The sequence below is a fragment of the Cavia porcellus genome, unplaced genomic scaffold, assembly GCF_034190915.1.
Source record: "Cavia porcellus strain 051 isolate PalLab524CR breed Dunkin Hartley unplaced genomic scaffold, mCavPor4.1 scaffold_2, whole genome shotgun sequence".
Lineage (NCBI taxonomy): Eukaryota > Metazoa > Chordata > Mammalia > Rodentia > Caviidae > Cavia > Cavia porcellus.
Genome location: NW_026947485.1, coordinates 140,726,050 through 140,870,228, shown reverse-complemented (window position 1 = coordinate 140,870,228; position 144,179 = coordinate 140,726,050). Strand labels below are relative to the sequence as shown.

The 144,179-nt window shown below is 36.3% G+C and overlaps 1 protein-coding gene across 3 annotated transcripts; it reads right to left on the bottom strand.

Annotated features, from left to right (window-relative positions):
- Nucleotides 1–28,913: 28,913 nt before the first annotated feature.
- Pja2 (praja ring finger ubiquitin ligase 2) lies at nt 28,914–96,425 on the bottom strand. Of its 3 annotated transcripts, XM_063245472.1 has the most exons (11): nt 96,284–96,425; nt 69,411–69,527; nt 67,846–68,046; nt 65,288–66,326; nt 62,645–62,680; nt 55,061–55,246; nt 46,860–47,045; nt 43,160–43,271; nt 33,942–34,056; nt 33,316–33,437; nt 28,914–31,516 (listed from the first exon to the last, which is right to left on the bottom strand). In XM_063245472.1, the coding sequence occupies exons 2-11, from the start codon at nt 69,439–69,441 to the stop codon at nt 31,391–31,393; spliced, it is 2,154 nt and encodes a 717-aa protein (XP_063101542.1). In that variant the 5' UTR covers nt 69,442–69,527; nt 96,284–96,425; the 3' UTR covers nt 28,914–31,390. The 3 variants fall into 3 exon arrangements, with proteins under 3 accessions (XP_063101542.1, XP_003479350.1, XP_063101543.1); XM_003479302.5 differs by lacking the exon at nt 62,645–62,680; XM_063245473.1 differs by lacking the exon at nt 67,846–68,046.
- Nucleotides 96,426–144,179: the final 47,754 nt, after the last annotated feature.

The window sequence follows — 144,179 nt, the reverse complement described above, 5'->3', positions numbered from 1 at the left end:
TCGATGCATAGAGCTGGAGCAGCTTAGGCTGTTCTGTAGAGAAGATTCTGGTCAGAGCTCAGGAGACCAGAAGGCTGATAGAAAGCCTGATGGTAAAGACCAGGCTTGGGAGGTTTCTGCAGGGAAGAAGGACTGCATTGGTTGTTGGACTCCCCATGATATATGTTATGGCTTGGCAGAAAGTTTGTCTGTATTTTGCTCATGCCCAGAGACTTTACCTGAGACTGAAACAAAGGGCAATGGACTGATTAATCTAGAAAAGGAAATTTCAAAGCAATCAAATACTGAGGCTGTGGCATGGCTATTGTTGGGGGCTTTTAGCCAGCTTTATGTTGCAAATCAAGAGCAAAGAGCCCAGCAGAATAATTTGAATACTGTGAGTTTGGCCAAGAAGGAAAATTCCAGGAATGCTGTGTATTGTAAAGATAAGGTTGAGACTTTGATTGCTGAGGAGAAACAGAGAGATAAGAAAGATGACCCCAGGAAGCATCTGGTCAAAACTGCAAAAGTGAAAGAATTTGTTCAGAGGAGAAAGCTGCAGAGCACTATGCTCCAGAATGGCGATGGAGGCCACGTGAGGTTCTAGAATGGTGACAGAGGCCACATGAGGTTCCAGAATGGTGGCAACATAGAGAAGCTTTTCTTCACAATCAGGTTCACAGAGCCCAATGATCCAGGCAATCGACCCCTACAGCCAAGAGAGAGAAAAGCCTGGCTACTGCTCCAGCTAGCAGCAAACCTTGGTGGCATCTACATGGTGCTGATTTTAGGTGCAAGGAAAATGCAGGGATTCTGAGGGTAATACAGCTTCCACCTCAATTGCAAAGGGCCTGGGAGGCCAAGCAGTGTGCCCTGAGTGGGCAATTTGTGAAGATGTAAGGGTGAAGCCAAAGTGGAGTGCAATTTGGAAAAGCTAGGAACGTGGATGATCCAAGGAAAGTTTCAAAAAGTGAGCAGAGAGGGTTTAAGAGAAAAGCTGTAGGAGCTCAAATCCCTGGAAATGCCATGGGGGTGGAGTCACCCAAGCCTTTTGGAGCTTGCAACCAGATTGCTTCAGATGCTGAGCATGGAACTCTAGGACTTAATATTTGTCCTGCTGGATGTTGGACTTGCTTTGTTTCCAATGCTTTCTATTCCCCTGTTTGTAACTTTTGGAATGGTAATGTTTATCTTCTGCCTTTGCATTTCAGAAATGTTTAACCTTGTTTCATTTGTATAGGGGTTACAGTTAAGAGTTTGCCATAGATCTTGGAGGAGACTTGGGACTTGGACTTCTCAGCAATGCTGAAACTGTTAGGACTTTGGTAACTCTTGGAGGTGGACTAAATGTCTTTTGTATAAAGTGACTGGCGCAGCTCCCCAATGAAACAGGAAACGCTTCAGGTGGGTAACAGGAACTGCCAACTTTATTGTTGTGGGTTCTGGCTTATATATCTGACTGTAGCCAATCAGGCTGCCATGAGGGCTGCCACGAGGAGGAAGGGCTGGAATGAGACGCGGGCTCTGGCTAATATACTCAGCTGTGGTGAATACGAAGTGAGTACGGGTTGGCTAATTTGGAGAGGGACGTAGCGCATTGCGGAAGCTGGCGTGGTCCTTAGTCCCAGGTGGGGTATGGTATGTTGAGTACCTGCGCCCAACAATAAAGGATGTACATGAGTCCTGGGGGCCAGGGGTGGAATGTCATGGTTTATGTCTGTGGCCGCCAGGCCTCATGAGTTTGCATTGTGCATTTGTGGTTGGTTCATTGTCTAGTGCTTGGATTGATGGTGTCAGTGCTACACCCACATAGGGGTGGAGCCAGGATATAACGTAATGGCAGGAAGAAGGTGTGTCTGGCTCTTTTGCCAGTTTCGGCCTTGCTGTTTGCAGCTGCCATGAACTGCGGCCTGCCATGCCACCCTGCCTTGGAGCCAATTGAGTATGGACTAAAACCTCCTAAAACTGTTAAAAATAAACCTTCCCTCTCCCAACTTGGGCTTCAGGTATTTTGTCTCAGCAACAAGTAAAAACTAAGACAATTGCCTGTGCTATCCTAGATCTCTTCTGGTTCCAGATAAATTTTAGGATTGTTTTCTCTAATTTTGTGAGATATGCTATTGGAATCTTGATTGGGATGGCATTCAATCTGTGTAACAGTTTTGGAAGTGTGACCAATTTCACTATATTGGTTCTTCCTACCCAAGAGCATGGGCTACCTCTCCATTTTCTAATATCCTCTTTAATTTTCTTTTACAGAGTACTGTAGTTTTCAATGTAGAGGTCTTTTACATCCTTGGTTAGACTGATTCCTAGTTATTTCACTTTTTGGATGCTATGGTAAAAGGTATTATTTCCCTGATTTCTCTGTCAGTTTGTTATTGGTGTCCAGGAAGGTATTGAATTTTGAGTATTGGTCATTGTAACCAGCTACATTACTGAATTTGCTTATTAAATACTCCAGTCTTTTGGCTGGAGTTTCTTCTAAGTAAAATATCATGTCATCTGCAAATAACAATAGTTTAACTACTTCTTTTCTATTTTTATTCTATTTTCTATTTTTATTACTTTGATTTCTTTTTCTTATCTAATTGCTCTGGATAAAGTTTCCAGAACTATGTTGAATAAGAGTGGAGACAGTGGACATCCTTGTCTTGTTCCTAATTTTAGAGAAAGCTTTCAGTTTTTGTCCATTTAGTTTGACGTTGGCTGTTGATTTGTTATAGATGGCTTTGAGAAAAAGACCATCTATTCCAATTTTATGCAGGGTTTTTTAAAAATCATAAATGGGTACTGGACTTTGTCAAAAGCTTTTTCTACATCTATTGAGATGGTCATATGATTTTTGTCCTTGGTTCGGTTAATATGGTGTATTACATTTATGGATTTACATATGTTGAACCATCCCTGTATCCCTGAGATGAATCCCATTTGATCATGGTGTACAATCTTCTTGACAATTTGCTGCAGTCTATTTATGAGTATCTTATTGAGGATTTTGCATCAATGTTAATTAGGGAAATTGGACTGTAAGTCTGTTTGTGGGATCTTTCTCTGGTTTTGGTATTAGGGTAAAGTGGCTTTGAGGAATTAATTTGGGGTTATTGCTTCCCTTTCAATTTCATTAAAGAGTTTGAGAAGCAGTGGTGTTAGAGATTCACTAAACTTTTTGTAAAATTCAGCAGTGAATCTGTCAGGGTCTAGGTTTTTATCTGTTGATAAATTTTTAATTACATGTGATTTTTTTTTTTTTTTTTTTTTTTTTTTTTTTGGTACAGGGGATTGAACTCACAACCTTATGCTTGCCAGGCAGGCATTTATGTCACTGAGCTAAATCCCCAGCCCCTGATTTCATTTATTGATATTGGGTTTTTTAGAATTTTTATATCTTTTTGATTCAGCTTTGATAATTCATATGTATCTTGGAATCTGTCCATTTCTTCTATATTTTACATCTTATTAGAATACCAGTTTTCAAAGTAGATACAGATGATTTTCTGGATTTCTGCAGGGTCCATTGTGATTTTATCCTTTTCTTTCCTAATTGTGTGGAATTGGGGCTTTTCTTTCCTTTTTTTTTTTATAAGGTTGGCTAAGGGTTCGTCAATTTTATTTAATCTTTCAAAGAATCAACTCTTTGATTCATTGATTCTTTGTATTGCTTTATTAGACTCCAGTGTGTTAATTTTGACTCTGATCTTTAAAATTTCCTCCCTTGTGTGAGCTTTTGGCTTAGCCTGCTCTGCTTTTTCTAGAAGTCTGAGGTTCAACATTAAATTGTTTATATGAACTTTCTGTTTTCTGATATGGGTATTTATGGCCATAAATACCCGTCTTAAGATTGCTTTCATTGTGTCCCACAATGAAAGTACAAATTCCAATATATTATACTGTCATTATCATTCAACTGTGAAAGCTATCTTTCTTCTTTAATTTCCTCTGTGACTCATTGGTTGTTCAGTAGGGTGTTGATTTCCATGAGTTTATGAAGTTCTTAATTTTAAAGAGGGTAAAATTAAACAGAACAAAACAGATCATAAGGAAACAATTTTAAGAAACACGGGTTTCAAAGCAAGATCACTGGAGATCTTCACTGTCTATCATATTGCCTCTTGTTTTCTTTCAAATAGTTGTCCACATCTTCACACACAGTGAATATATACTGAACATTATAGTACTAAACTAATCAGAGCAGGATGAGGAACGCTTTTTAGGTCTTCAAGACCAGACATTAGGGAAGCAAACAATGACTGCCATAATGTCTCTCGTTCTCTTCGAAGTACTTGTCCATATCTTTACGTATGCTGAAATTAAACATGAGATGGGACTAATATCACTCTGAACAGTGAATAATAGTATTGCTAGATTTTATATCATAATGCTACATAATTAGCACTGGTTATCTTAGTGTCTCTTCTTCTTCAGAGTATCTGTTCATTACATTGTGCATTATTTAATCTGTTCCTGTATACTGTTTAGAAATTCTCCACATGTGTGAATCTCTACATGTATACCTATCCTTTCTGTATTATAGAGAAAAACAGATCAAAACAAGACAACAAAACAAATTCCTAGAAAAACATGAAATGAAAAAGACATATAAAACCACAATATTAGGTGATCTACAGTAGTTACTATGCTGTCTCTTGTTACTTTCAATACAATTGTCTATATCATCAGACATAATATAATTGAACATAGCATTACATAGCAATTTTAATAAAAACACAACATTGGAGACATTGTAAGACTTCAAAAGCAGTTAATAATCAAACCAGAATGGGTATCTTATTACATCTTGTCATCTTCAGAGTAGTTGCCTCTACTCTTAGACTTGATACTATCAAGCATACCAAATTTGAATAAAATCTGTCAAGACAAAACAGCAGTCTAATGAACCAGATTCAAATAAGGTCAGTCATAGCAAGACACTGTAATACAGGGCTTCAGTTTAAGTTAATAGGGAATTAAGGATATTTACCATAGTATATCCTGCTGTTTTTGTGATAGCTGTCTGTGCCCCCAAATCTAGTATGAGTAGACAGACTGGAACAAAATAAAATCAAACTAAACAAAGTGATAAGACTACTGTGACTTTTAAATCCTGATATACTATTAACAATGTCCTCTGCCTTCCTTTTTTAGGTAATTCCCTACCTTTCCCTTTCTCAGGGTGCTTTGTATATTTTGGGTCCCACTAACTCCTTTCATTTTTAGATTGGGGGCAACCCATTATCTAAGTGGTGTTTTTACCCCTGAGCTTGATCTTGGGCTGTATTCCTTTACTTACTAAAGCCTCAAGGGTTTTCTTCCTTATAGCTGAGTAGTTCTCCACTGCACAAAAGTGTCATGACTTTCCAACCTATCTGCAGCTGCTGGAAGAGTTGTTCCTATTTCTCTCTGGTTCCCTGCCACATAGAGCATCATTTTCTCATCTTTGACTTTCAGTTTATTAGCCCTCTTTCAGATCGAGTATATTTCCTATTCAGAGCATCTTGATGGGTCCTATCTCCTGATCTACTCTGCCTGTGTTTTTGTTAGTGTATCAAGGCTATATTAGAGATTATCTATATTAGAGATTATAGCCCACCTTCTCTGCCTCATCTCTATTCTAGTTTTTTGCTATCATTTGTCCACTTTTCTCCTTCATTCCACTGTCTGCCTCATTCATTGAGGCCTCTCTGCCACTATTGGTGGACTCCTGGTATTTTTTTCTACCTCTCTCTAGAATGTCCTTCAGTATTTTTTGTAGGGTTGGGTTGGTGGCCATGAACTCCCACGTTCCTCCTTGTCTTGGAAACCTCTTGTTTCTCCATTAATTTTGAGAGAGGGTTTTTTAGGATACATCAATCTGGGTTGGAGGTTATTTTCTTTCAGGGCTTGGACTACTTCACTCCAGGCTCTTTTGACTTAATAGTTTGTGTTGAGAAGTCGGTCATTATTTTGATGGATTTTCCTTTCTAGGTAATCTGCTTCTTTTCTCTGACCACTTTTAATATTCTGTTCCTGTGATGAATTTCTGGGATCTTGATTATTATATGTCTGGGTGTGGATCTGTTTTGATTGTAGGTGGATGGAGTTCTGTATGCCTCATTTATCTGGTTATCATTTCTTTTTCCCATGCTTGGGAAGTTTTCTTTAATTATTTCTGTGAATAGCCTTTGTAAGTCATTTGTGGTTACTCCTGCTTCTTTGCTCACTTTTTTTTATTCTTAAGTTATTGATCCTCTTGTCGTCTTCTGGCTTTTGTATTGTTACTTCCTGGTTCCTTGTTATTTTTAAGAGGTCTTTTCTTTCACAATCACACATTGTAAATCCATCTTCAAATTTTGAAAGGCTAACTTTAGTTTCTGTCAAGGCATTTTGCCAGCTTTCAATGGAGGTTTTAATTTCCTGGTTATCTCTTTGGATCTGTTTCATGTATTCTAGATTTTGTTTATATTCTTCACCAAAGGTTTCTCTTCTTTTTCTGATTCCTCCATTCTTCCAACTGTGTCTTTTTGAGAGGGGCTTAGTATTTATTAGTCTTTTATATCTTGCCTCACTTGGATTTGAATTTCAGTTTTAAGTTCATCTATGAGGTCGCGAAGGTATTTCTTTATGTCCACTAATGTTGTGGCCAATGTTGCATGATTCCTGCCCTGGATCTCTTTGGTATTTACCTTTCCTAGACTTATTTTCCCAGGCTCAGTAGCTGGAGGCTTTTTCTTATTTCTTTCTTGTCATGTTTCTGGTTTCTTTCAGACAGGTGTATGGTAGAGGTCTCAGGTCCTTTCCATATTGCTTACGGTTTTTCTAAAGCATGCCAGCTGGGGCTTGCTGCCTTTCCCAGTTTGCTGTTATCTGAAGTGCACACAGGGATGATGTGGGCTGGCCCCTCCTCTCTGAGCCAGTCAACCGAGTGCCTTCAGCACGTTAGTCTGTGCTTTACAAACATTACAGGTTTTGGGACAGTTTCATCCCTGGCTATTGGGTCCTGACCAGGGGTGTGACCCAGCCCAAGCAGATCCCACCAGTCCTCTTTAGGTCAGAGGTGGCTGACTGATACCACTGCGGTTCCAGGTTCAGGCCTGTCCTGCCCAACTCCAATATGTCCTCCAGCCAGCCACACCCACCGCAGGACCCAATTTCCAGCACTCACCATGAATGAATTCAGCTCTCCACCTTGGGTCCACTCTACCCTGCACTGTGTCCTCCCACCAAAGGCCCTGGACTTACTATGTCCTGATTTCAGTGGCTGCAGCTTCAGTGCAACCATGAATCATCCAATTCCACAGCATGTCCAGCACAGTGCAGGACCAGTCCCAGTGAGTGCATCTGGTTCCAGCCTTTCATCTGCATTTTTCTTTCCTTTTTGTTTTTCCTCAGTTTCTTCCTGAGTCACGAGAATCCCTCTCCTTTCATCTGGTCTTCTCCATGTTGTTAAATTCTAGCATCTGAGTTGTTTTTCTCAGAGAGGCTCTCTACCCAGCTACTTTTCAAGCTGCCATCTTCAGAACTCACCCAAGTTTATGAAGTTGTTGTAGTTTCCTTTGGCATGGATTTCCCATTTCATTGCACTGTGGTCTGGTAGTAGGCATCCAATAATTTCAATTCCTTTCATTTACTTAAGTGTGTTTTATGAGTCAGTATAAGGTCTATTTTGGAGAATGTCCCATGTACAACTGAGAAGAATGTGTATTCTGATGTGGTGGTGTGGAACACTCTATAGATATCTACTAAGTCCATTTGTTGAAAGTTTGTTGAAAGTCTAATATTTCATTATTTTTTATGTAGTTGATCTGTCTTTTGAGGTATTGAGGTCTCCAAATAAAATTGGATTAGAGTTTATTTGACTTTTCATGTTTGTAAGTAACTGTTTTACATAGTTGGGTGCACTGATATTTGTTGCATATATGTTTGTTATCTCTTCCCCTTGGATTGTTCCCTTTATAAGGATGTAGTGACCTTATCTCTCTTAGTCAATCTTTGTTTGAAATTCATTTTGTCTGCAAATAGAATAGCTGCCTCTGCTTTTTTCTGGGTTCCTGTCACATGGAGTATTGTTTTTCATACTTGGAATTTCAGTCTATGAATTACTTTTTAAATTAAATGTTTCTTGCATGCAGCACATTGTTGGATCTTGCTTCATTTTACTTTCTTGTTGGCTCCTCTATTCTTTTTCCTTCTACATCTAAGTGTTTGGCTTCCCTGGTGGATTCCTTTCATTGAGGTTCATGGAGCTGTTAGCCTTATTATCTCTTTCTAGAATGTCCTTCAGAACATTTTGGAGTGTTGGTTTGGTGGTCATAAATTTCCTCAGATTTTTTTGTCTTGAAAGTATTTTATTTCTCCATCAATTTTGAAAGATAGTTTTGTTGGGTACATCAATCTGCGTTGAAAGCTGCTTTTCCTTAGAACTTGTAGTGAAGTACTCCAAGTTCTCCTTGATTTGAGAGTTTATGCTGAGGAGTCAGCTGTTACTCTAATGGGATTTTCTTTATAGGTGATTTGTTTCTTTTCTCCAATAGGTTTTAGGATTCTATTCTTGTGTTGAATTTCTGGAATCTTGACTATTATATATCTCACTGTAGATATTTTTTGATCATTGCTAATGGAAATTCTATATGCCTCATTTATCTGTATGTCAAATTCTTTTGCTCTACTAGGAAAGTTTTCTGTCATGATGTCTATGAATATTTTTAAAATGCCATGTGGTATCTCCTGCTGTTTCATTGACTCCAATCAACCTTAAATTATTACTCTTTGTCTCATCTAGCTGTTGCTGGATTGATTTCTCATGGTTCTTCACTAATTTTGAGAAATCTTTCTTGTCTTGGTCACTAACTGCAAGCCTGTGTTTATTGAGACACTGTCCTTGGATTGGCCTAATCTGCTTTGAATACTTTCATTGGCAGTTTTACTCTCCTAGATATCTGCTTGAATCTGCTTTATGGATTCAATTTTTTTCTATGTTGTTTCCATAATTTTCTTAAACTCATCTATTCTAACATCACTAAGCATGGTATGTGCTTTTGGTAATCTCTGTAGTTATCTGTGAGGTTATTTCTGATTTCATTTTTTCCAGAGCCTAATTCAATTGCTTTGTTTTTTCCATGTTACAGATCCTGGTGTGGGGCTTTTGAATTGTTCTACCTCATTGCCCCTTGGATTTGCTTTTGGTGAACTGGAGGTCTGAAGTTGCATTTTGCTTAAGTATCTTTTCATTTTATTTTCTCTCTTTTTATAGTGTAATTTAGTATCATTTTCTCACTCTGCTCTAATCACATTAGATTTCTTTGAAAAATTTCTTCTTCCCACCATAGATCCTTGCCCCATATCTTCAACTGGAATCCTATTCCCTCAGATCTCATAAATTGGCTCCTTTTGTTTTTCAATCTTCTAAAAAAAAAAGAATCCCTTCCTGGATAAACCCTACAATGGGACTCCTCCTCTCCAAAGCACTGCCTTACATTCACAGTACACTCATTACTATATATTTCAATTTGGTTTACTTTATCTACATGAGGGTTGAATGCTTACAGTATCTTTTGCAATGCTAGATCACTTCACACCTTGAATATTGCCCAGCTCCTTAAATGTTTGCCCAAGGAATTAATGAAGTCATAGAAATGAGCTCTGATCAGAAAGAAAATAGAAGTATATTTAATGATCACCTTTTTTTACTTGTTTTTTGAGACAGGGGCCTGCTATGTAGTTCATTCAGCCTGGCCTCAAGTTCATGGCGGTCCTTTTGCTTTAGCGTCCCAAGTGCTGGGATTACAGATATGAGCCAACAGATCTGGCAGTCACCTATTCTTTAAGTACATATTATTTCTCTTCATATTTCAAGACAAGAAAAGACAAGTTTAGAGCTACCTGGGACACACAAGCAACAGAGAAGGACTATAGTAGGCACCTTTCAACTAAAAGTCCCCTGGGCTCTGAATCCATCATTGCTACTTATGATTTATGGCTGTGATCAGAGGCTCCCAAATATAGTGGCTTAAATGAAATAAATGCTGGATTTTCTCACACTTACTAGTACAGAAGTACATGATCCTATTTTCTAGCTAGTAGAGAAGGAGAGGGGAAGTTAGAGGGTCCTGAAGCTTCAGGAAGACATGATCAGGCAGTCATGTGTGCCACTTTCACCTTAGGAATTAAGAAAAGCCAGTAAATGTAATGACTAGTTTAATGTGTAGACTAAAACTTGGCAAACTATGTCACAAAGAAGAGAACAGGGAGACTAGATGTGGTCAGATGAGCAGTCTTTGGCTTTGTAACATCCCATGAAATAGAGGTTATCATCTTCATTTTATGTATGGACTAACAGGGGCCTAAAGAGCATCATTATTGATCTTAATGACATAGTTTCCACCTGTAAGGAAAGAGGAGCATTCAGGGCATGATTAAATGATTGCATATAGTTTTCCACTTTATTATGTCCCTGTCACCACATGTGCGTATCTCTTAGGTGGGTTTTACACCATTTTTATTAGCCTTGATGAATGTCATTCAGCCTTGCTTCTTAGAGAAGCTTTAACCAAGGAGGTCAGGAAGCAGGCAGAGGTAGGTCTCCAGAAGAATGGAACCCTGTCTGGCCCTCTGATAGCATTGCTTGCCACTTCCTGTGATACTGGGCTAGTGAGGGCTCAGCTTTCCAGCTCACTGTGTACTAACACAAGATCCTGGGTCTCAGGTGAATGGAGTTGAGTGCTCATGGAAGACCATGTAAATAAGCAGTCAGGAACTCTGCCTGCTGAGTAACAATGTATTGTCAGTAAGTCAGTCCATTCTTGTTGGCTAGAATAACCTTTGTTAACAGCTGTTATCACAATGTAATTATTAGAACCCCCTCAAAAGTGCCCCAGTTTGGGTGCTAATTTATACACTAATCCTACCAAACAGGTCTATGTTACCATTGGTACTAGGCCTTAAAAAATGTTGAGGCAGAAGTATAGAGGTGTTGAAAGAGAGTGAGCAGGAGACATGTCTAAATCTTAGTTCTGGGATTTGATCGCCATTGTAAAGTCCCAGTGAGATACTGCTCATTGTTCTGCAGTTCAAATGGCTGGTAACTCTCTTCTGCTGGACAAACCCCAAAAATGTAGTTACAAAGGTTAATTTGATAATTCATTCTAGATTACCAAACAAAAAATGGCTTGGATGGTGATTTATGCTACAGAGTCATTAACAATTAAAATGCCTGGAAACAAACATAGTCACAAATTATTTAAACCATGTAAGATTTTGTAAAATTCTATCTGTAAAAGGCATGCAACAAATGACTTAGAACTCATCTATTTAATCTCTATGTCCTTTTATTTCAATAATGTTCTCACTATTCAAAACAAAATTGAGTTAGTCTGCTCATAAAGTTTCTGAAAAGTTACTATTGGTCAAAATTTACTGCATCTATAGCACAATAGCACAATTCTATTCCCCGGAGGTCAGGATGGACCCATAACTACAAACTTGACCCTCCCAAAATTAAGGAGATTTGTAAAATGACAACCCTCTAGGAACTTTGCAATTTGGAATCATAAGTACATAATTAAAGATCAGCACGTAAAACAAGTACCTGCTTCTTGCAGTTAGTATGAAATATAGGACATTTTCATTATCAAAGGGTAATGAGTAAAGGAAAAAGAACGTTAGTTAAAGTACCCCCACTGAAAACAGGAACCAGAGTTTCACGGTAAACGAGGGAAACAAGAATTTCTTGGTGGAATTCAATGAAATTAAAAACCACGCAGATTTTGGTATTTTTGATTAAATCACACTTCAGTATCAACTTGAAGAAACTATCATTTGATGTTTGAGTTTTACACCATGACCACAAAGAACATCATTTAAATATGTCTCAGGACTTCAACAAGGAATTCTCTTAAACTTTTTTATAACTAGATATTCTTTTGAAGGGCTCACCTCAGCCTCCATGCCTTTGTGTTATTGGTCTGACCCTAACAGTACTTCCCCAATCAAAGTCTCCAAATGTGTGATTTTGAGCAGTTCAGTAATACATCGTTCACAAGATTTACATTTATACATTTGTCTTAGTCATTTTCTGGTCACTGAGACAAAATACCCAATATCCACGAATTAGAGGAGCAGAGATTTATTTTGGCTTATGCTTTCTGCCAATTGTTGGCTGGCTTGAAGGCAGAAGCATAGTAGGCGGGCTTAGGCTGAGGAAAAGCTGTTCAGTCATGGTGGTAGAGAAAGGAGAAGCTGGGGACATTAACAAAACCTCCCAGGTCACAACCCCAGTGATCCATCTCCAACCAGGACCTACTTCCTAACAACACATTCAGCTAATAAACTCATCAATGGATAAGTCCAGTGCTGAGCATAGTATCCATGATCCAATCACCCTTTACGCATGAGAATTTGGGGGTACATTTTAGATAGAAATCATAGAGATGTTGTAATCAATTTGTAATGTATAACTGTGCATTGCTGAATATTCCAAACAACCAGTAATCCTGGAGTCTAAACAATAAAGACATTAATGTAACTGGGAACAATCAAGACTAATGAGTATTTTAATTAGAAATAAGTTTATCAGGCACCTTCTTTTAGCACTCCACGTCTCAATCAACACCAGCAAGCTCTCAGATAATGAACGCTAGGGTACTGAGGACCCCTTGTACTTCCAGCTAGAGTCCAAACTCCACTGACTTGTAGGATAGACTCGAGAAAATCATTTTGTCCTCCAAGACCCCCCAAAATGAAGTTACTTCTCTAGGATTCAGAAAGTTCTGTGTATACATTTTCAAGCACACGTTCTTAGGGAGAATGATCATAAATCTCTTTGTATTGTTGAGTCCAAATCTATAATCTCCAAGTAGTTAATTTGTTTTCTGAACTTGCTTCCAATATTGATATCTGATTTCTGATTTCATCTGAGGAAAAAATCTCTATCAGGAATGAAAATAGAAGATTACACCCAGAGGAAGAAACTGTAAATCATTACTAAGTGATGAACCATTAGTAGCTCACAATCTATATCACAATCTATATCCCACAACATCCCTGAAACCTGTTTTAAGATAAAAATTAAAGTTCTTTGAGTTTATCATTTTAGAGGAGGCAGAATGCTATATAAAAGCTTTAATGATGCATGTGTGATTGTGAATCATTAGAGAAATACAGAGCACTCAGAGCACTATTTCTAAGTATTTGAAAATCACTAAATAACTACTAGCCTAAATTGTAAATGCTGTAAATATCAGAGCTTGGAAGACAGGAAATCACATGTATTATGGGCAGAGAAAGTAGGCTTTCTGACAACAGTAAAAACTTGGCTTCTTCTAGTATTTGGCATCTTGACATCACTAAGCTGTAACTATATTAAATACTAATGGCTAAGTCAACTCTAGAGACCTCAGTATGATATTTATATAGTAGCAAATACCAGAAAGAAGAAGAGAAATTGTTTAAGTAAATAAGCTCCACTTTTTTCAATGCTCTTTAGAATCTCCTTTTGACTTAAAGATACGAGTCTCATTCAAAAGAAATGAGAGACTCAAGATAGGGAAATCTGGAGTGAGATCACTGCACTAGTGTATTCCTGAACTCAGAATATCTTGAATGACAATATTCAACAGCATATGGGGTAAAGCCTATAACTTAGGAACCTGTTTACATTGTTTTTAATTAGCATTCATAGCCCAGTAGAGCCTATCTATCTCTTGGTATGGAGTCTGAGTTTATGAAAAAACATGAAGTAGGCTATCGAGACCAGTTAATTCAAATAATCTGAGGTTAGAACATGGGCACCGAGTAAAGCGATCTGCTGAGCTATTGCTCAGCCACAGAAACTTTTGGAAGTTTAATAGGAACTGAAAAATCAAATTTGCTGGATTCTTGCTCAGACTATGCTTCCTAATAGAGAAGAAATACAGATAAATTCGTTCAAACAAAGCATAGTTTATTAATGTACACCAGTATTGAGATTCCAAGTGAACAAATATTGAGTAACTGACAATAAGGAATTATTTCCTATTGCTGAACTGCCATGAGTTTATTAAAGTAATTGATTTTCAAAAATTACACCAAAGCGAAAGTGGATTAATAGTCTCAGATGAGATTTAAGTATTTAAGATATGTAAGGGTAGACATTTTGTTATTAACATTTGAAGTATTTATTCACCCTTTTTTAGGAGCTCCCATTTTTCACTGGACTTCTCTTTTTCCTACTAATCATTTCCATCTACATCTCAAGGGATGGACTATGCACTAGGACTACACACATGACTATGTAATTGCAGCACTGTAATCACAGTGCAATCTCCTTTTGATCACAGTGATTGGAAGACTAGTGGATGGACTGAAGTGGAGAGTGAGTCTCTGGCCTTTGCCAAAGACTACAGAGAACTTTTATCTATACTCAAACTTAGGGTTACTATAGCTGCTCTATGTTGATAGGAGAACAAGTAGCTGCCAGGCACTGTCTCTGGTAAAACAGCGCCGAAAACTGAAAAAATACTTAATCCTGGAAGCATTATTATGTCCAACTGCAGTGATGCCTGGTACTAGCCAATCCTAGACTTTTCTGCCATGTGAGCCAATAATTTCTAATTGCCAGCTTAGGTTCCATTTTCTGTCACTCAGAATAAAATAATCATTATTCAATAAAAGCATTTTGCATTTCTGCTGTGGCTTTTGAACAATCTATTTCAGGATGAATATGTTGGGTAGCTGTACTTTGTCCGCTTTCAACAAGGCCTGACTTTTGAGACTAACAACCAACGATGTGATTTTGTCATACAGCCCTATAAGCACTGCTTTGAGACCACCAAACAGATGTCCTTGGGACCTGTGGAGAAAGGTATGAACTCCTGTTTGCTGGGCCCTAATTCGGGCAATGAAGTGCTAAGAAAGTAATCTTCTAAGGCAGCTGCTGAATTTAAGTGTGAGATTCATCATCAATGAACTAAATCTGGAATAAGAATTGAGCCTGATCTTGCCTGATAAAGATGTCATGGCTGATGGACACTGTAGGTAAAATATCACCATTCTTGCTAGTCAAAATTGATCAATAACAAGCATGAAACCTGTAATAGCACTTTATTACAAATATGGATTTTAGGTCATTGGGTCATTACTTTATTAATATGAATAGTTTCCCCTTTTAGAATGCTGGAGATGTAGTCATTGGCAGTTCAAACTTCTGTATTTCTAGGAATTCTGGGTAGTGAGGTCGCTCTCATGATTCCCATTTACAGGAAGCTGCTAGCTCAGTGGGATTGGCCACAGTACTGCCAGCACCTTCAATAGTTATCTGGATTCCCCCTGCCCTTACCACAATAAATAACCTTCCACCCCATAACATTATACCATTTGGCATCTGCTTTGTGCTAGCAACACCTGCAGATTGTCAGCCACACACATGCAGGTGATGATTTTACCTAGCCTGTATCGTTGACCATGAACTGGGAGAAAATAAAAGTATGTGAAGAAAGCAAAAGAGAAAGTAAAAGGTTTTTTTTTTTTTTTTTTGGTCTTTTTCATTTTTATTGGTACCAGGGATCGAACTCACGACCACCTGCTTGCCAGGCAGGTGCTTATGCCACTGAGCTAAACCCCTAGCCCCTGAGAAAGTACATGTTTTGAGCTTCCTTTTCTACCATGCAGCAGCACTCCACGTGGTGTCCCTTTAATGTAGTGTAACTGGGGCTAGGGACCACTCTCCTCCACTTACCTGAGCCTGCCCAAGCCCCATGGTAACCCCCAATCTCTGTCCCAAGGCCTGTTACCTGGAGGCAGAGATAAGGAAAACAAAGACTCCTGAGTTCATCTTGAAAAATTCCAAAGTCCCAAAGGATGCAGATGTGCCAGGCTCTCTGGCCTGACAGATAGCAGCCTTTCTTCAGTTGGATCTTATTGAAGGTTCATGCCTATGTACTGCATCTTGCACCTACAATTATAACAGTGAGTTATGAAAAACAACATGTACAGTAGATACAGCAGATACGACTCAGCACTCATCAGTCAGGCCAGTCATGTGCTGGAAGCCTTGGTGAGATGTGTGCTAGCACTGGTTCAACATCGTCAGCACTCACGCCATTTTCCTCCCCATTGGTGCAAGCCCATCTACTCTGAGAATACTGCCACCAGGTTCAAACGTGGCTGCTTTTTCCTTACTATTGTGTGCTATATCCAATTTGTCATGCACAAGAACCCAGAAACCCATCTGGGACCCCCTCACTCATGTAGCACTTTGAGCGAAACTTTTCCTCTGTTCTTCAAGCAGGAATAAGTGTCTCAATCCTTTAGTTATGATGTGTTAGTTACAACTATGTGTCACAGTAAGGGACTGCAATATGACTACAGTAGCTTTCACAAGAAAGGCCTTTAGGTTTCCATGTAATAAGCCCAGAGGCGGAAAGGTTAAATGAGGTGCCAGCTGAACAAAGTGAGATTCAGTTAGTAAGAAGGAAGCAGTGAATGCATCTTAGAGGCAAACAGCAGTGTCCACCACTGTGAAGGAAGATTAAGTAAAGCAGGTAATCAGGAAAAAACCCAAAAACCCAACAAATCAACAACAACAAGAAGTCAGGATGTGAACCACGGACTGGCCAAAGCCCACGTGTTCTCCAGTAACGTATGATTCTGGATGAGCTCAGACAGCTGGAGAGCCCGGAGTCTGCAGGATTACAAACACGAGGGGTAGTTACCCAGATAAACTGTAATTTCCATTATTCTTCTCAGGGTTAGGCAGAAACCCACCTCCACCATCACCGCCACTTTCAGCACCACTAGATCCACTCTTCTTTTGTGACTTTACTCAAATTGACCTTGAGGTCTTTTTCTGGAGAGGTTATCAACACTTACCTTGCCTGCTGGGGAGTTTGGGGAAGCGGTCCTGGATATTTACAGAGTGCCTTATACATGATACACTTTTTATGCTGGCAGACAGCTTAAAGCCTAAGTGTTGACCTGTGACAAGTTGTCTCTACAACTGGAATTTTTTTTCAGTACTGAGGATTGAACCTAGGGCCTCCACATTGAACTACATTCTCAGGCCATTTTAACTTTTAATTATGAGGTAGGGTCTTTCTAAGTCCCTAAAGTCTCCCAGGCTGGGCTTGAACTTGCTGTCTTCCTGCTGCAGCCTCTCAGAGCTCTGAGATTACACATATGTATCACCACATGTGGCAGGAACTTGAGTGCACAGACACATATGTGTATATGACAGAGGATGGAACTCAGGGCTTCATACAAGCTAAGCAAGTGCTCTGCCACTGAGCCACAACCCCTGACCTAGGCTTATTCAGGCTGAGAGGGTCTTTGGGGTGGTTGTCTGAGCTCTCTTCAGTTTTTTTTCTTACCAAAAGAGCTACCCCCTTGGAGAGGTCCCACTGGGAGGAGTCAGGTTTGGGCATTACACGCACACGGAGGGTACAGCACAATCTAACATGAAATAGCAAAAGAAATTTGTCACTCACAGGTCCAGATGAGAAGAGTGGGATGAACGAGGGCTGACAGGCAGTCTGGAGACAGCAGGGTGATCGACTGGCACTGCAAAGCACAAGAGGGCTGGGGCCACTACACCTGGGTTGAGACTCTGGGCTTTCTTTCTCACTGTAGACCTCCCCCAGGGCTTGTGGATTGAGTAGTTTAAGGAAAACGTGCTACAGGAGGAACTTACTTATAGGACTGTGGTGTAGACCATTAAGTCCATCACCCTTAGCAGCTGTGGGATTGACTGAGTTTGAGTTAGCGAAAGGAGAAACAGGCAGACTACCTCACAAACCACTGCACAAAGAAGTTTTAATTAGGCCAAAGGAGGCAGGGTATCACTGGTTTCAAATCACTATGTCAGGTCTATGCATGCTGAGGAGCCACTGTGTTAAACAAAGTTATGGCATCTTTACTTACTAACTGGGTCTCAAAATAAAGTTTATAGTTTCTCTTTGGAGGAGAACACCATTGCATTGGCCCATGTTCCACGCAGGCAGGTGTGAACATCAATTGCTCATTACACAAAATCATTGTTTTACTTGTCAACTGCAGGGTCTTGAGAGGAATTAGAAAGAGGTCAGAAGATTGTTAAGAGTGGTACATACATGGAAGGAAGGGAAGATAAGTACATGCTAAGCAAATCCCCAAATTCCTGTTTGCAGTGTGTTTTGCTTTTCAAGTAGCATAAATGTCAATGTACTTCATTTAAACAACACTGCTAGAAAAGCATAATTATAAGAAAGAGTGGCTATGATGTTCTTTCCCAGGTTTTCAGTCTAGTTTACATCATCCAACAATAAGAATATGCTGGCAAATAACTTCCATGAATATGTAACATTACCTGAGTTTTCAATATGGACCAGCCTAAAACGGCTAAATGTAAGATGGGAATTAATACATAAAATATAGTTTTTACATTTAAAATTTTTTTCTGAAATAATCACATACTTACAAATAAGTTTTTCTGGATCCATTTGTAATGTTCCTATCTGATTTCCATCATCTGTAAATATTTTAGTACACATTTCTAAAGACAGGGACATTCTCCTATAGAACCAAAATACAACTATCAAAATCAGGAAGTTAACCCTAAGGCACTGCTATCTTTTAATTTGTACTTCTCAATTAGCCAATTGTCCCAACAATGTCATTTATGGGCCAACACTCTAGTTTTGAATCATGCTTTGCATTTGCAAAGCTTGTTAGGTTTTTAGTCTAGATTTTTTTCTCAGTTTTTCTTTGATTTTTTCCTGACTTGACTCTTTGAAGGTCACAGACCTTGCAGAGTGTTCACAAATTTGTGTCTTTAAAAAAAAATGTTTTCTTACAGTTAAATTGAGGCTATGCACCATTAACAGGAATACCACGAAGTTCTTCTAACTGGTTCCTATCAGGTGCACAGGATTTCAATTTGCCTCATTATTGATGATGTTGATTCTTTTGGACCACGCAAGTCAGAGTGTGTCTACCCGATGTTCTCATGGTGGAGCTACTCTTTATACTTCTGCAATTAGGAAGTGTTGGTAAAGAAATCCTTTGAAATGATGTAATGATCCCATTTATCAAACTCTTTTATCCATTCTTAAAATACCTGAATGGATTTGTATTTTCCTATTTGTTCAGAGGGGTACAATCTTTCACTATCATTATATTATTTCCCCAGTTTGACTGATATGTGTCCTTTCCAGCTAGCTTCTGAGTCACTGGGATTCGTAACTCTTTGGTCACTTGCTTTTCTGGATTAAGATTCTTTAGGCTCATTTTACTTTTCTTTTCCCAGCTCTGAAATAACTCCATTTCTCCATGAGCTCTGGTTGTTTTTAGAGGAAAAAGGCTTCTAAAGACCACAACCTGGGTTTTAGGATTATCAGTATTGCCGGCAATGTATGTACATACACACATTTGCACCTATTTTGTCATATCTATGTATATTAAAAATCATGAATTCACACTGATTTATTCCAATTCAACACACAGCTCATTTTGGTTTTCTTTCGTTCTGCATTTGTAAATTTTTGTACTGATTCTAAAAAACTTCTCTGTGCAATATATCATATATATTCATATATAATGCAAAATTCACATAAATTCATATACACATATATTCCAATCCCATGCATGCACCCAACTTCCCACACCTACAACTAAGAGGAGTTCCCAGTACTCACCTCACAGAGGCTGTAGGTGGTGTATGTTTTGAATGGATGCTGTATTAGGGTTTCCCTAGAGGAACAGAATCAATGTAAAATACAGCATTTGGGGGCCTCCAGGTCAATAATCTTGTCTTCTCTTCCACTGCTCTGTTGAGGGCTAAGGGTAAGGGACTCTGAATGTCTTTATAGAAGTACACTGCAGCCTAGAAGTGCTTTCTGTCCTCAGTGGGTGAGGACATTAGATATGAGGAACACCTGTTGGCTTAGTCTTGGCACAGCAAAGGGGGCACATTGATTTGGGTCCTTAACACCAGCTGTACCCTGGAGTAAATAACTGCATACATCCTTTCAATGGGCTCCGAGACCCCCTGGGCCTTGAATCTGGCCTCCTTGGCTATCTGAGCAAATTAACTCTCTCAAAGCTACTTCTTTTCCGCCTCCCGGGAGGCTTCATCATTCATTTTAAAAGCTTTAAAAATAAATTCAGGCCTCATGACAATTTAAATAGAACCCCTGCTGTAGGAGAGGAGATTTAAATATTATCACGAATTGTTTAAAAATCTGGATGACTGTTTTATCCTTGGCAGAATTTCAAATGATTATCAAGAAAAACATGTGTCTTTTTAACAACTCAGTATGTTTATTTACAAGCCGAGGAGGTGACAGAAGTTTGCATCACTGCATTGGGAGTAGTATTTCTGCAGAACTGTGGCACGTGAGCACTGACAGCACCATGAAACAGTGACTGGGTTCCCAAATGTGCACTGGGTACTCTTAAGCAGAGTCTACTGCACCTAAGGGCCCCTCCCTAATCTCTGCATCTCTTGACTGGTTTTAGAAAACATATTTGCAATGTTTCTCGAAAAGATTAGGAAAGTATTTAACTCTGAGTTGTTACCAAAAAAAAAAAAAAAAAGGTACAATGTGACTGAGATCAGGTGAAACCTTGATAGCGCCTTGAGCGAAATGAAAGCTCAGAGCATGCTCGAAGCAGTTAGCAGACCTCCTTCCTGTGGTGCTGGCCTCTCCACGGCAGTCCTCACTGCCTCATGAGCCTTGGGGCCCAGGGTTGTCTGGACAACTGGAGAGTCTCCCACTTCTTTGGAAATCATATCAGGACATTTCTAGGCATTGGGATGACAGAAAATTAAGGCAAACTGAAACCAGTTACTCAGTCTCAGGACCCAGGAATCCTGTGTTTTCTAATTGTCATCAAAGAAGCAAAGTAAATGTGTCCCAAAAGGCCAATCTGCCCTGAATACAGCAGGGCTCCAAGTGGAGGGAAACAAAATAGGACTTCTGTGACAGGAGAGCTGATTTATTAGGTAATATTTTAAACACAAACGATTAACAAATTAAAAGTGAAAATTTCTAGATAAAACATCTTAGTTAAGTTCTTAAATTTATTGCTACACAAAACAAAGACAAAAAATTTAAAATTCTTTTGGGATGGTTAAGGATAGAAAAGGATATACGATTTTCTGATGATAAACCCTGATAGACATAACGTCTTTGGACATGAATAAAACTGTGTTCACTGAATTCTTAAAACACAAACATATATACTAGGCAAAATTTTAGTGGATTGGTTTTGCTTCAAGAAAAAAAAAATAAAGATCATGGAAATCCCAGTGTGGTTTACTTAATTACTTTGGCAGGAAAATAAAGCAATCTTTCTTCAGACTGTTGTGTGCATAAGAATCTCCCAGAAACCTGTTTACAATGCAGATTCCTTGGCCTCATTCCAGAAGACTGTTTTAAATATCCCAAGAGCATACTTTAAGAAACCAAAATTCAAGGCAGCAAGAGAAAGGGTGTAGTGGGAGGTCCCTGCGTGGGATGAAGTTGCTGGGAAAGATAGGCCATTCCTCTTTTGGGACTAATAAAAAATAAACAACTATACCATCGTCAGCTTGCAAAAAAACCAAATATTATGATCCAGTTACTCTAACATGTTAACTCTTACCCATTATTTATTTCCATTTTTTGTTCAGATGCTTAATTTTAGTTATAATCTGTATCCTCCCCTCCTGTTCTATTCTGCATAAACTCTAACTTATCTCTTTCTGGCCCCTAAAGTCTAACTACAAGGCATTCCATATTGTCCTATCCATTGGTTTTATTTACTCTAACATTATTTTACTACTGGATGTTTAGTTAGTTTCCAATTTTACTGTGTTGAATAACTTCACCACTACAATCTATTGACATTGTGGATCACATCCTTAAGGAAGACCCCTACACACCCAGATCTAGTCCTTTACCCCATGAAGTTGTGCTTCTCTTATAAACATTACCTCAAGTCAGCACCTAAGTTTAGACCATCAGCCTCAGAGATGGTGTTACCACCAGCTGGAAAGTGGTGGTTTTCACTCAGTCCCATTACTGAAGAATGTTAAGAAGAAAGGGATGTGTGCACCCATGCATACACATGTGCACATGCTAGCAATTGTCCAGGTATCTGGAATCATGGTAAAAAGCAAATAAAAATGGACAGGAATCTCTTAAGGCTAAGAGAAAAGTTTCCAAAGATAAAAAGAGACTTTGGGAAATGGAAAAAGAGAAAATGAAAAATAAAATGCATTCTAAAACTTTGAAGAATTGTATCTAAAATTTATTGAGTGCTCATTATTGGGGATTTTAAGGAATTTGAATAAATAGCATCCGTCTACCCTGATCAGATTCTAAACAAAGGATTAAGACAAGCAGCATTAGTGTCCCAAAAGCCTGTTATTGACTACAGTTGAGATAAGAGAAGTGACTAATTTCTGCGGACACAAGCTTTTCTCGTTTCCTCTAGGACAGTGGTAGAGAACCTATAGCATGCATGGCATAGCCAGCCAATTGTTATACATGAAAGCGCTAAAATTTTCCTCATCACTGCTCTATTAAGTGCAAGGTCCTGGACGAAAACGTCTTTGGGATTCTACCTGAACCATAACTATATATTTATATTTGTAACAAAACTCATGGGTCCATGTGAGGTACTGTGATTTATCAATGAATGTGTGAACACATTAAGTGTAAGGGAGAATCCTGACATGTTTGATTGAATCAGTGTTTGCGAAGATCTTCAATGCTATGGTAACACCAGTTCATAGTGTTCAGAAACAAATTCATGTTCTTCATTGTCATATTTCTTAGTGAGAAAAAGGTAGATATCAATGCTGCTATTTGTTATCACTCACAATACCATGGCTTTTCAAAAACTATACTGGACCGACACAGGCCTTGCTTTTGAAGTTTTCTAATTCTATTGTGCTGATTATAGCATCATTCCTGACCATATCCCCCAAAATGTCTCTTGTGAGCACCAGTTTTTGCCCACTCTGTCAAAGACAGTTGCTGTGCTACTGTTTATGCTACTGTTGATAGCCACACATACAAATTTTACCCAGAGTATGGAGGAGATGTGAACAATAATTCATTTTCTAGACTTGCCAAAAATTTATGGTTTGAATTTTATAGTGTAAACAGAACAGCCTATCCCAACCACACCCTCTTTTAGGCTTCTTAGATTACACTCACTTCCTTCTTAGGAGGTGATTTTTCCATATGGGCTGCACCCCTGCCTTCCACAATAGTGAGGAGAGACAGGAGTAGAGCAAAAAGACCTATCACTTTTGCATGAGAAATACTCACATTCATCAGTATGGTGATGACATATTGATGCCATGGAGGGGTCAAGAGGTGACAGGTCCAGTTGGTACAGTGAAGCAGTACCCTCCTGATGTCTCACAAGAGACACGTACACATATTGAGAGTCCTGTTCCATGGGATGATGGCCCCAGGGCCACAGATGGGGTGGCACAGAGTAAAGGATTCCTGCTTCACCTGAGTACCATACACTTGAGGTAACTCTTAGGGAGCATGGACTCATAAGCAATTCAAGACAAGCCCTGAAATTGCTTTGTGTCTGATGCAAGAGTCAATCCAAAGCACTGTGATTCTGTGCCTTACCCAACTAAAAAAACAAAAGCAAAAAATGAAACAAAAACACTGCCAATCTGTAGGAAACATTTGTTCTCAAGGTTGCTTTTCCTGGCACCAAAACTGGGCCCCAGAACCACCCACTGATATGAGTCTGGGACCCTGAGGGGCTTCTTACGTGATTTTCTTGGAGTACAGCAGGTGTCATCCCAAAGGCAGCCAGAGACTGAAGTCCACCTGATCCTCATCTAGAACTCACTGCCTGTCCAGCTTGTCTCAGGCCTGCAAGGAAGTTCAAGGTACTGGAGCTCTGTGGCCAAGGCTGAGACAGGTCTAAGATCAGTGTTGCTGTTTTTTTTTTTTTTTTTTGGTACTGGGGATTGAACTCGTGACCTTGTATCTGTCAGGCAAGTGCTTATGCTACTGAGCTAAATTCCCAGCCCAGTGTTGCTGTTCTTACAGGTGACATCCTGCTTGTGAGCCTGGCCATGCTGTAAAGAAGAAGCAACTGCTCATTCTACTAGAGGAAAATGAGCAAGTACATATGCACTGTCAGTTTTTTCACCCTGTTGCTAACTGGATTAGGTTACTTCCCACTGGGGAGGAGATGGACAGAAGCCAGGACAGTCCCAGCAGTGGAATTTCCTCCCTATGGACAGACACATCAGGAAAGGGGAAGAAATGTTCCCAAACCCACTGGTGCCAGAGTTTAGTACTCTGCATACTAGCTCAATCCTCACAATAAATCTACAAGAACATACCTTCTGTTTCTGATTTACAGATAAGGCAGTAGGCATGTAGAGGTAAGACTTCACTGTTAGTATGTGGTAGGATTAGGATTTAAACTAAGCCAATCTGGCTGGTGAGGGACAGGAGTAAAGGAAGGAAGTAGAGCAGGGAAGAAGGGAAAATGAAGCCTCTTACCTCTGGGTAACTGGCAAGATGTTCAGCTTCTTTATAACCCTGAGTGTGTAAATACTCCTTTTTTCCAGACTCAAAAAAGCCTGAATAGAAGAAGCTTCAATATTTGTATCACCATTTGAAAAAAATTTCTCCTTGTGTGCAATAAAGCTTATCTTCACTTTTATATAAATCAATCCTGACACTAATGGTCACCAGAGAATGCTATTACTCATCCCACAAGACAAAATGCTCCCTTTATTATCTTTTTAAAAACCCCAGCAAGTTTTCCACTTCAGGACCACGAAGCAATCACAGGCTCCGGTAAGGATTATTAATCAGTCATCTGTAAAGAGCTCCAAATTTCATCCTGTTCTTCCCCTTTTCATGAAGGGTCAGCTTCCCAGAGAACGCTGAGAAATATTCCTATTTCCTCATCCCAGTCTACTAAACTTAAAACTGACCCAAAATGGAAGTGGACAAACAGGATCTCATTAACGATAGTCTTGATCTACTTATTTAACTCATTATTTTTTCCCACTTTACCACTGGCAAGTAAGCCAGAGCAAGTTTGCAGGTAAAGGCTTTTGTTTCCAATTTAACCTCAGCTGCTGCCCTACATACCAGACGACAGCAAAGCAGCACAGCTTTTGGCCTAATGTAAAAGCTGTGTCCATAGTCAGAAGACCTAAGACCTATCCCAATGTTTTCTGGCTGTGCCATCTTGAAAACACTGTCCCCTCCATAAGTAATATAATGGTGATTTATGCTCTTAACTTCTCACTGATTCTGTGTACAAAGCAGACCAAGAATAGACAGGCAGCTTCTGCCAGTTGCTTTGGCAGTGCTCTCTCAGCTGTCAGTAGGATCTGTTACTGGAGATGTTGAGGCCCTGGTATTCATTAACCAAAGGATTGGCTGCCTGGGACAGACACCAAGTAGGGCAGAATAAGACCTATAGAGTGGATTTAGCATGAGATGCAACAGGGACTTAACACTCTATTCAGCCACAACTTGACAAAACACAATAGGCCTCCTTTGACTGTAATTCTGTTCTCATTTACAGGTATGGATAGCACTCACTGGTCCTGTGGATACCACAGGGAATGACAAGAGGAAATTGTGAAGGCAGAATCCTATTTGCAGCGGATTTGAAAATAACATTAAACGTCTGCATCTGCTGTACCCTGTCCCCCTCTCCGGAGAATAAATGAGTTTGACATTCAGGCTCTTCTCTGGGATATTCTTTTGTGATATTTAATAAGTGCTTACCAACATGTATGTACTGTTTGGTGTAAACGTTCAATGCCTTCCTCTCACTGAAACAACGCTATTTCATCTTTAGCATAAGGTCAACGGTCAGCCAAAGAATGGATGGGCCTTGAGTCAGGTGCCCACACCAATCCAATCAGCTACGGCTGAGAAGAGTGTACTTTTGTGACCTTCATTGTCTCATTCCATTAGGATTTGCAGGTGTTGGGAAGTAATTCCTCACAGATTTGTGCTTCTTCATGTTTTCTGAGCAAGAAGCATGGACAGCATTGTTCTGTATGATCTTCTCAACGGTGTTTGTATTGATGTACAGAAGACTGCTCCTCTGTTCCCAAATCAGTTTCATTTCTTGCTTGAGATAATGACTTGCTTGCGAGTAGGCTAACTGGCACCTCTTTACAAGACTGGGGTTTCTTAATCGCTGATTTTCTTGTACCCACCTCCACATGACAGCTAAGACTCGGGGGCAAGAGAAACTGATACAATTATGAAACTTCGGCTGCTCAGTCATAAGCAATATGATCCTTTGTCTCTGACCTGTAGATTGGACACATTCTTCCAGAATCTAGGATATGTATTATCTTGCATGCAGCAAACAAGAGACCTTCCCAAGTTCTTCACAATGAGGAGGATGTTTCAAGATCAGTGCTAGGCACTATGATTATCTGCCTAATGCAGGATTATGTTGTGCTTTTCTATAGTTTTGCTTATAAATGCATAAGAATTGCTTTATGGGAATTTTTTGATAAAAAAGATGCATCATATAGCAATTGGAAGTACAAAAAGACAAATACAAAGCACTGCATACTTCTCAGGACTGGAAGGCTGATTAGGACCTTTGATCACCATGGTGATGCTGGCTGAGTCAGGCAGGCACTGTCCTCTAAGACAACTGTGCATTTATGTAGCATGCAATCCTCTTGGTGCCCAGTGCATTTTCAATTAGCTCATTTAGCTGCAATCTACACTGGTACTTAGTTCTTGTCAAACCCTTACTAAACAGTCAGCAGGATTCACTATGGTAGAGCCCTGGTTAGCCAGCATATTTACCAAAACTTGTGCAATATTTTTCAGTATTCAGAGTAAACACTGTGCCACAGGAAAGCAATGCTTCAGAACTACTTTACATTCCACTCTATCATTGAAAACTCAGTGGATGCTTACATGTGAACATCTTAGAGGGAAAGAGAAAGGTAAAAGATAGTACAGGAGATTAAAGTAAAACACTTAATTTTTGCTTCTATTCTCTGTCTCAACTCTAGAAAATAAATTCTAGGAAATTTCTCAGTTGAGAGACCATCACAGGTTCCTGGGGCTAAAGGCATATAGCTTCCTAAACAAACTGCAATCAGTAATTCAACATAGCAACAGATATTCTGGGGTTAAGAGTAGCTGCTTGTGCCAAGAGTCACCTCAAGTGTGCAAGTGGGAGGAAGTGGCGAGGATTTAATGAGATGAATTTATACTGGAAATGTGTTTCAGCTTCCAAAAGACAGTGCTTGTATCCATGAAAAAATACCAAACCTATTGTTGAGATTCATCACTTCATATAATGAAAATAGAAGCAAAATTATGACTTGTCAAGGTCACATTATCTCAACGTTTTTGAGAGAAGACAAAGTAGATTCCAAAAATTTTCAAGATAAGCCTGACATTGTTTTCTTATCAAAAATAGGGCAGATTATTAAACAGATGGCATACTGAACAATTAAAAAGGGAGGTAGGACAGTTTCACTAAGAGTGACTTTATCTCCTTTCTCAATGTATCAGTAGGTTACAATTATTCTATAAGGATCTTCAAAGTTAGGTTTTATAGGGATGAATGTTATCCACAATGAGATTAAGATATTATGTAAGTAATTTAGGAATGGATATTGACTTATCAGCAATGCAATAAAGTACTTCAGCAAGAGATAACTATATGCTGTATCTGCCTAAAAAAGTGATGTTGTTAATAGTAATAATATACACAGGCCACAAGAGCCATAAGAAAACCACTTTGAAGTGGGTAATCTTCCCTTTGAATCCTCTTCTTATTAGGTAACAGAAGAATCATGTTTAGTTCTGAGCAACATTATTTTAAGAGGAATTCAAAGCCAATCCCAGGTTGATATGGAATAGATATCATGTCAGATTTCAGAAAAGTTTAGGACCAAAGAAGATATAAAAAGTGGCCACCCAAAAAACACAGAAAATTTTTGTTTAGTTTCATATGTAGAAGAATCTGACACTCTTCTAACAATGAAAACAATCCCTTGTAGGGGTATCCCCATGTGCTTGCTTTGATATGGTTTGTACTTAGATGTCCCCCTAAAGTGGGGCTCCTGGCAGGTGACTGATCATGTGAGCGTGATACTCATCAGTGGATCAGGCCTACTGATGAGTTTATAGCTAATGTGATTTTGGAGGTAAAGCCTGGAAGGAAGTGGGCCTAGAAGGGTCTGTCTCCCTCCATCTTTCCTGTTCTCTGCTTCCTGACTGCCATCTCACCCTGCAGTGGCGCCAGCTGACTATGGACTGAAACCTTTACAAACTTTGGGCCAAAATAAATCTTTCCTCCTTTAAATTGAGGGTGTCGATATTGTGTCTCAGCAATGAGAAAGTAACTGAGACAGATTCCATCCAGCAGTGGCTGGGTAAAAATTATGTCATTATAAAATGATTTTGGCACTATGACTGAGGGTAATATTGCTATTTGTAGTTGTGAGACTTTTTTTTTAAAGCACATTTTAGTTCTTTAGTTTCTTCCTATTAGGGAAAACCAGAATTATAAAAATTTTAAAAGTTTCTAAACAAACTGTCATCCAATTTAAGGTGAACATGTTCTTTTATCACCCAACTGAGCCTTCTGTAATGAAACTATTTATAAATCACAAGGAATTTTTTTAAACAAGTCGTTTTAATAACTGGCCCTTTACTTGGAGAAAGCCACTGAAGTAAAGCAAGTCTCTCCTGAACTTCTGAGTTTCTGCAGTCCTGAAACAATGTGGGAACTAGAGTCTGCTGAAACTGAAGAAAGGCTAAGAATGTTAGGCAGGAAGGCCATCTGCTGCTGCAGAGCTCCAACAGCAGGAAGACCATCAGCTACTGCTGTACGAGTCTCTGTAGGGCTTTTCTCAGATCAGTTTAAGACATAAAAAGTCATGTGTCAGAAACCAACTCTCTGTTCACATGCTATTAACTCCAAATTGCTCAGGGCTATATAAAAGAAGTGATACGATTACACAATTAAAATTAGAAATGACCACCGAGTATATTTTGTTTATTGTTTATGATTTACACTGAAAATGATGGGCTGGCATTGTAGAACAATAAACCAATCATTACATTTAGACTGGGCTTTCAAAAAACTTGCATTCCATTTTAACAGTTCATATGTATTTAACAGCTTATGTATGAGTCCAGATCACAAACAAGAGCTAGCTTAAAGATAAAACAAAAAAACAACAGAAAACACATGAGTCTAACTTTAAATATCAGCATTCATATTACATGAAATAAGATGATATTCAGAAAAATAAAATTAGGTCAAATCACATAAAATAAGAGAAATAAATGATACTTTATTAACATTCATACTTATTTCTAATTTACCTTCATATATTCTTAACTCTTTTTTCAAAAGGATCCAAGGCAAGATCAAATATTTTGGGGTCTGAATGTGTCAGTCTCAGCTTATACAGACTTGTTACAACAAAACTTCAATCTTCTTTAAATTTAAACCAACTATTTTTCAACTTTCGCCTTTGTAGCAGCTGTTTGTAAATAGCAGGGAGTCAATAATACAAGACAGTAACAGATTGAAAGTAAAAAAGCACAATGGCTATCTTAAATTCAGCTTCCAACTGCTAGTTGAGCTTGGAACCAAAACTTCCTAACAACTGGTAGATAACTGCTAACTCTTTACAAGAAAAAAGAAACACATGTATTCTTTGGGATAGCTGCTATCTAGGAGAAAAAAAACCAAGGTCCCTTAATACTGTCTAAATATAATGTGTGGCTTATTACAAACAGATCTTCAGTATGTAAGTTTAACCAGTGTCACAACTGATCAACACTACTTGAAAGGAAACAAACAAAAAATCATACTAGCCACGAATTCCCACAATATACACATGAGAATTAATTTTAATGTGACTGATTCTTTGACACTAAATGATCATCAATGAAATATGGTCTGGAAAGATCACATAGTAGAAAACAGGCAAAGATTAGTTTATACAACAGTGACTATATACATCCCAAGGAAAACATGCTAGCTAATGCAACATTAAGGCCTGAATGTAAGCATTTCCAAAGTCACAGAAGCCCCAAAGAACCCCTAAATTACAAATTCACCACATTACATGCATGCAAATGTTCACTTTTGTTTTACCCATAAAAGGATACACAGTATTTTGCTGTAAATACCAGACACATTTACAATATATGCAAAAATTAGAATGCAAGTGTTATGTTCCTTATATTTAAGCCTCAAATGTGGCAACAGTGAAAATTCATTTAAGAATGGAAAAAAAAAGACACAAAATAGAAATACTCAGAAAATTACACAAATAAAATGATATTCTGCATTTGGAAAGCCATAGAAATATTTCTTAAACTAAACTTGTTGATGGACCACTTGGATGGATGTACACTCACTATGTGCTTTACTATTTTACTGCTCAAATGTGATATTCTAAAAGCCATTGTTTTCTAGTGTTGATTATCATATCACATCTGAAGTTAACTATTATGTCCATACTTGTACAAACCTGCCTACAGTGTGTGATCACCTAAGTAAGAGAAGCTGTGCAATTCTGGTTTGGGGTTAGATAGCTAAAGATGACCCTGTGCAAAATTTCAGAACTCCCCAAAATATTTCAAAACCAAAATCACTTGAAACTAAATAAATCCAATACTTACTGAGTAAATATGCCAGTAGTGCTCTGGACTTTCAAGTATAATTTTAACCGAGTACAAACAGGTTGAGTTAAGATCAACCTATTTCATAAGGCCATCTAATTTACCTCATTATACCAAGAATTGACACACCAAAATCTTCATATACTTTATCCATCTTTACAGTAAGCACTCCCACTGTTTATTAAATAATTTACAACCTACTTTAGGGAGGTTTGTATGTAAGATTTTAAATTATGCGATATACTGGCCAAAATTTTAGCCTTTGGCATTGAAAAATCCCAATGGTAAACAAAGAAGGAAAAGTAGATACATTTCTAAAAATCTCAGTATTATGAATCAAAAAGTTTCGGTACAGCAAAAACAAAGGGCCCAGTGAAAAACATGCTTTATAATTTATTTCCAATGAGATCAAACATTACTACTGTTGTGATCACAGTCTTCACATTTGATGAGAACAGGAGAGCTTAACTATAATCTCTTAGTGGCAGTTCTTTAGACAAAACCAGTGACAGGTGCCACATAAATGACTCTTTTGGAAAGAATTAACTGATAAGCTTGACTCTACAATTAATATCAACATATTCAACTAAAGAAAATGATGCACTGCTTTAACATTCAGCTTGAAAATGTTTAGTACTTCTGCAAACCTAAATTCAGTTTAGAAAGTATTCTCTTTCTAAACTATGGCATAGACTATATATAGCATTTTAATATATTTATATATAATTATTTGCACATCAGATTTAGAAGAAATTTGAAGATTTACTTTGATAGACTGATCTCATTTCCACTGTTAAGGTTTAGGGGGCTTCTGCAGTGCTGTCAGTTGAAGGTGGGGCATCAGGCTCAAGCTCAGAGGAACCAGCTGCAGACGCTTCAATAACTGCAGGTGGGAAATGACGGCGGCACACAGGGCATGTTCCCGACTGAGGGAAGAAACATGTTAATAGCCACCATCAACATCTTAACTGCCACATGGGTATCTCGATAGAGAAAAGATAGCATCATTGTCCAAATAACAAATCAACTATGTTAAAAACAAAAACCAAGTAAGTGTCAATCCTACACAAAACAGACAAAATTTTAACATTATTTACTCTATAATATCGTTGAGGGTAAACAATGTCTCATAATCGTGTTTCTAATTTTTTTCATCATGTTTCTAATTTTAAGATAATTCGCTGAAGGGTTGAAATACGGCTCAGTGGTAAAATGTTTGCCTAGTATTTACCAGGCCCTGGGTTACATGCTTAGTATCACATACAGAAAAAATAAAAATAGATTAAAGGTAATTCACTTTTCCTTTACTGAATTTTAATTAAGAGTCTTTATGGTTGGTGCTGATGTGGTGGTGGAGGGCAAGCAAAGAACTACAGGACATATCCTAATGGAAGTCAGAATTCAGCTCAACAATGACCTGGACTGAATTGTATCTACTATGCACACATTAGAGAAATCACATCATACTTATGTCACTGAGTTTATTTCCCCTTGGACCTTTCTTAGTGCATATTAAGGTCTCATGTTAATATAGTACAGATATGGCAAAGAAAATGGACCTCAGCTCTACCTTTATAAGCCATGTAATTCTTTTCCAGAAAGACTTGGGAGTTACTGGTAGGTACTCTGCACACGACACAACAAATCAACCAAATAACTATAAACCTTATATTGAAGTGGAGATGGAAACTACTGCACTGGAAACATTTTTTTAGGACAAATGGAAGATAACAGAGCTTTACCAATCTTCAAAAGTAAGGACTCCTGCTGTTTATTAAATAATTTACTACCTACTTTAGGGAGGGTTACAGCTAAGATTTTAAATTTTGTGAAACTCTGGCCAAAATTTTAGCCAGGCCTATTATTCCTCTGCAAATCTGGTCTTTTTGCCAAAGAGATCTTTCTGACAGGAGGCAGGCTATTCAGAACTGTGTCTTGAGAACCTCTTCCTGGAGGACGCCAGGAAAGGGTTCACCCTAAGCTGCTTGCTCACAGGACACACTGGACAGCTTGTTACCTGGGGTTATAGCAAAGTCAAGTACAATTCAAGACTGCACAACACGTACAATGTTATAAGACTTCAAGTCAGTGAACTGTGCGCTCACCATGCAGATGAGTAGTCTTGGTCAACCACATTAAAAAAAACTGTGTAATCCTAAATCAGTAACAATTGCTAAAATGTGGGAATATGGATAACAGTCTTTCCTTAAGCTATTCTGAGAATGAAACCGGAAAACAGGTAAAAAACTGGGAAAAAGTGTGGGTGCTTACATTGCGAGTGGGAATACTACTTAGTGAGTGGAGAATAGCAAGAAAGGGAAATGGAGAAAATATAAGATTGTAGCAAATGGAAAAATGTGCAAATAATGCTTTGTAAAAATAAAACTATAATACAAATTATGCATATTGAAATGAAATGAGCTAAAAACAACTGAAAGATGCATTTGACTGGTCTTTTCACCAATATGCACTAAGAAATTTAAGGGTTGTGATTAAAAATATAGCAGGTAATTACTGTGGCCTCCATTATCTTTACGCAATGTTAGTACTGAATACTAATAGTTTCGTATCATCCCTGATTTGTAAACACTAAAGGTAGTTTAATTCTGCAGTACTACAAATTTGTAGCTAAATAAAGCAGGCTTAGAAGACATTACTGTTATCATTAACTTCTAAGAGAAACTATATAAGTATTAAATTTTAAAAAGTAAAACCTAAAACTCACCTTCTGTAGCCAAATTGAGACGCAAGGTTTGTGAAAGAAATGGTGACAGGGTAACTCTGTTGCTATATCATCCTTTATATATTCACTGCAACAGATTGGACAGCACTGCTCCTGACCAATAGCTGAAAATCACAAATACTTTAGATCTACTAATTACATAAACTTCAATAAAAAATTAAAAATAAATATAGTAAAAGACAACCTGAAAATACAAAAGACCAGTTTTTAATTAACAAACGTGTAAGCTTAATATATGACAATTTGGGGGCTGAGGATTTAGCTCAGCGGCTTAAGCGCCTGCCCTGCAAGAGTGTGGTCGTGAGTTCGATCCCCGGTACCGATTAAAAAAAAGACAAAACAATTTGGAATTTAATAAACATTACTTTCGTTAGAAAAGTTGAATTTTTGATACATTAAAAAGTTTGTTAGTATCTGGTCTCTACAGACTACTTAAAGTTTCAGTAGTCAATTACTCCACCTTCTATCAGTGCTGGCGGGTCTTTTAGTGCTTTCCATGATAATAAAGAGCCAACTGCGGCATGTGTGCCATAGATTTGCCACCATGTGTTTAATTTACTTAAATACTCAACATGTCACTCAGCACCTGAGGTCAGCTTTGTACTTACCAGTGTGATCTTCAAGAACAAGGGTCTCTGGCAGGCCATCGATGCTCTCCTTACTGGCTGGTGGATTGGCCACCTCCACATCCACTGCAAGGGACTCTAAATGTGCCAGTGCAGTCTGAATGAGAAATGTTACAGTTCTTTGTCAGATAATAATCCAAATCACTATGAAAAGCCATTTTTACGGTATTATAAAATTAAATCCATCGTACTCCTCCTGTGAGCCTTCTGCTTTAGTCCTTTGTCTTCTTTGCTTTCTTCCAAAAGGAACTGTTACCAGTAAACCAAACACTACACACTCATCCACACACACAAAGCCCTCTTTCTCCCAAGTAAAAATCTATCTTGCCTCAGTATTTTCCCAATACAATCATATTTTAGAGGCGTGGAACAGAAAGAAAGTAAATATTTAAGATTTACTTCACACAAGAAAATGTAGCCGGGGTTTTAGCTCAGCTGTGTAAGTGCCTGCTTGGCAAACACAAGGTTGTGAGTTTGAACCCCGGTACCAAAACGAGAAAAGATAAAAAAGAAAATGTAGTGAGTTGTCACATGTTCAAAGTATGCTAACAACTAATGCACTTCTGAATGGTACGTCTACTCCTGGCACAGTCGGCACACTCATCTTACCAGCTTTCAAGATTACTAGGTTTCTGGGGCTGTGAGCTCAAATGTCTGCATACAATGACAGTTCTAGGGAGAAGGAAAGAGAGTCCTGGCATGTGACCACCTAGCAGGACGGATCCGCGCTCTTCCTGGCTCTATTTAAAACAGAACAGCAGGCAGGACTTCTGTCTTTTTTTTGCCTGCCACCTGTACAAGTACATGTTCCTGGTGCACTTTCTGTCCATCCTGTCTCTTCCAGGAACCGATGTCTGTAATCCTGGACCACACCAACATCTTCCTTCAGAATTACTAACACATTCAAATAAATAATGTTATACAGGTTAATAAGTAATTTCTTGTATTTTATCCTAATTACAGCATCATTAACAGCACAGAGTGAGGAAAGATCTTAGTTTTAATCTAGTTTAATACTTTGTTATTGAGATGATTATCAAAACTGGGACTCCTCTCCTGGTGGGAATGCAAAAGGGTATGGCCACTATCGAAATCAGAATGGCAACTCCTTAAAAATGAAAAATATGGACTGGGGATTTAGCTCAGCACCGTAAGTGCCTGCCTGGCAAGCACAGGTCATGAGTTCAATCCCCAGTACCAAAAAAAGAAAAATATAATAATCACATAATCCAGCAATGAATTTATGCTCTTCTGGGTTTATGTTCAAAATCACTGAAAGAATAGTCTGGAATGGATATCTGCACAGCTATCTTCATCATAGAATTATTCTTAAGAGCCAAAAGGTAGGAATAATCTAAGTCTCCATCAATGGATGAGTGAATAAACAAAATGTGGCATATATACACAATGGAATATTATTCAGCCTTGATAAGGGAATTCCACCACATACTACAACACAGATGAACCCTAAAGATATTATGTGAAGCGAAATAAGACAGTTACAGAAGGATGAACACTGATAAGTAATGTATTATTCCACTTATATGAGGAACCTAAAGTAATCAAATTCACAGAGACATAAAGTAGAATGGTGGTTGCAAGGGGCTGAGGAAGAAGGAAATCAGATTTATATTGTTTGTAATAATGTCACTGTATCTAATGACACTGAACTATACACTTAAATGACTAAAAAAAGAACCAACAAGCTGGTCTTCCTATGTAGAAGTTTACCTAACAGCTGCCACTGTATTCTTCTGGATGGCAAACACGATCATGCAAAGATACATAGCAGATACTTCACAGATACCTAAGAGACTTAACTAGAGCGTAGAGGCAAGCATAAAGCAAAATAAGAACTAAAGAAAAAGCAAAAGGATCAGCTTACTTTTATAAACACAACTAGTAATATTCAACATCAAACTTTACTCTCAATTTACAAGGGCATCACAGGAAATAAAATTGTAGGTACCTGAATTATTGCCCACTGTCTAAATGTATTCATCATTTCTACTCTGTGAAAACCAAACTGGGCCCTTTAGTACTTTCCCTGTGTCACTAGCATGAGCTTCAGCTTTGCCCACAGAACATGCTGGGAGACCTTACAGGAGGACGTGACATCACAGCTCCCTTGGGAGGATGGCCAGGAGCCTGCAGTGTGTGAGGCTTCTCCAACACCAGCCTTGTTCAATACAGGCAGCCCTTTCAGCCTCTCCTGGCTTTGAAAGCACATGCAGCTCCTCCTGAGCCCAGCAAGTGCAGTGAAGGGGGCCAGCAGCTTTTCCTGGCACTTAGGTGGTTTTGTGAGAGTGCTTCAAGTAAACAGTTTCTCAGGTGCCCCAAAGGGGAGAATTGTTTTGCTGAACTGTGTCTGTCATGATATCATGAGCTATGTCATGGCTATGTCTTCCCCAACAAGGTCTGGATCTCAGTTGCAGGGAGAGGCAGACAACTCTATCTGAGCCTGGAAGTTGTTTCTTAAATCAGCTGTTCCTATATTCCTTAGCATCTACTTTACCTTCCAGTAATCCTAATAATAAGCCAATCTCTAATGTCCTGTGGTAGATAATAATTTCTATTAAACTTTCTCTATTCAAATTATTATTGTTCTCTCTTGTGATGGATCACACACTGACATAAGACTGGTATCAGGCACAGTCCCTGAAAACTCATCTGCAAGAATCAGATTCGGAGCTTATTCTGCTTGGACCCCTAGGCTCGAGCTCGATATAGAGGTCCTTACCAATGGGAATGAGATGCTATTAACCGTAGCCTCTGGTGGTAGTACAATATTAATCAAGCTATCGCTGTGGTTGGCTGTGGTGAAGAACTAGCTGATACACATCTTGGAAGCTCAGGTAACTGCACCCTGACCTTATGACTACAGTGATCTGACGACTATAAAAATTGTAATATGGGGATGTACTATTTGGTGCCTGTGCACTTACAGAAGAAACACTCAGGTCTGTTAACTAACTCAACTCAAGACACAGAATAAGAACCAGAGTGTCTGTGATATTACTAAAAGAAGATCTTATTTCTGAAAATCAAACAGAATATTAAATTGTGTGGATTGCTAACTTAAAATGAGATAAAATGCTCAGTCTTGTCAAATTCTCCAAAAGCTGTATCACTGACTGGTTGAAGAATGGGATTGTGGAACTTGGAAAGGGCGATCTGGATGAACTGGGATGAAACTGACAACCACAAATCAAAGTCACTTTTCATGCTCGAGGCTCCCTCTGTTAGAAACCCCATGATAATCTTACTTGTATGGTATACCTCTCTGTTCTTCCATGCCCAAGGGCAGTAATCAGAAAACTCTAAAAATAAGAGGGCCAGTCTAGGATACAAACTCTTCAGCAAAGTAGGTTTGGTTCTACCAAAGTATTCTAAGCAAGGTAAAGCTCTGGCTAAGAGCAAATAACATGTGGAATCAATTACGGGAGAAGAAAGCTGTAACTATTAATTATGACCTGTAACCAAATACAGAAACTAGTAGCTTTTCATGTTTCCTATTTCCTTGCTTTATGTACATATTTAATTGTATATACTAACCATTTTGTTTTCTTCCTTCCCATCTCTTACAGTTTTTTAAAAACTTATTTGAGGGGGGTGTTGATGGAGGGTCTCACTTTGTAGAGCTGGCTGGCCTTGAACTCACTACATAGCTCAGGCTGGCCTCAAAGTTGTGGCAATCTTTCTGCCTCAGTCTCCGAGTGCTGGGGTTACAGGTGAATACTGCCATGCCTGGCTTTGCAATTTAGACTTTAAGAGAATATTCAGTGTGAATTTGTGGAGCAAGTAGTGTAACTAGTGACAGATATAATGATTTGGGGATTGCTTATTCTGGAGAAAAGGTGAAAATGTTATTTTTAAGAACTGCTCTAGCTTGCTTATTAGTAAGAATATAACTGAGTTGTTACACAGGAGGTTAAATGTGCACAGAGAAGTAACTAAAGGCATGGGCTAGTGTTGCTTCTGAAATCCAAATTCACCACTTCTGTCAGCTTCGTGAAACTGCATCTGGGTCATGCAATATTTTTCTTTCCAACAGACGGCATGATGTTAACCCTTGTTTGCAAAGGATACTCAAGACACAGTGCAGATGGGCTTTGCTTGCCTGACACACTTCTGTGGCATTTGTTGCTCTTTCTGGCTTCAGACTCACAGTGCACACAGCTTCTACAGTGGCCAGCTCTTGGGATTCACACAGCCAGCAGAGCTTCCCCCAGCACCAACCATGGACAGTTCCATAACAGCATGCTTTCTGTAAGAAACCTTCCTATGAATACCTTACAGTGGTACCCTCAAAGGCAGACCTCCTGCAAGTTCCAGAGGATGGCTCTCCAGCACACCATGGTAGCAGGGACCCTTTCTTGGATGTTCTATCTTCCACTAATAGGTGGTGGCTACTCCTGCTATGTGCTCTGATTAGCACATTCCCTGTTACTCAAATACCTTCCTATGTTTACTAGTTCTATATTGAATGTTCCCAGCAGAAGACAGGAAGTGGAAGGTAAGATCTTGTTAACCTTTGTCATATAAATAACTACACACTTGTCAACATAACTCTGCTTGAGAGAACTCACTTGTGCTACAAATAAACAGTAAATGGGATAGTATATATAATAACTTTCCATTCTGGGAGGTAATTTCAGGTTCAATGCTTTGATATATGATGTTTCAATGAGTTCATTAGGTCCTTGTGATGAATATCTCTACATTTATAGTGCTAATAAACACCTGAAATTTCATATATGTTGAAACAACTTACGGCCTTAGCACTGACATATCTTTAAGATGATCTGGTACCACTTATAAGCAACAAGAGCAAGAGACCATTTTACAGCCCCTGTTCTGAAAAATCTGTAAAAATCTCAGGCAGTACAGTATATTTTCAAAAGTTAGTCCAAGGAAGATAACTAAGTAGTCTAAATAACACTCACTGGAAATCTAAAGAACCCAAAGTGGAATATATCGAAGTCTGTAGTAGCATAATCCTAAAAGCAAAATTCAGTTTCTAAGGAACAAAATACTTACTGCTTAATAATAAATATATTATAATAAATATATTATAATAAATGATTTAATGCCAATTTTGAATGATCACTACTGAATCAAGACTTGTTGGCTGATTAACACCGAGTTAGCAGCTGATTTATTTATTTATTTATAAAAAAAATTTTTTTTGGCTTTTTCGTTTTTACCGGTACCAGGAATCGAACTCATGACTGCCTGCTTGCAAGGCAAGCGCTTATGCCACTGAGCTAAATCCCCAGCCCCCAGCACTGAGTTAGCAGCTGATTTAAATATCCCTATGAATACAGCCATTATTTGAGTGCTCACCATTACATCAGGGAATTTGTTAAATATCTTAACAGTCTCACAATAACCCTTGTGGCATGCGTTTATTTCTACTTTGTTGAAGAGATCAACTTCCGGAGTTTAGAAGTTAACTGCATTGTTCAAAATCATGCAGACTGCTGAACCCAAAAGCTCATATCTTAACTCCATAGTGTTGTCTAGTGTTTATACTTCAGTGCATACAAGGTGATTTTGGGAGTCTGGGTGTGGACAGTCTTTTTTTTTTTAATTTAAAGAAAAAATTTACTGACGATCTGAAAAACAATTCCTAAAAGACCGAAAACTGTAGCTACACAATGCACTGCATACATCGCGTTAAAACATGCATAAGACACTTACAAAAACCATAAAACAATCCACCATTCTTCAACAATTTGAGCAAAGATAAAGTGCCTAAGGAACAACCTGAATGACTTGAAAAGGATGGGTTCTGAAAGCATCATTAAAAAACCACACACACATGAGTGAGTGTGTTCAGTTATGAATGAATCAAACCTCTGGCATTAGGAATCAGAGCATTTTGTCATATAGTTTTAACACGTATTATAAAAGTGCATAGTGTCAAAGTGTTCAAAAGCAGCTTTGTCAACTAGGCAATAAAAACTCTACACCATGTCTCTCTGTTGTCCATCATTGAATACACTGATAGCAACTTTGAAATGAAAAAAAAAAAAAAGAAAAAGAAAAAGAAAAAAGGAGCCGTAATTCCTTTCATTTTCTGTTTAAAATCAAATAAAACACTCACTCTGTTATGCACTAATATAATTTGGACAACAGAAAGACTAGAATAAAAACGTGTGGACAGGGACCCAAACATGGGTGAGTGCCTCACACTGCTTTCTGATGATACTCAGGTGGGGCCACTTCAAAATCAAGGGCATGAAACAAAGTTGCCAAATTCTTCACCAGATACTTGAGGAAATCACGAAGATAATTCAGTAATAAAGCAAGGCCCTTTTTGTCATATTTAACAGATATTTTCTTTCCTGGAACAGCCCTTCTCATCTTTCCCTCTGCATATTGCTCTTGATTGGCCTTTTGAAGTTCCTGTTATTTCTGCAGATTGGTATCCACATACTTGAGTACTTTGTGTTCTGGAACCTACTAATCGCAATTTTTATTACCATCACTGTAATGTATAAAGTATTTTACTTGTTTGTCCTTTATGGCAACCTTTACACGCTTTGCTTCATAAAGAATAGCCTATGCAACCACAGTACTCATCCAGCCTCCTGGAATGTGCATTTCAGGTTCTGCTTGGGTGCTGCTTATAAGCCTTCTTCCACCACCCCCGCACCATCCCCTACTCTCTATCCCACCTAAGCTTGTGTCAGACATGCACAGCTGCTCCCCATCCTGAGCCCAATGTGCCAGAGCCCGCAAACCTCACAGTGCTGCAAATGCACAACTGCCACCAGTCACCATGGGTCGTGTGGACAGTCTGAAGGAAGAAATTTAAATTTGTCTATCTACATCTCTACTCAGACTGATCTACCTGAAAAATGTGCTTGCAAAGTACTTACCATGCTGATATTCTGTTCCTCTATTTCAGTTATACTAACCTTTGTTCTACTGGGTAAATAGAAGAGCATTTTTACTCAGTCACAGGGACAATCCAAAGTATTTGGGTCACCTGACCTTTAACAACTAACTACCAAATCCTTTTAGGTAGCTTCTTATCTTTCATTTTACATAAAAAAAAAAAAAAAAAGAAAGAAAATTAAGTTGATGTGGTTTTGGGCAAATATTTTAAAGGATTGTGTGATTCACTGATTTTATGATGACATAGCAACACTTAAGATTTATGCTAAAAACTTTACATCTCAATGTATGTGTATTTTTTAAAAAGTAGTTTGGAAGTACAAAATTTTAGTATCATTGTTTCAAAAAATTAGGCATGCTGGTATCATACCATATCCTCAATCAAATTTGAGATACAGACATGAGACTAACATAGTGGCAACGGTCTCATCAAAATCCGCTACCTAAAAAGAAGGATGAATATAGTTGTAGGAAAACAACAGAAATGAAAGCAACTATTTCCAAAAAAAGGACAGGGCTGCTTGAGAGACCAAAAAAATGAAAGCATGCAGTCAGTTTTTATTATTTCTTACTGTCTCATTTAAATATTACTATTAAAAGGAAAATTATAAGTTGTTTCAAATGCACACTAAACATGGAAAAACAGATTTCTGAAAAGTGATTGGAAAATGGAACTCTACTGATCTCCAAGAGTGAAACACCCCAATCAATTTCACATTAAGAAAAAGAGCACTAAAATATGAATCCATCAATCAGAGGCAAAAGGACAAATAAAAGTAACTTTGAAAGTGGCAATGCCACTGGGCTCTTCACAAGCAGAAGGCAAGATGTGTAAGACTGTAAGTTTCTGCACATGCTATGTCTTCTCATGCTTCTTCTCTGTGTTCTTTCTGATAGTTTTTTATTTAGCATAACCTCCCATGACCAATCCCTTCTTGCATGATGCCAAGCAAATGTCACACTTCCTGTTATTAAAAAATAGTAAAATTTATTTTATTCTCAACACTTCTATTTAAAAACTCTCCATATTACAGGAAATCAAAACCTACTAGCATAAAAATCAAAGAAATTTTATGGACTGTGAATCCAGATCCAGGACAGATATCCTCCATTACAGTCACTCAAAAATTAAGCAGTTCAAGAAGTTAATAATTCTTAATTCTTATACATTCTGATGAAAGTTACCAAAGTGTACCATTCATTATTTCACACGTGGTAGAATTTTGTAAGGTACACTAAATAATCTGGAAAAAGTCCTAAGTATATCCTATTTTGTGAAGTCCTGACTTTTCCTCATAAACAATTTCTGCTATTGTAATTTTGAGAAAAATATACACTCTATACAAAATATATAGCATAACTGAGAACAGTGATTTACATGGAAGATCATGTATCTATCCAAAGCAGAGGTAACACAAGAGTACCTGTAAATCTGAGTGTGTGCATGTATAAATGGATATTTTCTTTTTTCTTTTGGGTGTAAATGGATATTGATCTTCTAATTTAGCAATATAAACTGGAAATTCTAATCTCAGAAAATTTCAAGACAAAAATTTTATCACAATATTCCTGAAGTAATTATTTTTCTCTTATACCTGGCTTACTCACTAATTATTGTTTCTATACTTTGGAAATCAACTTCAGATGTAGTAATTTAAAGAAACTTTTTTTATAATGAAATTCACCAGTACAGTACAAGTTACTAACTGTGATCATATTGGGTTTTTGACATTGGTAAACACATTTAAGAATGAGTCTTTCAGTTTTAGGGATATAATGAAAAGTCAGCAACAGAAACTTGGGCAACAAATGTGCCTTATGTATGACAGTGTATATGCGTGTGTGGGGATAAGAAGAAACAAATCTCCTAACTCTAGTAGACAGCAAGACAGTATTTAGAAGAAATAAGAACAAAAGAAAGTGATTTTTAGAATATTAATGTACTTTTTAGAGATCCTCAGTTTCATTTCACAAATAGAACAATGCATGTGTATCAGACTATCACTCCTGCCTAATCCAATATAAGAGAAAAAGCGTATTTTTCTAAGTATAAGCAAAATATTTTCATTCTGCAGGAAAGAAAGTAAGAAAAGCCCTGAAAAGTATGTGGCAATCAGAAGGACATAAAGTATAATGTACACACACATACTGGTGACAAATACCTATCAGTAATTGCTAGTAAATGAAATCATTAAGAAAACTTTATCTTTTTTTAAAGAATAGTTTGAAAACCTTCCGAATTTATCATCTGTATCCTATTAACTTATATACAAGCATAAGAGTTACTAGAATACCTCCATAGCCTGGGCTAAGCGCTCTTCCAGTGCCATGTAGGTGAGGAACTGAGGATCCACATAAGAAATAGCTTCAGCAACTCCAAGGCCATCTGCAAAGCCGTCAAATAAACTGGAAAAACAAAAACAAATAAAAAAACTGGAACAGTAACCTGAGAAATCTTGTTCTAAGGAGGTAATTATATTAGCATACTGATAAATTACCAAAGATCTGGCAAGCAGAAAAATCTTAAACTATTTTAATGTATTGATTAATAAGCATACCACTGTTTCTTCAACAGGCTGCCATATTAACTGTATAACACATCTATAGGAAACTTCTTTTTGTGTTTCAAGGTCTAACTCAAGATTGTATAAAGATAATTCTTTTCTCTATTTCCTTTTCTGTTTACTTCAATTTCCAATATGAGTGTAGGTGAGAATATGGAAAATAAAAGTAACTACTTACTTAATTCTATCAATCAAGACCTCTTTTATCCTCACTTTATACTGCTTAATAGCTGTAGGTTTAAAAATACTATATTTTCTTAAGCTTTTCTAATTAATATCTCTTCCTGAACTCCACTAAGAATTGGACCTCTTCCAATATTATACAGATTGAAAATTATTTCATTCGTTTATTTTTTCCCCCAAAGGACAATAAGCCCCCCCTCCCCAATCCATTTCACTGTCAATATGAATCTCCTTTTTTACCTTTAGTCACACAGATTTCTCCTTTTTCTCTAGTCCTGGAAATACTAAATACTTGAAAATTTGGAAAACATATGTATTTCCATGCCCTCTTTTGATCTTGCTCCCTTGAAAATTATACTCAATTTCGTTTCTTCAATTACCCACTTCACAGGTAAATCTTCAATGTTTACCTATTTCCAAACTCTTCCTGCAGCTCTTGATCTAACTATGAAGCACTTTTAGCAAATGTAGTCCCATAATCTATAAATCCAAGATCTCTAAAACTTATCTTGTTTAAAGGTGAGTATCTGTTGATTCCATCTTATCAGAAACATCCACACTCACACAAACTTGCTCAAAAAAATGCTAATATTAACCCATGTATATCATTAAAATTACAAATAAAGTGCAAAAAAGAGACTCAGAAATGATTACAAGTATATTATACTTAGTAGATTTGTAAACCAACAAACATTACATGGCATAAAGGAACATTCTCATACAATCACAGATTTTAGAATTAACACTAACAGCGAAAATAACTGAATCTACCCATTCTTGTGATATTTCAACACCTTCTACTAAGACGTGATGTAAAGAGGAAGAGTCCCAGAATCAGCTAGTTAAATGACTTGGAGTTCACCTGAAAACTATTATTTAATTGTCACTGTCTCTTTTATGTATAAAAAAATTAAGTGAAAAGATATACACAGGTACTTGCCAGAGACAGTTTCACTGTAAATATTTGAGTGGGAATAGAACAAATATTACATCCATGCAGATGATACACTATTTTTAAGGAGGCAAGTGGCAGTGTGGGAAGCTAAAGTATAAAACTTACGGGAAGGAACATTCCTACTAATACTTTTACTTTTTAAATGGGTTTTCTGTCTATTATGTCTACTTTCTCTCTGAGGAAAACCTTTCAAGTGAATGCTAGAGGACTCTTTCTCTAAAAACTAAAGCAACCAAAAGGCTCACTTATACACCAAAGTAATGCCAAAGTCTCACTTTATAAACAAGAACTGCTACTGCCTGCCATTGGTTTTTCTTTTGAATTGTTAAAATGACATGCTATTTTAACAGGAACAGGAAATGATTACTTTACTTTATGGACCTTTACCTTTACCACTGCTAGGTACATGAACACAGTACCACACAAGCAAATACCGAAGTACAGTATTGATATATTCAAAAGAGCAAGCTTCAACAATTTTGCTTTAGAAATCACTGTTAAAATGATTTCCATATTTAAAATAAACTACTTTGAATTTGAAGCTCTATAAATTTTGGGACTATCAATAATGTCTCTAAAGCTTTAACACAAGTCATATCCAGACAGATCATCAGTGAATTAGAACTTGCAATAAAATTTTCCTAACAAGTTAAAATTATATTCAATAAAAATATATTATTCCTTCATATTTTTCTGTGGGACCACTATTTCCAAAGTTATTTGGAAATTTATAACAAATCTTGAAAAATACCATACACCTCAGTAATATTATCTCTTTTGTCCTAAAGGAATAAATAGAAGTACAGAAAAAGTTTAATTGGGGAAATGGTTCTCTGCATTATTTCAAAGGATAAATAATCCATTAAGTCTTAGGAAGCCATGGAATGGAGCCATCTCCATGAGGAAGCTGTGAAGTTATTTTTAAAATGTTGAAAATGTGCAACAGAAAAAAGACCATGATATGAAACACGAATCATCTCTACATGTGCTGCCAAAGCAAGCACAAAATTCAAATAACCTCTAAACACTGACAAATAATACTTAATACTCATCTACTGCACACTTGGAGGAATTATTGTGCAAAATGGAGCCAGAATTAAAAAGTACAATAAGAAGTTAATGGGAAGACATGAGAAGACAAGAAGCTTCACGGTTAATAAGGCTTAGACAAGGCAAAATCACTTATTCTTCAGAACATTTGGAAAGCCAGAAAGTACGTTCTAGAGAACAAGACTGTTTATGAGGGACTCACAAACTGCACAGCTTCTTCTACCCTACTTCATCTGCCGCAAAGTAAGTCTGCTCTGCAACCATGCTCCCTACCCAACACCCACACTCGTGCCTCTCTGGGAACAAGAACAGGAAAAGTAAGAAGGATCTTGAGATGTTGAGTTTCCCGTCTAGAAAAATCTGAACAATGTCAAAAAGTATCTAATACACACAGAAAGAGAAACAACACAAAGGAAGTCCTTGAAACAAGTTTTAGAAACATACAGAGATACTGGGAAAAAAATACTCAAATTTTAATTTTCTGTAATGGAATTTAACTGGATGACAAGATAAATTCTTAAACTGTGTTTGTGCAGAGAAGAAAACAGATAAATATAACAAACTATTTTTCCCTAGAAAAATTAACAAAAAGCAAGCAAAAAGAATCTTTTCTAAATTTCAAAATTTAGTTGCTTCCAACAAATTACTGCACACTTGAAAGATACGCCCAACCTGATAAAACAGCCAGCTAAATTTTGAGCATTGTATCATCATAAAAAGTAACGTTACTGTAGTAAACTTCACTTATATACACTTTTAGTTAGTGCAGCATTCTGTCAACATAAAGTAAATTTAGTATTTTTTACATCTTCAGAAAATATACCTTTGTTTTTCATATTTTACATACAGAGAAGGAAAATTTCATTGTTAAATTCTGATTCAATCACAGATTTTTAAATAAGTTAGTATCTGTTCAGAAACTGTTTTTCAAAAAGCATGTCAAGGGTTAAAGAGTACATAAAACAAACAAACAAAAAAAGAGTACATAAAACAACATCAAAAGTCAGAAAAAAAAAGTCCTCCAAAATATATAAAGTTAAGTGTCAAGAGATACAAAAGTCAAAGAGACTCTGGTTAGAAGAAAAGAGTCCATGTAGAAAGTATAGAATGTTAACATTGAAAAAGACTAACAGGGACATCAGGACACCTCTTATCTATCAGATTTAATTTGTGTAACTTAGAATCATGAAACAATTCTGCTCAATGAGCACTTGGGGATGCTAAGAACACTGCATTACGCACCTCCAATCCACATCCAAGTCTTCACTCACACTGGAGTCATCCTCGAGGTTGTTGTTACCGTCCAACATGAAAGCTTCTGGCTGTGCAAATTCATTGGCGGGCTCATTTCCCTCATCACTGCTGCTTTCATTGACTTCACTGTACTGCAGCCAAGGAATCTCTCCCTCTTCCAAGGATGTCTGCTCCCTACCAAAAATATTTAAAGGATGAAAAATATTTTAAATCACACCATAACATTATTTTTTAAAGAATTCTATTTAGTGCAATTAGACTCTATATTCTTTGAGTACTAAATTAATGGTTCTTTCATGATTGCCTTAACTGCAAAATTATTTTAAAAGGCAGCAAATTTGTTATAGGATTCTATGTGCATAGGAGTAGTTCTTATGCAGACACATATTCATCCGATTTACATAATTGTCTATGCTCCTTTATTTCCTTTGGTTTGGAGGACAAAAATAAAAGAAACCCATCTTAGACTGTTAGTGTTTTTAAACCCTTCTTCTGAATTAAATAAAACTTCAATTCCTCAAACTAGCTATGAATCCCACATGAGCTGTGTTCCAGCTTCAGCTCACTTCTCCAGCATCAACCCTTATCACTCTTGTCCCCATCTATTATGCTCCCAACTCTTCTGCCTCCTCTCAAAATACATGGAGATTATTTCTACTTTGGGGCATTTCCATATCTGAAAAAAACTGTTTTTTATTTATGAGATTTTTACAGTTACTCCCTTCTTGATATTCAGGGTCACTTACATGACATCTCAGACAGGCCTACCTTATCAGTTACGGGTTTATCATATCACTCTGTTTATTTAAATGATATAATTTAATTTTATTTAACATTTTATTTGTTTACCATCATTCTATTACACTAGAATATCAAGTTCACAGAAACAGAAAGAGACAAATCAGTAATACAGATCAAAAAATTAAAAAGATAAACGAAGTATTTGAAATAGGAGTAAAAGACATCAATAAATTATATTGGGAGGGAAGTTAAACCCCTATGTCACTATTTGCTGTTTTATAAGTTTGCTGTACTTTTCTGGAATACAAGTGTATGTGCAAACCAACACCACAATCATTAAAATAATACAAATACTAGGATAATCATGAGACAAAGTTTTGCAAAAATGTCGTATTATTCTGGCACTCCAAACACATCAATAAACCCTGAGCCATAGAATAATTGGTAAACTTCACAGTATATACTTCAAAGAAAATAGCCAAAGAACTAAAATTCTGGACACCATCTTTAAATTGAGAGAATTTTTTTTTTTTGAGTACTGGTGGTCGAACTCATGACCTCACACTCGCCAGGCATGTGCTCATACCACTGAGCTAAATCCCTGGTCTGGAGAGAGACAGAAATATGAGTAAAACTGTAATTTAGCATTATGGTAAGACAGGTAAAATTAGGCTTCTTAAATTATCAACTTGAAGACCTAAGAATTTATATACCTTTTACAATACAATAGAAAGTTAATATTAGAGCAAAATCATGGTGAAATTCAATTTTGGCTCTAGTCGAGATACAATTATATAACAATTTATATATTTCAGCTTTAAGAGAAGCTCTAATTAGAATTCTATTGTACTTGTTTCAAATTTAACTTTGAAGAGCAAAGAACATCATACAACTGGCCCTCTGTACCTTTAGGCTCTATACCTAAGAGTTCAACCAAACTTGTATTAAAAACACTAGGAAAAAACCCACTGTACTGAGCATGTACACATTTTTTTCCTTGTCATTATTCTCTTAATGATAAATGTAATAACTACTTATACAGCATTTACATTATGAGGAATTATAAATAATCTACAGATTAAACTATATAGGAAAATACATACGGTGCGTATGCAAATACTATACTATTTTATTTAAGAGGCTTGAGGATAAACAGACTCTAAGGTCAACAGAGTCCCAGAAGCCACTCCAGATAGGTAACTGCGGAACTGGTGTGCACAAAGGAGAGGTAGATATATCCACAAGGAATAATGAATTTTAAACACTGTACATTCAAACTGGATCTCTATATATCTAAACCCATTAATGCTTAAGTAATTTCCAATTGCAAACTAATACTGCATAATAACAACTTTTTAAGACTAGGCATTTAGTATGGCCAGTCTAATAAAATCAAAGAAATGAACATAGCAAAATTCTGTTTATTCTGTTGAAGTTTTAATATGTAATATATAAAGAGATGCACAACATAATTAGCTACAATGCAAAATTAAACCCAAACGGAAAAAAATTGTAAGATCAAATTTACAAATTCTATGCACTTATTTCACCCCTTAACAGCACCAGTCACACTTGCTGTAACGCGTGTGGTGATTCCCTGCTTCCTCCGTGCACTTGGGAACTCAGATTGGGGTTCCCAGGGCTGTGACTCATCACTGCAGCCTCGCTCTCCCTAGCACTGCTTCAGACATAATGGCCATTCTTTAGCCACATGTTGCATATATTAGTAATAAATGCTTGAAAAACAGGTATCAAAAAACAAGTCAATGACCACGCCTGGTAAAGTCTTTGGAATAATTTGTTATTTCCAATGTATTCCCAACAACAACAACAACATATCCGTGACATTCTTCTTTTTTTTTCCTATTAGAAATAACACAATGAATGATTTAGTTACTCTGTGCTTCAGATATGTAAAATTCAAATTTAGTGGTAAAAATAATTCAGTATAAGAAATAAGTATTAATTTACAAGTTCTTTAAATTCAACAAAACCAAAATAAGAAATAATTCTAAATCTAAATAATTTGTAACATGCTATTAATAACTATACAAACAATTCATGGCTACACATTTTGCTTACATTTTTGGTTCTGTCTTTAATGGTTCATTCTAACACTGTAGAAACAGAAAAGTGGGATATAGTATATGCTACTAACATGTTAGTTACAGTACAATTTCTTACTATTTAACCAAACATTTAGGAAGCTAGAAGAGTAGTATTGTGCCAGGCCACAGGTGGCTTGAGAGCAGGATTTAAAAAAAGAGTTTTGCCCTTGAAAAAAAATAAAAGATTGCTGGGAAGGGATGGGACATGCTAGATTAATACAAACCAAGTAACAGAAAAGTTGTGCTACTGTACAGCAAGGTGAGCATAAATAATTATGTACTGTATATTTCAAAAGGGTAAAAGGATCTTGATTATTTCCACCATAAAGAAATGGTGCTGAGGAGGCAGATGTGTTTAACCCAATTTAAGCATTTTACAACATATAAATTTATCAAAATATCACATAGCACCATATTAATATGTGTCACTTTTATTTTTATGTATGTTAAAAATAAATTTAATTAAAAAGAAAGGCCTAACTACTTCAAGAAAGAAGTGTGTATTCATATGCCTATTTCATATTCTCTCATTTCACTATGCTTTCTGCATGGCCTCATGGCAAATAGGATGAGCAAGACTGAAGGATAGAGAGGGGACACGGAGAGGTCTTCAGGGGAGAAGCAGCAACAGCACTGTCACTGTAATGAGCTGCAGAGGGGATGAGCTGGAGAGAAAAGGGCACCAGTGGGGAGGAAGTGTTGTTCCTACAGAATAGCAGGGATCCTGGAATGATGTGAACGTGTCCCCAAAATTCAAGTTTTGGTACCTCAACCAAAAGTTCATTTGACAATGGTTGGAAGGTGAGCTCTTGGGAGGCAATCAGGAGGAGACAAAATCAAGCTAAGGCCTACACAATGTTAATGGTGACTGTAACAAGAGACCTTAGCTAGCATGCTTGTGCTACCTGGCTATGACGTTCACTGCCACTCTCTGATGTAGCGTGCAAGTCCTCTCCAGATGCCAATGCCCTTGGACTTCCCAGCCTCTAATACTAGGAGCCAAATAAACAACTGTTCTTTATGAGTTAACAGGATCTTTATGAGTCTGAACAGGGTCAAAAGTGCCTTTCATTAGTGTAGCTAACCGCAAGTAAAATATCACCATGGGAATGTATGATTATTACATATAAATGTCTCAAAAATCCTTCAAATATATTTAAAGCAAATGGCTAGTCTTCCATATATATATTCCACCAAAAAATGTACACACTTTAGGAGAAGAAAAACAGTATGTTTTTTCAACAGATGGTATTACCCTCGTAGGGGACCCTAGAGAACATCGTATATCACAGAAACCCCACTACACTGTCAGCCCTTACAGAAGAAACTGAGAAATGCACATGCAGCAGTCTCAATGATGAAGGCTCCCCAAGCATCAGTTCACCCTACTAACAAATGTCTGGAAGCTAATGGCCACCACTTTGAGTACTTCTTGCAATTATAGACACCAAAGGTTACTCAAGTATTAATCTCATGATATTTGAATAAATTTAATATTAAAATATTTATACAGGTTTTTCTTTTCCTGAAATAACTATGTATACATTTCTCTCTCATACACACACTGTCTGTATAAATATAGTTTGTTTTTTTGAGACCGGGTCTTACTATGTAGTTCACGCTGTCCTCAAAATCAGTATGTATCCTACTTGAATTGGTGGTGCTCTTGGCCTTGAATTTGTGGTGCTCTTCCTGCCTTAGTGCCTCCAGTGCTGAGACAACAGGTGTGCATCACTAGGCCCAGCCAGCTTCTCCCCTTTTATTTTTTTGACTTTTATTATTTTCCCAGTATGCCATGCTTAAGACCTCTACTACAATGATCATATAAAGACAGTGTGCCACTAAGCATTCCTTTCTTAATTTACAATTTAAATTGAAGGAGAGAAAAAATTTTAATGCTTCCTTACTGAGAGTATTTTCTACTGTTGGAAATATCGTTGGTCAAAGAAATACCACTCTAGTCCTAGCTTCTGAGTTTTTATGATATAGGTATGTATTACCTATATGTATATCTTATGTCAAACAAACACAGTAATACATATAGGTGCTTTGTATTACTGGTTTTTTCCGGTGCCTCTAGTCTGTAATAATGGATTTTTTTCTATATTCTGCTATTATAGTCAAAAATAATTAGACTCAAATTACCCTTGCAGTTCTGAAATAAACTCACTGGTTTTTTTTTAATCTTTTAAAAAATATATTATTTTTAAAATTCAGATTTCCAATAATTTTCTTTAAAACTTTAATACTTATTTTAATGAATGAAAAAGGCTTACTAATTTTCTTGGCATACACTTTTGGTAACAGAACTACACAGGCCTTACAGAATGAGCTGGGAGGGAGGGGGGAGTTCTTTTTTCTTTTCTTTGGGAGAATATATGTTAACAATGAAATGATGTGATCCTTAAAAGTACAGTTTAGAATAACAGGTCAAAAAACATCTAGATCAGCTAGTTTCATCATGTAAAGATTTTAAATAATTACTTCCATACTTGTAATATTTGTAAGATGATTCAGACTTTTTTCTAAGTTTTGGTAAAATTTATTTTTCTAGGACTCTGTCAGTATCATCTATGCTTCAGTCTCATCACTTTCATGAAACCCTTTCCTTTTCAATAGTTCTGCTTTTAGCTTTCCCTTTGCCTTCAAAGCTCTTCTTTAACTATTCTTACATTTCTAATCTCAGCTTAAAAGTCATTTCCTTAATTGTTGAAGATTACATATAGGCATACCAATTCCCCAAAACAAATGAAATTATTATCTATTAAAGACATATACTAACTTAAAAAAAATAAGTTAGCTGGGCTTGGTGGCGCACTCCTGTAATTCCAGCACTGTGGAGTTGAAGCAGGAAGATCACTGCAACTTTGAGGCCAGCCTGGGCTACACAGTGGACAGTGTAAACTATACAGTAAGATCTTATGTCAAACAAACAAAAACAACCAAAACCAAACCAAAAAAACCTGGAAAAAAAGTTACTTCCTGAGCCATCCTCCTTTACTACTCTAATTAATCACTTTCTCAATAGTTACCTTTTATCACATTACTACTTTATTCCCTTCACAATAGACACCACAGCCTGTGATTTATAGTGTTTGTATATTGTTTACTATCTCTCTCTTCTATGTAGATTTTCTTCTTTTTATGTATACAAATACTCAGTGCTTTTATCAATCAAATCTTACTAAAATATTATTGTATAACTAGAGTTCGTAACAATGTACCATGCAGTTTACAAAAATACGCAATAAAACAGGTTTCATGATACCAGGAGCACAAAGATGGGAACAGGAAAATGGAAATAGTATTTCTTATACAGTACTGGAGATGGTATAATATCCTTTAAAGGAAAACTGTGATGAGTTACGGATGTAATACTAAAGATAAATACTGCTGATGTAAAATAACAAGTTATGGTGAAAAAGACTGCGTCAAAATTCCCAACAGCTTGAGTAAATATTTTGACTGTGGACTCCTAAAATGCTGCCTTTATGAGTACTCATTTTACAAAATTGATAATCATAAATCTTTTCTTCTGTATTTGTATGTGTTTGCAGCAAATACAGTTTTAGCTTTCCTTACAGAATTAATCTCTAGCTAGAAATCCATACAGTTTGAAAAGCACAAATTTTAATTTATCCAGAATGAGTATCTTTCCCTAAGAGAAAAAAAAAACTTACCAAAACAAACCTGAAAACATAACTTACCAAAACAAACCTCATGAGAGACTAAAAGAACCAACCACTTGTCATAAGACAAAGGAAAATGTATCAAATTTTCCCAGGAACAAGAATGGAACTGGAGAACACTTTAAGCAGAATTAGCCAGAGTCAGCTAAACATTGCAATGTTTTCTCTAATTTGAGCAATCTAAGGCAAATAAAATAAAGAAAAGATGACTTTCAGAGATGGGGAATGAGATGAGGGGGAGAGAGAAGTAAGAGAGAGAAGGATAATGAGGATGTAAATAATAAAAATATATTACAAGCCTGTATCAATATAACAACACAAACCTCATTATTTTATATTACCAAATATGTGCTAATAAAAAGATATTCTTCACCAAACCCAGTTTCACAATACTAACCTTCAAAGGAAAAAATAAGCTATTTAAACAGATGAAGAAGATACAAAAAAGCATACTTTTTTAAAGCAAAGAAAGTATCAAACTGATACTAAAAATCTACAGACAATGCCCTATCAAGGATCCCAATAAAGTCCTATATAAATTAACTGCAAAAAAAACCCTAATATTAAATCATGCCTATACGCCACGCCCAGGTTTATTTCAAAAAGCAAGGTAGCTGAATATTAGCAAATCTAATAACAGAATAATTCCTCATAATCAGCCAAAAGTGAAAAATCATTAGAATCACTTCCATTAATGCTGAAAAAGACTTTAATAAATGAAGCAAACATTCTTGCTAGAAGCCATAAAATAATAAAAGGTGGATATATGTTTAGTGTTATTTTAAAAAGAATTTGTGTATTATATATAATCAACCTAAAAGCCAGAATCACTCTCCACAATAGAAATAATAGAACAAGGGTTGCAAACCATGGGCCACAGGTTATTTTCAGCTTGTCACCATTTCTGTAAATATTTTGTTGGAACACAACTGTACCAATTTCATCTATTGTCTATGACTACTTTCATACTACAAACAGCTGAGAAGCCCCAACAAACACTGGCACACAAAGAAAAAAAATGTTTTTGTATCATTTTTCATAATATAAATTGAACAACCCTCAGACTGGAAACATCCCAATTAAAATTTAGCACAGTCAAGGATGTTAACCATCGTTCACTGATGTTCTAGAGATACCATCTGGTATACTAGGTAGAATATTCAAAATTTAATTTCTGCACCTTAGTGTTTCTATTTCTGTGAATGATTTCCCTCTTAAGAATGATACACATTCTCCTTGGCGCATACACACACACACACACACACACACACACACACACACACAGTTTGTAAAGTAAAATTTTAATTTTATCCAAAATGTGTGTGTGTATAGATAGAAAGTAATGGCAACCGTAGTTTACTCATTCCTAATATAAACAAATGATTTTTTAAATGCCCAAATTGTGTCTACAAAGCAAAATGAAAGCATTACAAAAAGCAATGTTACAACTCCAAAGATGATAATAAAATAGCTAATATTTTAATTATTCCTTTAAAAATATCAAAGGTGGCATAAAAATATCAGTACAGCCTACTGATCTCACATGAGGCTTACATATGCAGTTAACCGGGTATACCAAGCACTGTTATGTTATGCATACATACTACTCTTATACGATACAGATAAAAATAAATCTCACTGTTAAACATACCCTTCCTGCAGAGATAATTCTTGGTTTTCTTCTTCGGGGCCACTGCTATCACTCTGCAGCTCAGGTTCATTCTCATCTTTTCCTGGCAGAGTCTCCCAGCTTTCATCACTTGAGGACTGATCTTTTTCTGAACCAGAAAATCGATGAGGCAAAGAAGCAGACCACTCCCCGTCACTACATTCTGAACTATAAATGAGAACAGAAGTAAAACAAGCTATATTTATATGTTCAGTTATTTTTAATCTTTTAGAAGTACAGACAAGGCATCATGGTAGAGTGGGGACTACCAATGCCACATATGTTTAGTCGAGTACTATTTTAATCTTTTGATATTAAAATATACAGAAACAAATATTATGCAGAATGTAACTCAAATGAACATGAGACTCAGCAAGCTATGAAGTCTATCATTTTATTTTTTCTTTCACTGAAATACATTTTCCGTGGTACCTAGATACTGATTTGACATTTCTAAATAAAAATTTAAACACAATTTACTAATCATAAATGGCATAACAGATTTATTGCACAACTGACTTGACAAATAACTAATTATATAGTGACAATGATGTATATTCTGTGGAAAAATTTCCAGTATTACCAGGTAGTAAAAGCTGAACTGTTTCCTTCTTCTTTTATATACATATGCACGGACATACACACATGCACACACTTTTAACAGGAAGAATATTCAAATCTATAAAAAGGACCACTGAAAAATCTTTACTGAAATCTTTAGGTAAAACTATAATAAAATAAATTTCAGTTCAATGAAAAATAAAGAATAAGGAAATGCTGTAAGGAAACAGACAGTACTATAAACAGGATTAATAAAAGAACTTTGGAAGAGAACTTCTGATTCATTTAATTTTGGCTAATTTGGTTACAGTTTACTCAAGTTTTAAAGACTCAGTCATTATACTTGGAAGGCTAAAGTATTACTGATCAATACTGAATATGAGTCTTAAGTGTGCTTTCCAATATCCTGGACAAGAATCCCCTTAAAAATTTCCATTTTCCACTTAACTTTTGGACAATCAAAAATAGTAAATTTGAGTTTGTATTTTGGGAAAGAAATGATAAGTGGCAGAAAGTTACACATTTCTTTGATGATGACATGTTATAAATATCTAGGTTCCTTTTACAGAAAGATAAATCAAGAGATCAAGACACTATAACAAAGCACTAATCTCAGCTCTAAGACCTTGATTAAAAGCAATAAAATAAAACCAACTCCCAATTTCCAGTAAATAAGGAACAGTAGGGCAGAAACCTACTAGATAGGAGATGCAGCCACTAAAATGTTTTCTTCCAGTTGGGTATGAGCCAAAATTGCATGTACGGCACAAAACTAGACATTTTTTCAATGACTCAAAGAATAATCTAAGATCAAGTAAATCATTTCCAGACTTACCTAAGGATCAAAATCTAACACAGGAAATAGTTTAAAGGCATTTATTAAACGTTTCCATCACTACAAAGCCTTGCAAAGTCAAACCAACTCCAAATCTGATATGTCCTTAACAATCAGAGTAACATATTTATAAAATTTGTGATAACTTACACAGAGGGCCCTTTTTTTTTTTTTGGTCTTTTTCATTTTTATCGGTACCAGGGATCGAACTCACGACTGCCTGCTTGCAAGGCAGGCGCTTAACATTTAATTCACAGTTTGACCCTGTTCAGGAAAATAACATGCAAAAACTTCTTTTTCCAGATTCATGAAATAAATGATGGAATACATGTAAAAGCCAATACAAAAAGAATGTCTATGATCAATAATATATTTTAAGAAGCCTATGTCAAGGACTGGCAGACTATAGTGTTTGAATTAAATCTGGTCCTACTGCCTTTTTCTTAAATTGTGAACTACAAATAGTTACTTTTTATATTAATCTTTTATTTTGTCACTGGGTTAGCCATGCCTAAACTATTATTATATTTCTTTAAAAATTTTCCTGATGAATTTCCCATTGAACACTTAAATTTTCATCCTCCTTTCAAAAGTCCTATTTTTATTATAAAATAACCATCAGATGAGCCCTTTCCTCCAATTTTCTATCTGCTATGGTGTTACCAATCTTCCATTTGGGAAATCACCTATCCTTGATTCTTCCCTAATTCCACATGTTCAGGTCTTTTCTCACTTTGCATTTTTTTGGCATAAGGATTTTATCCTAATTTCTTTTTGTCCATTCTACTAAAATTGCTAGTTTAAGTTCTTTCCTCCAAAGCTAGACTTATATAGTCAATTATTTGTCTGTCTTCCTAACACCTGAGCTCACTTTAAATAATGCACTTAAGAGTATCATCCATTTCAATTTATACTAAATGTATTTTGTTCAGAGTATTACCCTACAAACTTTTAAAGCAGCCATTTTTCCTAAAGCAGGATCTCATAAATTTAAAACATGTGCTTAGCACCTTCATACTTTTTATTACAATTGCATATTAACTCTGTATCCTAAGGTACAATAGGTAAGAACACACATTCTGGAGTTAGTGTGCCTCAGCTGAATTCACACCTACTATGTGTGAAAACCTCTCTGTCTCTTGCTAGCCTCATTTATCAGCTGAATATAATAATACTATCCAAACGGTTATTAGGCTTACCTGAGGGATGAATGAGTTAATATACATCACTTAGAGTCCCTGGAAAATAACAGAACCACTGATGTCTGTTAGCGAATAATTTCAACATTTTTTTTTTTACTCAAAATACTTGGTAACTCATAAGCAGTATCTTTTAAGCTCAAGTGTGAAGTACTAGGTACATTTTAAGATTCTCAGTAAATAACAACACTTGTCTGTGTGTTAAATTGCTATGCATACTAGAGATGCTACTTTCCATAACTAATCCTCTCAACACTAAGGACCTCACAATGCATCTTTTTTTCCTATTTCAGGACTAGATCACACCTTCACACCTCATTTCTTGTAAAATCTTTGGAGGCCATAGATTTGAACTGGGAAGTTGAACTTGTGCTCAACAAAGCAAATCAGTACAGTACTGTATGTATTTTAAGCATAGTGAGCTTTGATTGGCTGCAAGAGACAATTAACTAAACTATGATTGATCATCTGATGGACTAAGCTGGAGCCAATTAAAACTTTTTTTATGCCACCATCTTCATCTTCCTAAATGCTGTCTGATCTCATGAATGGCAGAATTTCTCAGACCATGATTCTGTCTGGGAGCTGCTGACTCAGGAATTATTTCTGCTTTGTTTTGCTCAAATAAACTCAACTAAATACAATTGGTCTATGGAATTTTCCTTTTTATATAAGTGTAAAATCATAGTTTAGCAATTTATCGGTAGTTTCCAAGGAGCCTGAGTAGCGAGTGAAGTGCTTATAAGCTCTCAGAAGCTACTAAAGACTGTATAACTACGTGAATTTAAGGAGAGACCATTTGGTTCTCTACGGTTTGTATGAAAAAGGCCACCAATGAATACTCTCAATTATGTCCCAGAAATCATTTTGCATTCTTATACGAGTGACAGAAATTAGTATACGAACAATTTGTACCTCATTGTGAACATTAATATCTATGACAGTTTCAAACACTAATTTGTAGCTTAAAGGGTTAATTAGAGGCGCCCATGCAACTAGATTAAGATTAAGCAAAAATGAACCATAAGCAATTTCTTTACTGAAGAAACAAAGTCCTACACTTAACGATATGTGAATATGGCACCCACAGCTAACATTTTCTTACTTCTGGTGGTAAAACACTGTATTGATAAGAGCTATCTTATAATCTGAAAGATTTGATTAGATTCTTACTACTGATGTAGACTTAGGCAATTAACTACCCTAAGGTCAATTTTTTGTCATTTATAAAATGAGGGTTTTTAAAAAAAAATATTGTTTTTGGTGCTGGGAATCAAACCCGTGTGCATGTGAGGCAAATGCTCTACCACTCACTCATATCTCCAACCCAAAATTCACCTTTCCAGTCTATGATGGCATTTAGATACATACTACAGACAAAATAATTGGCACAACTGTCAAAGTGGTGAACATTTTTAAAAGGCAATGGTTACTTGTTTAATAATACAATCTATTTAGAAATTTCAGTGGATTTTCTACTAGTACCACTATTTTCCTCCTTTTCATACCACAGAAAACTTATTCTACATCTTCTGGTTTGTCTTTAATGACAGCATTAGCCTCCTGGTCAGACAACTTTTGTGTTTTTTTATACTGGAGATCAGCAATACTGTGGCCCATTAGTCATGTAAGCCACCTGTCTTTTTTTTTTTTTTTAATGATTTAGAAAAATGAGATTCTTTACATGTTTAATGGTTATACTGTAAGTGGTCATACAAATTCCTACATAATATCTCTTATCTTTTGGACTCCAAAATCTAAAATATTTAGATTTTAAATATTTTATCTAAAATATTTAGACCTCTGGGATCCCAAGAAGAGATAGCAAAAAAGAAGTTAACATAGGCCAATGGAAGAAAAACAGTGAAGAAAGAAAAGATGACTAAGCAACCGGAATAGCAGCAGAGAAATCAAGGAAAATAAATGGAAAAATAAATTGAGAAAAGATGAAAGAATGTGGAAATCAGGAAATCACTGATGATATTCCAGAATAAAAAAGGAATACCAGGAATTGGATTTTAAGACAGTTAGGAGTAGATAAAAGATATGGACAGAACAGAAACAGTGGATATAGAACATTTATTTTGTAAATTCAGCAGTGTTAAAATACTAACAAGCAACAATTTAACAGAGACAGCAAGGAAAAGTGAACAATGCCCCCAAGATTTAGAAAAATTCAAGATTAACAGGCAGAAGGAAACAAGGGCAAGGACACGGTCAGAAATAACTGCATGCACAGTTCACTGAAGAAATTACAACTAGCAACAGACACTAACATTTTCTAATACAGAGAAAATAATGTTCACAATTATTCAGTATCTCTAGGAAACCAAGAAACAAAGTTATCTACCGAAAGTGGCAGGGTCTACTGAGTGAAACAGAAAAGATTTAAAAATAGCTTTTCAATGACAGTAAGCAACAGAATAAATAGGACACGGTGATTGAAGAATCCAGAACAGCTACAGATGTTTGTTCCTCATTTTAAAAGCAAGTGAGTTAGACATTCTAATCTTCTCAAAGCAAAAACTACCTCTTCAATCTTCATGTGGCCTTTCATTTGTATTACCTCTGTTAGCACCTAGGAGACACATTTAAGAGCAGGTGATGACAATACTCAAATGTGACCTCCTTTACATATTTAGTTGTGAACCAAAGAAACTTCTTTCACATATGAAAGGAGGTGAAAGGAAAAGAGAAAAAAAGAAAGATACTTCATGTATAAATCTCAGGAAGAAATAAAATACTAAATACAACCAAAAGCAATCTGTCATTCCTTAACTTGTCTTGGAAATGATTTGTTTATCTTTTCTGCTATTTATCACATGTTCTTATGAAATGTAACTATATAAGAGACTTTGGAAAAGTGAAATTTTTGACAGAATGTAAGCATTCCAGGACACTTTACCACCATTACTGTGATGCAATATGATGATACAAATCAAATCTGTTCAAACGTAAGGTTATTTTTCATAAGGCCCAGATAGTCATGGCTTTTTTTTTCCAACTGCACCTGCCTCTTACCATTTTGTCTTTTTTTTTTAATAGCAGGTTATTATAATAATTGTACCTCCTTAGCATGCCTGAGAAACAAATCTCATCTATCCCTAATTTACTCCTGAAAGTCTATGAACCTGAAAACAACACAAAAAGGTCTACTGGAATACAACATGTATTTTAAGATCCTTGTTGTGATTGCTCATATATTTTATTTGTTGCTTATCAGGGGAGGCTTCTTCTTGGTTTTCAGCTAACATAAAATAGGAACAGCTTTACAGTTGCATATTTTTGTCTTCTCTGTAAGGCTGCTGAACACCACAAGAGCAGGGACCACTATTCCATTTACAGAACACCTGAAAGGAAGTCTGGCACTTAAGAAAATGTCAATGAACTTATTTTAATACAGCCAATGGAAATAAACTAAATGGATAATATGCATTTTGTTCTCCCAACAATATCAATTGTGCTTGTCCTGATGTTTTCTCTTAAATATGTTGCTGTTTTTGTTTTTGCTTTCTCTTCTTAAAGTTAAGTCCCATGGACAGAAAAACTCTTGAAAGTGGTCTAAGGAATGGTCAGTAGATGGCATGGCTCTCTTCAGAATAGTTAGGCCCAAGATTAAAGTGTGCTAGTATTACTGAAAGGATTTTAAAAACTCAACATCTTATCTTCGGTTTCTTAAGTTCTCGGGTATATTTCAAAAAATCAAGGTGCTAACCTTAGCTCTTTGGTCTAATTCCAAATCTTGTAATTATACGCTCCCTATTAAAATTCACCCTGCAGTTCTAATTTAATAAGGTGGTATTCAGTTCCTGTGAAACAGCTTAGAGCGATGCTATCAGCTCCAATGCTTAGCCGATAGAGTGTAACATTTCAGATGTGATTAAGTGATCACTTAGAATTTCACAGGGAAGGTGATCACAACTTCATTAAAATATTTTTCCACTTAAAAAGAACATATAAGCTATATACTTTTAAAAGTAGCCAAAGTCCAATAAAAAATGACACAGTGAACTTTAGTTATGTTCTTGAGGAGTGTTCTATTTGTAATCTTCATAATATAAACATGACCAAAAATCTTTTCAATATATCACCTCTAAGTTTTACAAAGCAGAAAGAACTAAACACCAACCAAAACAAAACAAACGATAAACAAACAAAAAAAAAAATTAAGAAGTGCTATGTAAAACATGGAAAAGTATAGTCACTATCTCCTGTTTTTCCAGTCCTGCTAGTATTAGAGCTACATGGATAACAGTAAAACATAAGGTAGATGATCTAGGACAAATTGAAACTAAGTGCGTATGGCTATTAGATTTCGACCTTCAGCAGGCACCCTGTAAAAGGCAACTACAGGACTTTGCAGGAGTCGGTAACAGGAAACAACAATGGTATTACTTTTCAAAATTGTTTACAGACTACTGAAACAAGGTGCTAAAACAAATGCAAGGCTAATATATGCAAGTGCAAGTACAGTCCAAAGCAGAATTGTTAACTTTCAGGACTCTATGATCTCAAAAAAATGCTTGTTTTTTAGTATTTCAAGTGTATTTTATTTATTTTTGGATTTTTTGTTTGCTTGTTTTTTGACATAGGGTCTTGCTATGCAATTCAGGCTGGCCTGGACTCACCATGTAGCCCAGGATGGCCTTGAACTCATGATGATCCTCCTACCTCAGCCTCTTGAGTGCTGGGATTACAAACAAGCACCACCACACTGGGCTTCAAGTGAACTAAAGAATGCTACAAAGCTTGTTCTGTCATTTTGGTGTACTTTTAAGTTCTGTCTGTTAATATATTATTACTAATGAGTGAAAGAAAAAGTTTCTGTTAACTATCAGTTTTTCCTATCTGCATGTTCTGTTTATTAAAAAAAGACTATCATTGTTCATGATGCTGACATACCACTTAAGAAAAAACCTTACAAATAAGTATACAGGGGCTGGGGATTTACTCAGCGGCATAAGCGCCTACCTTGCAAGTGTGTGGTCCAGAGTTCGATCCCCGGTACTGATAAAAAGAAAACAACAACAACAACAAAACAAAAACAAAAACCCAAATAAGTATACTGTTACACTTTATACCGCCACATTCTCCCAAAACTTCATGCAGTCAGAGGTGTGGTTTTTTTGGAGGTGCCTCACCTAGGGTTTATGAAAATGGATGAGAGTGTGACAATGGGATTAAAGATTTGTGGTACTAGATTAGACCACAAATTTGAATTTGTTGATCAGTTCTGGGTGTATGGGGAGTCCCACCCCAGGCGTAGAAAGCACCTCATAAAATGCTTACAGTATGGCTGGCATAATACAGGACAGGTTTGCTTCTGCTACTGCTTCCTGCCTACCCTGCCACAGAATGTTTCTCTTCTGTGCCGCCTCTCTGCCATGGCACCCTGCTTGAAGTCAGCTGACTGAATTCAAACCTCTACAAACTGTGAACCAAAACAAACCTTTCCTCATTTAATCTGTGGGTGCTAGGTTATTTTGTCTCAGCAAGCAAAAAAGTAAGAAAGATATATACTAAGAAAACACTCTATCATCATGTAAAGCCTATTGTCCTGGGCAGATACATAATACTTCTCCCACCAATGAAAGAAATAAATTTAGAAATCAGAAGCCAATAAAACTACCCCTTCTCTTAGGGTTGGCAAACAATACAAAGATTTCATAAATTTCATTAATATTAGACCTGAGTATAAAAGCAAGGAAAACCTAAGGTGTTTTGATTTTTGATTAGTACGTCCACTATGGTGAAGTCAAAGCCAAGTTAAACTTTCTTTTAAGAAAGAAATACACGTTGTGTGTGTGGCACATGTTTGTAATCCTAGCATTCAGGAGGCTGAGGCAGGAGATCACCTGTTTAAGGTCTTGCAGTTCAGGGCAGCCTGAACTATACAAGACCTTGTCTAATAAAACAAAACAAGTGGGGGGAAAAAAAAAACTGAGAAAAAGTTACTCTAAAGACAGATACTTTCCTTGTCTTTTTTTTTTTTTTTCGTTTTTATCGGTACCAGGGATCGAACTCGCGACTGCCTGCTTGCAAGGCAGGCGCTTATGCTGCTGAGCTAAATCCCCAGCCCCAAGACCGATACTTTCAAACAGATAAATTATCCAAGCAGATTTCTTTCCTTTTCTTTTTTTAAATACCAACTCAATGCAAAAATCTTAGGGCTCAAAGTGTTGTGGAATTTAGGTATTTCCCCCAAAGTTTAAAAATGTTGCCTGGCAATCCCCAGTGAGGTCCAGACCAGTAAATCATAATCAAACATACTGTTTCCAAAGTAAACTGTAGGAATATTGAAAAAACAGGAGCCTTACTCTAGGTTAGTTCCAGATCAGCTATCAAGGAAGTCAACATCATGTCAGATTTCAAAGTCAATTTCTGCTTTTAGAATTTCTGCTTTGTGGATTTTGGATAAAAGACTATGAACTCCAATTGAAAAAATAAAAGTTGGCCAAAATTTTTAATTAACTTTATTCTTAGCTTAAAAACAGCAGACAAAATTATCTGCCATCTCTTAAAATTTACAAGCTTTAAGACAGCAGCACAAATTAACTTCAGCTGTTCTCTTAAAACTTCAAATACATCTGATAGCAGTTTAATTCATATTTCCTGTTTATTATTTATGACATGAACTAAAATGCCTAAACTGTATTTATATTAACATGGTAAATCTTGTCCTTTATACTATTGATTTTTAAAAATGTACAAGTATTTCTACTAGTTAATAAAATCTTGCAATTGCACTGTAACTGAGCAATCCTGGTATTGCAACTCCCTTAAAAGGATGCGTTGAAGTTTGTACTGAGATCATGAAAATTTATCAGTTGGGCAAAAATGCTCATTTCTCTTTATGTTGTCCTATGATTGGCAAAAAGAAAAAAAAAAAAGGAATCTATATCTTATAAAGGCAGCTAAAATGTTTATTTTAAATTATATGTTCCCTTGGCAGCACAGTAACAGGTTTAAAGACTACAGCATCTGATGCTAAGAAATAGGTAAGTCCTGAGAAGTCCAATTCTATCATTTGTTTGCTTTGTGATCTTTGGAAATTAGTTAACTCTCTGAGCCTGAGTTTCTTTACCTACAAATGACATAAAGAGTATTACCTATCACCTAGAATTGCTAATGAGAATTTTAAAATCGTAACAAAATAAATTATGTAAAAGTAAAGTTAGTGACAGGAAAAGGAAGAGAAAGAATCAATAAGAAAGGGAAATGGTTGATACAGCTATTCACAAAGTTAATGCAATATGATCAATAAATAATTTTTGTGACCTTAATCACTGCTTCAGCCTTGCCTAGTTTAACATGGATTTTTAAAAACATTTAAATATTACATTTCATTCTCTGAAATATCATAAACTGAATTAGCATCCCTACCCTTGATAAGAACTATCTCAATTTACTAATTTCTGTAAACTATTCAAGTGTCCCAAAGAAAGCTTCTATGAAAAACCCTAACTAGTAGTTTGCATGTACAGTTAAACTTATTAAGTTGAAATATCTCATTCCTTGATCACATCTGATAACTCATCAACTACATGTCACAATACTGGAAATAAATCACGTTATTCACAACACAATCCGATGACATACTGCATGCGGCCTTACCTATCTTCATCTCTGTCAAAGAGCTGGTAGTAATCTCTGCAGCCATTCCAAAAGGCACTGTCCCGAACTTCTTGCCTTCCTGCTGCAGCTCTACTTTCAGATGTTATATGGTTTTCTGTTTCCTGTGGTGTGACTCTTGCATAAGGAAGATCCAAGAACATACAGTCATGCTCTCCATCATCATATTCTTCACATTTTATTAAGGGGTCATCTGAGGCACATTCCTCAACTTCCAAAGCCTCCCTCCATCTCTGAACACTTCTCTGTTTAGCTTCATGCCTATTAAAACCTATTTCTTGGTCCACGTGGCTTGAACTTATCACTTTCCTAACTTTTGGCCTCACTACCTGTTCAGGAGAACTTCCATGCTTTTTGTCCCTATCACCAGGATTTTGTTCAATACAAATATGCCCTGCACAACAAGCTACATTTGCAGTTGAATTTTCTGTCTGTCTTTCTTGGTCAGTATTGTTTTCTTGTTTCTTTCTAACAATAGCTTCAGAAGACCTCTGAAATTGCTGGCCATTCTGATGGACAAATTCATTCTCACCAGAACTTTTCACTAATAATGCTGGATCTAACTCTTCAAACTCATCGCTGATTTCACTGTTAAAAGATGGAAGAGATGGTGAAAGACCAGCATATGTTTCTGCTTCTCCATTTTCCAACTCAAATACCATTTTGCCTAATGTTTCCTGGTATCTACCACCTTTCACAATTTCTACAGAAAGTTGAAGACAGTTATTATCCTCCCCATGCTTGCTGTATGGACCATAAGAGTTGGAATGAACCAATGCAATTCCATTTTGAACACTTGAGGTGCTACAAGCTCCTGGAGCATGCTCTCTTCCCTCAGACAGACTATGAACACTCTTATTGCTTCCTAAGGGCTCCCTGCCTTCCCCACTATGAAGTGTTACTGCAAAGGATGGATTGGTCTCAATGGTTTCTGTGCCACAAATGGAAATTTCTGTTGCACTTTTTTCAAATTTAGGTTCACTGAGTAAAGAAGAATGAACTTGATCCAATGGACTGGAACCTGAATAGAGAACAAAGGAAAACATTTTGGAGGGATTAGTTTCAACAAAATTTTATGTACTAACTGTCATTTAAATGGATTTCACATCAATTATTATCTACTTGAAAATAGGAATGCATTTATTTGGCAAAAGCTTCTAAGCTCCCTACATTAACTGGCAGCACACACTGCTACCTCATCATTTATGTCACTGTGTAGCTTTTCAGTCTCTATGCACACTTATCTTGCAAACAACTTTCTTTTCACCTAATTCTAACACTTAATTCTAACACTTAAACCCTTCTGAAACATGTATAAAAGAGAGGTTAATAAGAAGTTATGTAAAGAGAAACTTAAGTGATGTCACAGGGAAGCCCATCTGACTGCTCACTGAACTTCAAACCTTCCTTCTCTTATTATATGTATGTTAAAAACAAAACACTTCAAAAATACTTATGATAGATGTAACAGGTTATAGAGGTAAGAGAAATGAGACTCTACTGTGCTTGGATGTTACTTTAGAACACCGTATCTCAGCTCCTAAAAATGTGTAAGATTTCTACACTCAAAATTGTTTTAAAAATTTATAGTTAATTTTAGATGTGTAACACCCACGTTTGAAAAACAAGATTCTTTTCTATATTCTAATTATCAGAATTTTATATAAGAGTTAAAACATATCTAGCCTGTTAACTACTCTAAGGACAACTCTTTCATTATCATTAATTTAATAATGAAAAATAAAGATGTTCACATTTGCTGGAACAAAAACTCAAAAATTAGAACATAATAAAGTTCTGTCTTATTATAAAAACATTCTTTACTAAAAAGACTTTTGCTAGTAATTTGAATTGTTACATCATATGGAAGATAGTAAAAACTGTAATAGTACTATCTACTTTGCTGAGGACAAGAGGAAGAATATAAATCCAACCAAAGGTGTAAATACAGTATGTAGTTATCTGGTTTTTTTTTGTTTTTTGGACCAGGGATCAGACTCATGACCTCGCACTTGCCAGGCAGGCACTTGTGCCACTGAGCTACATCCCTGGTCCTTGGTTATCTGTTAAAAACATTTCAAACCTCTGATTAAAATTTTTTTAATGGAACAATTGAAGATAACTTGACAATTATATTTTTTAAAATGATAAAAAATATACTAGTTAAGCTGAATTATTTAGACATAAAATTAAAATTATTAAATGTAACATGCCAGAAAAAATAAACTCAGTTCACATTAAAAAGCTTTGTATTGTTTTGTTTTTTCTGTTTGAGTGATTTATGGCTAAAGGTTATCACAATATAATCACTGCCATAGAAGTGCCGTTATAGGTTTATAACATGGCAAATTCTGCTTTTGTTTTTAATGTCCCGATATATTATACTATTAATATTAAATTCAACAAAAATTTCAAAACAGAATTTCTTGGCAGAAAATGCATGATATTGGATACACACATATGTACCCTAAATGTTAAATGTCGTAAGATCAATCACTACATAACTGTTAATAATCCTGAAGTAACTGCATGCTATGTACCTGAGGAATTTTCCTTTGGAACATCATCTAGTTCCAACACTTCATAGTCATCACCAGCCCGGCCTAAGCTTCTTTCATGTCTGGTTGTACATGGTTTAAAACTGACATATGCATGTCTTCTTCCGTATCTCCTGCCTGTAATTGTCTGGTATCCTCCTGCTGATCTGGGCCACACAGCCTTGCTGGATTCTTGATCCATTACTGAAATAAATGAATGAATGAAGAAAGGACAGCAATGGCCTTTATTTTGGCAACATATATGCTTACCAGGTATGTGTTACTGAAAATCAAGTGCACCTTACCAATACCATAGAATAGTCTTCATATACTAGATCATTAAGCCTGAAATACTATATGATGAGACTTAGTGGCCTCTCCCTCCAAAAACACACCTTCTAAAATGTGGTTTCTTAAAGGTATTTTCAATTTTATAATGAAATCAGAAAAGATTTTTTATGTCCCAAATTCTTATATTGCCTAAACTATTTACAGATTGGAGAACCAGCTTTCAAATTACCCTAAGTACCTTTCATACACATGCTCATTACACAGTTGATGAGTTGTTTGTACATGGTATGATAGTTTCAAAATTACTTTACAGTTCCTGTCAAAGATTACAGGCAACTTCCTTACATAGTAAGTGTACTATGAAGAAACAACTGGGACATAATAAAATACATTCCAAAGCCTAAAGTAAAATTCTCCAAAGACAGTCATGAGCCAAGACAGACACACACTACCACACTTTTTGAAACTGTAAGTGAATAGTATGCACAATGTCAAGAAAAGCCTATTTAAACATTTAAACAACCTGAATATTAGGTTTTGACGACTGCATATTATACAGTAAACCATAGCATTTTTTAATAAACATTGCCTTATATTTATATACACAAATATTAAGTCTAAATTTGCTTAGCCTATTATATATTACATATACTAGGCAGATACTAAAGTGTTTCCTCACAGTACATGGTAGAGTCAATAAACAAGCTTCGTAAGTTTTCCTGTGCTGAATTATGAATTGTAATCATTTTTGAGCAGGGAAAAAATGTTTTTATATGACACTATCACAAGAGTTACATTATCTTGTGCAAATACCTCAAAAAGCTTGAGATACTCTACAGCATTTTTTAAAATTAAAAAATTACAGTTAAAATTAAGAGTTGTGATTTCTTGTCTGATAATTTAAGAATCAATGTCCTTAACAACTGCTCCAAAGGAAGTCTCCAATGTGGAATGTAAACAGAAGTCAAGAGGTATGACAAGAAAATTTCAGAATTCTTTTTATACCAAGAATTAAAATTTTGGGGCTGGGGATTTAGCTCAGCGGATAAGCACCTGCCTTGCAAGCAGGCGGTCATGAGTTCGATCCCTGGTACCAATAAAAAGTTAAAAAAAAAAAAAAAAAAAGAATTAAAATTTGAGCTTTGCAAATATCCAAAGAGGAACAAAACTGGCCCTGAAGGCCCCATAGTAGATAATGATTTGCCTTACATGCTACCCAAAGTACACAGGGGGAAAAACAAGAAGTCTTGAATGTAGAAAACTGATAGCTTCCTTACCTGAGGGCTCTTTTTCAGTGTACTGTGACATATATGGCGATTTCTGTGTGCCCAGTTCAGCAGAAATACTGATGTGATTTATTTTTCACTCATACAATGGATAAGCTTCAAAGATTCCTACAAAAACAATGTAGTGAACAAACTATTAGTAATAAAGAACAAAAATGGCAAATTGAGGTTTCTCTTCATAGTAAAAAATGTTAACCTTAACTTAGAAAAATATAACTTGATTTGATGAAACCCATCAAAAAACCCTCAAGACTATCAAAATGGATATATATATATATATATATACACACACTTTCCCCTTGGTATATATCATCCTTATCATTGCCACTGACAGCAACACATAAAATTTATAAGCAAACAAGCAAATACATTGGAAGAAGTTCTAACCAGTCTATATAATTAAACTATTTGGGTCTCTAATAGACTAGGCTGTTTCATCAAGTACTACAGATCTTTTAGCCCTGGAACTATCAAAATTCTTGTTAAGAATAAGGAAAGGAAAAAGGATTTTTAAAAAAAAAAATCAAAGAAAAGATGGAAATGCAACTTTTTTAAATGGTAAAAGGATTAAGAGTTGGAGGGAATAGGGAAGGGTGGGAGACCAAAAAAAAAAAAGAAAGAAAGAAAGAATTAAGATGTTTTATGTACATATATGAACTCTCCAGGATAAATGTATCATCTATTGCTAACATGTACTAATAAAAATAAACTTCGAAACTAAAAATTAAAAAATCTGTTACCTCACTTATAAATGCTTAATGGCAAATAACAATAATTAACAAGTATAGACAATGATATACTTATTTTACCAACAAGCAATTGACCAGAAAATTTAATCCTCCAAAAAAGAACCTAGCCTTTCAGTAAAAAACATAACTTACTATTTAACAAATACAAAAAGACTATCTTCTGTTTTGAAACTAATTCATTTATATACTATTTGAGAAGTTGCAACTTTTGTTGAGTTTAGTAAAGGCTTAATTTTATTTAAGCACCTTAGTTATTAAACATTTGAGCTACTGCTAACTATTGTTAATGCAAATTTATCAGACAATAGCTCTACTGCCATCTGACCAGACATATTTACTCATAATTACAAACTCTGCAAAAAATTGAGATTCTTTACTAGATCTGGATTAAGTAAGATTGTAAGAGCTAAAGAGAAAATATTTAAAAAACAAACAAAACCTAAACCACACTAGCAAAACCACAGGCTGTAATTAATGTTGTCTTAATAAGAAAAGTAATCTGAAATAACTTGAATCTTCACAAGGGCAGTGTTAATGTAAAGAATATCATATAATAAATATTATACTCAAAGTCTTCTCTTTGGAAGACAGTCTTTTTCTATCATGTATCTAGTACTATTTTTAGAGCTGGGGATGTACAAAATGATAAATATTTCTGCTCTTCTGAAATTACAGTGTAAGACAAGACACTAAGTAATATGTACCATGTCAGATAACACATTGAGTCCAAATAAAGCAGGAAATAAAGAGCTGTGGGGGTGAATAACTTCACTGAATTAAATATCCGAAACGATGGAGGAAATGTACAAACCTAGGGGAAAAGCACTCTAGATAAAATAAACGGAAGATAGTGAAGTGAGAAGTTCCAGAAATGATCAAGTAATAGCAAATCTAGGACAAAAAACAAGAAAATAGATAAAGTTAGAAAATTAATGATGACAAAAAGACTGGGAAGAGTGAAGCAGAATAAATCACACAGGCTTTTCAAAGGCTAATGTTAGAAAGTTAGTTTCATTCTGAGATCAGACAAACAAAAAATCACGGAATAGTTCTGAGCAGAGAAGAGACATCATCTGACTTCTGTTTTAGCAGGAATCCTCCAGCCACTGTGTTGAACACCATGAAAGAAACCAAGGTCAAAGACTGGTTACAGAACTAAAAAAATAATACTGGCAAGAAATCAGGGGTTTAGACCAGGGAAACAGCAGAAACAGTTTCTGGATATACTGGGAAAACAGAGCCAACATTTACTGATACAAGATACAAAAGACAGGAAGGAACTGAAGTTGACTGCACATTTTCCAGGGCAGACTATTGGAAAAATGGATTTGCCAATAATGGGAAATGTTATGGAAGCAGCAGCCTTGGAGAAAATATCTTGAGTTCAGTTTTGGATGTGCTAAGTTTGAGATATTAACATAACTAGATATTAGACATTAGAGTTTAAATATTAAGTAGGAGCCTGGAAGTGACTGGAGAATTCTGAGCTATAAGCAAAATTTGAGAGCTGTCAGTACAAGAGATAATACTAAAAAAGGCATGAACTTGGGAGACATCACTAAATATACTTTCTTAATTCTCTGCTTATTGCTTCCAATAGTGGTTCTTGTTTCATAAGTAAGTAGATTATGTCCCTGTTGTAGATATGAATTATTTTATCTAAGGCCAGTATAATCATGTTTTTATGAGTCTATCTAAAGTATCAAAAGGAAGAAAAAGAAAAGACAGGAGAGGGAATAAAGATTAAACTCATTGGGAAAAATTAAAATGGTTAATTCATCAGTTGCAAGTCTGTATTTAAACTTGAACATACTACTGAATTGTACTAAACACCTAATAAATAAATATGAGTGATTCTTGCATACTTTGTGAGACCTCATTTCAAACACTTGAGATTTTATATACTTCTATTAATTTTTAAAAATTATATAAATTTTTGATTAAAGGAATAACTCACAAGAAATTTTAATTCTAAATCTGTCAATTACTAACTTAAAGGTCATCACTATTACTTTAGGATATTGTATCAGCAACTTTAGACAGGCTACATAATTTTTAAAGGAACATAAAAACACAAGACATTAGATAATGTGCCTCATTAAAGTGCTTCAATTTTCTTTTTATTAGAATACAATGCATCTATTACACTGTCTAACATAGCATGTATTAAAATGTTGGCTGAATTAATGAGACAATTTTGTGCTTCTTTCTCGGATAGAATGTGGTATCCTGAAAAAGCAACCTATAGCTTCCAATTTGAGGGACTGACAGTAAGCAGAATCATTTGCTTTCAAATTCTATGAACAGGCCACTGCAGAAGTAGAAATAAGCTCCAAATATAAAGCAATTCTAAAAATACAACTGTTAAAATTTCTGAGGTAAAATGGGTTTGTTATTCCTGGTAACACCAAAAGGTAATCTGATACAATGATAGGCATGTGGATTTTTTCCATATAAAAGAAATAACGAATTCAGAATTGTTATAGAAAAATAACATTAAAAACATGACCAAGCAGAGTAGATATGAGAAACTTACCTAAGATCAAACAAAAACTTTGTATTTCAGTAACTGATATATTGTTTTTCCAATTTGTTATGGTAAAGTCTCTACTTCTCTAAATTATTTTGCTCTTAAGATAGTCTATTTTTTTAGAAAGAAAATATATAGAGAGAAGTATATGAAGAATGCACTGAATGGGCACATACCCAACATATCAGACCTGTAAAGATTTTCCGATTTACTCAAAGAATAACCATAAGAAGGAAAGAGTTAGGATTAAAGGGCAACCAACAAAAACAAACTACTATGAAAGAATATTAAAAAACAAAATTTTAAAATACTCAAAATTACTTCAGTTAAGATTTCTGATTCAAATATGCTACAAATAAGACAGTCTTCAGCTCATCCTACTCTCCTTTGTAATATGCAAGTCCAATCAGTTTGGAATAAAGCAGCAGCAAAGATTTAGTTCTATGTCAATCAAATCAGGGAAAACAGCCACAGTAACAAAACACCAAACAAAAACAATGGCTCTGAAAGAAAAAAGAAAACTCAGTATTATAGGTGCTAAAAAGTAAAAAACCAGAAAATTCAAAATTACATACACAAAAGTATGTTTTATTTGATGATCAATATAAAATATGCTCAGAATAAATACCTCCATAATACTTAGACACTTAGATGTGTGCTAAATACAAAAAATAGCATATGTAAGACGTGAGCAGGAAAAGGATGGAGAAAGAAGTACGGCAAAGTGTTGAAGCTGGATGAAATATACATGGGAGCTCCTAGCACTCTACAGGACTTGGGAAATTTTAATAATAAAAACTTTTAAAGTATTTTCCTTTTCTGTACAATAAATAAGAACTATTTACACATAAAATGTCTAACTCTCAAACGCATGGTTTAATGCATTTTACACGTACAATTAATTTGAGCAATTACCAAATTTAAGATATTGAACCTACCATTATTTTAGGTTTTCTCTTCCAAGTTATCACCTCCCCAAATCTAGAGGCAACCAGTTTCATGACTTCTATTAGCTGAAAATTAGTTTTTCCTGTCTTAACTCCAGAGCAAAACCATACAAGTATAAACTCCTTTGAGTTCATCTACTTTTATTCAACACATTTCTAAGACTCATTTACATTGTAAATTTACGTTTTTCATCTTTCTTAAGTATATGACCTAGAATTAGTCAATGTAAGACCATGTTTAACTTTTTTTTTTTTTTGTCTTTCCAGTTTTGTAAAGGGGCTGAACCAATTTACCCACTCCCACCATCAATATTATCAATTTTTTTTATCCTTGGTAAACTTCATACTGTCACTCTCTTAATTTCAATCACTCTAGTAGGAACATAGTGCTACCTCAGTAAGACATTTCCCTGATGACTAATACAGGAAACTTCACCTATGCACAATGGTCTTTTCTATGTCTTACTGAAGAACTTGTATTTTTTTTTTGCATATTTAAAAAAAATCAGTTTACTTTTTTTCTTTTAAACTTTTTTTTAGTAAAAATTACGTACATTTTTTCAGTGCAAGTCATTAATCAGATTCCTTTACTGTGAATACATTTTGGAGCCTATGGCTTGCCTTTTCCCTTTTTAAATCATGTGCTGAAGAACAGAAAATCTTAATTTTGTGTTGTTTAATTTACATGTTTTGTCTTATTTGCCTGTCCCAACGTCATGAAAATATTCTTCTAGGCTTTCTTCTAGAAACCTGATAGCTTTATTTACCTTTTAAATTTAGACTCATGATCCTCTGAATATTGTTTTGTTAATGGTCAAGTTGACTTTTTTCCCAATGAATATTCAGCTGACCTAGCATAACCTATTAATAAACTCTAAGTTCAGGGGGTCATTTGTCATGAATTAAAAAACCATATAAAGTGAGGGTCTATTTTAGTGCTCATATTCTTCTCTTGGCCTTTTTGTCTACATTTGTTCTAACACAATACTATCTTAATTTCTCTGACTTCACAGCAAGTTTGATAACAGGAATACCAGTATTTAATGACTTTTAAAAGTGTGCCAACCCATGTCCTTCTCCCTCTCAAAATTCCAGGATCTTGATTTTGAGTACAGCATACTTAAAGAGATAAGCCTGTGTGAGTAGGTGGGGTGTGATATATTCAATCTCCTACTGTATAAACATGGATTATGCTCCATTTATGTAGTCTCAGCATATTTTTGTAATTTTTAGCATACACATTTTGCCCAAGTTTTATTAGATAAATTCTTAGTTACCCTACATACTTTTGGGGTTACTCTAAATGTACTTGAAAGTTTTTATTTTACCCTTCTTTGTTGTTGGTACACAAATTACAGTTAATTTTTGTATACTGGTATTATATCCAATCAACACTTTGCTAAAATCACTTAATAGTTTATTAGTAAATGAATTTGGATTTTACTTCAGTCCTTTCTAAATTCTGTATATATTTTATTTTGTTTTCCTGAGAGTACTGGTAAGGACCCCAGTACAGTCTTCAAAAGAGGGAGACATATTTATTGGGCATGAATCAATAGCTTTTTATAAGTATGATACTAAGCACAGATTTTTGTTGTTGATGTGCTTCATCAAATTAAGGATATTTCCTTCCATGCCTAGTTTGATGAATGTTTGAACCACATTGACACATTAAATTTTGTCAAATGATTTCTCTAAATCTAGAGACGATCCTATAGATTTATTATTCTGGTAAAGGGATGGATCACATTTATTTTTAAAAAACCCAATTTTGCATTCCCAAAGCAAATCATGTTGGTCATAACATATTATCCTTACATATCACTCTTTCATTTTTGTATCTACATTCTTGAGAAATACTGACCTATAATTGCTTTGTCATGTTATTGTGGTAAAATCGGAAGGGCTTTACTACTTTATGATGAACAAATCATAAAGAGTACTGACACATGTCCCCCCAACCCTTATTTTAATTCTCTGGACATCTATGTAAATCTGATATTATAGCTTACTTAAATAAATGGAAGATTTATCAGTGAAGCCCCCAGACTCATGCTTCTTTGTGAAAATATCTTTGATTAATTCAATTTCCCACCGACACTGCTCAACTCAGATTTCTGATTTTTTTTTTCATATCAGTTTGGGCAAATTGTGCTTTTCATGAATTATGGCCTTTAGATTATTAAATGTGTTAGTATAACACTTTGGGGGGTTGCCACTCCGAGTTGAAATTGTTCTTTTGGCTCACTTTTAATTCGGTCATGTGCAATACCATTTCCTGTCCCCCGAAAAGCACACCTCTGGGGTGCCTGGTTCATAACCTCAGTACCCTTAGTTTAAAGAAAACTGTAAGAATTAAATAATCTTTTACTGCCAGGAGGCATGGTAGACCTATGAGCTTAACGGCAGCCCATGGCCTAAAGAGGGGACGTTTTACCCCTGTGTTCTTAAAAATTTATATGACCTTTTGTTACAGTGGTGACAAGTTAGCTGAAATTCCCTATGTACAGGCCTTCCTTACCCTACGGACATGCTCTTCTCTCATTAAACCACGTACGGCAGTTCAAATATCTCTGGCTAACTCTACTGGACCAGAAACTCTCCCCTCTTCCCCACAAGACCCCTTAGATGATGTGCCCCCGTCTTTACTCCCCCTCCTCCTGTCTCCGAGATCAAACCCCGCAGCCTTCTCAGCCTGAGGTTTCTATACCCACTGCGCGGCCTCTCCCCTTCTCTCACCCACAGTGGCCTCTAATCCTTCCCTTACAGTCTCTCCCCAATCTCCAACTTCTCAATTCCCCCACCTGAGCCATCTGTTCGTTGGAGGGTTCTCTATCCCCTTCCCCTGCGTTGCCATTTTCTCCACCAACTCACCATATGTGGTCTTGTGCGTTTCAGCCTTCAGATGGGCCACAAGGTTATCAGCAACCATCTTGGTTGCGTGTTGGGGAGCCGCCATCTTGTGGCCCTCTCCCACGTGACAGGGTGCCACCATCAGGCGACGGGTCTCAGGCTCAACAGCCATCCCCTTGTGGCTCCTTGTGTGATCAGCAGCAGCCACTGTGCTGCAGGTCACATGATGACCAGTTGCCATCTTACTCTCCCTCACTGTGTTAATGCTGCAGGTCACACAATGACCCACTAACAGCCTGCGTTTCCTTGTTGCATGGTGAAGAGCAGCCACTTTGTAGCCAATCATCCTATAATTGCCCACATATGTCTGCTGGACAGTTGGCCACTCGGTGGCCATCTACTCCACAACCTTCTCAGCCTCAAGCTCTACTCCCATTTTGGAACAGACTGGCCCCGAGGGACTAGGTAATATACATGTGCCTCTCTCCCTCTCTGACCTAGCTCAGATTAGCCATAAATTAAGTTGCTTCTCTGTTGACCCATAGAATTATATTAGAGAATTTGAAATTATAACTAATTGTTATGATTTACACTTCAAGGATATTTATGTGATTCTGAACTCCACCCTCAGCTCACAAGAGCAAGCTCAGCTGTGGCAAGCAGCTCGAGAAGAAGCCAATGGCAGACATAAGGCAAATACCGCTGAAAATGACCCTAGGCCTACTGCAGTTCCAGAACATGATCCTAACTGGAATTACAAAAATGGAGAAAGTTTTTATAAAATACATAAGAGGGTTGAATGTCTAACTGTGGGCCTTAATAAAATTGCTCACAAACGTACTAACTATAACAAACTTTTAGAACAGTTCCAGGAAGCTAATGAAAATCCAGCTGTGTTCCTGAATCAGCTTAGGGACACTTTAATTAAGTTTACTAATTTAAACCCAGACTCTCATGAAGGGATAATTGTTGTTAACTCTTATTTTATTTCTCACTCTGCTCCTGATATTCGTGCAAAGTTACAAAAGGCTGAACATGGCCTTCAAACCCCACAAGGAGACCTTCTTAATATAGTCTTCTGTGTTTTCAACAACAGAGAAGAAACTCAAAAAGAGGCACAAAAAAAAGAAATTTGCTAAATATCAGTCTGATCTCTTAGCAGTAGCACTTGGGAGTCCCAAGACAGGAAAGCCAAAACAAGGCAGAGCTGTCCGAGCCCCTCCCAGAACATGCCTCAAGAGCAACAAAGGAGGACACTGGGCAACAGTGCCCCAATCCTGGCGTTCCTTTGGGGCCTTGTCCCTACTGCAATCTCAAGGGCCACTGAAAGAGTGACTGTCCTAGCTGCCAGAGGGCGTGTAAGCCATCTTCTAACTCCTTGCCCTCACAGGAGATTTCATCATTGCCAGATTCATCTCCGGCTGATCTACTTGGACTTGCTGCAGAAGACTGATGGAGCTCAGGGCCCAAGCCCCCATTAAGGTATCCTTCTCGGAGCCCCCAGTCTCACTGGAGGCCTCAGGTAAGACATTATCTGTACTTGTAGGCACGAGGGTGACTACAGTGTACTTCCTGAGTTTGCAGGCCCTTGTATTAAGTCCTCAATCTCTGTAATGGGTGATGATGGCCAGCCTACATAGCCTTTGCAGACAGGGCCTATTCCATGCAGATTCCAGACTTTCTTCTTTACCCATAGCTTCTTATTAATTCCAACATGTCCCACACCCCTTTTAGGTAGGGTTCTCCTTCAAAAGCTTAACTTCTCCTTTACCTTCTCCCTCCCCACAGCTTTAGTCCTCCAAACACCTTCACAGTGTACCACAAAGTCATCTACTCCCCTTTCTTGTTTTCAATCCCATAGTTTGGGATACCTCCAATGCCACCTATGCTACCCATACCATTCCTATTTTAATTCGTCTCAGGGATCCTTCAATTTTTCCTTGTGTTCCCCAATTCCCATAGCTCCCAAACATTTACAGGGACTTACACCTATAATTAAGCACCTTTTAGACAATGGTTTTCTTAAACCTACCCATCCACCCTATAATACTCCCATTCTCCCAGTACTCAAGCCTGAAGCGTCTTACTGTCTAGTGCAGGACCTTAGGGTAAACAATAGTGCTGTTACCCCAATCCACCCAGTGGTGCCAAACCCTTATACCATGCTCTCTCATATAGCCTCCCTCCACTGCTCACTTAAAGATGCCTTTTTTACCATTCCCTTACACCCCAATTGTCAGGATTTCTTGTGTTTACATGGAGTGATCCAGATACTCTCAGGTCAACAACTTACTTGGACAGTTCTCCCCCAAGGGTTCAGGGATAGTCTTCACTTCTTTTTTTAGACAAGCTCTTGCTGCTGACCTTGCATAACTTGATCACAAACCTAACACTCTCTTTCAATACATAAATGACTTTTTCTTATGTTCTCCATCCCATATGTTAGCCATACAGCATTCAGCTAGTCTCCTCAATTTTCTTGCCAGTAGTGGGTACAGGGTCTCTCCTGCTAAAGCCCAAATAGCTTCCCCAAAAGTCAGATACCTAGGTCTCTCTCTCACCCCAACCCACCACCTGTTCCATCACTATAGATAGTAAGGCAATTATTCACGATCTCCAGATGCCCACAACTAAACAACAGGTTACATCTTTTCTAGGTTTAGCTAATTTCTTGCGTCTCTGGATTCCTAACTTTGCAGCTCTAGCTCAACCCCTCTACAAAGCTTCTAAGGGCCCCTCATCAAAACCTATAGACCCCACTATGCCCAAACATGCCTCCTTTCATAAATTAAAAAAGGTTCTCCTAAGAGCTCCAGCCCTTACCCTTGCTGATCCCACCCAAAGTTTCACTCTATATACTTACCTCTCAAGGCCACAACGCTGTAGGTATACTAAGACACAAGAAGGGACCTACCTTGTCAAAGCAGTTAGACAACACAGTAAAGGATGGGCACCTTGTCTCCGAGCCCTTGTGGCTGCAGCCCTACTGACATAAGAAGCTAAAAAGTTTGCATTAGGGTAGTCTATTACAGACCACTCACCTCATCATCTAAGAGAGCTTTTCTCACATAAGGCACTCCCTTCCCTGATGACCCCTTCTCACCTTCAACAGGTCTATCTAGCCTTCTCTCAGGACCCTTCTATTTCTATTGCAACTAGTGTTCCTCTTAATGTGGCAATTTTACTTGCCACCTCAGAGGGCTATCCTCACCATGACTGTATTGAGGTCTTACAGATGACACCCACTCTTTTCCCTAACATCAGCAGCACACCTCTCTCTTTAGCCTTTGACACATGGTTCATAGGTGGCAGTTCAACAAACACAGGCAGCCAAAAAAAAAAAGCAGGATATGCAGTAGTTAACCAGTCAAAAGTTATAGAGGCTAATCCACTGCCACCTGGGACCTCTTCCCAGTGGGCAGAATTTATTGCCCTTACAAGGGCTCTTACACTAGCAAGGGACAAAGTTATAAGTATATACACTGATTCAAAGTATACATTTAGCATTTTCTGCTTCCATGCCTCTATCTGGCAAGACAGGTTTTATCAGCTCTCAGGGAACCCCCATTAATAATGCGCCTCTTTAACATTAAATTTCTAGAGGCAGCACTACTCCCAAAGCAGCAGCAGTTATTCATTGTAGACACCAGAATTCTGCAGATCCGATTACTCAAGGCAATGCCTTTGCAGATTCACAGGCCAAGTTAGCTGCACAAAGGCCCTATCCTTCTCATCTTCTCCCGTTAGTCCCAAACTGTCTACCTCAGCCTAATTATTCACCAGAGCAACTACAGTTACTTCATAAACCAGGTTACACACAAAACACTCAGGGATGGATCTTCCAGGGATCAAAACTTGTTCTCCCCAGATCAGCAGGCCTTAGACATCATCACTGACTTGCACAACTGTTTCCATATAGGATCACAGGCTCCATACAGACTCTTAACCCCAGTAGTTACACATCGTTTTCTAAAGGCTATCATTCTTCAGATTACTCACAACTGTCATCTCTGTGCTGGGACCTCTCCTTAGGGATACACAGCAGCCCCTTCCTTTCCTACTCATCAATTTTGCGGACACACCCTTGGTCAGGACTGGCAGGTAGATTTTACACACATGCACCGCCATAAAACTCTCAAATATCTTCTCACCTTTGTTTGTACTTTTTCAGGATGGATAGAAGCCTTTCCCACAACCAGGGAGACTGCTGATATAGTTACTAAAGTCCTGTTACAGGAAATCATCCCAAGGGTTGGTCTACCTCAGGGTACTCAGTCAGATATCGGTCCAGCCCTTATTTCTCAGATCACTCAACAAGTATCCTCAAGCTTACACATCACCTGGTGCCTACACATTCCATACCATTCACAATCCTCAGGGAAAGTAGAAAAGGCAAATGGCCTCACAAAAACACATCTTACAAAACTCATTTTAGAACTATACCAACCTTTGCCTCAACTTCTCCCCCTAGCCTTAGCCAAGTTCAGGGTACTTCCCCAGGTTCCTACATTTTTAAGTCCTTTCAAAGTCATGTATGGCAGGCCATTCCTACTCCACAATCTTCCTAGCCCCCAAAGTCTCCCTCCTCTTGCTGACTATATCCCAACCCTGTCCTTCCTCTGACACTTGTTATGACAACATACCGATCTCTGCTTTCCCCAACCCTCTGTGAAGGGACCAAACCAGATCCTCCCATATACCTAGGAGACCGAATTTATCTCAAATCTTCTAAATCCACAGGACTACAACCAAGGTGGAGTGACCCCTTCCTGGTTTTCTTGGCAACCCCAACAGCAGTCAAAGTTACTGGACTGTCATCCTGGTTCCACATCACTCAAGGTAAGCGATGCACTCCCAACCCTGAATCTAACCATCCTGAGTGGCCATCTCATCTTCTATCGCCCACCTGGCTCCGTCTCACCAAGGCCTCACAGCCACAACTCTCAGGCTAAGTCATGTTTTGCTATCTAATTTGGTTCCTAATTCCTTACATCCTATTAATTATCTTTTTTGCAGCAGGACTGGGGACAGTCTTTCCTAAAGACTCCCACATCATGTGTAAGATTGTCTACATGCTGTTCTACATGACAGCTGTCTTAGTTCTCTCTACCCTCAGCTGTTTAGTCAACATGGGATCCCTGTGGGCCTAGGCTCTTATCTCCCTTAGTGACACAGCCACGGCCATCCCCACCCCTCTTACTCCTTCTAGCTCAACTCCTGGATCAGAGACAAGCCCTACCCACCTACAGTTTTAACTTTTACCCCTTAGGATGGGGGAAATAATTACCTCCCATAACTTTACTCCTCCTAACCCCACACTTATTTTTCAGAATTCTACCTCACCGTGGTCCTGATGAAATGGCATATTTAAATCAAAGACACCTTTTTCCTTTTATCTCTCCTGGGTCCTTAAATATGATAAGGGTCTTCCTCCTCATAGCACCTTGTCTCTTTGTTTTTCCAGTCTAAGATGCTGGCATTCACCAATGATGAAGTTGTCCTGGCTGAAACACCTGGAAACAGCTTCTACATGGGCATCAACCATCATCCCGTCAACCTTCCTAAACCCCAATACAGCACCCCCTTTCAGCAGAAAGTAGTAAGAGAGAGACGTCGCCCTTCCCTAATAAAAAGAGGGGAATGAAAGGATTTTGCCCTAGAATAAGTTACACCACATTACGGCAATGGGAGGCAAAACCAAGGGATGTTTACCTTGAGGTTACGTCCTCCTTCCCCTATAACAACTTCCTTTCTTCTTTCCCAGTGGCACGAAAAAAGGTCCCAATCAGCTGCTCGTGCATCATCAATACCCATCAAGCAGAATCCCCAGTCAGAGGTTATACATATATCCCATGTTCAGACCAGAAGAGGCCCGGACCATCTATGATTGATTGTTGGACTCTTCTCCACGTCCTTAGAATAAAGGCTACTGTTACTTCCTATTTTTTCCTCTTTCATCACACCAAAAACTCTAACAGGTCTTTCTTTTTGGCACTATAATGATGTATCTTTTTATTGTTTTCTGGCTTCCATAGTGTCAGCTGAAAGCTTCTATCATCTGAGCTAATGTAATTAAACAACTATCAGTTAAGGATACTTGTTAGTATATAAAAGTAAAAATAAATAAAACTCTTAATTTATAGATATATGAAGGTATATAATAAAATTGGAAGACTGCTTACAGATAAATTTCAGAAAGATAAATATTTAACTTTTAAGAGATACAAAGTCTATATAAAAATGTATTATCCTCTATCAACACATAGGTAGGAAACTCAACTATAAATTTTACTTAAAATGGTTATAATTTATAATAGCAGCAAAAAACATTAAATTCCTAAAAGTAAATTCAATGAAAGATGTAGAACGTTACTGAAAGAAACTAGAGAAACTACATAAATGGAGGGAAATAACACACTCACTGGCTTGTAAGAATCAATTTTATGAATACCAATTTTCTCAAAATAATCTGTATGTTAAATATAATCCTAGTATACTTCCTCAGACATTCTGTTGAGGAACCTGACAAAGTGACTTTAAAACTTAAATGGGAATCAAGAATAGTCAAGACAATCTTTAAGAATACAGTAGAAAGATAGTAACATAGAAAGCAAACTTTTAAAATGTGTTAATTAATAGATATTACAAAATGAATAAAACAGATCAACAGATGAACAAAGTGGCTGAGGATATAGCTCAGTGGCACAGTGCCTGCCTGGCAGGCATAAGGTCCTAGTTCAATTGTTGGTACCAAAAACAAAAACAAAAATAAAAGCTAATAGAACAAAGAGATATCATCCCATAGATGAACTTTCTGCAATAATAACTATGCAGTGTTCTAACCTAAACTGTTTCATTTTAAGCAAGCATACATAGTGAATACCATATAGAACAGTACAGAAATAAATATGCACTACATACCCTTGACATGATGCTGCATTACAGAGCTCAAGAAGTAGCAGACGTTTTTCACTACTTACACTAATTGGATACTGGTAGAGAAATATGGCCTATATTTCCTCAAAAAATGCAAGTCAATTCCAAAATGGTTGTAGATCTAAACACAAAAGGTAAAATGATAAATCCTCGAAAAGATAATCGAAGTCTTTATAATGTTGGAGTAGAAAAAGATTTTTTTAACTAGGGCAAAAGAACAAAACTTTACTGAAAAAGACACCACCAATAACCTGAATCATAATATAATTAAAACTTCTATTGAGGGGTAAGGATGTAGCTCAGCAGGAGTGCTTGCTTGTATCAGGGCTTGGATTGTTTACCAGAAACCAAACCAAACCAAATCTTTTGAGAAGCCAAATAAGAAAAGAAATTTAGTCCATGTCCACAATATAAAAAGGAATTCCCGAAAATAAAAAAAAATAAGATAGCACAAAACAAATGTGCTAACAGAATGAGGCATACCAGAAATGAATACTCAAATGGTTAAAAAATACATAAAAAGGGGTCAATTTCCAGCTTGGCTGAAAATCTGAGTTAAAGAACCCAGTAAATTGCCACTATACCTTAGATACCAAAAATACTAATTTTGTAGAGCTGGCAACTGAACGTGGAGTGTCATTTACGGTAGGCAGGTAGTCTACGACCGAGCTGCATCCTCTTTGAGACCAAAATTAAAAGAGAAACCATATCAAATGCTGGTGCAAATATTAAGCAACTAGAATATTTCCACATTATTGCTGTGGCAGTAGTCATCTTAAAAATTTTTTGGAAGCATTAACATCTGAATATATTATGGTCAAGTTAATCTTAGAAAATATGTACCAAGGAGCACAAGATTGTTCAATGAAGCACTGCTGATAATAACAAACTGTAAAAAACCCAAATGATCAACAGTCGAATGGACACTTACTTATATTAACTTCACTGTGATAATCTACTGAAGCTGTACACTTAAGTGTATATATATTTCTATATCTAAATGCACATTTCAATGAAAAGTTGAAATACTCAATGGAAGAAAACATATCTAAGTATTAAGTCATACTTAAGCTAAAGCCTATGACTAGGTTTTATGCTTTCCATTCTTTCGCATTTTCTAAATTTTCTTTCACATTCTTGTATTTGACTAGTAAACAACAACAATAACAATAATAATAATGATAATTTTTAAAATTTCTGGCCAGAGATTTAGCTAAGCAATATATAAAGCATCTGCCTGGTGAGTGTGAAATCATGAATTTAATCCTCAGATTAAACAACAACAAAAAATTTCCTTATTAGCATCAGCCTTATATGGATCACTTAAAAACTAAGTTGTCAAAAGTAAGATAGCTTTATGACTGCAAGAAGATACAATTAATAAACACATACTAATTAAAGGAATGAAGTGCAATTATCTTGCACATATGAAAACTTAAACGATCATTCTAGTAACTGAGGTAAATAATAAAGAATAAGAGACATTTACACAAAACAAGATGTCATGAAATTTAACTTCTCCATTCCCTTTTCTAAGAGTATAGCAACCAAAAAGGAAATGTAAAAACAAAATTTCCAAGTCAAAGAGCATAAAAAAATGTCTTGGCTCTGGTTGAGACACAGAGAGAGATGGTAGAGAGGAAGAGGAATGTTCTGTCTATAGTTCCAGGCCATCACCTCATCCAGACCTGTGGCTGAAATCCACATTACCTAAAGAGCCTTTAGTTTCAGGGTATGATACCCTAAGTAACAGGCAGAAGCAAAGGTAATTCCTTTCCAGTGAACAACATCTCATTTTCAGGTCAGAATTTCCATATATAAAATATCAAACAACAGGTCAAACCAGGTCAGAATTTCCATATATAAAATATCAAACAACATGAATTCACAATAAAAAGTATAAGTAACAAAAGAAATCTGGCAAAGGTTAGCAAAATAGGACACAGGAAAATGTGAAGATCACCAGACACCAGAACTTTACAGAAATATAACCAAAAAAGAAGATACTTAGAAACATAAGAAAATATGCCAGGTATGGTGTACATCAATAAAGCCAGGAAGCTGATGAAGGAAGATTGCCACGACTAGCCTGGCTTATGTAGTGAATTTTATTTATTGATTTATTTATTGGGTACCGGGGATTGAACTCAAGACCACGCACTTGCCAAGCAGACTCATACTGCTCATACTTATGTAGTGAATTTAAGGCCAGCCTGAGCCACTGTACACAGTGAGATTCTGTCTCAAACCACCACCACCACCTAAAAAACAACGTGAACAAGAGAATAGGAACTATAAAAGTAAATTATGTAAGTAAAACAGAGTACGAATAAAAATGAAGATCAGCCCTACTGAAAAAAAAATGATTAGCAAAATAGAAAATAAAAATACTCAGGATGTAATATCTAGAAAGAACAGAACAGAAATACTTTTAAAAAACAGAGTAACAGACACATATCGGATAGAATGAGAAAGTAGAAAATACTTCTAAATAGCTTTCCAAAAGAGAACTGAGAGAATATAAGAAAATTATTAACAGTCCAAGATAAAAGTGAATTTCAGATTCACTAAGTTCAAAGAATCTTAAGTAGGATAAGATTCTGCCAGTTATGTGCAGGAGAAAATGTAGATGAAGGCAGATGAATGTAGAAGCAAAGATTTTCACAGCAGTTATCAAAACTCTAGGTAGGGGTAGGGGAATGGGAGCTCAAATAATTGACATAGGAATGACCATATAAACAAGAGTTTAAATAAAACACAACTTGGAAGAAAAAGATACTATAAACAGTGTATGTAGAAAACTTGACTGAAATGTACAAATTTCAAGAAAACTGTAAATTGCCAAGTGTGATTGATGGTTCCCCCAAAGCCTCATGCAGTCATAGATGGAGCTTTTTCAGAGGTGGCTGGATTGAGTGACACTGGAATTGACTCATGGTGCAAAGGTGGGATCAAGGGCACTAGGATGAAGGGTGTGAGTGCTACCCACCTTTGGTAGCCTAGATAAAATACAAGGGACAGAAAGAGCTGTGGTCCTGTAGCTCCTTGCTGGTTTTACTACTTTCTGCCTGTCATGAACTGTTTCTCCTCTGCAAAGTCTATCTGCCTAGCCACCCTGCCATGGAGCCAACCAATTACAGACTGAAACCTCTACAAACTATTAACTAAATAAACTTTTTCACCCTCCCCTTTGGATGTCAGGTATTCTATCTCAGAAACGGGACAAAGTAACTAAGATACCAAGGTAGACTAAACAATAAGTAGGAAAAAGATGACTATATCATTAAAGAAATTGGAAGAGTGAAATTTGCTCATATGGAGAAAAGTAGGCCTACAGATATTAGTTATTTCTATTAAACATTCAAAAAATGTAATTCTAATACTAAGAAAATTTCTTTAGAGAACACAAAAGATTTTCATACTTCATTTAAAAAGTATGTTGCTCACTTCATGAGACAGTTAAATCTTCATAAAATAGCCAGACAAGTTACAGAAATTGAAGGTCAATTTCAGTAATAAAGATGCAAAAAGTTTAAACTATACTTCCAAACCAAGTATAGTAACATGTTTTGAAACAGTGTAAGTCTACTCCAAGAAACTCATCAATATACATGATAAATAACATTATCATTAGCATGTCTATAGACGCAGAAAAAACATTCCATTAAGAATTTTGAAAACTCTCAAGAAACTAAAAATTAAAAAGATTTCCCCAGAGTTACACAATTTAGGAACCAAAAGCAGTTATACTAAATAGTGAACTGTTACTAATATTCTACCTTATAAAAAATACCCATGGTCACTTCTAACTTAGCAATATACAGGAAAGAAGCATAAAAAATTATAAAGACAAAAGTTTAAAAAGTTGAAAAGTTTATTTTAAAAAGTCAAAAAGAAATCTAAGGGAAAATTTGAAAAATACAAGAAAACTTGGCAATACTGCCAGTGCTATGGAGTATCTACATCTTCTCCCAAAATTCACATAGAAATTTGGTGATAATGTGTGAAGTGAGTCCTCTGGGGAAATGATTCAGTCATTAGTTACTTTAAAAACAGTAGGAAGGAACCAGCTGGATCCCTTTTACTGTTCATTTTTCATCAAGTGATGGCCTTCACCAAGAAGCCATCTTGGAAACAGAAAGCAACTTTCATTACACTTTGTACATGCCAGCACTCTGATTTGAAGATTTCCAGCAACCAAAACTGTGAGAATATTATTTCCTTTTGGGATAAATTACTCAGCCTTAGGCATGTTATTATAGCTGCAGGAATGGGTTAAGATGGCTAACTACATTAAAATACAAGTCACTATCAAATAGTAAAGTTATAAAAATAAATTTAGTAATATGATATACCATTTATAGGAGTTACATTTCTGCCTAAAATGTACAGAACAAGAGAGAATCATCTTCACCTTAACATAATAAAATGCCATACACACAACAAAATCATGTCTCTTAAAGAAGCAGACGAGGTAGCAAAGCAAAGTACACCGAGACATAAGAAGTTATGCTTGCCCCTCCAAAGACAGAAAGGACAAGATGATTGCTTCAGTTGTCAAACAGCACAGGAGTACAGAGCTGTCAGGCACTGTGCAAATGGTAAGAAAAATCAGCTAAAATTTGTAAACAAACTGCTAAAAGCAAAGTATGGACTAAATGTGAGTGCAGAACATTCAAGAACTGTAAAAATTTGCAAAGTTGGCAATCAACTTTTTGCTTGGCTCTCTACTGCATTCTTTTTTTCTTTTTTCTTTTTGGTATGGAGACTGAACTCAGGACCTCATGCTTGCCAAGCAGGCTAAATACCCGGCCTCTTTACTGTATTCTTAAAGGCAGGACTGATAAAGGGATGGGAGCTAAACAGGCTATCTGTTTGGTGGCAGAAGGGAATGACAGCCACTAAGTAAAAGGAATGAAACCGTAACTCTACCCTTCCACCCTACCTAAAAGGCTTAAACTATAAGTACTGGAACAAAGGCAACAATCGCTAGGCTCCACGATGGCTAGATATGGGTGAAAGAGAAAGGAACTTTTATTTCTGAAACAGCGTTAGGAAACATTTCATGATCCAGGCTCCTATTCTGATACCATTAGAGATCTCCTGGTACTGGGGAAGGGAACTCTCCAGCCCAAAACAGGAGGCAGAGTTTGGTTACTATGGGGAGAAGGAACAGAATCATGACCCCACCCCTAAGACCAAGAGATACTGTGTGTGTAACACTGAGGATGGACCAGGAAGACTGATGATAATCCTCCACCACCATTCCCAGGCTTGTGAGCATCAAGAAACAATAATGGTCTACACAGACATGTTACCTTTTTGCTTATTTTGAGCGAAGAGAGACTGTTCTGGGCCACAAACAAAATATATTATAATTAATGTATATAAACAACAAAACTTCCTTTTAAAATATTTTATAGTATTTTAAACAGAAGTAAACATCAGACTGTCTCACTACTGTGAGAAGTTGAGAGAAACTACACATATATAAGAGATAGTTAAGATAGTTATATTAGTGATTTCTCTGAGTTCACTGAAAAGTTTGTGCTAATATTGTTCAGCCAATTAAATGCAGATGACTTATACTTTGAGTGACTGATTTAAAGACAACAATATGCAATGTACATACAATTGTTACCCCTTATTATCATACTTTGAAATTCCTTTTTTTTCCCCCCCAGCTTTAAAACAAACCAAAAATAAGAGAAAGGCAAGTTACAGGTTGGCCACTTGTGAAAACTACTCTTAACTGAAGTATAGGTTAAGAGTAGTCAGGAGGGGCTGGGGATTTAGCTCAGCGGCATAATCACCTGCCTTGCAAGCAGGCAGACGTGAGTTCGATCCCTGGTACCGATAAGACCGAAAAAGACAAAAAAAAAAAAAAAAAAAAAAAAAGAAAAAGAGTAGTCAGGAAAGTTGAAAGCTGAGGATCAAATACAAATATTTGAAAAATCATACATTTTAGCTGTCACACTATGCGCAGCTAACTGGTGCACTGAAAATAACTAAAGCAATAACATTCAAAACCATTCAATCACTGATGAGATTTAATAAACTCTACTACACTGAAAGACTAGTGAGTAAAGAAACAGATTCACATTTATACATAACTGTTAACTATTAACTATAGTCTACTGATCTGCATGAGGTGTGATCAAAACTACAGTGAATACTGTGGCACAGTATCATCCACCTGAAAGTCAGGTTTGAAAGAACATTACCGTATGTCCTCATGCACCTTATTCAGGGGACCTGGCACTACCTGACGTCTGGCACTCTCCCAAAACAAAAACTCTGAAAACTAAATGTCTGACAACCACAACAGCGCAACTAAAGACACTCATAAAAGAGAACTTTCAGAACTGAAGCAGAAAGTGCCAAGAACTATGGGACGAGTGTGACCTTAAGTAAAGCGGAGCGTTTTGAGGGGGGATTAATGGCAAAGTGCCTCTTATTGTAGTTTTTTTTTTAAAATGTAAGTATTTACAGCATTTGTTGATTACACCTCATGTTATCTGACTATAAGGGTACAAACAAACAAAAAAGTCAGTATCAGAAAAAGGTCTATAAAGTCATCACAGATTTGGAAATTAAACTTCTCAGTAGCTGATGTGCAATGTGGAAATCATGTAAAAAATTAAGACTGCACATGAGCAGGGGATTTGGAGGTTGGGGGAAGTGTAGGGGAATAAAAAGGGAAATAAAAAGGATCAACATGCAATATATGCATTCACCAATAGCCCACAAAGGATATGTTCATTATCACAAACATATACTATACTAATAAAAATTTTAAAAAACACTTAGAATGAAACGAAAGTCTTAAATCAATGACTTAAGGTTAAGCATACAGAAAGCAATAGTAAAGAGCAGCAATCAACAAAATTGAAAACAAAAAAGTAGCCAAATAAAAGGTGGCTCTTCATAAAGTCCAACAAAATTGATAATGATAAAATCAAATTAATAAAGACAAAAGATGGCCAATATGAGGAACAACTGAAAAGACAGCACCACAGATGCTATATACATTCAAAGATAGTTAAGACATAAATTTATGACAACAACTGAATGAAACATAAATTTCTTTAAAGACAAAAAAGGTGTGGAAGTGAAACACTGTCAAAGACTGAAAGCTGTCAGCACTCAGGAGGCTGAGGCAGGAGAATTGCTATGAGTTCGAGGTCAGTCAGGCTTACAACATTATTTCAAGACCAGCCTAAACCGCATAGTGAAACAGTCTCAAAAAGACAAAAAAGACTGAAAGTTTTCAAGAAATAGGTGATTCTAACAATGCCTATTAAAGCAAGGCATTTACATTTTAAAACTTTCCAATAAAGAAAATCCTAGGCTCAGAAAAGTTAGTTTACAAACTCTAGTAGACATTTATAAAACAATACTAATTTGACGTAAATTTTTTGGGAAATACAACAAGAAAACACTGTCCAACTTGTGAAGTCAGCATAAACCTAACAGAAAGAATTCTATCATTTGAAATATATATGCGAAAAATGGACCGGGGAGGGAAGTGAAGAGGAAGAAGAGAAACCCTCAAAAAATACTAACAAATGTATCCCTCAATTTATAAAAATGAAGAAACACCATCACCAAGAAAAGCTTAACTCTATATCTGAAAATAAATTAATTTGTAAATAAAGCATATGATCCCTCAAAAAAAACATCTGAACAAACTCAACATCAATCCATAACTGAAACACTCAGCAATCCAAGAACAGAATGAGAATGTACTTAACATAATACCATTTGCTTTATTTCATGAAGGCTGCTATAACAAATTAGATGTTTCTTTTTTGGCAGAAATCTATTTTTCATAGTCTGGAGGTTCGGAAGTCTATGCTCAAAGTGTCAGTAGATTCAATTCGGATGAGGAGCTGCTTTCTGGTTCTTGCACTGCAGTCTTTACTCTGTTTCCTCACACTGCAGCATGGTGGAATGGGGGGAAGGGGCTCTTTGGAACTTCCTCTGAAAAGGCACTAATCCAGTTTTGATCTAATTACTCCCCAAACCTCAATCTCTCCTAAATACTCTCACACCTAGAATCAGGTTTCAGCATTTGAATTTTGAGAACAAAAACATAGTCTGTAGCGTCACTCTATCACACTTAATAAGGAAAGACTGAAAGCTCTCCTCTTAAAAATGGGTACAATACAAGGCAAGGATAGTTGCTCTCACCTTAAGTTTTCAACATCAAGCTAGAGGTCTTACCAATGTAGTAAGGGGAAAAAGGGAAAGGAGTAACAAATTTTAAAATATTTAAATATCATATTTGCAAATAACATCGCTAAGGAAATCCAAAGGAAATCTACGAAAAATGTTACCAGAATAAGTGAGCTTAGCAAACTGCAGAACTAAAGGTCAATGTGCAAAAAACTGAAGCAGTTTAACACTAAAAACTGACATTTAAAAGTTATTTATAATAGCGTAAAAATTATGAAGTATAAGACATAAATCTGACAAAATGCTCAACTGTATCTATGTTGAGGTATAAAATGTTGATTGATGTTAAGATGTTCGTTTCTTCTCAAATTGATCTATATACTCAACAGAGCCCAAATTAAAATCCTCTCAGAACTTTTTGTAAAAGCAGCAAGATGTCACTACGTTTCATGGGCAAGCAAAAGAACCAAAATAGCCAAAGTGATTTTTTAAAAGAATTCAGCTTAAGAATTCCTGATTCAAGACTTATAAAGTAAAAACAACCATGACAAAGCAGTATTAGAAAAATTATAGGCACAAGGATCAAAGGAATAGTCCTGAAACAAATACATATACATAGCTGACTCACGACAAATTAAATGCAAGACAGGAAAACTTCTAACAAACAGCACTAAAAGAACTACATAATCATTTGAAAAAACAAAAAGCCTTGACCCTTACCATGTCATACACAAAAATCAAAAATAGTAATAAGCCCGGATATAAAGGCCAGAATCATAAAACTCGTAAAGCGAAACACAAAAGGAAATCTGCACAACTTTCCTCTGGGCAAATAATTCTAAGAACACAGAAGCACAAACCATAAATCAAATCAAAATCGTAAAGTTCCCCTCTGTTATAATTAAGAAAATGTAAAAAGTTTCATTGTGACATGTGTTTATGGACCTATATCTGTTCAAGGAATTGAATAAAGAATACATACAAAAATTCTTGAAGCTCATTAAGATATACTACCTAATTTTAAAAAATGGCCCACAAGCCTGAAGAGAAACTTCAGAATTAAAGCACACAAATGAACAAATTCTCAGTGCCATCAGTCACAAGGCAAATGCAAGTTAAAATCACAGTGTGATAATGCTACACACCCACTAGAAGGGTTACAGCACTGATGTGGATGGGGGAACTTCAAATTGGTGGGTGTGTATGGACAGAAACACCTCTCTGGAAGTTTCTTACTTAAACATTCACTTTCCATACAACCCTGCATTTTCTACTTGCAGGCATTTACCAAATTTATATATATATATGCAGAAAGAATGCTCACAGTAACTTTATTAAGAATCCCAAACTGGAAATAATCCATATATCCACAAATGTTAAAAACGAAAAATTGTGGGGCTGGGGATTTAGCTCAGCGGCCTAAGTGCCTGCCTTGCAAGCACACGGTCATGAATTTGATCCCTGGTACTGATTAAAAAAAAAAAAAAATCGTGGTAAACAACATCACAGACTACCCAACAATAGAGATAAGCCCAAAAAAAAAAAACCCAACCATAAATGATCCTCAAACAAATCATGCTGAGAAAAGTAAGATGCAAGAGTGTATACTGGACATGGTGACACATGCCTGTACCCCAGGAACTGGGAGGCCAATGCAGGATTGCTGTGGTTTTGCGGTCAGTCTGGGTTACACTAGGAGTTCAAGAGCAGCCTGAACTACACGTAAAGCTCAAAAACAAAAACAAAAAGCACACAAAAAATTATATACATTACACACAAAAAACCGCGATATATTACACAATTCTATTTGTATGAAATTGTAGAACAAACGAAACAATTTACAGAGAGCCAAAGAAAAGTAATTGCCTGGGTATGAGGACCACTGAGCAACTACAAGAGAGCACAAGCGAATTTTTGAGAAGATGAAAATATTTTGGATCTTGAGTGTAGTATGCAAAAAAGTACACACTGTGAAGACAAAATGAATTGTACATTTCAAACAAGTGTATTTTATCATATTTAAGTTATCCTCAATAAAGTTGATTTTTAAAAGAAAAATTATTTGGTAACTATTAATACTGCTGGTATGAGAGTAAAACCATCAAAATCTAAGAAAACAGAACTATTTATAGCTTTGAAAAATGTGAAAATGAAAACAATCTTAGAAAGCCAACAACATAAGAAAATACTTACTGTTTATCAGAAAGTTTTGGGAAATATCATAGGTAATGCTACGACATCAGAGATACTCCCCTTGAAGTCAGAAACAATACCAAGGTTTTAGCTACTAGTGCTACTACTCAACACTACATAGTGTATAACGGTTAAAACTAGGAGAAAAACATGCTATTATAAAAATTAAAAAGCCAGCTACGAAACTCTGAATATTTTCAGGTAATTATCAACTCAAAATAATTGCATGATAAACAGAAAACTCAAATGCTATGCCATAATCAGAAGACAGCAAGAGCAAGAACTCTCTCTAGGGAAAGTAAAAAAAAAAAAAAGTTACTCAAGAGTTTCTACTACCACAGCAACCAAACTATACAGTAGCTAGAACACAGAGAAGAAATTTCATACAACTGGGGGGATGGGGAGATAAACCTTCCCTATGAATACAAAGCAAAATATAAATAAAATGGAGACCACATCCCTAAGGAGTAAGGAAGAGAAGTGTTCTCTACAAATTAATCTAAAATTTCAATATAACCTCATTCAAAACAGCTAAGAGTTTTAAAAAATTTAAACCACAACTGAGTCTCAAGTTCATCCAGAAGAATGCCCAAGAGTCAAGAACATTTTCAGCAAGTAATAAGAAGGAATAAACTGCTATCAAAACTTAAAAAATGCATACAATAGCAATTCCATTTCCATTTCCAGGAATCCATGCTCTAGAAATATTCACACATACAGCAAGTGCACTAAACTGCTCAACACTGACACTTGGGATGTAGGTATGACAAGAGGGGAAAATAGAAGTTGTACTTTTTTACCTTGCATTCTTTTTATAAAAACGTTAAAAATGTTTAAATCAAGGATTTAAGGTTTATAATTAAACATCGATCAATAAATTAGAAAGTTGCATCTATTACACAGCATTTCTTGTAATCGCAAAAACAAAATGTAATTAATGTAAATGTCTATCAATAGGGAATAGTCAAATGAAACCATTCAATATGATGAAATACCACTGGCCTTTAGAAACTGTTAAAGAGTCATGTAATGAAGCATGTCCAAGACACATAGCTAAGTGAAAAGACAAATGTCACAGAAATATGCTTGGTATACCACCTGCTCAGAAGGAAACCACCTTTTAGGGCCTGGGATTTAGCTCAGCGGCCTAAAAACCAGCCTGACAAGCACAAGATGATGAGTGCGATACCTGGTACCAAAAGAAAAAGAAAAAAGAAGAAAAAGAAAACCACCTTTGCAGGTATATGTGTGTTTAAAAGTAAATTTGTAAAAGGACTCTGAAAGATGAGCACCAAATTGTGAAATCTAGATAATGGAGTGGGACTGAAAATTTTTACAAAGTTCACATTTTACCTAATAGTTATCTATATCGTTGAATTTTGCACTAAGCTTGCATGTCTGTAATTCAAACAAATTAAAAATTAAACTCATTTCATATAAAAATGGCATGCATTTCTGAAAACAATTACAAAATTGAAAAAATTGCCTTAAAAGTTAATTTCTGCAATTTTCAGATTTATATACTCTTGAAATGAGTAGTCTTCAGCAAAGGTAACTGCCATTTTAAAAGAAATGCACCCAAATATTTCATGATAACAATATATTGAGCCATTAATTTTTAAAAAGGCAAACTTCACAAAACTAGTCAACCCACATCAGTATCTACGCAGATGTAAGAGAAAAAAAAATAGCTTTTAATCCCTTACATTATCTTCCTGTCTGTAAAATCTGCCTATCTTCTCTCTTTTTTCTCAAGTTGGTTTGAACGGCTTCAAACTCACCATTTTGAATGTGCGCAAAATGACTAACAAGCAGTAATTTTGAGGCCAAAACCAAAGGTGCATCTGCCAGATGGGTGCTCTGACAGGACTTTGCCAACCGGAAGGGGGATGGATGGAGTCGCTAGCCTCCCCCTAGCCCCGGGAGAACCATCCTGTGGTTTTTAGGGTGTCTGTGGGCCCGAGCTGCGTTGACAATCGCGAAAAACGCAAATACACCCCGCACCGCGACCGCAACGGAAGGCGTTCGGGGGAGGGGGCCGAGGCCCTGTGGCGCAGGAAGGATCGCTCGCGGCCAGGTGACCGGAGCCGCGCAGGAGGGCGGTGCGAGGCGCCGGTGGGCGGCACTCGGGCTGTCGCGGTGGTAGGGTCCTTGGCCAGGGAACCAAGGACAGCAGAAAAGGGGGCGGGAAAGGCGGCTAGAGGGGACCCCGGTACCGACCGGTGCTGCTTTTGGCAGAGAGCGCGGCCCCAGCTCCGGGCTGCACTGGGCCCAGGAGGCGAAGGAGGCCTCCACAGCCATCAACCCCACCCACCCACCATGGCCGGCGCCGCGGCCAGGGACAGGCCCCGCAGCTTCTCCTGGAGAGACCGAGACACGCAGCAGCTGAAGGCAGCAATCTCCTCGCCCCGACCCCCGTAATCCTGACATCAGAAAAGGCTGGACTGCTACAAAAAAAAAAAAAAAAAAAAACCTCACCGAAAAGTGGTGAAGCGGCTCCGGAACGTGAACAGCGCTGGATTCTCCACCCGCCACCACCGCCTTCTTCTCCGCCTCCGCCTCCTCCCCCGCCGAGCGCGCAGCGGCAGGCGGCGGCGGCGGAAGCAGAGGCGGTAGCGGCGTGCCCCGCCCCTCGCGCCGTGGAGGAGGCGGGGCGACGATTGAGCCCCACCCCAAAATAGTGTTGTGCAATAGATGTCTGCAGCCTCTGCGGGCGGGGGAGAAACGGACACTCCCAATAGAAACTGGAGGAGTGAGCTCACGTCAAGAGTTGGGACGTGGCAGAAAAGAGGCAAAATACTTGCTGCGCATTGCTGGGAGTCTCTGTCGGAGCGCTTCACGGATTGGCCGAAGGGCGGAAAAACGAAGGCCGACCCCGCCCCCCGCCTGCTCCCACCTCCTTCCCCTGCAGCACTGCGACGTTTGGCGAGGGGGCGGGGCACCGTGTCCGGGCTGAAAACAGCACAGCCTTTTGTGGTTTGGGTTGGGAGAAAAGGCGGGGCCTCGGGGAGAGAGGAGGAGGTGTGGAGGGCTGTGGGGAGAGCTGGCGCAGTTACACTTTTTCCGAGATTCCGACAGCATCTGCCAAGATGGAGGCATCAAAATCGATCTTCACTGCACTGGAAACCTAACAAGTCTAGGGTCTCCCGACACAAAACCCAGTCAATTGTAGTTTCGATATCAGTGTGGGAAAAAATATAACAGAAGGAGAAAGGGCATGCTTGCCAGGCCTACTTTCCGCGCTGGACAGGCTTCCCACCTCCCAGCCTGCGGGGAGCCCCTCACCCGCCTCTCACTCTGGCGGGCAGAGCCGGAGGTCTGTAAACCTTGGCCCGACCAGAGCTTTGCGGTTTACCTCTCCACACCTATGACTTGGCAAGCCAGGAAGTAGCAGTTCCCATCACAAACAACCAAAATAAATACAACAGCTGTAGTCCCTGGACACCTTGCTTGATTTAAATCAGGGCAAAAATTTAATTAGTCAGTGATGCAAAACTGTTTTCTCATCCTGCACATGTCTGCTTTCTTCAACCCAAGACAAGCCCTCTTCTCTGGTTACAGTCCTGTCTTTCTCTTGTACTTCCTCTCCCTCCGCCCCATGTTTTTAGTACCCATTCCCCGGGTTGTATTTCTGGTGTATTATCTCGCGCGAATTTAGAGCCCCTTTTTTGTGCTGTCATCTGACAACTAAAATCCGCCAGGGAACTGCGACTCATTTTTTTTCCCTATCTGTTGATGAACCCAATCCAAAATTTTACTATGGAAACTTAGACTATGAGAATTTGCTAGACATTTTTTAAAACAAATTTAAATTCCAGCCTTCCCTGTGAATGCATATCTTACCAAGAAACCATTTCCCACTTGATTTTACTCTGCCTTTACACATGTTGCTGTAAGAATTGTAACACTTCTCTATCCAGGTCGCTCCCTCCTTGCAAAGAATTCATATTTTAATTACATTCCTTTCATTTCCCTTTAGTCTTGAACCTGGGCCCAATGGGAGGCGCTAACCTGCTTTGGGGGGACAGAGTTTCTGAAATCTCAATTTTTTCATGTCTGTGTATACTAGCATTATTTTCTATTTCTTTAAGTAAATGTGTTTTCAGTTTCTTTAAGGGAGAAACTATTAAAGTGCTGTAAATAGAAAACTCGTATCATGTATCTTAAAAGGAAGTGGAAGTAAAATAATATTTGAAAATTTTGTTAGAATCTATTGCCACTAAAGGCTCTGGCTGAACCTAAAATCTACTCTGTTAAGAAAGCAAATTATCTATCATTATGCACATGTTAAAGGCACGGCACTTAGATAACATTTTTATCGTGATGTCATCAAAGGACAGAAAAATAGAACCAAAATAGCAATCACTTTGCTCACTACATGAGTCACTGTTTTTAATCCTGCATCTATGTCCCACGTACAGTCATTCAAAGCATCATAAGTGATCTATGTGGCTATCTGAGAATGCTAGGATGCAGACCCAACGCATATACTCTAGAATTAAATGGAAATATTAACATACCAGCTTCTGTTTTATGGCCCCATGTGTCTAGACATCCTACTCTCTGGTTTTGATTTACTATTTAAACATGGAAAACTAACAATACCCACTTATGGGTTATTGTACAGATTAAATAATCAATTCAATGTAAAGCCTATCATGCCTAGAATGAAGTACTAAATACATACTAGTTTATGTACATATTATTATACGTTACCTAGATAAACTATGGACTGTTAGCTTATGCATATTGTTGATTCTATAGTCAGGAAGTACATTCTAAGGTAGTGGGTTGAAGGAACCATATAGGATAAGGCAGTAGTTCTTCAGAGAAATCTACCGACTAACAGCATCAGCATTACCTGAGTACTTTTTAAAAATGCAAACTCTCAGGTTCAGTTTCAAACCTGAATCAGAAATGCTAGGTATGGTACTCGCTGTATTTTAACAAGCCCTCTAAGTAATTCTGAAACACATGAGCCCCACAAAGCTAAGCATAATTAAAGGAGAGCTCGTTAAGGACTTGTGTTCAAATTATAATCTTAGAATAATACCAGCAAATGTAGAGGCCCAAGAACTCTAAAAATAATCTTGCCCAAAAAGCCACAAGAATGCTGGCAAAACTGGCAGGATCAATTTTTTCTGAGCTTTGAAATTAACCAAAGGCTTAAAACAACCCAGAGAGTACTTATGTAAGAAAAATGGCTGGATCTCTGTAAGAACAGCAAGCTTTGTGACATTACCTTGTTCCAATTCTTATTGTTTTCTGCTGGATTTCTTCATCTTGCTCTACAGGCTCTGATTCTGGCTCCCAAATGCCTGGAGATGGCAGTGCATGTATTGCCATCTTTGTAGCCTCTGGTCAATCACCTTCCCCTGAACAACCAAGTCAGTGCAATGTGTTTTAAATATTTACTTGCAATCTTGAATTCATTAAGCAATGATACTTAATGTAACAGATATAGCCTCAAATGTTCTAACTCAATAGACATGTATCTCACACATATGTGAAGTTTGCTTAGTGGTAAGGAAAAGAAGTTCTGTTTCATGTAATAATTCAAGGACCCTATGGTGGTAGAGGTGCGTGCGCCTCATGTATCACAAGTTTCTTGTGATAATCTCCACCAAACAGTTAAGGAACTTTGACAAGATGAGTTACTGTTGAGGGCAAAGGTAACAATAAATATTCAGAAAAGGGTGTTATAAATACCTATGACACAATTCTGTAGATTTGTCCATTCTGAGACCATTGTCCTTCAACAAGCAGCATTAACATCACATAGGAACTGCTTAGAAATGCAAACTTGGGGGCTGCATCATAGACTAAGGAATCAGAAACATTGGGAGTAGTTCTCTCATAATTCAAGTTTAAGGAAACCTCTATCGGTGGTGGCAAACCTATGGCATATATGCCTCAGGTATATGCCACACTGGAAGCTCTTAAGAGGTTTGCCATCACTATGTGATTCTAAAACAAACTAGGTTTTGAGAAATGCTAGGTTACAAGACATCAATATTAGGTTGAAAAATGGGTAATGGACTGAAAAGATTTGGATTTTTTTCTTTTGTGGAGAGTTTAAACATAGTTACATAGCAACTGTGTTATAAGAGTTTATATCGAAGAAGAGGATGTGTGTGCTAGACTAAGATAGACAGTATGATTGGCCTTTTCAGTCTTCACAACTTTCTGAAGTGCCTTCTAATGCTGGAGGCACCAGAAACTTGAGAACTCCATTTGCTGAGACTTCCTTTGCTGTTAGGTTTCAGATATAATTTAGGTTCTGTCAGTTACTTTATAATAATATGAGATTTGGAAGGTGAACATTGTAAGTCAGAGCTATCAATTGTCTTTAACAGTTGTGCCAGTGATCTTACTACTGAACTTGAATTCTTTGGCAATATAGAGTTAGGGGCTGGACAACCATTTTTTTGGTATGTGCAGTGGCTAATCTTGATTGTCCACTTGATTTGCTTGAGAGATGCTGAAATTAGTACAGCACACATCTGGGTGTTTCTAGCTAGGTCATGGGGGCATGAGCACGGGACTATTTGGGGCCCCTTCCTCTCTGGATTTTTCTCGTCTCTCTGCTTCCCGGCTGCAGTGAATTGAGCAGCTTTCTTTCACCACTCTCTTTCACCTTGATTTAGTCATGGAATGAATTATCTCAAGTCATGAGCCAAAAATAACCACTTCTTCCTTGTACATTGTTTATGTCACGTATTTTGTCCCAGCAATGAAAAGCTGACTAATACAGTACACTGTGGCTTGTGCAGGCAGTGGTGGAGCATCGAAGGTGGGAATTGCAGTGATGTTTCCTGTGGATCACAAAGCAGCTCTTGGTGCTATTTCCCTGCTCATGCTGAGGCAGAAATTCTGCTGGCAGCCTGCTTTGCAATATGACTCTGGGCTCAGTTCTTGGAAGCTCAAATTAGAGACTGTTTGATTGGCCTTTCCAACAGGATTATAAGCAATTTTATAACAAATAGCAAATCTTTTATCTGCTTAAACTTGCTAGAATGAGCTGAATTCTCAACAACTGATTCTGAATGATACAGCAGATATAGCAAGTAACATTGTCCTCCCCCACCAATAATTTGAGAATATTTATTTAATCTTGATGCTTTAAGATTTTACTAAGTGTTCTAAGTATGAATCATGTGGTAGGCACTGGGCAGATCCTTTTGGTATAAAGATTTAAATCTTTAAGCCCTGGAAAATTTCTTACATTACATTGATAATAACTGTCTCTTTCTCTGTAGGTATCATTCAAATTTTTTCTGTCATCTTATTGTCTTCTCTTTTGTGTCCAGCTTTCTGGGAGAGTTTTTAAGCATTATCTATAATTGCTCCTATTGAATCACATTTTTCAGTCATCGTATTTTTAATTTCTGTATCTCTATTTTAATTCAATACTACTCTTATGAACATAGTCTGTTCTTAATCTCTCCTAAGATTCCAGTTAGAAGTTTTACTTTCTAAAATTCCCTTCTCTTTTTATACCTTTATTAAAATTTTTATTTATTGTTTCTAATTAATTTTATTGGTACATTTTTAGACATACACAGTGATAACATTCATCATATGGAATTTGTACCAGTACATGATATATCACAACTCTTTTTTCTCATTTTCCTCTGTTTCCTTCAAGCTTTCTTGTCCTCCTTATTTACAAAACATTTGCTTCTATTTTTTCCTTCTAATTTTTTGTCCTTTTCCTTTCCTTCCATCCTCCTTTTTCATCCCTGGTTTCCCTTCCCATTTGAACATTTTATTCCTATTTCACAACATCTATTATACATTTTAGTCCTTATTTATACTGTCATTTTCTCACATCCAAGGATCCATGTGATATTTGAACATGTATGTCTGATTTATTTAACTTAAGCGTATGGTCTCAAGGGTCATCCTTTTACATAGAGATGGCTGGCGTTTACCATATTGATGGCAGAATAGCACTGCCTGAGTAAAAAAACCCACGTCTTCTTTCTCCATTCATCAGTTGATGGGCATTTGGGCTGTGTCCAAGATTTACCAATTATAAACTGTGCTCCTATAAACGGTGTGCATGTACATGGCTGTGATATGATGCTTTTAATTCTTTTGAGAAAACCCAAGAAGGAGAGTAGTCTGGTCAAATGGAACTACTTGTCCTAGTTTTTTGTAGAATCTTCACACTGATTTCCACAGTGGTTGCACCAGTCTACACTCCCACCAATAGTGAAGAAGGGTTCTTTCTTCCACAACCCTGGAAAGAATTTATTATTGGTTGATTTCTTGATAATAGCCATTCTTTCTGAGATGATGTGGAATCTTTGTTTTAATTTGCATGTCTCAAATGACCAATGATGCTGAACATTTTTCATAGATTTACCTGCTATTTCTGTTTCTTCATCAAAGAACTGTTCATTTCAGATATCCGTTTTTGGATTGGACCTCTATATTTGGTGGAGGGGATGTGATTTGTGAGGATATGTGTGACTTTTTTTGAGTTCTTTATTTATTTTACATATTGGTCCTTTATCGGAGGAACAGCTGGAAAAAATTATTTCCCACTCTTTGGGTTGTTTCTTCACCCTTTGGTGGTTTCTTTTACTGGGCAAAAGCTTTTTAATAAGAAGAGGGAGATATTTCAGCTATTTCTTGTGTGATTAGGGTTTTGTTCACAAAGTCTTTTCCTATACCTATGTCTTCAAAATTTCTACCTACTCTATCTTCCAACAGCTGTAGTGACTCTGTTTCAATATTTAAATATCTGATCCATCTCAATTTTAGTTTAGTGCATAGTGAGAGACATGGGTCTAGTTTTAATCTTTGGCATGTGGAAAGACAGTTTCTCCAGCACCATTTATTATAGAGACTTTCTTTCAGTGAAGATATTTGACACCTTTGTCAAAGATAAGGTGACTGATTTATGTTTGGAGTTGTTTCTGCATCTTCCAGTCTATTTCTTTGATTCTTGGGTCTGTTTTTTGCCAGTACCATGTTGATATTATCACTGCAACTCTGAGTATATTTCAAGCCAGGGATTGTGATGCCTCTTGCCTTGTCTTTGTTGCCCAGATTTGTTTTTGTTGTTCTAGGTCTCTTCTGTTTTCAAATGAATTTTAGGATTGTTTGCTCTGATTCTATGAGGTATTCTGATTGGATATGCATTAAATCTGTATAAAAATTTTGGGAATATGGCTGTTTTCACTATATTGATTTTTCCTATCCAAGAATAAAAAGGATATTTTGCATTTTCTGATATCCTTTTCAGTTTCCTTTTTTAGAGTACATAGTTTTCAATGTAAGATGTCTTTTACATTCCTCATGAAGTTGATTTCTAAGCATTTCATTTTTTTCAATGCTATTGTGAAAGGTATGGTTTCTTTAATTTTTTTCTCAGCAAGTTTGTTATTTGTGTACAGGAATGCTATAGATTTTGTTGATTTTTTTTTAATCCAGCTATGCTACTGAATTTAATTGTTGAATCTAGAAGTCTTTTGGTGGAGTTTTTGGAGCCTTTTATGTAGACTATCTTGTCATCTGCAAAGAATGATAATTTAATGTCTTTCTTTCCTATGCTTATTCTTTTTCTTTTTCTTGTATGATTCTTTTGATTAATATTTTGAACTATATTGAATAGGAGTAGTGATAATGGACATCTTTGTCTTGTTTCTGATTTTAGAGTTAAAGCTTTCAGTTTTTGTTCATTTAATATGATGTTGGGTGTTGTTTTGTCATAGGTGGATTTTATCAGACTGAAATAAAGACCATTTAACCCCATTTTCTGTAAGGTTTTTATTATGAATATCATGTATGAATGTTGAATTTTGTCAAATGCTTTTTCTGCATCTATTGAGTTGATCATATGGTTTTTGTCCTTGGCTCTGCTAATATGGTTTATTGCATTTATTTATTAGCATATGTTGAACCATCCCTGCATCCCTGGGATGAATCCTATTTGATCATTGTGTATAATTTTCTTAATGATTTCTTCCATCTCATTTGCCAGTATCTTATTGAGAAGTTGTGCTCATTAGAGACATTGACTTGTAGTTCTCTTTTTTGGTTGGATTCTTCTGTGGTTTTTGTATCAAGGTAGTGCTTGCTTTTAGGAATGAGTTTGAGAGTATTGTTTCCTTTTCAATTTCATTAGAGAGTTAGAGGAGTAGTAGGTCTCTTAAATTTCTCATCGAATTCAGCAATGAAGCTCTCAGGACCTGTGCTTTTCTTTGTAGGTAAGTTTTAAACTACATCTTAAATTTCACTCACTGATACTGGCTTATTTAGAATTTTTATAACTTCTTGATTTCACTTTGGTAATTCATACATATCTAGGAATCTGTGCATTTCTTCTGTTTTCCATTATTAGAATACAGGTCATTGAAGTAGGTCTTAAGGATCTAGGAATCTGTCCATTTCTTCTGTTTTCTGTTATTAGAATTCAGGTCATTGAAGCAGGTATTAATGGTCTCAGTTTCTGCAGGATTCATTGTGATTTTATTTTTTGTATGCCTAATTGCATGGATTTGGGTCTTTTTTATGATAAGATTGACTAAGGGTTTGTCAGTTTTATTTAATCTTTCAAAGAACCAACTGTTTACTTCGTTGATTATTTGTATTATTTTCTTAGTTTCACTTGCATTAATTTCTACTCTAATCTTTACAATTCTTCCCTATATGTGCTTTGGGCCTGACTTGCTCTTACTTTTCTAGAAACTTGAAGAAGCTCAATTTTTCATTATTCATTTGAGCTCATTCTTTTCTCTGATATGGGAATTTACAGCTAAGCTATACATTTCCCTCTTAGGACTACTTTCACACATCCCATATGTTCTGATATGTTGTACTGACATTATTGTTTAATTGTAGAAACTGTCTGATTTCTTCTTTTATTTCATTTTGACCCACTGATTGTTTAGAAGAGTATTTAATTTCTATGGCTATATGAAGTTTTTGTGTTTGCTTTTGCTATTGATTTCCAATTTCATTGCACTATGGTCTGGTAATATGTGTGAGATAATCTCAATTCCTTTATATTTACTTAAGCATATTTTATAAGCTAGTATGTGGTCTATTTTGGAGAATGTGTGCAGCTGAGAAGAATGTATATTCTGGTGTTGTTGGGCGGACCATTCTGTGGACATCTACCTAGTCCATTTGTTTAAAAATTTGATTCAGTTCTGTTATTTCACTGTTGACTTTTTGTCTAGCTGATATGTCTATTTGTGACAGTGGGGTATTGAGGTCCCCCACTGCAACTGTGTTAGCACTTAATAGTTTTTTTATGACTGTTAGTATGAGTTGGATGTGCTCATATTGCTGCATACGTATTTACAACTGTAATCTCTTCTTTTTGGATTATTCCCATAACAAGGATGTAGTGACTTTCTTTGTCTCTGTGGATGAATCATGGCTTGAAATCCACTTTATCTCCAAGTAGAATAGCTACCTCTGCTTTTTTCTGAGTCCCTGTCATGAGTCTCATTTGAATTCTTTCTGAGTTCATGAATTTCTTTCTGAGTTAAACGTGTTTCTCCTAGAAGTCTGTTGTAATTCTAATGGGCTTTCCTTTATGCATGGTTTTTTTCTAAAGCTTTTAATATTTTATTCTTTTGTTAAATTTCTGGAATCCTGACTATGATATTCCTTGTTGTAGTTGTGTTTTTTTTTTTTTTGTTATCAGTGGTAATTGATGTTCTACACACCTCACTTATCTGCATGTCAAATTCTTTTTCCCTGTCTGTGAAGTTTGCTGCCATTACTTCTGTGAAAAGTTTTTATGTTGTTTGCACTATCTCCTGTTTTTTAATTGACTATAATCAATCATATGTTATTCTTCTTTGCATCATCTAACTGCTGTTGGTTTGATTTTTCATGATCTCTCATAGTTTTATTTATTTATTTATTTTTTTGGGACAGGGTCTTGCTATGTAGTTCAGGCTATCCCTGAACTCACTGTATATCCCAGGCTGGCCTAAAACTCACAGTGATCCTCTTACCTCAGCCTCTCAAGTGCTGGGATTATGTATGCCATCATACCTAGGGACAATTTGTAAGAAATCTTTCTTTTCATGATTGCTGCCCACAGTTCTGTCTTCTAGATCTGATACTGTATCCTTATGTTGGTTCATACTGTATATATTTTAATAGAATTTTTAATTCCCTGGATATCTGTTTGAATGTGTTTTACACATTCCTGTGTTGGGCATTCATCACTCATGATTTTCATTATTTTCCTAAGTTCCTTTTTTTATCTGTAGTTACTCTAGATTCACAATTATGTGCTCCATTATGGTCATCATCTCTAAAGCTATCTGCAAAATTACTTTTGATTTGATTTTTTCCAGTGCTCCATTCATTTGCCTTGTTACTTCCACTGTCACTACTCAGAAAGTCCAGGTGGTTAGCTTTCGAATCATTCTATCTCATTGTCCCCAGGATTTGCCTTTAGTGAGCAGACATGTCCCACTTGCATGTCTTCTCCTTTTCTGTTTTTTAGTTTAAGTTCTGCCTTCTTGCTTATAAATTATTTGTAGAAGGTATCTTTATTGTTAGTAGCAAGAGCTTTCAGAAAATGACTACTTCTCAGAGATGTTTTCCAGGTGTAACTGCCTTTTGGGTTTTGAGTCTATTGTAAGACCATATCTCTTCAGTTTACTGGGGATAAGAAATTGTTGTCTGTTTGCCTTAGCCCTAGGTTCTTTGGCATTGGCCTATAGTATTTTTTATTACACTTAGGCAATCTTAGTCTTAACATACAAGGAAGAACAACTGATTAGAACGCTTATGTCACCTTGGCTAATGTAGTACAAAAAGCATTAACAATAGCATCAGACACAGCTTAAGAAAATGACAAACTGTCTTAACTATTAATTCTGCCACCTTTAACAATGTAAATAGGATCTGTAGTTATATTGTTTTAGTGCATTCAAAGGATCCTCTGCAGAGGCCAAGAATAAGGCAAACAAGTTTTATTAGCTGGTGGATGACACCCTACATATAGTTCAAAATGTTGATCCCCAAGACCGATTTGTTACACATTATTAGGGACTAATTTCCACGTTTGAGAGTAGCTTGAACATTTCCTTATTTTGCCTGGATCTTGGTGGTATGGGTGGAAACTAGGATCAGTCCTAGTCAGAAAAGGGTTTTGGGAACAATGTCATTTGGGACAGAATCCTCTCCTCTCATGATCACGTGCCTCAGCAAAACAGAAATTGGGAGTGGTAGGCGGAAAAAGGGCATGGGAGCCAAAATGGCGTCTTAACTAAAACGGCGTGACAACTGTTTGCTTCAGTACAACCAAGGATAAAACAAAACAAAAATTTCACACAGTAAATATCCTCTCAAAAGGACTACTTTATCCCCAGGGAAGAAAATTTAAAAGAGAGTTGGGCAAAAATAGAGAAATACAAGGAGAAAAAAGGATTGAAAACAAGGCTGAAGGTGAAAAGAAGACAGCCTTTCACAACCTTGGGGAACTGGTCAAGAAGACAAAAGGGGAAGAAAGAAGAAACAGGAACAGAACAGATCAACAAAATCTAGAAACGATGTTCTCACTCATATAAAAACAAGAATCAACAAGAGAGGAGTAAAAATAAATAAAAAAGAAGAAAAGCAGAAAAAAATGTCCACTTCAGAGTGTGTCTCTGCCATCACTGTCTGACAAAGGGGCAGACATAGCCCAGATATCCATGTTGACTGATTCCAGCAAGCCAGCAATAGAATTATGGTGGTGGTGGATATTCCCAGTAAGCCTGAGTCTTTAGTTTCGCTGAAGTTCATCCTGCTTCTGGTTTCTGGCTGTGAGGCTGGGACCTGAGTTTTTCAGACACAGTACTCTGAATGACTCCTGTCAGCTTGAACTCAGTTCCCTTCCAGCTTGAGCCCAGCTCCCCGACCTCTTGCCAGGTTGGACTGGGTTATGCTTCACTCTGACACTTGGAACCACTAGATGGAGCTAACCCATATTTACTCTGAGTTCTGACCCTTGTTGCCCTTTTCCAAAATGGCTACCAGCCAGTTGCCCTCTCCTGGGTGGTATCTGAACTCAAAATACTCACCAACCACTGCAGTCCACAGTGTCCATTATTCCATCCCAATGGCACGTTTCTCTGTGGAGGCTTCTGGGGTCACTAGTAGTCACAGTGCCTCTGCAGGTTTGAGCTGCTGCTCCTAAGCCACCTTGAAGCACCTATGTCTAAAAGATTTCATTACCCTCAACCAATGATCACCTAGATTGCAGCAGAGCTCATATTAGTAAGAATATCCCAAGCCATTAGGATTCTTATCATGGAAACCAAATTGCCTCTCAAGTCATGACAATTCCTGAGTTATGAAATCAAGACAGATATAATGATTGACTGGGCTTGAACCTGGATCAGGCTAGTGAGGACACTGATGCCCCTGAGCCCTGGATGTATGGCCAACTTCAACACAGAGTGGTATTCCTGGCAACTAGGCCACTAAAAATTGGCTGTTGTCACTGCCAAAATAAATCATTTCCTAACTATGTTTCTTTAGTCACTAGTTCCAGAGCCAAATTCCCTGGAAAGGATATTTGATCACCAGAGCCTAAATTGTGTGCCAATGTAGAGTGAGAGAACAAGTACTTGACATATTCTGCTACTATAATGGGAAGATGTGCCTCTAAGATTTTTATGGCAGAAAATTCCTCAGCTGGAAAGAAAATTAGATTCCAGGTAATCAAAAGAAATGGCAAAGGTCCACAGTGGGGGTAATTGGCCAATGTCACAAGTAACATGCAGTTATGTTTTTCGTTTTTGGTATAGGAATTGAACTTAGAACCTAATGCTTGCCAGGCAGGCACTGTGCCCCTGAGTTATATACCCCGTACTAGGTTATTTTTTAAAAAAAATTAACTCTCTCTCTGGCAAGGTTTCACTATGCAATTTAGGCTATCCTTGAACTCACTTTGTAGCCCAGACTGGCCTGCAACTCAAAATGATCCTCCTGTCTCAGCCTCCCAAGTGCTGGGATTACAAGCATACCAGCATACCTAGTTTCAAAACATATTCTAATAGTCTTAATTGCAAAATGTAGAGACAAATAGGCTATGAGATACCTAACACCATCAGCTGATTAGTGAAAAAACCATGAGGAATTAAAAGGATGAGTTGATATTGATTCTTTCAGTTTCCTACTCAGTGCAAAAGTCTTTTCCCAAGATACAGTCAATGGTATTAGGGGAACTCACCGAAGTTTTATTCTAACTCAGAATTGTTAAAATGGAAAGTCAGAAATTTTCTTCTTAGATTAGATTATATTAGATGATATTTTCTTACAATATTCATCCATGAGTCCTAGATATGATACCCTTAGCTATTCAAATAAAGCATAATAGTTAAAAGTTTTGTCTGCAGTTCGTATTTGTTTTTTACTAACTGAGTGACCTAATTCTTGTTTTCTACATCTGGAAAACAAGGATTGTAACAGCATTTGCTCAAAAGAGTTATTGTGAAGAATAATGAGATAATTAGTGGTTAGATCAGTATCTAGCGCATAGTGAACCTTCAGTAATTAGTGACAATGATTACTGATTGATTGATGATGATGATGATAATGATGATCGCATTTCCAAAATGAGTCAGTTGCCACGGAAATGCAGAATGATTTTGGAAAAAACACTGAACTGATATTTTGGTTATGATCTGATTCTCCTCCAGTAACTCAGTAACCTACACAAAGTTAACATATTATTCTTTTTGAAAAATGAAATGCTTGTTCTGAACTATCTTCATAAGCTTGCTTTCAACTCTAAAATTATTAGACTATGTCATCTTTTGTTCATGCTAAACATTACAACTTTCTCAACTATATTAATGTATCAGAAACTACAATGAAAAATAAATTTCTTTTACTAAACTCAGTATTTCCAATACATCTGTGACCAAGTGCATTAACAGACTAATTCTCCAACACCAGATTTGTGTCAGTTCAGTTCTGACACTATCTACCTGGAGTCAGTGTGAGATCCCATAAGTGAAGAGTTCAGTTCCATAAAGTCTTATGGGACTATTCCCAACTTTTTATGCCAATCAGAATTAGTGAGTCTAGTTTACCCACACGTCTGTCAGGCTATCAGTCAAGATCCCCACATCTTCCTCCTCAGTTTCAATAATTTGCTATGATGCCTCAACAAAATTAGAGAAACATATTTACCTGTTTATTATAAGAGCTATGGCAAATGATACAGATGAGCAGCCAGTTGAAGAGGTACAAGGGTAAGGCTCAGAAGCATCCTGCATACAAAAGCTGCCATCTCCACAGAGTTGATGTGTACTTAGCAAGCATATGAATGTGTTGACTAATCTGGAAACTTTTGAATCTTGTACTTTAGGGCTTTTTATGGAGGCTTATCATGTGGCACAAAGACTTTTTATCTCTAAATCTAGATCTTCTCCTTGTCCTGAAGAATGAAGTGCGGTTAAAAGTTCCAAAATTTAATTATGGCTTGATCTTTCTGGACCAGGCTCTATCCTTCAAATAAAGAGCTCATCAAGGGTCCCCTCAGTACAGCAAAAGATGCTCCTATAATTAAGGAATTCACAAAGTATTTAAAAATTTTGAGTCAGGAACCATGATCAAAGACAAAATATTAAACAAAAGATATTCCAAGCACATCATGTCTTTGGAAATTACAAGGGTTTCAACACCTCTGTGACAAAAGCTGATCATATTATATACGTGTATATGTATATATGTGTGGATATATGTGTTTATATACAATGACAAATAAATGATATATATTTTTTCTTATTATATCACAATATTACATAACTTGATTACTAGACTCATTATAACCTTTATCACATTCCTCAGCAATGTTTGTTGGTATTAGGATGTGACACCCAGACTATTATTGCATTAGTAGGCCTAGTTATACAAATTACTGAAATTTATGTTCATATTTTATTTTATATTTATCTGTTTTTTGTAGTACTGGGGATTGAATCCAGGGCCTTCACACTGAGCTACATCCCCAGTTTTTTTCTATTTTTGTTTTGAGGCGAGTTCTTGTTATGTCACTAAGTTGCTCAAGCTGGGCTTGAACTTGAAATCTAATGCGTCAGCCTCCCAGAGTGCTGGAATTACAGATGTGTATCACCACATCCAGCTACTCATGTTTTAAAAATTGCAAATGTCATAAACATGTATATGCATACAAAATAGAATATAGAATAGTGAACCATGTGATTTATATTAATTCTTTAACCTTATTTATTCTGACCTTAAATGAACATGAGTTCATTATCTATAACATTTTAGAAATCTCATATTCCCAGAAACGCATGTATATTCTAAATATAGTCTATAATTTGGTCCTATTCATCTATAAATTTTGTGAGGGTTACTACGTATATGTGTCTTTTTTTAATCTTGTGTACACATACATATAGTTTGCTCTCTTGTAGCTAATTTGAGTAATCTTAATTCTACCTATAAGCAAACACTGACTTTATTTTTTCAGGTATGTTTTGACTTTTCATTTGGTAACTGGTATTATTTAGGATGTTGAATGGCACTTTAAAAAACATGGTGCTGTATGTTTTGCTGAGTCATTTTATTTTAACTTTTGTAGATCTTACTGAACCTTTATATAGTGTTGCCTGAAGTTTGTATTGCCAAAAGTTTGGAAATCTTGACTTACTTACACAAGAGGAAGCAGCCAGAAACTGCTTTTGTAGAATACCCCTTAATTTTGTTTTGGAGAGAGATTAAGTGTAGATGAGGACACTAAACAAGAAAGCTATTTTGGACTGAAGGGCCATCATTATGGATAATATTCAGCTTTATTCAGCCATACATCTCCTTTTCCTTTAGCCCAGATGGTAAAATGACTCATCTGTTCCACTGGCCAGCGAAATAAGAGGAGAGAAGAAGAACTGTTCTAATCCAGATAAAAATGGATGATGTTTCAGAAGCAAAAGGAAAATATTTCTAGGCAAAGATGATAATGCATTGATAGCTCATGTTAATACTTTATATTCTTTTTCAGATTCAAAACCTGAGCTTTGAATTGCTTCCAGGATTCTTGAGGAATAGTTCTGACCCATGAAAGTTGCAAATATTTTTGAACTTCAAATGATTTACTTTAGTACTTTCTCTTTATGAAGACTACAGATCATCCTTTGAATCTGTGACTTTTTTGTTACTTTTCTTGAAAGCAACCTAGCAATTTCACATTGAACACATTCTCATTAAGAATATGTCTGATGGAAGCATAATTGCTTCCCTGAATAACTAGAGACTTAGTGGGCATCAAGAACAATACGACAGAAAATTATGGAGTTCTGACAGGCAGAAATAAATAGTGTAGAATAAGACTTTTGTAGTACATGCATGTTTCTGTATTGTCATCATGCGAGGTTAGGCTGGTTTATGTAAGGTTTATGGATATGTCTGCTTTATAGATATGTAGTCACAGAAATGGTAAAATCTTATGTCCTTCCTCGAATATCTGCAGAAATAATTGATTTCTGAAACAACAGACCATTCTAGCATCTAGAAGTTTAGTCTCTAAGGAAGTGGCGACAATTAGGTAAGATTTGTTCTTAGCTATTAGTGGCATTATTGTACTTCTAAACCTACATTTCTATTCCATTTGCTAATAAACCTATCAACCTGAGCTTCCTAATCAACAATTCCATCTGTTTTTTCTCCTATCCTGAAACATTTAATCACTGCCTCTCTCTCTCTCTTTCTCTGATGTTGGGTGAAATTCCTCTTTTAGGCATTCAGAGACAGTTCTAGGACACAGTAGAGTCTATATCCTGTTGTCCTTTGAGGTCTGTTTACAGATTCCATGCTAGTCAAACTATTTGTAAAATATAGTATTTATTAGGATTCTACTATAAGCTAGAAGTCACTATTATTAAGTAAAATGTCTTTCTCTGTATTAGGGTTTATATTTAGAGGTCTTCAAAAAGCCTCATGCACTCATAGATGGCTCTTTTGGGAGGTGATTAGGTTGTGGGGGTTTATAGCTCACTTGCTGTTGAAAGGTGGGAACTGACTGGAGGAGGTGGATCACTGGGAGCTGGGAGAGGATTTGTCTCTCTCCCTATCTCTGCAATTTTGTTTCTCTTCTTCCTGGTTCCAGGCCATGAGCAGATTCTTCTCTGCCATGTCCCTATGCCAATCTATCCTGCTTTGGAGTCAGTTGAGTACAGACTAAAATCCCTACAAATTGTGAGTCAAAATAAATCTCTCCCTGAAGTTGTGGGTATCAGATATTGTACTTCAGTGTCAAAAAAAAAAAGTGACTAAGACACTCTGTCTGATATAGTAGAAACCTCTGTTTTTGTCTGTATAACATACATTTCCTCTTATAGTAATATATGGTTTCCCAATCAGGAAGACTTCCTTTCATTGTCAGGGATCTTGATAGGTTCCTCAATTAAGACGCTCATCTTACCTCTGACTAAGGAGTTGACACATTACTCAAGGGAAGCCAGTCAAATTATATTCTTCCTTGAAGTTGAATCTTGAGCAATATAAAAATTTTAAAAATTGTTGTAACTGATTTATCAAGATAATAGAGTTTATTGAGAGAAATTGTCAACTGTTTCCTGCTTTCTGGACATGCAGGATTCACATTCTTCCCAATATTACATATTCAGCTTCTCTATAATCCTATGACCTTAGACTTTATCCATCTAATAATTTTTCTTTTTTCTAGAGGTAATTTCTACTACTTGTTTAAAAAAAGAATTCTGATGGAAATTATGGTAGACAAAGTAATGGACCTCCAAAGATAACAACATTGTAATCCTCAGATTCTATGAAAAGGTTATTTTACATGATAGGGAAGAATTAAGGTTACAAATTATATTACAGTTACTACACAGCTAATGTAAAGAGGCTATCTTGGATTATCTAGGTTGGGCCTGATATAATTACACATCACTTAAGTGGGGCTGGTGGGGCAAAAAATCAAAACGAGAGATATTGTGATAAAGACATAGTTTCACAGTTACTCCATGAAAGAGGGCCATGAGCCAAGGACATAGAAAGCCTCTACAAGCTGAAAAATATAAGAAAACGGATTTTCCCTTAGAGTCTTCAGAAAGGAATGCAGCTTTGCCAATGCATCACTTTTAACCTGATGTTGTCTGTTTTTTTATCTGACCTCCAAAACTATCTTTTGATAAATTTGTACTGTTTTAAGCCTTCAGTTGGTGATAATTCATTTTTAACTTTTCTATTTCAAAGAGAAAAAGCAATAAAAAAAGAAAATTTCAAAACAAGATAATAGGAAATTAACAATGGTTAAGATATTGTACTTGGTTATCTTCAAAGTAGTTGCTCAGATTACAAAATACGGAGTTGAAAAACTGATCAACCAATATAAGCACAAATCATTCTTTTCAATAAACTGATAAAAATTAGCAGCATAATTTAGTCAGTTATCTTGTGTAGGTCTGTCTTTTCTTTTCCCTCCCCTCTTTTCTTCTTTCCCCTACTCCAGTTATCTTTCCTTTTGAGTATTTTCTTCCCATTTCACAATACATATTGTGATCTTATTTACTCTTTCAGTTTCTTACAATACAGAGCCTAAAAATTATACATAATGCTACTGTGATAAAATCAGCATAGTCCTGGCAAAAACAAAACAAAGCAAAACAAAACGAAACAAAACAAAAAGCAGACCTGAGAATCAGTGGAACAGATTAAGTGATACAAACACAACTACAAACACACTCAGCCGCCATATCTTTGACAAAGGGCCAAACATATTCACTGAAAGAAAGATAGCTTCTTTAGTAAGTGGTGTTTGAAAAACTAGCTGTCTATATGCGAAAGACTAAAACTACACCAATGTATATCTATGCACTAAAATAAAAATGGATTACAGATCTCAATATTAAAACAGAAACACTAAATCTACTGGAAGAAAAAGATAAAAATCTCGAAGACATAGGGGTAGACAGTTGATGAACAAAAGCCACACTGCATGGGAAACACATTAAAGAATCAACAACTGGGACCTCATCTTATTAAAAAGTTTTTGCACATCAAAGGAAATCACCAACAGAGAAAAAAGAAAACCTACATAATGGGGAAAAAATGTAAGACAACTGTCCCTTATACAAAGGAATTCTATCTCAAACACATAAAGAATTGGAAAAAAATTAGCCGCCCCCGCAAAGACCCAATCCAAAAATAAGCATCTGAGATGAATATGCACTTTTCAGATGAAGAAATAAAAATGGCAGATAAGTATATGAAAAAATGTTCAACATCATTGGTCATTTGAGAAAGACTAATTAAAGCAACACTGAGATTCTATTTCACTCCAGAGAGAAGGGTCAAGATCTAGAAATCAACCAGTAACAAATGTTGGCAAGGCTGTGGCGAAAAAGGAACCTTCCTCCAGTGAGTACAAATCTGTACAACCAGTGTGAAAATCAGTGTGGATATTCTTCAAAAAACCGGGACTAGCGGTCCCATTTGACCCAGCTACTCCTTTTTGGGAATCTTCCCAGAAGAACTGAAAACATCATACCACAGTGATATACGTGCACCCATGTCTATAGTAGCACAATTTATAATTGCTAAATCTTGGAAACAACCCAAATGACCATCAACCAAGGGACTTTGTTCTTCTATGATTTATTTATCTGTGAAGAAAATATCACAAATTTTATAATTGAACAAAATAAAGTTGTGGTAAATATATATTCATGATAATTTTTCTAAATTTCCATAAATGTTTGAAATATTTTAATTGTAATCTTATGAAATGTTTGCCATTCCCATTGCCAGAAATTAGTCATAAAATCATGCCCAGCTACACAGAAGCTGCAGACTATGACCCTTAGAAACAGAGCAAATTGCCCGATTACCATTTAGAAATTATAATACTATAGAATATAGGGGAAGCTTCAACACTCTTCTCTCTGTAAAAAGGCCAAGAAGTCAAAAAACCATCAAGGATAGGAAAGACCTGAATACTGCCTACGAACTGAATCTTACTGGCGTTTATTCTACCCAACAATGGTAGAATAAGTAGAAACATATTCTGTGGAAGAGCACATTTATGAAGACAGAACAGCTCTTAGGCTGTTAGATGATTTCAGTCAGTGTGAAAAAACAGAAATCGTGCAAAAATACAGTGTACGGCCATAATGGAATTAAAGTAGAAATCAATAAAAGAAAACATTAGGAAAATCTTCCAACACTGAATTTTAAATACATTCTAAATAATTCATGGAATAATTTCCAAAGAGAGTAAAATCCAATGAACTAAAAAAAAATGAAAATGCCATTTTATCAAAATCTATAGCATGCAGATAAAACAGTGATTTGAGGGAAATTTTAGTAGCAAAGACTTACAAAAGAAATTTCAGGTAAAATATCCAAGTCTCTACCTTCAGAAACAAAAGAACAAAATAACCCAAGGAAATAGTAAGTTTAAGACCAAAAATCCATGAGACTGAAATCATAAAAACAAAATAAAAACTATTTTGGAAATGATTAATAAAATTGATAAACTTCTAGTAAGATTAATAAAGAAAAGCAGATAGGAAACCAATTGCTAAGATTAGGAGTTCAAGAGGGAACAGCAGTCTAGACCCTGCAGAAATGAAAAACATAATAAAAGATCACTGTTTGAAAGACCTATACTCTTACATTAAAAAATTTAGAAAAATGGGAAAATTGCTTGGAAAATCACAAGATGAAATACATCATGTGCCACACAACATTTTAGTCAGCACAGAGTATGACTATGACAGTGGTTCCATAGGTCATAGAGAAGCTAAAAAGTTCTGGTCACCTCGTGACATTGTACTCACAGTCACGTTGTGGCACGATGCAACAGTTACGGGCGTGTGAAGTATAGCACTGCTTGAGGTGCCATACTTCTGTGCGTTTCATTTTATACTTTTAAATGAAAATAAATGACTGTGTCACTGGCATATGTAGTGAACATACTTTACTTTTTAAAAATCATTTTAGAGAGCATAACAAATAAAATTTTATCCTAAAACAGTGTGCTGTATTATACCCGCAGAAATCCCAGACATGGCTCTAAGAGTGATAGACCAGATAGATATGGATAGATACAGGCTGGAGAGATCTTAGCTACAGACGGAGACGTGTAGAGGACTGCACTGCCTATGTCTGTATTAGTATGCTCTAGACTTTGTCATGATCACGTGAAAAATCATTTAGGGCTGTGTTTTTCAGCATATGTCCTTAGCATTAAGTGGTGCATAACTGTGTATAATTTGAACTGTCCTATAATTACTGAGAAAATTGAATTAATAGAAAACATTCCAAAAAGTCATCCAGGCCTGGATATTTTTGATGGCAAAAAACATGAATTGTACACAGTCTCTTTCACAAAATAAAAGAGAAGGGGACACACCACATTTTATTGCAAGAATTCGTACTATGAAAATATTAAACCCTTTGGTGTTACAAGAAAAGAAAACTTCATGCCAATGTAATGTATGAATATGGTAAAAAAAAAATCCACAACAAAATGGTAGCAAACTATATCCAGCAACAGACAAAAAAGATTATATAGCGTGGCCACATGGAATTTATCCCAGACATGTAGAGTTTCTTTAACATTCAGAAGGCAATTACTGTAACAAATTATACCAATAAAATAAAGCAAAGAGAAAGCATCCTTGTCATCTCAATATACATATAAAACACATTCCTCAAAAAAGAATGAAGCAAATCAGAAATGGTAACTTCTTTATAAATCTAAAAGACTACATTTAACTTATGTTATCTTAAACATTATACAACTGTTTAAAGAAAAAAATTCAGGTTTTATATTATAGGTATATCTAATCTATACAACAATACTTAATGTATGGGTGAAGTATTTGGACACATAAAGTTGCAAAATTTCTAAATTTTATATAAAATAGTAGGTTAATAACTGGATGGATGATGCAAAGTTGAGTATATACAGCAATCCATACAATATTAATAAAAACAATTTGAAGGAGTGTATCTCAAAGCCAAGTGGAAATTAAAAATAAATTCTAAATAACATTAAAACACAAAAACCAGTAACAAAAGACATAAAATCAAAAAATAAGAAGATAAGTAGAAAATACAAATAAAATGCAGGACATAAACCTCTGTATATTAATAATTAAATTATTACAAGAGATGTACTTTAAATATAAAGATACAGAAAGTAAATGGGTGGAAAAGACATACCATGTAAAGAGTAGACATAAGAATATCATGACTGTCTTGATGTAAGAGTACATAGATTCACAACGAGCATACGTAAAAGGTGAAGAGGTGGGAAAGTCCATGTACTAAATGTGAATTTATCACAGGAACATAAAAAAGGACAAAACATTATGTACCCAATAACAGAAATTGAAATACATGAAGCAAAACTGCAACAAATAAAAGAAGTAGATAATTCCACAATGAGAGTTGGATGGTTATATCTCTCTCAAACTTACAGTCACCAGACAAAAATATGGAAACCTGAAGCCACCTTTAGGGGAAAAAAGAGAAAAAGAGAGAAAAGAAAAGAAAAAGAAAGAACAAAAGAAAGAAAAGAAAGGGAGAGAGAAAAGCTGGAAAGAATTTAAACAAAGTACAAAGTAAAAAATAAGCAGAAATCAAGAAAACAGAAACAAAAATTAGCAAAACAGTGAACCCCAAATCCAGTATCTTAAAAGATCAGTAAATTTAATAAACTCTTCTCAGAATTATGAGGATGAAAAAGAAGGCACAAACTGTAATATCAAGAATAAGAGAAAGAGATCCCTAAATCACAGACTCCATAGGGAGTAACATAAACATATTATTTCATTAAATTTGGCAACCTCAAAGAAATATCAAAAAAGCTCTCTTAAAATACATATTCTCACTAAATTTAAATTACATAAAGTACAAACCTGTCCCAAGAAGAAATTGAAAACTTGAACATTTCTATATCAATGAAATAAATTGAATTTACAACTTAAAATCTTACCAAAAATAAAAATCTATGTCTAAATTCTTGATTAGAGAATTCTATCAAATATTTAGGGAAGAACTCATACCAATTCTACACAATTTTTTTCTCAAAGTATAAGGAACTAACTGATCATTTTATAAAGCTAAAATCACATCAAGCTATAATTAGAGAACATATTTTTGGAGAAAAATACCCATGAAGATAGAAATAAACATCTTCAGTAAGATATTATCAGGTCAAATCCAACAACATGCAAAGCAGCATATTGTGATCAAATGGGTACTCTACTGGCTCAGGCCCAAAATACACACTATGCAGCTAGACAGGTAAGTCTCCTTGACTCTGTTTCTTCTTTGCTACATGCGTTATTAATCTGCATCATATTAGCTACCATGGTGACATTTCAAGCAGGTGTTATTTCAATTTCTAGAACAACAACAAGAAAATCCATAAATATTCCCAAATCTTCTTCCTTAAGAGTACACATGGGAGAATATGTCATATCAAAGGTCTTAGTTACATTTTCACTGCTGGGACAAAACTGCAGACCCTACATGTTAAAGGAAGAAAGATTTATTTAGCTCCTAGTTTGTGGAGGTTTCAGTCTATAGTCAGCTGGTCTCAAGGCAGGGTGGTGTGGCAGAGGCAAAATAGCTCAAGGCATTGCAGGAAGGAAACAGAACCATCCTTATTCTTTATCTTTTTACTCCATTCAACCTCCAGGCCTATTGGTTGGTGCCACCCACACCTATGGTGGGTCTTCCCTTTTCAGTAAATCCTTTTGTGCTCAAGCAATCAGTAGACTAATCCAGTGTCACATACCCACGATCCAGTCACCTCCCAAAGCCCCATATATGAATCCATGAATCTCATCTAGATACAAACCACAACACCATTTGAGCCATATTTACTCCTGCTCTAGGCTCTGGGAAGATGCCTTTTTATATTTCAGATGATTGTATCTTCTCTAAAGTGGTAGGAGTTGAAATTCAGTTTATGATTTATTGATCCCTCAGTTCCTGCATTTTTGGTAAAGTGTGAATTCTCACTTTGTTTAGAAATTTTCTGATTTCTAATATTGTAGCCATGATGACTTTGTCTCATGAAAAAAGACTTCCAGACTTCCTCAGAGAGTGGGGAATGAGGGGATAAGTGTGTTCAAAGTAAGAGGCACCATTCTGAAGGAGATTACAGGCAATGTGTCTTTTACTGCAATACATTTTTAAAAATTTAAACATACCATCATTTTTAACATACCTTGTACATACCATGTCTAACTTTTGACAAGCACAGCTGGTTTAGTTTGTTGCCATGTGGAGAAAAACTTGTAGAAAATTGACAGGTGATAGCCTTAGAAATGTCTTTTTATATTATGAAATGCAATAGACAGGTGCAAAAGTGTTATTGCCAAATTAATTGTAAAAGACATATCCATAAAATAATCTAAGCAGAATTTATTCTTATGTAGCACATGTAATCCTTTTGGATAATTCATCATGTTTTCTGAGATTTAACTGATTTTTAATATTTGATTCATTTTATCCTAATAAATATATAGTAGTGGTCAGCATCAGATAATAAATTTGTTTGTAGAATGAGTGACTAATTTTGAAAATATTTTTGTGACAATCACAGCCAATATTTGAATGAATGTTGAAAAATTAATGTTAACAATACCAAAAGAATTATCAACTAAGAAGCATTCACATGCTACATATTTTGCCCCTTTATTGAATTTTTCACAGAGGAGGTACATTGTGAAAATAGCCATACTCGCAAATTTTGATACAGATTCAGTGCAATTCCAATCAAAATATGATTATCATAACTCACAAAATTAGAAAAAACATTCTTAAAATTCATTTGGAACAAAAAGAGACCTAGAATAGTAAAAGCAATTCTGAGCAACCAAGGCAAGTCAGAGGAATCACAGTTCTTGAACTGAGACTATACTGTAAAGCCTCTGTGATGAAATCAGCTTGGTATTGGCAAAGAAGCACACCTGAGATCAGTAGAACAGATTACAAGATGCAGATACAACTACAAAACCACTCAATCATCTTATCTTTGACAAAGGGGCCAAATATGTTCATTGGAAGAAAGCCTCTTTAATAAATGGTGCTGGAGAAACTGACTTTCTACACACTGAAGATTAAAATTACACCTGTATTTATCACCATGCATCAAACTAAAGTCAAAATGGGTCAAATATGTAAATATAAAAACAGAAACACTAAATCTACTGGAAGAGGAAATAAATAAAAATCACGAAGATGTAGATATAAGCAGGCACTTAATGAACAAAGCCTAGACCACATGGGAAACATTACAAAGAATAAACAAATTAAACCTTATTAAAAAGCTTTTGCACAGCAAAGAAATCACCAAGAGTGAAAAGAAAACCCACAGAGTGGGAAAAACTTGTAGCCAACTGTCTCTAAGACCAAGGGCTTTATCTATATTTTTTATCTTATTTTATTTTTAAAATAATTTTATTTTGAAGAGAATAACACCAAATGTGGCAAAATAATATAGGGTCAGTCAAAACAAAAGGATGGATATAGTACATGATGTAAAAACAAAATATAAGGTGCTCAACAAAGGTTACCATAATGCCTCTTGCTGTCTTCAAAAGAATTGCTCATATCATCAGGTATAATAAAATTGAACAAAACAGTACAGCACAAAACCAATAAAAATGAAACATTGGAGACATTACAGAACTTTAAAAGAAGATAATAGCCAAACCAGAATGGGCATCATAGTGAATGTTATTATCTTCAAAGTAGTTGCTTACACCCTCAGACTTGATTCAAATAAAATCAGTCAAGATAGGGAAGGCAATACAGGGCTTGAAATCAAGGTAATAAGAAATCAAAAATTGTTACCATGCCATCAAACCTAGTACAAATAGACAAACTGGAACAGAATAAAACTAAACTAAATAGGATGATGAAAACCATATGGGTTTCATATTATGATGAAAGATTAACAATGGTCATTGCCTTCTCTGTTTAGACAATTCCTCCCCTTTCACTTTCACAGGGTGCATTGTACATTCTGCATCTCATTAACTCCTTTAGCTTTTAGATTAGGGAGGCAGCCTGCTAATCGCCTAAATGATTCTGAACCTTTTTACCCCTGAGCATGATCTCACGTTGTATCCATTTACCTACAAGAGCTTTCCCTCATCCCAGTTTCTTGAGGTTTTCTTTCTTTATAGCTGAGTAGTTATCCATTGTATCAAAGTGTTATGGCTTTCTAGCCAATATGCAGCTGATGGGCAAGCTACCCCCACTTTTATCTGGTTCCCTGTCACACAGAATAGTGTTTTCTCATCTTTGACTTTCAGTCTGTAAACCCTCTTTCTGATTAGTTGTATTTCCTATACAGAACATATCGATAGACCCTATCTCCTGATTCACTCTGCCTGTGTTTTCCTTTTATTGGTGAATTGAGGCCATCCATATTAGTGATTATGGCCAGCTTTCTCTGTCTCATCTCTGACTTGTTATTTTTCTGCCATTGGTTGTCTACTTTTCCCCTTCATTCCACTGTCTACCCCATTTAATGAGCCCCCTCTGTCACTGTTCCTGAAACAGTGGACTTTTCTCTCTCTCTCTCTAGAATGCCCTTCAGTATTTTTTGCAAGAGTTCGTTTGGTGGTCATGAACTCCCCAAGTTCCTCTTTGTCATGGTATCTTGTTTCTCCATTAATTTTGAGAGATAATTTTTCAGGATACATCAATCTGGGTTGGAGGTTATTTTTTTTCAGGACTTGGAATACTTCACCCCAAGCTCTTCTTGATTTGATGGTTTGTGTCGAGAACTCTGCCATGATTCTGATGGGCTTTTCTTTATAGGTGATCTGTTTCTTTTCTCCGACAGCTTTTAATATTGTGTTTTTGTGTTGAATTTCTGGGATCTTGATTAGAGATAGCTTTAGGGAAACCTTGACAGAGGCTATTGGACCACACAGAGGGACAGAACTCAGTCCAAGCAATTTCCACCAGTCTGCTCCAAGCTGAGAGTGGCTGAATGAAGCTGGCTGCAGTTCTGTCTCCAGGCTTATCCTGCCCAACTCCAAAATGGCACCCAGCCAATCTCCCATGGGAGGACTGAGTCCCATACTCTCACCGCCAGCCCGTGCAGTTCTCTGGTCTGCTGCTCCCCTGTACCACTGTGTCTCCCCGCCAAGGCCTTCAGGCTTGCTAGCCACCAGCTTCACTGAGCCATGCATCTCTAGGTTCCAACAGCATTTCTGGTACAGTGGTTCCAGCTCCAGTGAAAGCCCCTTTCTGAGTATCTTCCCAGAAGAATTAAAAACATCATTTCACAGCAACATATGTGTACCCATATTTATAGCAGCACATTTTATAATAGCTAAATCAAATGGCTATCAATTGAGAAATAAAAAAGATGTGATATTTTGTATAATGGAGTACTATCCAGATATAAAAAGGAAGTATGAGACTTTTTTTAATTTTAAAAGGAATAATACAGAACAGTAAAATAACAGTGATAAGACAGTAGGAAATCTACAATAGTTACTATATTGCATATTGTTATCCTCTAAATAGTTCGTCAGACTAGCAGCTTTAGGCTTGCAAAGTTAATCAAATAATACAGTTCCTCTGAATCAACTGGTTGCTCATGGTAGGTTTGATGTTCTTCTCTCTCCAGACCATGCACTGGGCTTGCTCATAGGCAGGGGTTGATACTTTCATAGGAAAATGGATGGAACCAGAGACCAGGCTCATAAGTGAAATAAATCAGACTCACATGTAAACAGCATATTGTCTCCCTGGTGTGAGAAGCTAAAAAAATAAATAAGTTTCAAAATGTACAACAGATATTGTGAAATGAGAAGAAACTATTCAAAAGGAAAGAGAAACTGGGATGGGGGAAAGGAGAAAAGAAAAAAAATACATATATACAAGACAGTTAAGATAGTCATATTACTACTTTGTCTTAGTTCACTGGAACAAAGGGTTTGTGCCCCCATTGTTTGATCAGTTTTTCATGCCTATATCTTGTAATCTGAGAAATTACTTTGAAGATAACAATATGCAATGTATTAACCATTCTTACTCTCCTGTTTTCTTGTTTTGAAATTTTGTATCATTGGTTTTGTTTCTCTCTTTAAAACAACAACAAAAAAAGAAAATATGGAAGCCAATGTAGAAATGACATGAATGTCCACCCACGTAATTAGAACTCAATGAGGCTTGTGCCTTTTATGATTAAATAGAACAACATTTCTCTAACAAAGTGAGAATTGAGTTCAATAATAACATTTTTCTAAAATGAATCCATATAGCTTGACCCAGCAAGTCCATCTCTACAAATTTGGAGGAAATTAATCAGAGTTGCTTATAGCGATTTAACTATATATAAATGCTTATCATATGTACATAAGAATGTCTAAGAATGCAACTTAGTAACAGTAATAGAGCATAATTATACAGTGCTGACCAAGTGTGATGGGGTGATGAGGTCTTTAATGTATATTAACTCTGAAATCATACAAACCCTATGAAATGGATACTATTATTTTTCTTATAGATAGGAAAAGTGAAGCAAAGAGGCCTGGGCATCTTGCCAAGATCCCTGTTTTAGTTATGAAGCCTGCCATGACCTCGTCTTGGAGGTCATACCAAGCTGCTTCTGCTGAAGTCCCTTCATTAGAAGTGAATTGGTAAAACCTACCATTTTTCCTGGGGAAAGGAATTAGACTCCATGGCTTGACAGCAGGAATATCAAAGAATTTCTGAGTGTATTTTAAAACCACTGTAGTCATACAACTGGTAAGGACAGTGGGATTTAAACTCAGAAAGTCTGAGTCTTATCTAATGTAACGAAAGATATCTATTAATCAGAATGTGATATATGTACTAAAGTTATAGGTATTGAATGTGATATTAGGCAAGTGATTGCCATTTTTTTCTTTTTAGCAGCAAAATCCTTTTAAAAACAACTTAAAATAGATGTTAGGCATATTTTCTAAAGATCCCATTGATGATGTGGGTTTAGAGCAGATGTGGAGGCATGGGACTCCTTCCACTCAGCCACATTCTAAATCCTAGAAACCCCTCAGCCATCTGAGAGGAAGCTCTGTGTCTCCTTAGAGTGCTGGCTTGGTACTGACTGAAAATTCATGGATGCGTGATAATGTGTAGTATATAATATTTGTGAGAAAAGCAGGTTAAGCGCAATATATGCTATGGTCCCATTTTTGTTTAAAAAATAAGCAATTTCATCATATATGTACATATGCTCATATATATACACACATATATGAAACATATGAAATATGAACAGATTGGTGGATTTACAGTTTTATTTTATCTGGATTTACTAAGGTTATTTTTATACAGAGAAAATTAAGACTTTTTATGCTAAATTCAATCTTTCTATAAGATGACTTCTCTACTTAAACTATTATCATACCACCTTACAACTATATATGGACAAATCTTGACTGCTGCTGTACTGAGCTTCTTTTTAAAGGTATGAGCAAACTGCAATACAGTCCATATTGTTGAAGTTATACAGTTAACCTAAATTTATTAACATGCAGATAATTAGGTATTTCAATACTGAATTGAACTTAGAACTCTTTGTTCTTGTCTTTGTTCTATTGACTAGAAACTCCAAAAGTACATTATTGCTTTTAAACTAGCCATTCAAAAACAAGGCATTTGAGTAAACATGGTGGCTTTAAGTGCAACAAGAATAATTTATATGACCTCATCTTCTCTCATCTTAGCTCTCATCAAGGCCTCCTACACTGAGGTAGACATTTCAGGCATAGTTCTTTGCATCTGTTCTGGTTCAGTGATGGACAAAATTAGTCTGTATGTAGATAGCATTCTTCCACATTTGCATAAAAAAGAGAAAATCATTGGTCAGGCCTTTATTAGTACCAAGATTTTCTCTCACTGATTAAAAAGTTTAGTTTTTAAAAAGTTACCAAAAGCACTGAGACTTAAAAGTCTATTTTATTTTCCCTGTTAATATGTTCCATAAGGGTTCATGTAGTTGAAGACCGTGGAGCCTCACACTGTTGGTAAAGGAACGGACATCATGGAGCTCATCGAGATTCCATAGCAAAAGTGATTGCACCACCTTGGACCCAGCTCTTCTTACCCGGGGGCAGTTGTGCTCCACTCATACCACCCTATACTACTTCTTGCTGTGAGAACTTTCTGAAAATTTCCAAGGGTTCGGAGACCTCTGGCATCTCCAGGTAATGATTTTTCTTCTTGTGGGAACATAGGATCATTAGGTCATGACCATTGTTCCTCAGCAAATCATATCAGTCACTGTGCCCTTTTCTGAAAGAACCACATCTCTCTAGTAAAAGGACATGAGGAATATTTGTAAATCTCCTGTGATGAAACTTTAATTGAATTTCTCACTGAGGTCACAGTTTTATCTTAGAGAAAGAATGAAAAAGTGCTAGATATACCATCTGTGTGTGAGGGCTCCCTACTGAGTCTCAGATTTGAAACTATGAGTAAAACCTTTAGCTACCAATAAAGACACCTCAGTCCTGAGGTTCAGGACAGAGGCGAGGCTCTCACTTCAATGTAAAGGCCTGGAGGCCGTAGCCATGTGTATACATAAGGAATGAAGGTAATATAAATATTTCATTTGTTGATGACCTGCTATTTCCCTTTCATTGCAATACAGGAGCATGTGTGGTATACCCCAAATAAGAGGCAAGTCCAAGTTTAGCAGATCCTTGCCACTGCATAATAGCCTTCTATTCTTTAAAAACAAATTTGTTTTATGATACAAGTCTGTGGTTAACACAGATGAAGACAATAGGACCCGGAGAGATGAAGTGACAGAACGAGGAGCATTGTTCTGGTTCTGCATGAGGAAACAGCTTCTCAGGCTTTTAGTCCATTGTAGACTAACTACAGGGATCTGACGCACATGGAAATAATCAACTTAGAAGGTGGCACAGGTTAAACAGCAGGAGTATTCTGTTAAGTGCATATGTCTTCTTACAGGGGCAAGGATGTGCTTTAGCTACAACATGCTTAATGTGACTTTTCTTTCTGGCTTTTGGACATGCATTTATAACTTAGGGAGATTATTCTGTTCCCTCAATTGAGAGAGAAGGAGGAATCAAAGATAATAAAATGCTCATTTTAAAAAGTGTATCCAAAAAAAGGAAGCTAATGCCTTTCATACTACTTAATGTGTCATTAGAGTGTCACACCAGATAGCAACTGCTATTTGATGTGTCTCTGTTATGGTTAATAGGCTTAAGAAGCAGTAAAAACAGAAATGACAATCTTCTACCCGTGTAGCAAGTGTACGTTCACATTGTACTGCACAGTGTTGGATAGCAACTGGGGACAGGTTCACAGACTGTCAATCTGCAAAGCTCTCAGAACAACCTTACCTTCCCAAATGCAGGGGCGATCTAAGAGGAATGTCATTTTGGTAATTACCACAGATTGAGAAACTAGTTTACTAGTACAGCGTATGATACTTTTCATTTTGTTCATATTTTGCATTGCTTACAGGCTCAATCCTTTTGGATTTTATTTCATTTCATTTCTATCATTTGAATGGTTGATTTAACAAAACAATTAATTTTACTCTAGTAAAAAAACTTTCCAGGCTATTACTCATTCTGCCACTTAATGCTACAAATATTTTAGGTTTGCTGGTGACAGTTTATAAATTTTTACCCTTCTTTCATCTACTTGTTCTTTTTCATATGCCATTTCCTCCACCTAGAACCATCTCTGTTTTACTAACTCCTATTTACCTAGTGAACTCATCTCTTCTGGAAAGTCTTCATCCAAAAATTACTTGTATGCCAGATGAGAATAGAGAAGATGACTTGGGAAGGACTGGTTTCCAAGGAGAGCATATAGAAAATATGCCTGTGAGAAGAAAGAGGAGTGGCAGAGAATAAGGAAAAAGCCAGAAACAGTCAAAGACTTCTCATCTGCAGAGTACAGTGATCCACATTCACTGCTGCAGAAAAGACAAGGAAATGGAGGAGTGAAAAATCATCACTGGTCTATATTTGCATCAGCTTTATGCTACAATAACACTGGAATGATTCATAAGAATCTCATAATAATCCAAGAACAGTGGTTACTCAGAAGTGACTGAGTGCTGGACAGAGCAAAATCATGCTCAGGAAGTATTATATTTTACACACCGCCTAAAGTTCTCAAGTATGTATGGAAAGTGTTACACGTTGAATACATAAATGAAAATAAGTTAGACGAACAACTCTCTTATTGTTAACCATACCAAGTAATAATGTATGCAAACTTCAATGATTTTGTAGGAAGTTAATATTGAGTTTAATGGACCAAATGATCTAAATTGATGTTTACCAGAAATCCATGCAATAAACTCTTGGTAAAAGTCCAAATGCATTTGTTAACTTCTGCATACTGGATTAGAAAACATTTTATTTGCATTTTCATAGTTAATATTTCTGATTCTCAGTCAAGAAACAGAAATATAACGTTTTCTTTATACCATAAAATTTCTAGAATCATTTCTTTACTTTTTCCAAGTGGGTAAAGTACCCTAGCATATCAATTTTACACACACTAAGAAGGGAAAAAAATCATCAGTTCATCACTGTGAGAATGTTGAAAGGGCAGTCTTGTACTTAGAGAGATGAAGTATTAAAAATGATAGAATTAGTCAAGTTTCTAAGCATATTGGTTGAAATTTTAGTTTTCAAAAGATCCCATCAAAATGTCTAAATCTTGTAACCTGAAAACTACTTCTTTAATATAACAATATGTAATATATTAACTCTGTATCATTTCTATCCTTTTTAATGTTATGCTTTTTAAAAAAAAGCCCTGGTAGACCAAGAGCTTTTTGTTTCCCTCTTATTTTATATATATATATATACATTCTTTCATTATGGATAGTTAGTAAACTTTTGAAGTTTTTCAGTTCCCTGGATTATAGTCTCTTTCTGTCCAAAGTAAATGTCCCTTAATGGAAAAACAAATAGTTCCTCACAGTTCTAGAATGATATTGAACTTGTAAGATCCCTTTTTCTTGGTTTATTTGTAGTTAAACAAAAGATTGCAGAGATTCTTTTTAATCTACTTACAGACATTGATCAAAATTCATCCCTTGCCCCAATCTCACAAGAAATCATGGACTTTTATGTTTTTTCTCATGTGTAGGACAAGAAAATTCAATAGGATTAGCTGCACCCAAGATATTGTTCTTGCCACAGTTTTAAATGTAGATCTTTTGCAAATACTTTGGTACTAATTATTGTTGGAAAAGCAGAATATATATGGTTGAAACCAAATTAGAACTGAGACGCATATCTGATTCTTTCTGTTTCATAATGGCATTTACTTACATATAACTGGTAATTTCATCATGGAGTTTATGAACATCTCTGCTAATTGCCTTCAAGATTCAGTGCAATGATTTGTTTTATCTTAGTTGGATATTATAAATGAAGAGGGACTTATGACATAAGAATGTATTAGTCCAGTTATTGTTAAAATTTCTCATCATGACTTCAGCATAGATTTTTCAAAGTTTTGCCACCAAAATTGATTTGCATATCTCTGAGAAAATATATGGCCTTACAACTTTCACTGCATTAGCATTTGATGGGGTTGAGAACTTTATTAACACAAATGAACTTGTGTCTAATAAAATAAAAATGTCACAAAGCAAATGAGTTTTTTTATAACAAAAAAATGTGTCCCTTTTGGAACCATATTCAACCTAAAATAACACTCAAAACTTTCCCTAAATTCTATAGTTTCAAGTTATTTTGAACGCCACTGTAATGAGTTTTTAAAACAAAATTTCCCCTTCCAAACTTTAAAGTATAGTCGGAGAAGGTTGAAATATTTGCTGTTGGTTTGCTTTATGAATGTGAAGACATCTTGAGTACAAAAGGGAATCAATGGCTATATATCTAACATTCTGAGACTTTTTCTTGGCACACAGGGCATTTGGAAGGGGCCATATAGCTGTCATTTGAGGTCTGTAGGTTGACCTACTGGGTACAACATAAGGGTAATATATGATAGCTGGCTTGGCAGGTCTGAGCATTGGTACAATATTTATGAATTCCAGCTTTGCTTCTGGATTCTTTATAGTCTGAAGTAACTAACAGGTGAAATCTTGATAAGTAACTCTAATGTTAGATGCAATGCAAAGTCTTACTTTTGCCAAAAATAATAAATAGACAAACAAGTAAATAAAATTGTTTTAAAGAGCCATAGGAGATTTATCTCATATTATTACTAATAACATTTATGGCAAAATCTAAAAATGAATGCAAAAAATATGGCAAAAGCACATTCTGAGCTCTTAGGTCCCATGGATTCAGATAGTAAGCTTCATTCCAAAATTTTCCTGCTTACAAACTTCAATTGCAAAATTAATAATCATTATCCAGGGAGGTAAGGAACATTTTTGAAACAACATGAAAAAGAATTCGAAAAAGTGGCTCATTTCTGGAAGCTATTCTTCCTCAAATAAACCTTGAGACACTATATCAAGGTCTCTGCAGTGCACTGAAACACAAACAAAGTCCTGCCAAAGTTAATCAGAGGGACCAAGACAAATAATTCCAGTCATGGAACACTGTGTGGCCAGTACCAGTAAAAGGACAAAATTGGGTCAAGGCTGTCAGTGGCCAACATAGCCATGGGAGTCGAGATGGAAAATGTATCAACAGCGATTTAAAAGAAACCTGTAAGTGTCACTAACCTTGAGACTTAAAGAATGAGTCATAGGCCTCCTGATTGGTGGCCCAAGGTTAGAATTCTTTGAAGATCAGGTACCTGTGAAGGGCATACTAGTGTTTATTAAAATATTTATATATGCACTTATATGTGTATTTGTGTTGGGAACCTTGGGTATATATGTGCCAAACTTAAAATTTAGTAAAATTGATTATCAGTTACCCATATTTTTGCCTTATTTCTTTTTAGTCAACAATTCATTTTGAAAAGTTCTGGATCAAAAATCACCTCAATTATTACAAACAGAGAATATCTCAGGATCCATGAGTGCAGTGTTTTCTTGAAAGCCAGAAGTACTGAGCAGGAAAGAACCATGTGAGGACAACAAACCAGCCTATAGTGCTTTATACGGAGATGTCCAGAGAAACACAGGCTGCCAGGAGATTCCACATGTGGAAGTGGCCAACAATAGTCATGTTCCTGATTTTAGCAAATCTTACACTTAAATCATTGGGTACTGAGAACATGTAGAAATAGGATCAAAGTATTGAACCAGTAGGTGAGAGCACGTATGGAATACAAAAACAGAGTAAAGTGAGTAATTGAAGAAAAGACAGTGAAGGATAATGAAAATCCTGGGCAGACTCACATACAGCAGAGAGTTAGAACTCCCAGGCAAGGTGGAGGTGCCCATAACAGGCATATTAATTGTCTTCATCAACATCCTAGGAGTAGTCACAGATATAAACCACTAAAATGTTTTGTTACTAGTCTCTGGTTAAATAAACAACAGCACTATGTACAGTGGAATACTACGCAAGCACAAACAGAATGAGGTTTATGTTTTGTATTACAATAATCCCTAAAATATGCTAAGGAAAGACAAGACCAGCATAGCGCTACAATAATGCTAATTTTGTAGAAGAAGGGACAATGAGTGTGTGTGTGCTCATATACTTGTATAAACATATACGCATTTGAAAGAAAGCAGAACAAACAAGGTTGATCTGCCCATAAAGAAGATAAATGAGTGAGATAAGAGTTGGAAGGAGAGCATTTGTGGTGTTCCTTCCATACTTTTGAAATGTAAAACCTAATGACTACATGGCCTATACAAAAAAAAAAAAAAAAAAAAAAGACAAGGTAAAAGGAAGCACAGTAAAGCAATGATACTGTTCTTGGTGGGAAGCAGCTGCTGTGTCACTTGGAGCAGCTGTTACAATGGTGTGGCACCTACAGTGACACCTGCTGGTGTTTCCCAGTAACACTGTCTGATCAGTGATTTTCAAGTCTGTGCCTTGAAAGTGAGCCATGAAATTAACTCAGTGGGCCCAGTCAGCATCAAACAAACAAATGCACAAACTGAATAGAAAATGCCAGAGTACATAACAAGTAATACAGATAAGTAAGGATAAGTATCATTATATGAACTTCAGTTTTGATATTTGTGTGTGCCTGTGTCCTGACACAACGATCTTTCTTGCTGTACTTAAAAGCATTAAAAGGCCGTGGGGTGGTGACTTGTCTCAGTCATAGTTTTCTCTGAGCAACCAAGACAGTGAGGTCTTACAGTTCCGAGGTGTGCAGGCCGGGGTGTTCAGACTGTGGGGTAGGGTTTTCCGCTGTGAAAGTTGGGCCCTCTGTCGCAGTCTCCATTACCAACACACACACAGAGTCCTATGCACAAGGGGTAGAGGCCGTGTGTGTCTCTAGTCATGGAAGTACATCTATTCTTTTTGTCCCCTGAAGAGTGCCTCCTATCCTGGGGCATGTTGTGTTGTCATCAGGGCTGACTGGAGTCTGGATGCAGGGGCTGACACCTGAGACCCAACCTGGAGTGCTTCGTGCATCCTGAACTCCAGTGACCCTGTGGCCACCCTACTTTACAGATTGATCCCCATGTCCGGGATCATTCATACAGCCTTATCACCACCAGGGCTTCTCATCCCACCCCTGCTTATTCCACAGCTAGCTTCTTTTAAGATCCTTTCCCAATTCCCTTAGCATAAAATGATGTCTCAGATAATCGCCATATTTTCTTGAGTGCAACTGGATGAATCTCAACTGAAATTGGACTTAAAGAGGAGAAATGGAGCTTAACTACAGGAGTTCACAAATAGATTAGATCACCGGCTAAAAGTTATGGAAACTACCCCATCCCAACCCTGTTTTCCTCTGTGATGACTTAGTTCTTAAGCACATCCTTTCTTCCTGGAGGCAAAATGTCTGCTGGAAGCTCAATGATTGTACCCCAAAAGTTTTAATTCCAACAGGAAGAGGAAACTTGCTTTTCTCAGTGACTCTACCAAAAGTTTCAAGAACATCTCACCAGTCTCATCTGGATCTTGTGCCAACACTGCAGCAAACATTATAGCTGTGAAGCAAAGATCCATCACTGGATCACTGGAGACCAATCTAACCATGGTGTATGGAAAAGGTAGCTCCTCACAGGTTCTCCTAAAAGATGCTGACATTTGAAAGAGAGCACTGAACACTGGGTTGACAGAAAAAGTCCCCATCGACTTGTCATATGTATGGAATTTTAATCTATATAGTTAAAATGCCAAAGCATCCTAATACGTGTTCTTGTTTTAATACCTTACCTATGTGGGAAAGAATCATGTATAATAAACTTGCCAGCCAGACAAATGAAATTCACATTTTAATTCCTCAATTACTTTATTGAATTTTTCTACATTTTCCAGGCTTTCCCTGGGAATTTTATTTCTATCTCCCAATAAGGAATTTCTTATGAAAAATAATTAATAAGTTTACAAAATCTATAATACTTATACAAATAGCAAATTTGTTGTTTTCGCCACATAGATTTTGGTCAAATATTTTAATCACAACAGAAACTTAAAATGTATGGAAAAAAAGGCCAAAATTTGCTTTGAGACTTTGAGATGCACAAATATGACGTCTGCTTTTGTGTATTCTTTCTCAGGAAACAGCATGTTTTTAAAGAGAAACAGCACATCTGGTGTGATTTTCTAGTTATCCAGTTTAAGACAAAAAAAAAAGTAGTGTCATCTGTTTTTCTTTTATACGTTTTGAAACATGAGTCTCTGAAAGCTATTTCCTAACATATGTCAATTTAACATCTGCTGGTTTCTAACTGATAGCCAGAGACAGCCGCGCTGGCAGTCCCTGCGATAGTGCCAAAGTATTTCCCATTAGAACTGTCTTCACTTTGTAGTTGTCAATAATACTTTTGCCCTAGGGGTAGCCTATTTTCCTGACTTGAAGGAAACACATGAACGGAAACAGAGCAGAAGGAATAAACAGAAGGATGTATTTATAGTTACATGAAGGTACAGTGGAGCAAGGTTTCAAAAAAATTAGATAAAGTTAATATCATAGCTCACAGATTAAACTGATTTTATTGGTAAATTATGTTTCACTATATCTCAATTTAAACACTCCTTGTTATTAATTATCAAGAGTACTTGAAAGTAGAATTAAAATGTATTAATCCTATCTAAGAGTACTCAATCATGTGCAGTGCTCCCCTGACTTTTCTTCTCCTTTTTATTCTTCTGCTGGAATTTAAAGTGTGTGAGATTCATTTGCTGTTGGTAAATTCATAACAGAATGACATTCTGACATTTATTTTGAAAGGGGGGTCTATGCATTTGTCTCAGTATTTTTTAGGCCCTAAAGTAATCCAGTACATAATAAATATTTAATAGTTCAAAAACTTTTTTTAGCTAGCTATTTTGAAGCTAACCATGCATGTTATTTGTTTCCTTTAATATATTTTTCTCATGACAGTAACACTGTTGCATTTAGTTTCATTGGACAATAATAGTAGAGACCTCACTGTGGATTTGTTAAGATCAGAGCCATATGCACACCATTGTTGATAATATCCCTTAGTATCAAGCCTAGTATCTGATATTCACTAAACATGGAATCAATCTGTCTTGTCCCAGCATTGTGAAAGCCAACATTTACAGTATTCTTAGGATCCTCAAGTTGGAATATCTTGAATAGTCTTATATAAACTATCAAATAAAAAGTAAAAAATAAATATCAAACTGACTTGATAAAGAAAGAAGAAATGAGTTCTAGAACTTGGACTTCCATAGAAAAATTTCCATGCTCGCTCTTTCTATGGCCGTTCAGTAACTTTTCACTGAAGGGAGTGATGCGGAAAGTGAAAGAACTCTGGAAACTGATGGTCTCGATTTGAAATCCTGGATCCACTCCTTACAAAATTACTTAACCTGTAACAGAAAACTTCATGCAGGGTTTTTGTACAAAATTAGTATAGGATGAGATGTGATAAAAATATACAGTGAACAAATTTATAAAAAATTTATCACAAGGGCTCATTGCTATTAATTCACTCAAAATACTCTCTTGCACTTTAAACACTTATCCTATCATCCCGTTACTTTCTGAAAATGGTTCTCTGATTCTTCTTTTGTGTCTTTAGAGATGTGATCAAGTGGTGAATGCTGCTGCTATGTGCCAGCCAGCAGAAAGGCAGGCTCGGAAAAATATCGCAGTATCCTCGGCCACTTAATTCAGCAGGTCTAATACTGTGTGACTTCTGGCTCTTCCCCCAGTCACAATGATAATGAAAGGCAAATGGTTTGAACCAATTCAGGACATCAAGGCAGCCCAAGTAAAGCTACTGATGGAGAAGGACTTCCATAGTTGCTTGAGAAAGTGGCAAGAACGGTGAGATAAATGTGCTCAAAGTAAGAGGATGTATTTCGAGATGAATTGTTGGCAGTGTGTCTCCTACTGTGTAAAATTTTTAAAAATCCACGGATTCACTGTATTTTTTAAAATCACATTTCTAATGTGTACAAAGAGCTTAGCAAATACCTGGACCTTGTCATCACTCAGTAAATAGAAGTTACTATGAAACTTGCTATAATCTCTTCTGACATCAGCTAGTCTGATAATTACATGGTACAGACAACAGACTCAGATATGTAGAACAAATCTTTTGAAACTTTATAAGATAAAGCTAATCTGTTCCCACTGTGTTAGTCACCACAGCAGAATGGCTAAGGGCATTCCTTTTTCTGATGCGTCTTCAGTAGTGAGGTTGGTAAGAGCTAGAATTTTGGCTTGTTAAGAGCGGCAATGGTACGGTGATGCCATGAGACTCTGACGCAGTCCCTGGAAGCACTAGTGATAGTGACAGAAGACACGTGCCTGATGTTGCAAACCATGTTTTCCCTCCTGAAAACAATATCCTGCCCTACAGGTACACGTGCATATTTTCATGGTGTTATTTGTACACAAACTATAAATCACAGAGACTGAGCAGAAAAGTCTCAGGTTCTTATTGGAAGGCAATAGCGGATTGAAGGAGCCCATGTCCCTTCTCTCCTCTTTCCCTACACTGTTACTCTTTCTTAAAATATGACAGACACTGTATGTACACAGAATATATACAGTTAATGGGATAGCAGATGAAAGGAACTCCTATACTTTTTTTCTGCTTGACTGATTGTGAAAAAGGTGAAAGCCATTTCAGTAAAAGTTAAGTACTATAAAAATATACTGACTTTTGGTTCACTAGGGAGACACGGCTTTAAGATTTTTGACACAAGAAAAGAAGTCAACTAATTCCAGTTTCAACTTAAGAATCTATTTATTGAAGCCTTTATAAAAACATTTCTCACTGTCCTTCTTATCAAAGTAGATGGTATCACAATACAAAGCTTTCATACTGAATGTGTTGATATAACTCATTTATTGAAGACTATTTAGCAGTATGAGCCATAGGTAAGGATAAAGTTGAAGTTCTACCCAACTATTTATTTTCTATAAATATTTAGGATATTTGTAAATAAATAAGAGTATTTTTATCCCAGTAATAGTTTCTGTATAAAATTATTGATTAAATTGACAAATTACTTGGGAATTTTCCCTATTTCGGGAGAAAAAAAGAAGCTATGGTTTTCAGATGGTTATATTAAATAGGGGAGGGTAAGTTTAAAATGCAGCCTACATTAGTCATATTCCAGCAAACACTTTATAATAGATATACCATTTGATTATGACAATATATATTCATTTCTCTAAAGTACCAGAATTTTTTAAAGACATTTTAAGACATTTTTAAGACATTTTAAGACACTCATATTCTCATAAGAGTGACCTTTTTGGACATTGATGGACAAAATCTGGAAACCTTTTGAAACCTTTCAGGAATAAACAGAAAGTCAAGGTAGCTTTGAAATGTTGCTATTTCATGCACTTGAAACTAATATATTTTTTGGAAAGAATTGGTGACTAGGTTGATCTTGCACACTTTCACATTTCATACTCTACTAAAGGGAAATTAAGTATATTTAGTCAAATTATTTGATAACAAATCTAGCCTTTTCTTACCTTAAAAGTCTTCACTCCCTGCCATGTATATTCTCAATAAATTTGAAGTTCACTTCAGATTTAATTGGATTTTGGATTTTTATAGAAGTAGACATGAAACCATGGCTAATAAAATAAGCAAGACTGAAAGCAAATTATAATTTTCAGTGGCCTCTAGCAGTAAATCTCATAAACTCATGGTTTTCCATACTATTTCCACCAAATGTTTTTTCTTCTTAACCTTTGCTTTGCTTTCTTTCTGGAACAAGTATTATTCTCTTGCTTATACAGATGTTCAATTCGTTCTTTTCTCTGTCCTAGTTTTTCCAGTTATGTATTGCTACCTAACAATCACTGCAAAATTTATTAGCCACAAACAACTACCCCTTAAAATTTTTATTAATTGTTCATCAATCTACAATTTGAGGAGGTCTGAGTAAGGGTGGCCATTTTCTTCTCCATGATGTCAACAGTGTGGCTTGGAGTGGCTCATTCACATCTGGCCTTAGTTGAGAACATAGCTGGGCGGTCACTGGGGGCTTTGGCTCCTTTGCTTTCCATGTGGACCTCTCAGTGCTTTGTTAGGCTGAGTAAGAAAGGGAATGTTCAACAAGACCAAGAGGCAGCTACACAATTTCTTATAACCAAGCCTCAAGCCTCATTGATTAAGCAAGTCATGAAGACAGCTGAGATTCTCAAAAGAAGATGCAAAATATTTGAAGACATTTTCAATCTATTGTATTAGGTTGACTTCTATTAAAATGAATTATCTAAGGTGAGCTAACTTTATAAAGGAAAGAGGTTTATTTATCTCACAATTTTGAAAGCTGAACATCATAAGGGTGTTGTTCAGGCTCTGGAAAAGTCCCTCCATCATCTCATGATGGATATCAATGGTGGTAGTGCCTGTGGGAAGAAAAGATTGCATCTTGAAATACAAAACTAAAGCTGGAGTGCCACAGTCGCTTCCAAATACATGCCCTAAATCACCTAAGGACCTCCTACTAGGATCCAGTCCTTAAAGGTGCCACTACTACACTGAGAACCAAGCCTTCACCACATGAACTTTTGGGGTACAGCCAATATCCAAATCTATCATGTCCTGTCTAAATAATAATAGATCAGCAATAATGCATCTCTCAAATGTGTTTCTCATACTTTCTTCCACCCAGATCTTCTCGTGCAGAGCAGACAAAGAAAGTCTCGTTGGCAGTGACAATGGATAGTTCATCATCTTCACAGCAATGTATTCATCTCATTCAGAACAGTCACTAGGGTGGCTTTGGACCAACTGAGGTACTGGAGAGGGTAAAAGGAGGAAATGCTTGCCTGGGAGGTCCCCATCACTGCAATTATCATATTTTTTCTAATAATTATCCATAAAATAATTCATAAACTCTCACTTTACACTGTGGGGAGATTTTGTGTGACTGAAAGTTTATAAATTAAAAAGAGGAGGAGGCACAATTGGGAATTCCTTGTGATTCTTTTTGAAAGAATCTGGACCAACAAACAAATTATCCTCCCCTTTGAGATTCTAAAAGTGAATAGAAAAGTAAACTGATTGAATTTAGTAAATTAATTTATGGTCAGTGTGTCACAGGTGAATTTTCTTTCTTTTAGGCATTTTAAATGTATTTACCCATTCTATCATCAGTGTTGGTAGAAGACTCTTGTCCATTTTGTAAGGTGTGGCTTCTGATTTTACTATGTAATTGCTTTTGTGTTCTTTTTTTAGAACCATGGCTGATTTATGACACTGGCTCTGGGAGAAAAGTGGTTTGTGTCAACACAGATCTCTATACAGTGTGGTTTCTAGGAATGCATTGTGGACACAGACAAAGACTGCCTGTACTGTTTCAGGAAGTGAAAATGATACAAACCAACCTGTGAGAAAATACTGAAATGCATCCTGGTGCCAACCTGATGGTTCTATTGGAACATGGGGGAAGAGCATTAAATGAAATTTAATATATTTTTCATAGATTTGTCTTTGTTCATGACTCTATAGGTGGCTAATGTGTTCCTCAATCCCAAGACTCAAAGACTTGGAACAGGAAGATCATGAACAATTTGGTTCCCAGTTAATTCTCAATAAATGATTTATTATATCTTAATATTAAAATTGTTAAACTTAAGAGTTTTATTTAAGCAAATTATTTTTGAGAAGCATTTTCAAGCCTGAATTTAGTAGATAATTTCTTTCACTGATTGCCTCATATACAACTATTCCAGTGAAGCATGACTGAAGCATGCTTATTGCATTTGCCTAAAATTTTATGTCAATTTGGGTCAATTTTCAAATCAGAAAGCTTTTAAACATTTATTTTTGTTTATTGTACTGTGCTTACAATGCAATATTCAGTGAAAAAAAATTACATTTTCCAAATTTTCTACAGCAATCAGGAAGGCTATGTAAATAATTTCATAGGCAATTTCTGAGTACATTAGAAGACAACAGTATACAATATAATAACCACTGTCAATTTCCAATTATCTTGTTTTGAAATTCTGTATCACTTTTATTGTTTTTTATTTTCTTTAAAATAAATACATATATCTAAAAGCCAAATTTGACTAATTATTGATCATACTTTGGCGTCTATTTTTTATTTTAAAGAGAATAAAACCCAGCCAAACAAAACAGAATAAAGCTAAACAGAACAGAAGAATGAAAGCAATATAAACCTTCAAAACAAGATAATAGGAAATCAATAATGGCTGCCATAATACATTCCATTATCTTCAAAATAGCTGCCATATCATCAGACTCAGTAAAATCAAACAGAACATGACAGAATGAAATCAAACCTAACAAAATTATGAGAACACTACAGGAATTCAAAGCAAGATAATAGGAAATTAACGATGGTTACCACCTTCCCTTTTTCTTCCCCTATCACTTTCATATCTATTGTAAATTTTGGATCCTACTAACTCCTTCAGTTTTTATGCTAGGAGATAATGCAATGTTCACCAATTTGAGTCTGAGCCATTTTACCCATAGGCATGATCTCAAGTTGCATCCATTTACCTACAAGAGCACTGAGATTATACTTATTTATAGCTGAATAGCTTTCCATTTTATGAAAATACCATATTTTTTAATCCATTCAGTGGTGACTGATCAGCAAGCTATCCTTGCTTTATTTCTTGTTTCCTGTTGCATGGAACATTGTTTTCTCTCCTTTTTCGGTCTTTGAATTTCCTTTTTAGTTAAATGTATTTCTTGTATATAGCATATTGATGGATCTTGTTTCTCGATCCTCTCTCCCTGTATTTCTTTTTGCTGGTGAACTGAGGCCATCTACGTTAATGGTTACAACTGGCATGCATTGGCTTGTCTCTGCTATGCTATCCTCTTGCGGTTGGCCCCCCATTTTCCCCCCCTTGTTTAATTGCCTGTCCTGTTTGGCAATTCCCCTCTGCTGCTATTCCTGGAACTGTGATCATCTTTATCTCTCTAGAATATCTTTCAGTGCTCTTTTTAGGGTTGGTTTGGTGGTAATGAACTCCTTCAGTTGTTCTTTATAATGGAAATAATTTATTTTTCCATCAATTTTGAAAGACAGTTTTGCAGAGTACATCAACCTGGGTTGGAAATTGTTTTCTTTCAGGATTTGGAACACTTCAAACTATTCTTCATTTGATGTTTGTGTTGAGAAGTTTCACGATTCTGATTAGTTTTCCTTTACAGATGATCTGTTTCTTTTCTTTAACAGCTTCTAATTTTCTGTTCTTGTGCTGAGTTTCTGGATCTTGATTATTATATATCTTGGTGTAGATTTATTTTGGTTATGGCTAGTTGGAGTTCTATATCCCTTGATTATCTGCATGCCAGATCCTTTTCCCATGTTTGGCAAGTTTTCTGCTATTATTTCTGTAAATAGCATTTATATATATCATTTATATCATTTTGATATCATTTTATATCATTTTATGTTGGCCCCCACTTTTTTGCTGATCCTTATCACTTTGAAATTATGTTTCTTTGCATCATTTTGCAGCTGATGAATTGTTATTTCCTTGTTCCTTGTTATTTTTAAAAGATCTTTTTTATGTAATCACAGGCTGCAAGCCTGTCTTTAAGTTCTGGAAGTTTATCGTCAGTCTCTTGCAAGTGATTTTGCCAGCTTTCAATAGTTTTTAACTTCCTGGATTTCTTTTTGAATTTCTTTCATGCATTGTAATTTCTTCCTACATTGTTCATTTAAGGTTTCCATCATTTTCCTATGCTCTTCTTTTTTTTAATCTATATCTTTTTTAGACTTAGATACATTCAGCAATTCTTTCATTATGTTTATGATTTCTTCTTTTATCTAAAATATTATTTCTGATTTGATTACTTTTACAGCCATATGAAGCTGTTTCCTTCCTTCAATTACTATCCTCTCAGAGATTTCAGGTGTGTGACTTCCATTCTCTCTCTCTCTCTCTTTCTCTTTCTCTCTCTCTCTCTCTCTCTCTCTCTGTCTCTGTCTCTGTCTCTCTCTCTCTCTCTCTGTGTGTGTGTGTGTGTGTGTGTGTGTGTGTGTGTGTGTGTGTGACTTCCATTTTTTTCCATGACTAACTATATACCCCAGGCTTATTCTATGTGGGCTGCATGTCTGAGATGGCCTTTTGCTCTCTGTCTTGATATTTTCCTGGCTTCCTCCAAACAAACCTGTTGTGGTGTCCCAGGAGGTTCCTTCAGTGGCTGCTCCTCTCTGGTGCAGGGGAATGAGCTAGGCACCAGTGTTTTTCTGATCTCCCTTTCCCAGGGAGGCAGTGGGGTGTGGGATGAGCTTCTCCAGCCCCATATGGCTACACTGAGGCTTTCCCAATGGCCATGGATGCATGGTGGTGCGCCTGCTTCTTCTCTCAGCCTGCAAGGTTACATAGGGACTCCCCTGGTGGTGGCAGGTACACAGCATGTGTTTGTGTGATTCTCCTGGCCCATGGAAAGTAAGCATCTCCAATGGCCTGTGGGCACATGGGGCGTATATGGCTGTTTCTCCCTTCCTGCACTGGTTATCTGAGGGAAGCAAGCTTCTGGATGGTGGTGGGTGTGCAGGGGTGGGTCTGGCTGCTTCCATAACATGACATCTAAACCAAAGACTGGGATATAGTCTATGTTATGTATCCTTAAACATCAACCACAACAGAACAACCTTACTAAGTGAAGAAGTGAACATTTGTGAAAGGAGAGGTCTTATGTAGTGCTCTTCTTCCTCACTGATTTTCATATTTACCTCTTATTCTTGCAACTTCATGAAGTAAGGGACAAAGTTGGATTTTATACTTCAAAATTTTTCTTGGATGAGATCAAACGACATGTGAGTTTTACAAACTTTGAGGAATATGACATCATAGTGAGAGTAGCATGCATGAAGGAACAAATATATTGCCCTTATTACTTAAGTGTATTACTACAGCTTTTCTTTCCTTATTTCAGGTAAGTGGAATGTAATTTATAAGAAATTGAGCACAACAAACAAACCTCCAGAAGTTTTTAAAGTTAGTTTTGTTTGATGAAGACATAACAACATGAGAAAAATATCTCTTGCCACTTGGTCTAAATGCTTGGAGAGACATGACTAATACTTTACTCTTTATATGTACTATATAATTTAATGTGAATATTTGTATAATGAAGGGCTAAACTTGTTACATAAAATTGGAAAGTAGTGGTTACAAAACAGAAAGAATCATGAGATAGAAGAATTTGGTCAAGAAAGTGCTGTAGCTTTGCTGTATAAATAGTAGAATTATAACTTGTGTTTTTGTCAGGCCTAGGGTGGCTGTGAGGCGAATGGCACTGATAAGTAACCAGATAATTAAAAAAAACATATTTTTACAAAACCATCGGTCATTTTATAGAACGTTAGAAACATGATTTTAGTACTTGGCATGTCTTTAGAGACATCATTGTTTCTCAAATGATTCAACCAAAATGAGAATTCTAGTTTCTGTAAGAAAATACTAGAAATAAGCATTCACAACAAAGCAAAAACAAAATAACCTCAAAAACAAAAAAAATAAAAGCCAAACCAAAGAAAAACAAAAACCCTACCAGAACCCACTTTACTGTTTTCTTTAAATATTTCCCTAAATATAAAAATATAATAGCAATGTCAAAGTAATCATAAAATATTCAGCTGTGAAGGTGTTAGGAATCACTGAACTACCATGTAAAATATCTTTCATATTTCTTTTAAAATAAAAATGTTGGGAGTTTTATTGGAAGAAAAACTTGTTTTTAGATTATATTTTATAAATATATTATATAAAACTTGATTATATATTTATGTGTAAAATATAAATTATATACTATATATTTGTATATGATAAACGAATATGTCTACTAGCAAATATCATAACTTGGATGATAATATATATTACGAATGCCGATGTGCTTTCCACTCATTTTTATTGACTATTACTATATTGCAAATTTTACCTATTTTTTAATAAAAGAAGTGAAGCAAAGTTTTCTGTTTTCATTGTTTCCAGAAATATCACTGCCAAGAATTTGATATTTACTATTTCCAATAATTACTAGGGATTATCTTCTCCCCATATTTGCAATATTTTTGATGAACGGCAGTTTTAAAATGTAATGTTAGAAAATTGATCACTTTTTGTGTTTGTGATTTGGTACCTTATTTAAGTAGTTCTTTATATCTTGACATAAAAAGAATAAACTCCTATATTTTCTTCTTATAGTTTTAAAAGGTTTGCAATATTGTGTTCTCAGTTGTCTTACAAATTACATTTTGTTTGTGTGAGATAAAAATTTAATTTTACTTAGATTTAATTGTTTCCCACATTACAAATGAATCCTCTTTGTCTTTTCTCTGCATTTGGGATGCCAATATAAATTACTTTCTTACATTTGTGTTCTGTTTCACTGATCAACGTAAATTATTGCCATATTTTTACTATTCTAATTGAGCAGGCTATTTGAAGTTCTGTGTTATTACGGATGATATTACCTCATTAATTTGTTTGAACAATTTTAGTAATAGTAGAATTTTATCTAATTTGTAAACTGATTTGGAGAGACAGACATCTACATATTACTTAGCCTTTCTATCCATGAACATTGTATACCTCTTTATTTTTAAAGAACTTTTTAATGTTATTTAACAATACTTGGTAATTCATTATATGAAAGTCCTGCATATCTTTTGTGGTAGAATTATTTCTGTGTATTTTACATATTTTGTGCCTGTTATGATTAGGATCAGCTCATACATTATCTTTTCACATTGGTTATAATGTAGTATAGTGTATATAGTATAGTGTAGTATAGTATAGTGGATAGTGTAGTACAGTGTATAGTGTATATAGAAATGCTATTGATTTTTATTTG

Bases quoted from the DNA above. Each gene is read 5' to 3' on its own strand.
- Pja2 (XM_063245472.1), bottom strand. From the start codon at position 69,441: ATGTCACAGTACACTGAAAAAGAGCCCTCAG. The intron at 62,681-65,287 runs GTAAGGCCGCAT...TCTTTTTATCAG, and splicing joins TTTGACAGAGATGAAGATAG to TACCGGGGATCGAACTCTGG. The intron at 43,272-46,859 runs GTGCGTAATGCA...TTGTTTTTCCAG, and splicing joins GACTTGGATGTGGATTGGAG to TTTATTTGACGGCTTTGCAG.